The sequence below is a fragment of the Bos taurus genome, chromosome 5 (assembly GCF_002263795.3).
Source record: "Bos taurus isolate L1 Dominette 01449 registration number 42190680 breed Hereford chromosome 5, ARS-UCD2.0, whole genome shotgun sequence".
In the NCBI taxonomy this organism is placed as follows: domain Eukaryota; kingdom Metazoa; phylum Chordata; class Mammalia; order Artiodactyla; family Bovidae; genus Bos; species Bos taurus.
Genome location: NC_037332.1, coordinates 68638534 through 68782712, shown reverse-complemented (window position 1 = coordinate 68782712; position 144179 = coordinate 68638534). Strand labels below are relative to the sequence as shown.

General features: G+C 40.0%; 2 protein-coding genes across 8 annotated transcripts; one reads left to right on the top strand and one right to left on the bottom strand.

The window, feature by feature from the left end:
- Positions 1-29470: 29470 nt before the first annotated feature.
- APPL2 (adaptor protein, phosphotyrosine interacting with PH domain and leucine zipper 2) lies at positions 29471-81355 on the top strand. 3 transcript variants are annotated; one of them, NM_001046206.1, is made up of 21 exons: positions 29471-29733; positions 37688-37786; positions 48285-48344; positions 48903-48974; positions 53518-53605; positions 56154-56195; positions 56307-56365; positions 57327-57473; positions 60754-60836; positions 64083-64241; positions 65650-65838; positions 67280-67322; positions 67427-67483; positions 67583-67671; positions 71545-71703; positions 71859-71911; positions 73489-73663; positions 77549-77585; positions 77976-78116; positions 78919-78966; positions 80215-81342. In NM_001046206.1, the coding sequence occupies exons 1-21, from the start codon at positions 29680-29682 to the stop codon at positions 80347-80349; spliced, it is 1989 nt and encodes a 662-aa protein (NP_001039671.1). In that variant the 5' UTR covers positions 29471-29679; the 3' UTR covers positions 80350-81342. The 3 variants fall into 3 exon arrangements, with proteins under 3 accessions (NP_001039671.1, XP_010803467.1, XP_010803466.1); XM_010805165.3 differs by having other exon boundaries at positions 29472-29733; positions 80431-81355; XM_010805164.4 differs by lacking the exon at positions 37688-37786 and having other exon boundaries at positions 29472-29733; positions 80215-81355.
- Positions 81356-84521: 3166 nt separating this feature from the next.
- WASHC4 (WASH complex subunit 4) lies at positions 84522-142138 on the bottom strand. 5 transcript variants are annotated; one of them, XR_003034787.2, is made up of 35 exons: positions 142038-142138; positions 138972-139111; positions 138020-138073; positions 137857-137922; positions 136961-137006; positions 136439-136506; positions 132281-132363; positions 130739-130781; positions 129994-130097; positions 129286-129406; positions 127541-127664; positions 127318-127445; positions 126328-126488; positions 121759-121885; positions 116182-116307; positions 114247-114354; positions 113622-113768; positions 113418-113497; positions 112142-112247; positions 110455-110571; positions 109127-109295; positions 108321-108475; positions 105885-105959; positions 105527-105631; positions 103222-103356; positions 101127-101235; positions 96612-96678; positions 96040-96126; positions 93239-93386; positions 90319-90415; positions 89514-89710; positions 89086-89185; positions 87035-87142; positions 85717-85828; positions 84522-85115 (listed from the first exon to the last, which is right to left on the bottom strand). XR_003034787.2 is itself a non-coding variant. In XM_005206753.5 (34 exons), the coding sequence occupies exons 1-33, from the start codon at positions 142096-142098 to the stop codon at positions 87075-87077; spliced, it is 3522 nt and encodes a 1173-aa protein (XP_005206810.1). In that variant the 5' UTR covers positions 142099-142138; the 3' UTR covers positions 84522-85115; positions 87035-87074. The 5 variants fall into 5 exon arrangements, 4 of the variants coding, with proteins under 4 accessions (XP_005206810.1, XP_002687692.1, XP_059742961.1 ...); XM_005206753.5 differs by lacking the exon at positions 85717-85828; XM_002687646.7 differs by having other exon boundaries at positions 84522-87142.
- Between the last annotated feature and the right edge of the window lie 2041 nt (positions 142139-144179).

Genomic DNA, 144179 nt, shown 5'->3' with positions numbered 1-144179 from the left:
CAATGACCCTCCTGCTCAATCTACCCCAAGCCCTTGTCCCTCAGGTAGGCTTATTCTGAGATATGTGTTTCATACTGTTTCCCAGAATTTCCCTATGCTATTACATTTCAGTTGCCCACTGAGGCCACTGGTTTCATAACACCCTCTTTACTGGCTTCATCCTTTCCCTGTAGCACTTGTCAACTCTCCTAACAATGTTCCTTGTACTTGCCAATAAGCAACTTAACATTCAAATCCTTTCCTAAGGCTTTGGTTTGGGAAGAAACTCTAAGACAGTCATATAACACAGCTCAGATATATAACTAGTCCTTAGGAGTATTTCTTTTCAGGTTTCTACAAAGACCACAAATGAAGAGTGTAAAGGAACACAATATAGAAGGAGAATTATATGCATTTTATTATTCAGTTAAAAACAATGGTATTGATAAAGACAGGATCAGTTCAGTTCAGTCACTCAGTCATGTCCAACTCTTTGCGACCCCATGAATTGCAGCACACCAGGTCTCCCTGTCCATCACCAACTCCCGGAGTTCACCGGACCCACATCCATCGAGTCAGTGATGCCATCCAGCCATCTCATCCTCTGTCGTCCCCTTCTCCTCCTGCCCCCAATCCCTCCCAGCATCAGAGTCTTTTCCAATGAGTCAACTCTTCACATGAGGTGACCAAAGTACTGGAGTTTCAGCTTTAGCATCATTCCTTCCAAAGAACACCCAAGACTGATCTCCTTTAGAATGAATGGATGGTTGGCTCTCCTTGCAGTCCAAGGGACTCTCAAGAGTCTTCTCCAACACCACAGTTCAAAGCATCAATTCTTCGGCGTTCAGCCTTCTTCACAGTCCAACTCTCACACCCATACATGACTACTGGAAAAACCATAGCCTTGACTAGACAGACCTTTGTTGGCAAAGTAATGTCTCTGCTTTTGAATATGCTATCTAGGTTGGTCATAACTTTCCTTCCAAGGAGTAAGCGTCTTTTAATTTCATGGCTGCAATCACCATCTGCAGTGATTTTGGAGCCCCAAAAAATAAAGTCTGACACTGTTTCCACTGTTCCCCAATCTATTTCCCATGAACTGATGCCTCTTGAGATGCCTCTTGAGAAACCTATATGCAGGTCAGGAAGCAACAGTTAGAACTGGACATGGAACAACAGAGTGGTTTCAAATAGGAAAAGGAGTACGTCAAGGCTGTATATTGTCATCCTGCTTATTTGACTTATATGCAGGGTACATCATGAGAAACGCTGGGCTGGAAGAAGCACAAGCTGGAATCAAGATTGCTGGGAGAAATATCAATAACCTCAGATATGCAGATGACACCACCCTTATGGCAGAAAGTGAAGAGGAACTAAAATGTCTCTTGATGAAAGTGAAAGAGGAGAGTGAAAAAGTTGGCTTAAAGCTCAACATTCAGAAAAATAAAGGACAGGATCAGTTCAGTTCAGTCGTTCAGTCGTGTCCAACTCTTTGCAACCCCATGAATCACAGCACGCCAGGCCTCCCTGTCCATCACCAACTCCCAGAGTTCACCAGACCCACGTCCATCGAGTCAGTGATGCCATCCAGCCATCTCATCCTCTGTCATCCCCTTGTCCTCCTGCCCCCAATCCCTCCCAGCATCAGAGTCTTTTCCAATGAGTCAACTCTTCGCATGAGGTGGCCAAAGTACTGGAGTTTCAGCTTTAGCATCATTCCTTCCAAAGAAATCCCAGGGCTGATCTCCTTCAGAATGGACTGGTTGGATCTCCTTGCAGTCCAAGGGACTCTCAAGAGTCTTCTCCAACACCACAGTTCAAAAGCATCAATTCTTCGGTGCTCAGCCTTCTTCACAGTCCAACTCTCACATCCATACATGACCACAGGAAAAAACCATAACCTTGACTAAACGGACCTTCGTTGGCAAAGTGATGTCTCTGCTTTTGAATATGCTATCTAGGTTGGTCATAACTTTCCTTCCAAGAAGTAAGCATCTTTTAATTTCATGGCTGCAATCACCATCTGCGGTGATTTTGGAGCCCAAAAATATAAAGTCTGACACAGTTTCCACTGTTCCCCCATCTATTTCCCATGAAGTGATGGCACGGGATGCCATGATCTTCGTTTTCTGAATGTTGAGCTTTAAGCCAACTTTTTCATTCTGCACTTTCACTTTCAACAAGAGGCTTTTTAGTTCCTCTTCACTTTCTGCCATGAGGGTGGTATCATCTGCATATCTGAGGTTATTGATATTTCTCCCAGCAATGTTGATTCCAGCTTGTGTTTCTTCTAGTCCAGCGTTTCTCATGATGTACTCTGCATATAAGTTAAATAAGCAGGGTGACAATATACAGCCTTGACGTACTCCTTTTTCTATTTGGAACCAGTCTGTTGTTCCATGTCCAGTTCTAACTCTTGCTTCATGACCTGCATACAGATTTCTCAAGAGGCAGGTCAGGTGGTCTGGTATTCCCATCTCTTTCAGAATTTCCCACATTTTATTGTGATCCACACAGTCAAAGGCTTTGGCATAGTCAATAAAGCAGAAATAGATGTTTTTCTAGAACTCTCTTGCTTTTTCGATGATCCAGCGGATGTTGGCAATTTGATCTCTGGTTCCTCTGCCTTTTCTAAAACCAGCTTGAACAGCTGGAAGTTCACGGTTCATGTACTGCTGAAGCCTGGCTTGGAGAATTTTGAGCATTACTTTACCAGCATGTGAGATGAGTGCAATTGTGCGGTAGTTTGGGCATTCTTTGGCATTGCCTTTCTTTGGGATTGGAATGAAAAGTGACCTTTTCCAGTCCTGTGGCCACTGGTGAGTTTTCCAATTTTGCTGCCATATTGAGTGCAGCACTTTCACAGCATCATCTTTCAGCATTTGAAATAGCTCAACTGGAATCCTATCACCTCCACTAGCTTTGTTCATAGTGATGCTTTCTAAGGCCCACTTGACTTCACATTCCAGGATGTCTGGCTCTAGGTGAGTGATCACACCATTGTGATTATCTGGGTCGTGAAGATCTTTTTTGTACAGTTCTTCTGTGTATTCTTGCCACTTCTTCTTGATATATTCTTCTTCTGTTAGGTCCATACCATTTCTGTCCTTTATCGAGCTCATCTTTGCATGAAATGTTCCCTTGGTATATCTAATTTTTTTGAAGAGATCTCTAGTCTTTCCCATTCTGTTGTTTTCCTCTATTTCTTTGCATTAATCACTGAGGAAGGCTTTCTTATCTCTTCTTGCTATTCTTTGGAACTCTGCATTCAGATGCTTATATCTTTCCTTTTCTCCTTTGCTTTTTGCTTCTCTTCTTTTCACAGCTATTTGTAAGGCCTCCCCAGACAGCCATTTTGCTTTTTTGCATTTCTTTTCCATGGGGATGGTCTTGGTCCCTGTCTCCTGTACAATGTCACGAACCTCATTCCATAGTTCATCAGGCACTCTATCTATCAGATCTAGGCCCTTAAATCTATTTCTCACTTCCACTGTATAATCATAAGGGATTTGATTTAGGTCATACCTAAATGGTCTAGTGGTTTTCCCTACTTTCTTCAATTTCAGTCTGAATTTGGTAATAAGGAGTTCATGATCTGAGCCACAGTCAGCTCCTGGTCTTGTTTTTGTTGACTGTATAGAGCTTCTCCATCTTTGGCTGCAAAGAATATAATCAATCTGATTTCAGTGTTGACCATCTGGTGATGTCCATGTGTAGAGTCTTCTCTTGTGTTATTGGAAGAGGGTGTTTGCTATGACCAGTGCATTTTCTTGGCAAAACTCTATTAGTCTTTGCCCTGCTTCATTCCATATTCCAAGGCCAAATTTGCCTGTTACTCCAGGTGTTTCTTGACTTCCTACTTTTGCATTCCAGTCCCCTATAATGAAAAGGACATCTTTTTTGGGTATTAGTTCTAAAAGGTCTTGTAGGTCTTCATAGAATCGTTCAACTTCAGCTTCTTCAGCTTTACTGGTTGCGGCATAGACTTGGATTACTGTGATATTGAATGGTTTGCCTTGGAAACAAACAGAGATCATTCTGTTTTTGAGACTGCATCCAAGTACTGCATTTCGGACTTTTTTGTTGACCATGATGGCTACTCCATTTCTTCTGAGGGATTCCTGCCCACAGTAGTATATATAATGGTCATCTGAGTTAAATTCACCCATTCCAGTCCATTTTAGTTCACTGATTCCTAGAATGTTGACATTCACTCTTGCCATCTCTTGTTTGACCACTTCCAATTTGCCTTGATTCATGGACCTGACATTTCAGGTTCGTATGCAATATTGCTCTTTACAGCATCGGACCTTGCTTCTATCACCAGTCACATCCAGCTGGGTATTGTTTTTGCTTTGGCTCCATCCCTTCATTCTTTCTGGAGTTATTTCTCCACTGATCTCCAGCAGCATATTGGGCACCTACTCACCTGGGGAGTTCCTCTTTCAGTATCCTATCATTTTGCCTTTTCATACTGTTCATGGGGTTCTCAAGGGAAGAATACTGAAGTGGTTTGCCATTCCCTTCTCCAGTGGACCACATTCTGTCAGATCTCTCCACCATGACCCGCCCATCTTGGGTTGCCCCACAGGCATGGCTTAGTTTCATTGAGTTAGAAAAGGCTGTGGTCCTAGTGTGATTACATTGACTAGTTTTCTGTGAGTATGGTTTCAGTGTGTCTGCCCTCTGATGCCCTCTTGCAACACCTACCATCTTACTTGGGTTTCTCTTACGTTGGGCGTGGGGTATCTCTTCACGGCTGCTCCAGCAAAGTGCAGCCGTTGCTCCTTACCTTGGACGAGGCGTATCTCCTCACCACCGCCCTTCCTGACCTTCAACGTGGGATAGCTCCTCTAGGCCCTCCTGCGCCCGCGCACCCACCATTCCTTGGACGTGGGGTTGGTCCTCCCAGCTGCTGCCCCTGGCCTCCAGTGTGGGGTAGCTCTTCCAGTCACCACCCCTGGCCTCGGGCTTGGGGGCGTGGGGTAGCTCCTCCTGGCCGCCACCCCTGACCTCAGACTTGGGTAGCTCCTCTCGGCTGTCACCCCTGACCTTGGACGTGGGGTAGCTTCCCCCGGCCACCGCCCCTGACCTCTGGCTTGGGTAGCTCCTCTCGGCCATTCCTGCGCTGTCGCAGCCTGGCAGGATAGGATGATCAAATAGTTAGCTTAGAAACCCTTAGAGAATTGTTGATAGAGAACTTTAGGGTAATTTGGGAGACCACAGTAAGACTAATGATCACTCAAGAAAATAATGGGAAAATTCTGAAACAATGTTAGCCTGCTTGACTCATAAAGTAAAACAAGTCACTTTGCATCAAAGTCAGACAGGCTTGCCTAATGATGAAATCAAGCTAACTTGCTTAGCAACAAAGCCATGCAACAGAAATAGGAGACATGCCCCCAAACAACAGAACATTGGTGGCATGAGACCCACATCCTACCCAGTGAGCTCAGTGAATTAGCAACCACAAAGTATGTTCTTTGGTCCCTGAGACACGTTCTTTGTACCATGCCCCCCCAAACAATAAAACAATAGTAGAAAATAAGGCCTACAAACTACCCAATGAAATCATCAAGTTAATGGCTTCCAAAACAGGTTCTGTGCATACACACACACACACACACAAAACAGTCATTTATGGGAAGGTGACTTTTCAAAATGAAAGAACCTCATTGTACTGACACCCAAAAATATTTTTCCAAAGTGTCATGACAGTCCTGGCCTGACTGTATAGGGAGGGACAAGTAAACTTCCCTGCCCTACCTGGGGGAGGAACTGATGAAGGAAACATGATGTCTACTCAAGAAAGACAAAGAAGATCAGCACCCCTCCCCGCCACCTTCTTTCTCTAATTATAAAAACATAACCCACTGACTACCCAGGGCAGCGAGCGCAATGCTTGCCTGCCAGCTTGTGAACCTTACAAGCATCCTATTCTAATAAATCACTTCTTATCTATCACTTTGCCTCTCGCTGAATTCCTTTCTGTGTTGAGACATAAAGGATTACGGTGCCAGAGCTCTTCAGACACCTATAACACCTAACAGTTTCAGTATCACCCACTACCACATAGTAGTCTGAAGCCATTCATTCTGCTGATGTTCCGTGTGGACAGTTCTGGCAGGATGCAATCCCTGCTAATGGACTTTTTCAAGCATTAACTTACATACCATTTTCAATCAATTGCTCCCCTGTGGAGGGGCAGGGATCCAATTCCATTACTCTTGATGGATGGTGTAACTTCCTGGATGCAGTTCAGGAAAGATTCTTCCCTGGGAGCTGATGGTAGGTAACATCATCAACTATAATTTGGGACCACAGGAGTTACTGCTCAAGGCGGCTTTCTTCTCCATTTCATTTTCAATCCTTTTCTTGCTCAGTATGCCATGAAGCCCAGCGGTTCCCAGTCTCATTTATCTAGTGTCATTTGAGAGATGACGGAGTTTTCTAATGATTTACACTTACGGTTTTCTAAATTTGAGAAGATTCCTGTTATCCTTCTAATAACTGGGTTTTCACTTTGTTTTCCAAAGTGCTTTCTCTAGTAAGAAAGAAAGGAATAGAATTGAAGCTAAACCCCAGGGACCTGGAGATGGAAATTTCCTTAGCGCATGGGAGTGGCATGGGGAGGACTGAGAACTCCTGGGAGGGCAGGCTCCAGTCACATGAGGCAATGCTCAGCATTTAGGAAAGCTGACATGAAGTGGGGGAGGGAGGAGGCTAGGGGATCAGAGACTTGAAGTTTTACCAAACAACAACACAATGATTGATTACGGGCCTGCCATTATTTAAAGAGCTTTATATGCATTATCTCATTTAATATTTAAACAATAAGAAGCATTTTTACTATTACAGTCATTTTTTTTTTTTCAGAGAGTTAGAGAACCTACCACAAGTCACAGAGCAGCAGGGTGGGAACTGAACGTGGCAAGTCTGATTCCAGATTCCGTGGTCCTCAATATACTACATCACTTTGGTGTTGAGACTCATCTCAGAGTTTCTTCGTGTTAATTCCCCCATTCCCAAAAACCACCCCTTCTGTTAATTACATGAAATTAAAATGCAAAAGAAGGCAGGCTTCTCTGCTACCATCCTCACTCACTCATTTGTTCATCCATATATTAAATTGACGACTTTATTGAGCACCAACTATGTGCTAGGTGCTCTGCTCCCTACTTGAGCATACAGCAGGAAACAAGGCAGAAAAGATCCCTCCCCTCTCAGGGGAATTATACCCTTTAGGCTTGAAATTGACAATAAACATATAACAAATAAGAAAACTGAGACAGTGATAAGTTCCCAGGATATTATAAACATAAATGATGGAGAGGATCTAAGGGACAATTTTATATTCAGCCAGAAATGACATCAGAGCTGAGACCTGAGTCACAAGAAAAGTCTTAATGACAACATCTGAGTAAGAGAGCCCCAGTCAGAAGATAAAAGAACCAACTTGATGTCTTTGAAAACAGATGAAAGGGCAGCATTTTTGGAGTGAAGCAAGTAGGGGAGGGGGTCAGGGAGCATAGGTAGGCAGGGACCAGATTAGGTAGAACCTCGCAAACCATGGAAAAGACTTTAGATTTTACAGTAATTTGATGAGGAAACATTGGAGAGCTTGAAACTGGGAAGTTAGATGACCTGCTTCACATTTTTAATGCTTTTCATCCCCCTACGTCACTGCTTGCAGAAGGCAAAGTTCCCATGTGATTGATAGACACTTATCTTTGCCAGTGTCGATCCTCAAACAGGTAGCTGCCACTAAGTTCCTTTCCTGATTTCTGGAATTCTGTTGCATGTGTGCATGTTCAGTAGTATCTGACTCTTTTGCAAACCCATGGACTGTTTAGTCCACCAGGCTCCTCTGTCCATGGAATTTTCCAGGCAAGAATACTGGAATGGGATGCCACTTCCTACTCCAGAGGATCTTCCTCACCCAGGGATCGAACCTGCGTCTTTTGCATCTCCTACAGGTAGATTCTTTACCACTGCAGCACCAGAGGTAATCTTAGTGGTACAACTCCCCAGGTTGTGACTTACTCTTACAGCCCATGATTAGGCTACAATATTGTCAGCCAGCCCCTGAGGTAGTGCCCAAACTCTGTTTGGCCTGGGTGCCCCTCAGTGTGTGGAGAGCCTCCTGGGCATCCTCTAGCTTCCCAAAGAGATCCCTAAGCCATGCCTGCTAAGTTGAACCCTAATCCTTGTGACCCCATGGATCATAGCCCACCAGGCGCCTCTGTCCATGGGATTCTCCAGGCAAGAATACTGGAGTGTGTTGCCATGCCCTCCTCCAGAGGATCTTCCCAACCCAGGGATCAAATGCAAATTTCTTATGTCTCCTGCATTGGCAGGCGGGTTCTTTACCACTAGCGCCACCTGGGAAGCCTGGAAACATTAAATTCACAGCTCATCTGCATGACAAATATGTGGTGTGTGTGGGAGAATCCCTGACAAATGACTCCGTTTGAAAAAATTAATAATATTTGAAAAGATAATATTGGGCAGATACATATTGAAAAAAGTTTGCACAACATGAGAGTTGCAAGTTAAGCTTTATTTGGGGCAAAATGAGGACTGCTGCCTGGGAGACAGCGTTTCAGATAGCTCTGAGAAACTACTCTGAAGAGGCGAAGGGAAGAGCTGGAATGTATAGTAGTTTTGCATCAAAGGGTATCCATCTCTGTCTACATTTTGTGGTTGAGAAAACTGAAGCCCATGAGGGTTGTATGCTTTGCAAAGGTCACACATTTAGAACGTGGCAATGTTGGGCTTTGAACCAAGATCTTTTGACTTCAATAACTGGATTCTCCACTTCAAGACACATTATATTAAAGAAAATGTTAAAGAAGCATTTGCTTCACCTAGATGTCCATCAGCAGATGAATGGATAAGAAAGCTGTGGTACATATACACAATGGATCTTACTCAGCCATTAAAAAGAATGCATTTGAATCAGATCTAATGAGGTGGATGAAACTGGAGCCTATTATACAGAGTGAAGTAAGCCAGAAAGAAAAACACCAATACAGTATACTCATGCATATATATGGAATTTAGAAAAATGGTAATGATGACCCTATATGCGAGACAGCAAAAGAGACACAGATGTGTAGAACAGTCTTTTGGACTCTGTGGGAGAAGGCAAGGGTGGGATGATTTGAGAGAATAGCATTGAAACATGTATATTATCATATGTGAAATAGATTGCCAATCCAGGTTTGATGCATGAGACAGGGTGCTCAGGGCTAGTGCACTGGGATGACCCTGAGCGATAGGATGGGGAGGGAGGTGGGAGGGGTGTTCAGGATGGGGAACACAGTACACCCGTGGCTGATTCATGTCAATGTATGGCAAAAACCACTACAATATTGTAAAGTAATTAGCCTCCAATTAAAATAGATAAATTAATTTTTAAGAAAAGAAGCATTTGCTTCAAACATAAATATATTGTTGGGAACACAATAATGATATTAAGTAACATTGCTTTGAGCACTCATTATGCATTGAGCACTCAATCCTTGCAGCAACTTACGATGTAGGAAACTGAGACACAGAGAAGTTAAAAAACCTGTCTAAAGTCACACAGCTAGAAAGTGGCAGGGCTAATATTCAAACCCAAGGTTCACATGCTTACTAGCACAGCCCCTCTGGCTAACTGAGTCTACCACCTTGCAACCTCTTGTGATGGAAACAGGTGTGGCTCAGCTAGAGGAAGACCCTGGCCAAGAGGTTGGTGAGTTCTTAAGAGTCAAAAACAAAATTCCTAGGACTTCCCTGGCAGTCCAGTAATTAAGACTCTGCGCTTCCACTGCAGAGGGCATGAGTTTGACCCCTGGTCAGGGAACTAAGATTCTACATGCCATCCAGAGTGGCCAAAAATGAAAACAAATCACAAAAGTTCCTAAGACAGGAAAGTAAAAAAAAAAAAGAGAGAGAGAGAGAGAGAGCAAAATTGTATCTGACTTAGGAAATGGTAATCCTTCTAGAAAAACTGCAAAAGCAGAAGCTAATTAAAAGTAACTTAAAAGATTGAGAAAAAATAAGACCATCTTGAATACAAATCCAGGAGGCAACAAGAAGTTTTATAAATTAATAGTGACATTTATTGTTTGGGAAACTTTTATTGCATTTCCTCGAAATCACATAGTGAAATTATTTCAAAATGGGCCATTTAAGTTGATTAGCACTGAAAATCCCTCCCTAGCATGAAACAAAAGAGTCTAACACAATTGCTACTTTTATTTTGCTTCATCCTTATTTTTTTTTTTTTTTTTGCTGAAAACAGCATATTTTGAATACAGACTTTGTATCTTCCTCTTGAATAGACTCTAGGCTTCTCAAAGCCTCCCATCCCAACTGCAGGAAGGTTTACAGCACACTTGGTAGTGCCTGGGATGGCTGAATACTTTTTCTTCCCCAGATTCTGATGAGCTGAAGTCTTTCTGTGCTCTTTAAGAAAGAAGTTCTTCAAATTATCTTGAATCCAGTTTTGACATGTTATGGCTTCTGTGTTTATAGCGACAGTTTTTGTAGCATCACAGTCTACAATGTTTAATTTTTTATCCAGATGATAAAGCTTTATCAAGACATTTTTCACAATCAACTATAGGTATTTTCAGATTGTACATGTGAGTTTATGTTAGAATGTATGCATGCTGGAACAGAATAGAAAACAAATTGGAATTTGAAACATTACATGTGTTAAACAGAATTTCAATCACAGACCTGATTGAAATAAAAAGATGTTTATTTGGGGTTTGTTGGGACTGTAGCCTGGGAGATGCAGATTCAAGAGGCACTTGAATTGCTTTCTGCCAGACTAAAAAATGGAGCAGACCTATATAGGCAAAATCTCAAGCTTACAATTGGTTACATGAGTTATTTATCAAGAATTATAATTGGATCTACAAGGAGATCAAACTGGTCAATCCTATATGAAATCAACCCTGAATATTCATTGCAAGGACTGATGTTGAAGCTTAAGCTCCGATACTTTGGCCACCTGATGGGAAGAATTGACTCATTAGAAAAGACCCTTATGCTGGGAAAGATTGAAGGCAGGAGGAGGACAAGGGGACCACGAGGATAGGATGGTTGGATGACATCGCCAACTCAATGGATATGAGTTTGAGTAAACTCCGGGAGATAGTGAAGGACAGGGAAGCCTGGCATGCTGCAGTCCATGGGGTCGCAAAGAGTCGGACACAATTGAGCAACTGAACAATAGTTGGATCCAGCAAGAAGTAAAGGTGTTGTTAAATAAGGACTGGTTGTGATCCAAAATGGTTGCATAGATACAAGGGGAGATCTTGAGGTAGGTCTTGAGGTTGTAGCTGGCAAGTGATGTTCTGAATATGGCTGACGATGTCCTTGGGTCTGGTACAGTACACAGAAAGTTCAAGTTCTCAGTGCAGAGATCTGCCTGAGACCAGATCCTCAATGTACACCAAGTTCCATGTTTATTTGCCTGAACTGTACTCCATTATTATTTCAATTTATCATCACTTGTATTCAATATAGAAAATTCCACATCCACATTCAAAACAGGCTTAGTAACAGGGAACCCGACATTGCCAGGAATGAGAAAATCTGAGTTCCTTCCATAATAAAGCCCCATGATTTGGGAAAGCTTGTTAACTCTATAAATTCATTTCCCCATTTGTAATCATAAACTGAGATTGATTTTATTGCCATCAGTGAAGCTTATCTCCCAGAGCTTTGATTATGTTCTCAATAAGATTATTTTCTATATTTTAGCAGAAATTTCATATCATGTAAACTTCAGCTAAGTCTGACATTTAATACTGTAAATCTGTTTCTAAAAAGAACCTTTCTGCCCCGTATCAGTTCAGTTCAGTCACTCAGTCGTGTCTGACTCTTTGCGATCCCATGGACTGCAGCAATCCAGGCTTCTCTTGTCCATCACCAACTCCTGGAGCTTGCTCAAACTCACGTCCATCGAGTCTATCTCATCCTCTGTCATCCCCTTCTCCTCTTTCCTTCAATCCTTCCCTGTATCAGGGTCTTTTCCAAGGAGTCAGTTCTTCATATCAGGTAGCCAAAGTACTAAAGTTTCAGTTTTAGCATCAGTCCTTCCAATGAATATTCAGGACTGATTCCTTTAGGATGGACTGGTTGGATTTCCTTGCTGTCCAAGGGACTCTCAAGAGTCTTCTCCAACATCACAGTTCAAAAGCATCAATTCTTCAGTGCTCAGCTTTCTTTATAATCCAACTCTCACATCCACACATGACTACTGGAAAAACCATAGTTCTGACTAGATGGACCTTTGTCGGCAAAGTAATGTCTCTGCTTTTTAATATGCTGTCTACGTTGGTCATAGCTTTTCTTTCAAGGAGAAAGTGTCTTTTAATTTCATGGCTGCAGTCACCATCTGCAGTGATTTTGGAGCCCAAGAAAATAAAGTCTGTCACTGTTTCCATTGTTTCCCCATCTATTTGTCATGAAGTGATGGGACCAGTTGCCATGATCTTTGTTTTTTGAATGTTGAGTTTTAAGCCAGCTTTTTCACTCTGCTCTTTCATTTCATCAAGAGGCTCTTTAGTTCCTCTTCACTGCCCCATATACAGTATGCTAAATTAGCTCTTTGTGAAAAGTACTCAATATTTCAGGGGAAAAAAATTAGGTTATGACCATAAGTGGTCCAGCCAAGTTTCATCACTGAAAGTAAAAAATGATCATTGCTTTACATTCTTTTCTTCTCCCTCTCCATTCCATTTCTCTCTAACTCTGCTTGAATCCACTTACTTAAGCCAAGCATCCCTTTCCTATAGTGGAGAATGTTCCCAGCAGTCGGCTTTGGGCTCATTTCTGCTCATTTCTAAGAAGGTTCTTTTTATCTATGAAGGTCCCAAACAAAAATTATTTTCCATGAGGCCTCCTCAGGCCATCCCCTGTAACCCTCTCCCTCAGAAAGTTTAATCATTCCTTCCTCCATATCCAGTAACACTTTGTAACCACTGCTGGTACAGCACATAAAACATTGTACTATTTTTGGAGAGGAACTGTTCCCTACTTATCTTTGTACCCTCAGTGCCTAGATTTATGGCTTGTATATCAGTGCCAAGCATAATGCTGCTGCTGCTGCTGCTGCTGCTGCTGCTGCTGCGTCACTTCAGTTGTGTCCAACTCTGTGTGACCCCATAGACGGCAGCCCACCAGGCTCCTCTGTCCCTGGGATTCTCCAGGCAAGAATACTGGAGTGGGTTGCCATTTCCTTCTCCAATGCATGAAAGTGAAAAGTGAAAGTGAAGTTGCTCAGTCATGCCCAACTCTTAGCGACCCCATGGACTGGAGCCTACCAGGCTCCTCCGTCCATGGGATTTTCCAGGCAAGAATACTGGAGTGGGTTGCCATTTCCTTCTCCAATGCATGAAAGTGAAAAGTGAAAGTGAAGTCGCTCAGTCATGCCCAACTCTTAGTGACCCCATGGACTGGAGCCTACCAGGCTCCTCTGTCCCCGGGATTCTCCAGGCAAGAATACTGGAGTGGGTTGCCATTTCCTTCTCCAATGCATGAAAGTGAAAAGTGAAAGTGAAGTCGCTCAGTCATGCCCAACTCTTAGCGACCCCATGGACTGGAGCCTACCAGGCTCCTCCGTCCCCGGGATTCTCCAGGCAAGAATACTGGAGTGGGTTGCCATTTCCTTCTCCAATGCGTGAAAGTGAAAAGTGAAAGTGAAGTCGCTCAGTCATGCCCAACTCTTAGCGACCCCATGGACTGGAGCCTACCAGGCTCCTCCGTCCATGGGATTTTCCAGGCAAGAGTACTGGAGTGGGGTGCCATTGCCTTCTCCGAGCATAATGCTAGGCCTTGTTATTGAATTTATTGAAAAAATGCAGTAAAGTTTTAGGGACCTCACTTAAGATCCTTGATTATGATGAATATCATGAGGAGAAGGGTGGGTTTTTATGGCAGAGACTGTTTACAGTCTTCATTTTCCATTTCCTCCATTATAATAGAACCACTGATTTTTGGTTGGGCATATGATAATACAGAACAAAGGCTGAATTTCTCAGCCTCCTTTCTGTTGGGTAAGGCCATGTGACTCAGTTCTGGCCAATGGGTTCTAAGCAGAAGTGTCATGTGACAGCTTCCAGGAATCCTCCTAAAAGGAGGGCAAGTTGATACCATCTGTTCTTTCCTGTTTTTCCTTCCTCCTGCCTTGAATTAAGTTTGATGGATGGAGTTGAGCAGCCCTCTTGGGTCAATAAGTGACTCAAGGGGTCAATGTATGGTGAAGCATCAAGACAGAGAGAGGAACAACCTAAGTGTCTGTGGATGGATGAATGGATCAAGAAATAGATAAATATACATTATTCCTTTAAAAAAGAATGAAATCCTGCCATTTGTGACAACATGTATGAACCTGGAGGGCTTTACACTAAGTCAAATAAGCCAAACAAGGACAAATATGATATGTTTCATTCTATGTGGAATTTAAAAAAAAAAAGTCAAATCATAAAAACACAGTTGAAAGGTGGTCGTCAAGGGCTGAGGATACGGAAAATGGGGAGATGTTGGTCCAAGGGTATAAACTTAGTCATAAGATAAATATGTTCTGAGGATTCAATGTACATCATGGTGACTATAGTTATTAATAATGTACTGTGTACTTGAAATAGGCTAAGAAAATAGATTTCAAGCATTTTCATAAAAAAATTAACTATGTAACATGATGAATGTGTTCATTGACTTGATTGTGGTACTCAATTCACAATGTACACATGTATTAAAGCATCAAGTTGTACACTTTAAATATATATACTTTTGTCAATTATACCTCAATAAAGTTGGAGGTGGGAGGGGATTAGAGACAGCCTAAATCTCTGAGGACCTCACAAAGTGCCATCTGGACACTAGACTGCCAATTCTGAGCTTTTATGTAAGAGAGAAATTTCTATGTTGTAGAAGCCACAGTTACTTGAGGTCTCTGTTACTGCTGAACCTAATCTTGATATTGTATTGCATTTTGTTGCTTCCTTGTTGGTATATTTTGTAATATCTCATATCCCAAAACCTTCCCCCAGAGGTTTAGATGAATCATATCTGGAATCTCTAGACTAGAAAATTAAATTTATTATGTCATCAATTACACACATACATGCATTAGGGGCATCAATTAGCTTTTGTTATTGACTGCTTTGTGTAGGCCAGATTTGATGTTATACTTTATGTGCATGATTTTATTTAATTATTATAAAAAAGCTTATGATGTCAGGACTTTTATTATCTTCTCCTTATCAGTGAGGAAGCTGTAGATCAAGAAGCTAAGTAAACAGCTGGCTGGTAACCAAAGCAAGGCAGCCTTCCCTCTAAGCCCATGTATTCACTGGACACTTGCTACAGGAGGGTCTCAGGAGAGACCCTTCCTTTGTCTACCCATCAGAGAGCTTTAGTTGAAAATCCATTGACTGCCAATGCTGCAAATGGCAAGAACTCCAGAAGTGAAATTTTGCTATTGGCCAGGTAACCTGATACCCTCCAGAGAGAGATCCAGAAAACTAAAGAGTAAGGAAGGAATCCCTCTGCTGACCTCTCAAGAGAAAGCCAGAGCCCAGAGGAACTCACCTTTTGGTGAGTAAATTGGTGGGGGTAGTGGGAGGTGAGTGTGGGATTCACAGCACAAGCAGAGCTATGAAAATGAAATCTGAAGCCAGAATGATACAGACACACAGAAGCTATCAAATCAGCTTCATATCTAAAGATTTAGAGCGTTAAGGACCTGAAACTCATATTCACAAGAAAGGCATTCAGAAAAAAAAAAAATGATTTATACGTTTTGCTACCCTGACCACAATGATAACGCCCCAAACATGCTGAAAGGAGTTCGGGGTGGAGATTAGGAATAAAGTATCCTGTGCTCTGGGAAAAACTGGCAGAACAGGCTTTCAGAGAGTTAAATATTTTCAGGAGGAGGTTTTATGAGCTTGAATTCTTACATCTTGTCATATCTACAAAAGCACTAAAATCGTTAACAGTGACATCTGTTCCTCATGACTAACAACAGCCCTCTGCCAAAACGTGTGTCTGACTGCATGTACCCGCCTCTCCACTAAGACCATCTGCATCACTGACCCTCCTTCCTCTTCTTTGAAGCAGCTCCTCAGAGCTATCTGAGAAGCTGTCGCCCCCTGGGGTATAGTTCTCATTTTGCCCCCAAAGAGCTCAACTCACAACTCTCATGTGCTTTATATATTTGTTTTCAGACAACAGTGATTATGTTCCCTTCATCATCCAGGGCATAAACGCTCATTCATTCAAGAAATATGTATCGAGGGACTACAACATGCAGTGGCTTTGCTAAGCAGGGACTGGGTCACACCAGGAAAGGAAGGAACCCTCCAGGATGGTGGCATCAGGTAGGAGACTCACCTATAAACAGATCTTTATAGCTCAGGGTGCCATCCACCTTTATGGAGGTGGATACAATGAGAAGCCATCTTTGGGTCAGTGAGTGTCTAAGATGATGGGGCAGGAGGGACATCTAGAAAAGAGTGGCAAGAAAGGAGCGAATGCTCCTAAGAAGGGAGGTACAAGTGCCAAGGCTCAAGAGAACCTGTTGCCTTCCAGAAAGTGTGCTTTCTTAGAAAGGCTGGAGCCCAGGTGTAAGGACAGAGAGTATTCTTAAAGTGATCAACTTCATGAAATGCTGCAACAAATTTACATTTTTCTGGTTGACCATCATTCATAGCTCCTGCCTGTACTTTCCATGGTGTTTGAGAAACATGATTGTTTTAAACTCCTCTCCTTTAAGAACAATGCAGTAAACCACTGTAACCTGGAAGGGTTAATTTTCACTCCACGTTGGATCTGTTTCTATGACTTTAACCTTTGCTTTTGTTATTATATTCATACATAAACCTAGACAGTGCATTAAAAAGCAAGACACATCACTTTGCCTACAAAGGTCCATATAGTTGAAAGTATGGTTTTTCCAGTAGTGATATATGGACTTCTTTCAAGAGAAGGCCATAAAGAAGACTGAGTGCTGAAGAATTGATGTTTTCGAACTGTGGTGCTAGAGAAGACTCTTGAGACTCCCTTGGATAAGAAGGAGATCAAATCAGTCAATCCTAAATGAGATCAACCCTGAATATTCATTGGAAGGACTGATGCTGAAGGACTGAAGCTCCAATACTTTGGCCACCTGATGGGAAGAACTGACTCATTGGAAAAGACTCTGATGCTGGAAAAGATTGAGGGCAGAACAAGAAGGGGACGACAGAGGATGAGATGGTTGGATGGCATCACTGACTCAATGGACATGAATTTGAGCAAATTTCCGAGAGATAGTGAAGGACATAGAAGCCTGGCATGCTGCCATTCATAAGGTTGCAAAGAGTCAACCCACTGCCAATTCCAATGTGTCAGAGCTCAGCTAGTGACATCATTTAAATGCAAAAAGTGTAGCGAGAGACTGAGGCAGTTGAGGTGGTCTGTCTGGACTCTCATAGGCCCTGGAGATATCCAAACTAATCGACAGTGACTAGCACTTAACAGATGTGTGTGGAAATTATGACCTCTGCAGACTAAGAAGTCCAAGATCAAAGTGCTGGCCAATTCCTGGTGAGAACCCTCTTCCTGACTTGCAGACAATCGTCTTCTCACTGTGTCCTCACATGGTGGGGAAGGAATGACTTCTCTTTCTTCTTCTTGTAAAGCCACTAACCCCATCACAAGGGCCCCACCCCAATCTCATCCAAGTCTAATGACCCCCCCAAATGCCCCATCTCCAAATACCATCACATTGAGGGGCCAGGGCTTTAACATATAAATGAGTTGTTGTAGTTTACTTGCTAAATCATGTCTGACTTTTCTGTGACCCCCATGGACTGTAGCCCACCAGGCTCTTCTGTCCCTGGGATTTTCCTGGCAAGAATATTGAAGTGGGTTGCCATTTCCTTCTCCAGGGGATCTTCCTGACCCAGGGATCAAACCCATGTCTCCTGCATTGCAGGCAGATTCTTTACCACTGAGCCATCTTAGAAGCCCATATGAATGTGGGGAGTGCATAATTGTGTCCACAGTACACCCCAAGTGAGACTTCATCTCTTAAACATTTCTACAATTCTCTAAGTCATAAATAACTCCTGAAAGTGAGACTGGTCCAACTTCCAAAAATATTTGTTTTTTTTAGCCATGATTAAGTGTGAAACATTTTATCTCAGCTGGGAGAACATCAGGGAAAAATCAGTTCTGTATGAGTCAAAGTTCTTTAATACAGAGGCTTTGTGACATTCCTCTTTCCTAAAGAACACTTAGAAATTACACGAGGGCAGAAGGTCACAGAGAAGTGAAGGGAGGATGGAAAATAGGCCTATGTCACCCAGAATTCAAGCGTCCAAACAGTTCTGTTCTCTTGCTCCTTAGCCTGAGCTCAGCTCTGGAACCAATTGCACAGCAAATGAGACACACACAGTTTTGATTACAAGGAAATACCTCTAATTTGTTTATTTTGGCTGTGCAGAATGCAGGATCTTGGTTCCCTGAACAGGGATAGAACCCATGCCCCCTGCAGTGGAAGCACAGAGTCTTAACCACTGGACCACCAGGGAAGTCCCATAAATCTCTAGTTTGTGAGACAGAAACAATTAGGGGAGGGGACAAGATTAAAAACAGTAGTCAGCATTGAGTGATTTTCTTGAACTGGGGGAATTATCTCTGGAATAATTTAGTGAGATGGCCTGAGCTGGTGCAGGGGCCAAAAGGCTGATTTCATGTTCATTCCACATTGATCTCTGCAGTGGTTGAAAAAAACTAAACAACTCTGGCAAGATCAAGCATCCATCTCTTGGTACCTGACAATGAAGCAGAGAAAGAGAATCCTGAGCAGAAGGTGGAAACAGAGAAAGTCTTAAAATATGTATGACTGATTTGGTTACCTCTTAGGAGGCTCTGGGGAAGACGGAAGAAGTGAAATCACATTTCTTGAGAGCTCACTGGAATATGAGGTCTTAGAAGGAAGGAAGCTGGTCTGTCTTGTTCACTAGTTTGTTTCCAGCTCCCGGCATAGGTCCTGACATGCAGTAGACATTCACTGTTAGTTGAAGGAAAGACAGACATGGCATAGAGCAACCAGTGGCAACCAGTAACTATTTTGAAGAAATGAATCTATCAATGAATACCCACTGTATGCCAGGCACTGTATCATTCTTTCATTCAATTTACAAATGTTTTACTGAGTGAGCGCCTATCATTTGCCAAGCACTCTGCTGGACACTGTGGATTCCAACAAGAAAAGAAGCAGTTCTTGCCCTCAAAGAGCTTACAGTCTATGGAATAGACTATGTCAACAACTATGTCGACGACATAGACCTACAGGCCATGGTGATGCAATATATAATGACCACAAGCTGTATATCAGAGCTCAGACAAGCATAGGAGAGGTCTTAAATCCTCCTGGAAGAACCAAGGGAATCCCCACAAAGGAATCAGCCTTTGAACTGAGACTTAAAATGTGTAAAGGATCTCAGACATTTCAGGCAATGAGGACGGTGTGAGAGAAACTTGTTTACTACAAGAAGCTCATCCTTGGAGGAGAAAAAATTTCTGTGTGGCAAAGAAGTGGGAGAATGGATAGAGAAAGGAAAGAAGAGGCTTCCAGCTACTCATAAAAGGTCCAGATTTTCATTTAAAACAGCTTGAACTCACCCTACAGAAAATAGAAATCAAGTTCAGCTTCATGGGTGTGTAGCTGGTACAGTCCCATGGGACTTCATGCTTCGTTGGGCCCCATGCTTGGATTAATGCTCTGCTGCCAGCTGTTCTGAAATTCTCAATAATTTAATCTTTTTTCTTATTTATTTATTTAATCAAAGTACAGTTTTTGATGTACAGTGTTACTTAAATTATCCTCATGTTTAGTTGTGTCCGACTCTTTGTGATCCCATAGGCTGTAGCCTACCAGACTCCTCTGCCCATGGAATTTTCTAGACAAGAATACTGGAGTGGGTTGCCATTTCCTACTCCAGAGACCTTCCCAACCCAGAGACTGAACCTTCATCTCCTGCATTGGCAGACAGACTCTTTACCACTAGCATGGATTATACAGTGATTCGTAATTTTTACAGGTTTATGGTTATTATGAAATATTGGTTATATTTCCTTTGTTGTAACTTATTTTTTCTAAATTTCTTTTTCAAAAAAATTAATTTATTTATTTTAATTGGAAGATAATTACTTTCCTTGTAGCTTACTTTATACATAGTAGTTTGTAACTCTCAACACCCCTCCCACCCTTATGTTGCCCCTCCTACCTTCCCTCTCCCCACTGGTAATCACTAGTTTGTTCTCTCTGTCAGTCTCTTTTCTGTTATATTTGCTAGTGTGTTGTATTTTTTAGATTCCACATATACGTGATATATATGGTATCATGGTATTTGTCTTTCTCTGTCTTACCCTCTAAGTTGACCCATGTTGTTGCAAATGGCAAAAATTCATGCTTTTTTATGGCTGAGTAGTATTCCATTTGGAGAAGGCAATGGCAGCCCACTCCAGTACTTTTGCCTGGAAAATCCCATGGACAGAGGAGCCTGGTAGGCTGCAGTCCATGGGGTCGCAAAGAGTCAGACACAACTGAGCAACTTCACTTTCACTTTTCACTTTCATGCATTGGAGAAAGAAACGGCAACCCACTCCAGTGTTTTTGCCTGGAGAATCCCAGGGACGGGGGACCCTGGTGGGCTGCCGTCTATGGGGTCACACAGAGTCGGCCATGACTGAAGCCACTTAGCAGCAGCAGCAGCAGCAGTATTCTATTGTGTATATATGCACATATATCACATCTTTATCCCTTCACCTGTTGATGGAAATAGCTTTATCTCTGAACTTGTGTTTTGTAAGTGAAGTCCAATAAGACAGAGGTGTGTACACACAAGCAGAGGAGGTCTATGCCATGTGTACTTCTGCATTATCTTGCTGCTTCACCCACATGTAGTCTTCACTGATGCTCCATGAGCACAAAATTAAAGTCACATACTATAGCCCCCTAGGCATTCTTAGCCCCTCAAAGCAAGAACAAGGTAAGCATATTATGAAAGGCACCAGCTCCCCCTAAGTGTTGATAGACCATGTGCATTTTAAGAAGTGAGATAAAACAGTTGGGCTAGTTTTGTTCTGTGGGCTATAAATACAAATTATATCACTTCAGTGATTCCTCATATGACTTAAACACTCATATTTCCATTTAAAACTGGCATGCGCAGATGAACAGTAAAGCTCATGCTAACCATTTCTCATTCAAAATTTTATTTTCTTAGAACATTGTGGCAAATAAAAATACCATGACATGTTGAAAAAGAGATGACCAAAAAGGGGAGAACTTTATATTTTAGTAAATTGAATGGCACTCTCCCCTTGCTTTCTCAATATTTTGCGCCAGGTCCCGTAAGCTATGTAGCTGGCCTTGATGGGGAGCCATTAAAAAATCTTGACCAGGGAAGAAAGACACAAGACAAGTTATTTTTTTTCTAGAAAAATAACTCTCAGCAGAGTGGGGAAGTTAATATAGGAGGAGGTACAACAAAAAGAAAGAACACCTATTATTACCGTCATACAGATGAAGGCTGGTGAGTCCTGTGCCAGGGCAGTGGAGGGGGATGGAGAGAAAGTGATAGATGTGAGAGGAACTTGTAGGCAGAGTTCAAGGGCTGGGTGAGTCATTCCACTGGGGGAGGGGAAGATAGCTCAACTCCAGACTCCTGGCTTCAGCTACTGGGTGAAATTATTCACTGAGACGTGGAATAGAAGAGAGTAGGGATGGTGAGGGAGGAGGGATAGGTTGAAGGCTGAGTTTGGTCTGGGAGAGGGGGTAGACTCCTTAAGCCTGAATTTATGCAGTACTTCCTCTGTCTTCCGGTAACTAACCCCATTTCCTCCCGCATCGAGGGTGTGGTCCTGACCTGGGCCAAGCCCCTTGTGTTTTATGGTAGCATGTGCGCACACAGCCACGGTTAGTGATCCAAGGAGTGGATAGGTAGGGGTCCCAAAGCAGGATTACCAGAGTCCTTAACTAACTAAAGATGGGAGACGTCCCTTTGCTCTTCAGTGCCAGAGATGAGCCTGCAGCTGCCAGCAGACATGATTCTAGAGCCTGAGACTCAGGGCTGAGAGAGGGAAGCCCACATGGAGAGGATGACTGGTGGAGAGGCAGCCCTGAGGATTTTGAGTTTCTCCTTCCAACAGTTTTCAGCTTCATGATTGCCCTTCCTGGTTAGACAGTCTCAGAAATCCTGCCTTCCCTCATGCCCCTCCACTTTCTCCCCGCTGTTTATATTTTCCTTAAGCTAATCAGAGTTAGAGTTCTGCCGTGTGTGACTGAAAGAGTCCTATTTAAAACAGTACAGGTGGCCAGGTGCCCATGGAAACAGGCTTTGTAGATACTATCATTCCCATATCATAGAGAAGTGATCTGAGGCTCAGAAGGTTTGGAAAACTTGAATAACTTGTCTCAAAGTTTCATAGCTAGTAAACCACAATGCCAGGGGTTGAATACAGGTCTAACTGCAAAGTCAGTTATCTTTTTATAATGCCACACTTTCCTCATAATCTGTTCGTTATTTTTAGCATTCTTTTCTATAAATATGGGGCTTCAACTTTAGGGATGGTCTTCTTACTGAACATCCAAGTTTCTTGCTTGATAACCAAATGCTATGAGGACCAGACAGTGGTTTCTCTGGAGCATTGCCCAGGCTCTGACTATTCCAATTTAAAAGTCACTGCTAACAGAGAGCCAAGTTGTTAATTTTGCAGAAGTTTAAAGTCAGTGACCTTATAACCAAGACACTATTTTCTGAAACGGTTTTGTTTTATGAGTTCAAATGGAAAGTCAAGTCTTTAATCTTCAGCAAGGAGGTGATGATAAACTGAGCCCATGGCATTAGAACTTGAGAATATCTCTCTGGGAGTTTTCTCAAGCCTGCTTCTCTGTTCATGTCACGTACTCTTCTTGTTTTAAAAATTGAAGTATAGTTAATTTATAATGCTGTGTTAGTTTCAAGTATACAGAAAAGTGATTCAGGATACATACATACAATCAGGTTCTTTTTAATATGGGTTATTATAAGATATCGAATATACAGTAGGTCCTTGTTTATCTATTTTATATATAGTAGTGTATATCTGTGGAGAAGGAAATGACAACCCACTCCAGTATTCTTGCCTGAAGAATCCCAGGGACAGAGGAGCCTGGTAGGCTGCCATCTATGGGGTCACACAGAGTTGGACACAACTGAAGTGACTTAGCAGCAGCAGCAGTGTATATCTGTTAATCTCAAACTCCTAATTTATCCCTCCCCTTTTCCCTTTGGTAACCATAAGTCTGTTTTCTATCTGTGAGTCTATTTCTGTTTTATAAATAAGTTTATTTGTATAATTTTTTAGACTCCATATACAAGTGATATCATATGTTTGCTTTGTCAAACATACTTCACCTTGTATGATAATCTCTAGGTCCATCCATGTCACTGTAAATGGCATTATTTCATTCTTTTTTATGGCTGAGTAATATTCCATTCCTAAAGGAAATCAGTCCTGAATATTCATTCATTGAAAGGACTGATGTTGCAGCTGAAGCAGCAATACTTTGGCCACCTGACTCATGGGAAAAGACTCTGATGTTGGGAAAGTTTGAAGGCAGGAGGAGAAGGGGACGACAGAGGAGGAGATGGTTGGATGGCATTACCAACTAAATGGACATGAGTTTGAGCGAGCTCCTGGGGTTGGTGATGGATAGGGAAGCCTGGCGTGCTGCAGTCCAAGGGATCACAAAGAGTCAGACATGACTGAGTGAGTGAACTGAACTGAATATTCCAGTGGGGCTTCCCTGGTGGCTCAGATGGTAAAGATTCTGCAATGTGGGAGACCAGGGTTCAATCCCTGGGTTGGGAAGATCCCCTGGAGAATGGAGAAGCTACCCACTCCAGTATTCTTGCTTGGAGAATTCCATGGACAGAGGAGCCTGGTGAGCTACAGTCCATGGGGTTGCAAAGAGCTGGACACGACTGAGCTACTAACTCTTTCACTACTTTTCAATATTCCGTTGTGTATATTTACCACATCTTCTTCATCTGTTTATCTGTTGATGAACATTTAGGTTGCCTCCATGTCTTGGCTATTGTAAATAGTGCTGCTATGAACATTGGCTGGAAAATCCCAAGGACGGGGGAGCCTGGTGAGCTACAGTCCATGGGGTCGCTAAGAGCCGGACATGATTGAGCAACTTCACTTTCACTTTTCACTTTCATGCATTGGAGAAGGAAATGGCAACCCGCTCCAGTGTTCTTGCCTGGAGAATCCCAGGGACGGGGGAGCCTGGTGGGCTGCCATCTATGGGGTCACACAGAGTCGGACACGACTGAAGCGCCTTAGCAGCAGCAGCATGAACATTGGGGTGCCTGTATCTTTTTGAATTAAAGTTTTGTCTTTTCCAGGTATATGCCCAGGATGGGGATTACTGGATCATATGGGAACTCTATTTTTAGTTTTGAAAGAAATTGCCACAGTGTTTTCCCTAGTGGCAGCACCAAGTTACATTCCCACCAGCACTGTAGGAGGGTTCCCTTTTCTCCACACCCTCTCCAGCATTTATTATTTGTAGGTTTTTTGATGATGGCCATTCTGACTGGTGTGACGTGGCACATATTCCTCTTTATAGAATTTTTTCCCCTTTTATTCAAATTAACCTAAATGCAACCCAAAGAGAATCATCAATTAATTCATTCTAGGAAACTATAGCAGAAATCACTGTCCCCAAATTATTACTCCCCTTTCTTTTCTTTCAATGATTGAATAGTATACCATAATACCACATTTCGTTTATCCATTAATAGGTTTTTAAATAAATTTTTTTTAAATTGACATTTTTGGCTGTGCTGGGTCTTTGTTGCTGCATGGGCTTTTCTCTAGTTGCCGTGAGGGGGGCTGCTCTCTAGTTGTGATGTGCAGGCTTCTTAATTGTTAAGTGACTCCTCTTGTTGCAGAGCATGAGCTCTAGGGTGTGCAGGCGTCAGCAGTTGCAGCTCCTGGGTTCTAGAGCACAGGCTCAATAATTGCCGTGCGTGGACTTATTTGTTCAACAGCATGTGAGATCTTCCTGGACCAGGAATTGAACCCATGTCTCCTGCATTGACAGGTGGATTCTTTACCACTGAGCCACCAGGGAAGCCCTATCTATCGATAGTTGATAAACATTTGGGTTGTTTCCACTTCTTGGCTATTATGAATAATGCTACCCTGAACATTCATGTATAAGCTTTGGTGCAGACATATCTTTTCAATTCTCTTGTGTTTACACTAGGAAGAAGTTGCTGGGTCACTTGATAACTTTGTGTTTAATATTTTGAAAAGCTGCCAAACTATTTTCCACAGTGCTATGCCATTTTACATCCCCACCAGCAGTATATAAATAGAGTCTTTGGTTTTAGCTGGGCATACTAAGCCTGGGAAAAGGTCAGTTTTCTAGCTTTCCATATATCTATGTGTAGCTGTAAGAGTAAGTTCTGGCTTAGGTGATGGAACCTAAGAAGAAGCAGTATGTGCACTTTCTGGTGGAAGCATGTCCCCTGCTGCTTTATGCAACCTGCTGGTTTGGAAGGTAGACTTAATGACCAGAATGCCAGCAGCCATCTTGGGCCATGGAGTGACTCTGGGAAGGGAAGCCAGAGGGCAGGATAGAAGGAATCAGTGACGGATACTGAGGAAGGCCATGCCACCACCTCTAGGCTTCTTAAGTACTTAACAGAAATAAAGTTCTACGGTGTTTGACACCATAATCTTTTTCTAATTAGTTACAGCCATATTTAACCCTACTGATACCTCACTGAGCAAATTTTCATTGAAAGCCAATTATAAATCAAGTCCTGAGCTTGGTGTTGAAGAAATAAAGATGTGTGAAGTAAGGCCTGAGAAAATAAAAGCAGTCAGAAAAGAGCTCCTCCATCTTTCTGCATTTAATCTACCAACCTACTGTCTTATCTATCAACCGAATGCTCTATCCCTGCCTCTATTCCCCCCATGTGTGACTAGGTTCCCCCTCCTTTTCGTCTGCTCAAGGACTGTGTTCCTGCAATTATCTCTCCTCCCTTCTGTATCTTCCGTTTCCCCTGTTCCACTGGTTCATCCTCATCAGTGTACAAATAAACTAAGAAATACAGTCTTCTCATCCCTCAGTTTCTCCCAGACCTTTATGTTTTCTTTAAGCAAACAGGACTTAGGTTTCTGTCAGTTGCAACTGAGAAAGACCTGACTAATACAGGACACATAGATAGTTGCCTATGGAAACAACACCTGTACTTTTCCCCATTGGTCTTCAATGGGTAAAAAGATTGTAGCTCCGTAGAGTTCAGCTGTCTCTCCCCAGAGGACATGGCAACTCTAAATTGTCCATTTCTCTACTTCCTATCAGCAACCTCACAGCTGTCCAGGGATTTCAGATACAGCTGGGTGGATGTTTGCAGGCTACCCTCACAAGAGGTTAATAGGGGCAGATACTTATAACGAAAAATGTCTCTTGTTTACATAAAAACTCCTCTTACATAGTTTTGTACAGATTAACTATTGAAGAGGAGAATCCTTGGATTCAGAATTTAAATGAGAATCACAAAGAAGATAGTAAAATAAGTGGGAGACACAGTGCTTAACACTGAGCAGCCTATATTTATTACATGAATGAATAATTGGATAAGTTAATGAAATTAATTAAACATTTACAAATGTGTTGTATTCCCAGATTGGTTTTATAACTTAGTTGTTTTGAATTTGGGATGCATTTTCCCATAGAAACAATTTTATAAATGGTACTTAAGGGCCAAGAAATCCCACTAAGGTTGTTTAGCCCATAATGTAGCAATAAAACATAGAAAAGTAATGGCATCATGTAAGCACACAGTTTAAACAATTTTGAATACTGGTGTTTCAGAAAGAGTAACTTTAATCAGGAGATGAGGGGTGCATGAAAAATGTTGTGGCAATTCCCAATGGGACTTCTGAGACTTTTCAAGTATTCTGTCCCCTTTTTACATCTATTTCAAATTAAAATGCATGCAATATCTCTCCCTTGATACAATCTTGTACTATTCTTATCTTCAGAAGGACTTTTAGTGTTTGTCTGGTAGGCAGTTAACAACTGTTGTGTTTCCAATTGAATGGAAGGGTAGAAACAAAGCAAGATGGAAGGTTGAGGGAAATTCCTCTTAATTGGAAAGGAGTTGGAAGAAATGAGTGTGCTATAAATAGCAAACTTGTATTTGTTATTATGTGTCTGAGTATTCAGAACAGAGGGAAGGTGATACAGAGAGACTCACTATTTATAGACAGAGTAAGACCTGCATATAGAAAGAAAAGGCCCTACAGAGTAAGTCAAGCTGGATGACAATCAAGTCACATAGGATGACAGTCAAGACTCAGAGGAGGTAGCAATCTTTGGTGCTAGGAAGGGAGGAGAAAGTGTTTGAGTCTGACCTTGTGGAAAAAGATTTCAGTCACAAAAGAGTTGGGAGGGGGTATGAGGTGAAATTAACTGAATGATGTGCATTGAGGGCTAAGGAGCTTTAGTTGTGTCTGACTCTTTGCCACCCTAGGTACTGCATCCTGCCAGGCTCCTCTGTCCATGGGATTCTCCAGGAAAGAACACTGGAGTGGGTTTCCATGCCCTACCTGTAGGGAATCTTCCAGACCCGTGGATCCAACCAGCATCTCTTACACCTACTGTATTGGTAGCTGGGTTCTTTACCACTAGCGCTGAATGATACTTGATAGAAAATACAGGAAAAGGAAGAAACATAGTATGAGCGTGATTCTACCCAATAAGAAGAAAGAACATGGTGGGGAAAGGATGGTGCATGATTTCCCCATGGAGCCTACACCATGGCTCAGGAAAGGTTAGTGCTGTCTAGAGCCCGACAAGGAATAATGGCCTTGGAGTTTTCAAGTGATCAGGCAGAACATCACTGGCTTTTCAGAGGTGTTTGCAATTCAGACTGTGCCTTAATATACCTAGGTGTTTCTATAAAACACAGAATTTGTATTTTTTAAAAAATCATATTCTGCTTGCCTTTTTTGTTTGTTGGTTTGGTTTTGGTGTTTTTGTTTGTCTGTTTTTGGTGATATGTCCTATTACGAAAATCTTCGATTCCTAAAGGAGTAAAGATTCTGAAACCCTTGCCTTTGGTATAAGAAGATACCAAGTTTCATTTGCCAGTATTCACCATCACCTCCTCTTCCCTCTTTCTCTTTTTCCTCTAGCTTCCATTAACTGACTCTGACCAAATCATTCTTGCTGCTGCTGCTGCTGCTGCTAAGTGGCTTCAGTCGTGTCCGACTCTGTGCGACCCCAGCGACGGCAGCCCACCAGGCTCCCCACCAGGCTCCCCCGTCCCTGGGATTCTCCAGGCAAGAATACTGGAGTGGGTTGCCATTTCCTTCTCCAATGCATGAAAGTGAAAAGTGAAAGTGAAGTCCCTCAGTCGTATCCCACTCTTCCCGACCCCATGGACTGCAGCCTACCAGGCTCCTCTGTCCATGGGATTTTCCAGGCAAGAGTACTGGAGTGGGGTGCCATCGCCTTCTCCGAAATCATTCTTAGGGTCCCTTAAAAAAAATCTCTAAATGACAACACTGAACTAGATCATCTACCCTAAAAACTTAATTAGGACATTTTCCAAAATGATACAACATACCAATTCACGAGGGTGAGACCTAACCATATTAGCCAAATAGCTGTGGTTTCCCAAAAGGTTACTTCCAAATACCACAGATGATTCAGTTACCTATTTTTTTTTCCTAGAACTAGCTGACCTCTCTGCTCTCAGAGCTGTCCCGAGGGCACTGAGATTTTTCTAGAAAAAGTGGTACGGGGAGCTTAAGATTTTCACACAGCATTGCACAGATTTTCAAAACCTATCGGCTCTTAATCTCCTTTACTCAAAAAGTCTGGGTACCACAAGCAGATAAAACCTTATCTTTGCGCTCTTGTGGCTCAGCTGGTAAAAAATCTGCCTGCAAGGCAGAGACCTGGGTTTGCTCCCTGGGTTGGGAAGATCCCCTGGAGAAGGCAAAGGCTACCCACTCCAGTGTTCTGGCCTGGAGAATTCCAAGGACTGAATAGTTCATGGGGTCGCAAAGAGTCAGACACGACTGAGCGACTTTCACTCACTTCTGCTCTTGAGTTCCCCCTCCTGGGCTTTAGATGCATTCTCGAGCTCAAAGGCCTGGAGAATTCCAAGGACTGAATAGTTCATGGGGTCGCAAAGAGTCAGACACGACTGAGCGACTTTCACTCACTTCTGCTCTTGAGTTCCCCCTCCTGGGCTTTAGATGCATTCTCGAGCTCAAGCACTGGCCCCTTAACCACGAACCCTCACACACTACTCTCTGGGAGCCCGGCGGGGGTATGCGGTTTCCCGCGAGAGAAGGGCGCTGGCGGAAGCGGGGCCGCCACACTTCCGGTGGCCGTGTCGGCGCTCGCCACACTTCCTGTTGTTCCTGCTCAGCTGAGGGCTGGGCTGAGAGGAGGGCCGGCGGGCGGACGGCGGCGGCCACTGGCCAGGCGTGGGCGCGCGCGGGGCCACCCAGGGCACAGAGCACACGCTCGTCGCCTGAGCCTGGAGCACCCTCGACTGCCGCGCCGTCCGCTCTCCGTGCTTCCATCCGGCCCTCGGCTCTCCGCGCGGCACCATGCCCGCTGTGGACAAGCTCTTGCTAGAGGAGGCGTTGCAGGACAGCCCCCAGGTACCTCCCGCCGCCCGGGTCCCCCTCGCCCGAGGGCTTGAGGCCGAGGAGGCCCTTCCAGCCCCGGGGTGGAGGCGGGGAGTACGCCGGGCCACCTTGGGGGCAAGGAGGGGGCGGGTCCCGGCCCAATGTCCTGAACCCGGGATGCTCCGGGACATGGCATCCCTCAGGCAGAGTTGGAGACACCGGGAAAGCAACCCCCTGTCTTTGTATCCCGACCCCTTTCCAAACTCAGCTGAAACCGGGGCTGCTTGGCCTACACCCGGGCTCCACCGCTTACTAGCCGGGTGCCCCGGGCAGATAATCTTTTTCTGCCTCAGTTTCGTCATCTGTAAGATAGGGATAATAATTGTACCTGCCTCCTAGAGTTGTTAGAATTAAAGAAATGCCTGTAAAGTTGTTAGCGAGTAATGTCTGGCACAGAGTAAGAAGTCAGTCTTATTACTGCTGCTGATATGCTGGGACCTGGTGGATTTAGGGCCAGAGTGAGAGGCAGAGAGCCTCGACCTCTTTCCCAGCGGTGCCAGAACTCCCCTTGGCCCTGTTTTCCCATTTGTGAAGAGGAAATTGTAATAATACAATACCTCTCTCATTTGTCGCACAGGGAAACTTCATTAGCACTCCCCAGATGAGATTCAAGTCCTTTGAGCTCTGCAGAAAGCTGGTGTGTAAATAAAGGGAGTGCAGAATGACTTTAGTTCCTAATCAGTACACCTTTCCCCAGGGAACCTTTGTTCACCTTCATTAACGTTTCCCCAGCTTCTTATTCACCCTAGTGGCTCTGCATCCCTGGGTTACTTAAGTAAGGCTCTGTATTCCCTAGTATCTCAACTCTTAAAACATGAGAGTAAGATTTTAAGAGTAAACTATTTTCCTCTCACAACTTCTCTTCCCTTTTTGCTTTCGATTTTCTTCTTAATGTAATTGGGCCTCCTGGAGATGATCCTTTGATGAACTTACCTATTCTGCATCTCTCCACTTCAGACTTAGTAATCAAAGGACTCTGTGCTTAAAATCTTGTGCCCATTTCTTTGTCATCTTCCTTACATAGTCAAGAAATTGTAAGGAAGCTGTGATTTTTTTTTTTTTTAATTGGCATCCTCAGGTCTGACTTTTTCAAAGACTGCTTTGAAGTCTCTGCACTTCTGGCATTTTGATGGGACAAAAGCCCTTGGTAGAAGTCATTTTGTCCATCCTCAGACCTGTTATGTGAGATCTGAAGATAATAAAGTGGGATTTCTATCATTTTGAACAAGGATTTCCACCATTTTGAACAAGGATTTCCACTTGCTTTGTAGTTGGAGAAACTGAGGTGCAAAGATACATTGCTTTCCTAATGGAGCATGGTGATGGCTGAGCCAGATGAGAGAGGCTGCACTAACTGAATCTCAGTGTTGCCCTCACGGAGGAGTTAACATTTGGAATTTTGGGTTCTCACATCAATGAATATGCACTAGTTCTGAGTGTTTTGAGGATGTACTCAGCTATGAGGCAGGCTAAGGAGGACTGGCAAGCAAGTTGGGACACCTAGGTCCTAATTGTGGCTCTAACATTAACTCATGATTTGATTTGGGTGAATTCCTCATCCCTGTCCTGTGACTGGGGCTTCCCAGGTGGCACAGTGATAAAAAAAACACACGTGCCAATGCAGGAGACACAAGAGGCCCAGTTCAAACCCTGAATTGGGAAGATCCCCTGAAGGAGGAAATGGCAACCCGCTCCAGTATTCTTGCCTGGGAAATCCCATGGACAGAGCTGCCTAGTGGGCTACACTCCACGGAGTTGCAAAGAGTTGGACATGACCGAGCGACAGCACGAGCCCAATGGTGTGACTGGCTCGGTTTTTCTCATCTGCAGAATGAGGAGCAGATGATCTTTAAGGGGCTTAAAGTTTTATCATGCTTGAGGAAGAAGAGGTATGGAGGCCTTGTCATTCGTCTTTAGGGTTCCTCTTTATGCGATGAATTTGTCATTGCTTTTGAGACATGAGTGTCACTTACAAGGCTTCTTGGTGAGGTTTGAAAGGAAGCTAACTTCTAGGACGGTCTCTGATAACCATCAAAGCATAGTGTTCTTGTGTGGGGCCTGTGCCTAATGCAGCTTTCCTCCCAAGAGATTCATAGACTTCTAATTGGAAGGAATCTAATCCAACTCCTTCGTTTTATCTATAAAGAATAAAAACCATAGCAGACACCTGTATCATATATGCATTTTAAGTGCCAGGCACTGTTCTCAATACTTTACGTATATTAACTCATCTAATCCAACAATCTTTTGAAGTAGGTCCTCTATTAAAGTTACCAAGGAGCAGAGAAGTTAAATAATTTGCCCCCAGGATTATACATTATAGAATGGAAGAGCCAGGATTGGAACTCAGGCAGTCTGCCTGTGTTGTTGAAGTTAGCCCAGCCACCTAGCACCTGGCTTTTCTGTCATCGGTGACCTAGAGTATTTCACTAAAAGGAAGCATTCTTAAGAAACCATCTATTGTTTGTTTCCTCTTGTTTTATGTGGAGTATTTATGCGGGTTACTCCAATAACCTGGTTGCATAGGATTCATTAATGAACACAGAAACTTATGTTTAAACTCAGTGATCCAAGAGGAGCTGAATAACAGTTCACTGACCTTAGATACATCTGTTCACGTCCTTTTTTCTTTATAGTTCACAGCCCTGCACAACATATTATAAGAGTTCAGTCACTCAGTTATGTCCAACTCTTTGCAACCCCTTGGATGGCAGCATGCCAGGCTTCCCTGTCCATCACCAACTCCCAGAACTTATTCACACTCATGTCAGTCGAGTCAGTGATGCCATCCAACCATCTCATCCTCTGTCATTCCATTCTCCTCCCGCCTTCAGTCTTTCCTAGCATCAGGGTCTTTCTAAGGAGTCAGTTCTTCCCATCAGGTGGCCAAAGTATTGGAGCTTCAGCATCAGTCCTTCCAGTGAATATTCAGGACTGATTTCCTTTAGGACTGATTGGTTTGAGCTCCTTGCAGTCCAGGGGACTCTCAAGAGTCTTTTCCAACACCACAGTTCAAAAGCATCAATTCTTCGGCGCTCAGCTTTCTTTATAGTCCAACCCTCACATCCATACACGGCTGCTGGAAAAATCATAGCCTTGATAGATGGACCTTTGTTGGCAAAGTAATGTCTCTGCTTTTTAATATGCTGTCTAGGTTGGTCATAACTTTCCTTCCAAGAAGTAAGTGTCTTTTATTTTCATGGCTGCAGTCACCATTTTCAGTGATTTTGAAGCCCCCAAAATAAAGTATCTCTCTGTTTCCATTGTTTCCCCATCTATTTGCCATGAAGTGATAGGACCGGATACCATGAGCTTCATTTTCTGAATGTTGAGTTTGAAGCCAACTTTTTCACTTTCATCAAGAGGCTCTTTAGTTCTTTGCTTTCTGCCATAAGGTTGGTGTCATCTGCATATCTGAGGTTATTGATGTTTCTCTCGGCAGTCTTGATTCCAACTTGTGCTTCATCCAGCCCAACATTTCGAATGATGTACTCTGCATATAAGTTAAATAAGCAGGGTAACGATATACAGCCTTGATGTCCTCCTTTCCCCATTTGGAACCAGTCTGTTGTTCCATGTCCAGTTGTAACCGTTGCTTCTTGACCTGCATACAGATTTCTCAGGAGGCAGGTAAGGTGGTCTAGTATTCCCATCTCTTGAAGAATTTTCCACAGTTTGTTGTGATCCACACAATCAAAGGCTTTATTTGGCCTAGTCAATAAAGCAGAAGTAGATGTTTTTCTGGAACTCACTTGCTTTCTCAGTGATCGAATGGATGTTCACAATTTGATCTCTGCTATATGAGCAACAGAATGTTTTAGGGATTAAGATACTTGTCTCTGTTGCTGTTTGGGAGCCTCTGATCCTGGCTGTGCTGTGCTAAGTCACTTCAGTCGTGTCTGACTCTTTACAACCTTATGGACTGTAGCCCGCCAGGCTCCTCTGTCCATGGAATTCTCCAGGCAAGAATACTGGAGTGGGTTGCCATTCCATTCTGCAAGGGTTCTTCCTGACCCAGGGATTGAACTTGTGTCTCCTTTGTCTCCTGCATTGGCAGGCGGGTTCTTTACCACTAGAGCCACCTGGAAAGTCCCCTGCTCCTGGCTAAGTGCTGGTAAATGCTGGAATGTAATGACAGATAAGAATGCCTGCCCTCTGTTGGTTGACAGTCTGTTCTGGGAGACAGATAAGGAGAGCAGCAGTTCCTGCACTGTGTGAATACTACTGTGATAGGAACACAAATGCAACTTTGAGCTGCTGCAGCTTGCCCTTCTCCAGGGGCTATTCTTTTTCCTGTACGTGGCGTGCTTTTGAGATAAAGTGAAGCGATGTTGCTTGCTGTTTTGTTAGGATGTTTGTTTCCTTTGCAGTTGGCACAACTGAAGCACAGACAGTTTAAGGACTAAGTTCTGAGATTATGCAGTGAGAGGTCCAACTGGGAAACCAGGCCTTTTTTAACTCCAGCAAGATGCGTCAGAACATTGCCTAGTGGTTTTGTCTTCATTGTGGAAGACTTTTGTCCTGCTGTACTCTTTGTTTATAATACATCTTTATTTCAGTAGACTTGGTTCTACTGAGACATTTCTGTCCCTCTCCCATAATATGGGAATAAGAGTTTTGTTTTTACCTTAAATATATATATGTAGTATTTATACTTGTATATATTATATGTGATAAATATTGAAACATTTTAAATACATATAAAATATACACATACATGTGTATAAATTTTATAATCACAGCTATTGAAATTGTGCCATTATATAAGTAGATGCTGTTTTTAGGCGTGAAAAATGTTTAGGACTATTTTGTTAGATTACACTTGGTTTCTTTATTGTAAGATGGAAGGTAGTGTGGCGCTAAGGCTGAGGTGTTTGGTTTTGTTCTTCTGTCCAGGCATACTCTTGAAAGTATAGAGTAGTAGAGAAAGGATGGAATTTAAATCATGATCCAGCACGTGACTCAACCTCTCTGAGCTTGTGTTTCAGCACATGTAAAATCAGAATAAAATACTTGCTTAATTCTTGTGAAGAATAAGTAACATATATCAAGTATCAATATCTCCACGCTTGCATGTTACAGTAACTCCATAAATGATTGCTGTTATTGTCCTTATAATTATATGCAACAGTGTCCTCTGGATTTTTTGGTAGAACTTTCCAGCAACTAGTGTACCTATGACTGGTCCTATTCCTTCTTCATATCTCAGAACATTCCTGTTGTTCCATGTATAAGTTTAAACAGATGGCTGATAACTGTGGATATTAAAACAGTGTCTGAGATAGCTGGGTATTTTTTTTCAAGATGATCATGGCCTCGTTCAGGTAGAAAGGGAAGATAGGAGTGTTTTTGTCAGTTTTAGTATCATGATAAACATGTTCAGGATATAAAGAAAAGATCTGTGATGTAGCTTTGGCTGTTATCACAGGTAAGAGCATGACAGTAGGATGAGCAAAGAGAAGCCAGCTCCAGACGGCTGCATCCCGCCTCCAGACAGGATTGGGAGCTGTGGGCCAAAGGGCATGCCCACTGATGAAACCCACCTTTGCTGGGTGACGGATGCAGACTCCTGTGATGGAAACAACGTTGGCCATTGGTGCCAGCCAGACCTGGGTTTACATTGCAGCCCTGCTGCTTCCCAGTTGTGGGAGGTTTCTTAACCTTGATGAGCCTCAGTTTTATCATCTGTAAAAGGGGTAGTTTAGCTGTGGTATCTAATGAAGTTGGTGGAAGGATTAGATGAAGTAGTATTTAGTGCTCGACACAGTGTCTGATACATAGGACGTACAGAGTAAATGGTAGTTTTTAGTTTTCTTTCTACTCTCTTCGTGGAGGATATTTATACAAGCCCTCTCGTTTCATCCTACAGCTCATTTTCCATTCTGTTTTGTTCCTAAGAGTTTTAAAAACCGTAAGTAGGATTCAACTAAATGGATGGGAGTAGTATTTTAAAAAATTAAATAGTCTCGATCCAGTTGTATCGCTCTTTTTCTTTCTCTTAGACATACTGTTATAGCAAAGAAAGGAACCCGAATCATAATAAACATTGAAGAACTCCTTCATCGCTGACACCATGAGTACCGAAAGGCTCTCTCCTATTAGCTGACGTTTACATCAGTAGTTAACTGTGTAGATAATGTTGCCACAGTGTTGAAATGAAATCATACATGTGAAGCCAACGTGTAATAAGCGACTGACGTTCATTATCTGCTTCATGATCACTATCCTCTGCTACCGCTAGTGTTAGACACTGGTAGGCACCGTAAGGACTTTCTTTACTTCTAGGGCTACCTGCAAATTAGTGTTAGGGCCTGAATTTGGACCCAGGACTGACATGGTCCCAAGAGGATCGCAGAGCCTTTGAGAGGGCCCAATAGACTATAAGCTTCTGGAGAACATCGCTGAATCTGAATCCCCATCACAGTGTATCATCCAATATTGGATGAAGGCTAAAGTATATACGTGAATGAATGACTCTAGAGTAATGGACTAGTCACTGTAGGTTCCAAAAACATCTTCTAGCAATCTTCTTTTTTTCAAATAGTATATTTGAAAGAGATATAATAAAGAATTCTAAATCAATGTTTTTCACCTACTCATTGACATGCAGTGATGGATTAAGATCCAGTGGGTCACAGCCATGATTTTTGTTTTATTTGTTCTGATCCTTCTGTTGATAGGAATTGGTACTGAAGAGAGTTCATTGGTTTCAGAGAAGGTATTTTTAGCCATAAAGACCTCAGGCAAAGCCAGGATAATATGTACTGCTGTGAAGTGCCCCAGAGTTTGTCAACAAAATCAAAGGTCAGACGATTCAAACGCCTGGATTTCTCTTCTAGTTTATTAGGGGATGCTTTGGGGTCAGTTATTGTTCTCTTGCCTGAGATAAGTTAGAAAAAGAAAGAAGGAATTGAAATTCCTTTGCAGGGAAAAATGCACCTTAATGGATTGTTCTTTGTAAGCTGCCCTGGAATCACCTTATTAAAGACATTTCTGTAGTTTACTCTCTGTTCACTGCCTAGTGGGTTGTTTTCTGAAATAGAGATCCCATTGTCACTAATGTTTCCCATTGTGCTAGACACATTAACAGTAGTCCCTTGAACAGACATGGTCTCTTATGTGATGCCGTGATACTTCTTTAGACATCTTCCAATATATAAATATTTTCTTAGTGCTCAGCAGATCAGGCACTCTGCGTGAAAATGATAGGAAATACCTTTCATCTAAGACATTGCTCAGCTGTTCTTGAAACCCTGAGTAGTCTTCCCAAAGGAATGGAGCTAGCGTTCCTAAGTTTCTATTTGAGTTTTGTGCCCAGAACTTCTGCTGGCATGCCCATAGTACACGAAATTTCCTGGCCATGAGTTTAAAAATGTGGTTGACTAGAATGTGACGTAAGACATGGAGATTGACTGTAGTGTCTTAAGCGGAAGGAATGACACACTCCTGCAAGACACTCAAGATTGCAGAAAACCAGACAGATGGTTAACTACTGAGATGATGCAGTGCTGGGTGACCACACCCCAGGTACACAGACAGGACTGACACTGAGTTCGAGTTATGGGCTTGAAGGGAGAGGCTGCCCTTTTTAACACTGTTTTATTGGATGAACTTCACTGGTGCTTAGGTAGAGGCTAAAGTCGAGACAGATAATAGCCCTTGAGTCTTAACCCTTTAGAAACCAGCTTTCCTTCTCTGTTCCCAATACTCGAACTGTATTCAGTTTGGCCTTGCACTGTAGTCTAAAGGATTAGAAAAGGAATTCTAAATTAAAGCTCCAGGAATCAACTTGTATCAGTATTAGCAATAAAATAATAAAGCCAGAGAACAGGCATCTTCCTTCCCAGTTCTCTGTGTGTGTGTGTATTTGTTTTACTTCTTTTGTAACTTTTCCACTTAGAAATAATATTGGCCTCTTTTCTTGCAGACTCGCTCTTTACTGAGTGTGTTTGAGGAAGATGCCGGCACTCTCACAGATTATACCAACCAGCTGCTTCAAGCAATGCAGCGCGTCTATGGAGCCCAGGTATCCTCGTGCCCACTCACCTGGAGAGGAACAGAGTAGGAGCCCTCTGCCCTCACCTTGAACTTCTCTCAGGAGGTCAAGAGATTTGAGTCAGAACACCCCCCTTTAAATTTTTGAAATAAAATCACAATTGTTTTTCTCTTCTCTTCATCTCAAAAAACTAAGGACAGTTTGCTTTCATAGCCTAAGAAAGAGGATAATTTTCCTGTAACTAGTAGAACCAGTAGAAAGGTACCACATCACTGCTTTTTAATAAAAAAAAAAAGGAATGCACTCCCAAAGGGAAACATTTGAGTCTCCTCTTCCTACTTGTGAATGAGTGGGTTCAGTATTCTGAGGCATGGCTCTTTTCTTTCTCATAAATATCAGTCTTAGATGTCAGTGCAGGCGCATAGAGATGTTTTTTCAAGTGCTTCCTCTGAAAAGATTTGAGTCACAGTTCTAGAACAGTTGGGTGGTTCTTTGTTTTGAGGAACAAGTATCTTTATCTTGCAAAACCATGGAAAATAAATTGCTGAGTAGCAAAAGTGAATCTTTTTAAGATCAAGAATTGCCTATGTATGTTACTTGCTAGGATAAAACTTGAGATTTACTTAAAAGTAAAATTTGTTACCTTACACGTCAAAATATTATGGCAACCGGTTTCATTATTAATTCCTTGCTGACTTAAATCTGTCTGTGTTATTGTTTCTTTTTCTCACCTATGATCTCTAAATAAATACCACATTCAGTGTATAATAGTGTATATTAGTAGTCATGTGTAGTCATTTATTATTACATACTTACTCTTCATATATAATCACTTATTATCATTGTTTTATTAATCATTCGTTCATATCATATATGGGAAAAAGACTCAGTCCTTGCCATTAGGGAGCTTACAGCTGGGTTGGGAGACAAAACAGTTAGCAAAGAGTGTAGAGGTGCTGGGAGAGAAAGGGTGCCTAACCCGGAGGATTGTGCTGGACACCCAAAAGGAGGATGATTGTGACGGTTGAAATTTATTGACTACTTCTTAAGGTCCAGGCACAGTTTCAGAGGCTTTTACCTGTAATCATTTCATTTAAATTCACTCACAACTCTGTGAGGTGAGTGTTGTTACTGTTTTCTTCATTTTCTAGGTCAGGAGATTTAAGGATTCTCATATGAGTGACTTCCCAAGTCCACCCTGTTAATACATGGCAGAGCAAGTCAGCCTGAAGCCAAAGCCCAGACTCTTAACTACTACACATAAGAGTGGTAGCCTGAGCTAGGGCAGTGGCAACAGGAAGAGGCAGATTGGTGACTGACTGAATGTGAAGGGGTCAGGTCAGTGAAGAATGAATCAAGAATGAAGCCCAGGTCTCTGACTTGAACGACAGGGTGCATAGTTGGGAGAGCACAGGAAGAGGAGCTGGATGTTTGTGGGGGTGTGTGTGAGTGTGTGTGTGGATGTGTGTGTATGACAGTGACAGGAATGGCAGAGACGCCAGTCTTAATTCTTGAAAGGCTGAGGTGTCCATGGACATCAAAGTGGGGAAAGAGATCATGTTGAAAGTTCAGATCCAGAGTTCAGGCTAGAGATAGAGATTTGCAAACTACTATATTATAAAAGTGTTACTTATTAATTGGAACTAATTTTAGTGACCAAAAGAATCACACAGTTATTTGTGGTTTTGTTTCTGAGGTAAAGCACTCAGAAACTAGGAGACCTACTTCGTCAGTTTTTCAAAAACCCTATTTATTTCGATTACATTTTTTGTATTTTTTTCCTGAATATTCAGAATTTAAGGGAATAGAAAATTTTTTTACTGAAATTTGCTTGCTCTTCAGGAATTTGAATATTGTTGTCAAATGATTGGTCTCCTGTTTAAGGTTTAAGAGTCCCAAGACTTAAGGGACTACAACTCCGCCACTCCCAAGAGTCTCTGCTCTGCCTCTCCGTGTCTGTCAGAATCATTTACTTGGAGATGTCCAGACACTCTCTTATGTGTTTTTTTTTTTTTTTTTTTTTTGAGCCCAGAAAACTGCATTTTGCCAAAATTAAGTGGATCTTGCATTCCAAGAGCTGTAACCAGCTCTCAGTTCACACCACATGATCATCACATGGGCTTTTGTGCTGGCAGAAACCCTTCCTTCTGCCTCGGCGTTTCCTGTGGCAGAAGCTTAGCAGGAACGTCTGGCTAATGCTGCCAGCTCAGGGACGGATTCTGGCAGTGTCCGGTGGCACTCAGATTGGCTGAGGTCAGGGCTAGTTGGGTCAGGGCTAGTTGTTTTTCAGGTTTATTTGAACATGTTTTGTTTCTTTTTAATTAAAAAGAAAACTTTTCTAACTCCTCTTTGATCCCTTTGTTTATGTCCATGTATGTGGTTGGGAAGAAAGAAAGAAAGGGAGGGAGAAAGAGAAAGAGGTGCCAATATTTTCATTCAGCGTTTCCCCTTAGGTTATGTTTTCTTGGTTTTATTTAACATTCTTCCTTAAATATTTTACACCTAGACCTGTTCAATTATATTAATAGAGTTTTGTAATTTCATTTTAAAATACAGGTGCTTAGCAAGATGTTTTTCATTATTACATTTTTCAAACCAGGTTAATGCTGTTAATAAATGATAAATGTTCATAAAAGATATTTTAAATCAAGCCGCATGGTAATTTTCTGGATTCTGATACAGTGAACTTGCCCATTTGGGCCTTAGTTTTAGAAAGAGGAAGAGTGAAAAAAAACTAGAGGAAAGTTCTGTGAGCAGTTTTGCTGATATTGGCTGGTTTGGGGAAAGTCTGTAATTTTATTTGTCTTAAGCAGTAGAATGAAGCTGTGGGCTCTAAGCTGTTTTCAGCATTTTGCAGCAGTGCCTGGATGGCCTGTGGCTTCCTAAGTGTCAGACACGCCATTGCACACGCAGGAGCTGCGTACTCCATCGTGGGTCATCTGAACAAAAGAATTCGTCTCCTGTAGCAGAGATGATTTACATACTTAGGAATCTCTGCTGTCTTTCAGACTATTGACTAAGTAAGTTTAAAACTTACATAGTGTTTAAATATATGCATGAGTATACATATTCAGTAAAAATCTGCCCAAGTTTTGCATTTAATATATTTGTTTTGATTTTGTATATCTGCTGTACTTTTGTTTCTTTCCTAGAAAGGTTAAGGTTTTTAAAAAATCTTTAAAAAATGGATTTATTAGGATCTGGAAAGTTTACTTTGGTAGTACTACTTCTCTCAGACACTGTACTGAGGAAACAGGGGAAGGTCAAATGATGTTCCTAGCAGTGTTAGTGAAACCTGGCATCTTCTAGAACCGTCTTTCTCCTCCAACAGATGACACGCCTCTGTAGTTGGTGCCTTCAGTCTGGATGGATTTCTTCGTTTGTTCTGGTGTGGTTTTTTTTTTTTTTTTAATTACGTTCTGGATGGAATTTTTTGACGTGAGAACCATGGTTCAGGCTCTTTCCCTTTCCTTCAGCAAAACTGGCTTGCTTAAACATGGTCTCATCTCTGCAGCTGTTCCTTTTTTATTTACCTTTTTTTGTTAAATTTTTTTCTACAACTTTAAAACACACCCTGCAGCATATGGGATCTTAATTCCCCGAACAGGGATCGAACCCATACCCCTTGCATTGGAAGGTCGAGTCTTAACCACTGGACCACCAGGAACGTCCCTTTGCAGCTGTTCTTAAACAGACCTTTTGAAGTGCAGAACTCCTGATCCTAAAATGTAAAAGTCCACACTGGAGTTGGGAATCATATCTTTCAAATTGGGCTTAGACAGCGGGAGGGGATAGGAGTAAAGTACTTTGCAAGATATGCATACATTTGTTATTATAAAGAGGAAAATACTTTTTAGAAATGATGAGATATATATATATAGATATCAAGCTAAATAAGTCAGTGTTCCTCTTGCGAAACAGAGTAGTGGGCATCCAGGAGTGTGAGCTTTTAATGGGGGAGAGAGAAGGATTTGGAAGGCGTAGAGGATCAGAACTGTGTATTTTAATAATAAAAATAGTATGAGACACATAAATGTACCACACACTTGGCGAGACACCTCTTGTGTATAATTTCATTTAGCTTTCACAGTAAAGGAGAGGTGTTTTTATAGTAGGTGTTTACAGGCAGGGAAACTAAGAGAGCTTATGCAGCTTGCCTGTGATCATACAGCTGATGAGAGTCAGGATCAGAATTTGAACTCAGGTCTTTGACTCTAAAACTTTATTGCACTCTCACTTTACACCGCCACACTGTACTCTCTTGACATACTGGTCTCTGGAAATGTCAGCCGAGGCTAAGGAAGTGGGAGTCTTCAGCAGTTGTTCTTGTCATCACAGAACAACCCTGCTTAGCAGCCTAGCAGCTTTGTAGTGTGTTAAAGGTGGGAGCCAGCTCCTTTTTGTGTCCCAGGGAAACTCCCCTTGTTTAATTGGGTTTTATTCATAATGGTTTCAATCAGTGCATTTTAACAGCTCTCAAAAACAGTCACATTGAGGTTCGTATGACAGGGACAGAGGAATATGTGTAGCTCAAGGCTGAGGTACGGGAGCCCCTGAGTGGTTCCTGGAAGCAGCCTCAGAGACCTGGGTTTTTGCACTGGGTTTGCATATGGAATCTACAGCCTTCCCTCATGCCAACATTGAAGGCTTTCAGATTGGTAGAGATTATTCTGGGCCAGGCTCATTCCTTAGGTACGAGGTTAAGTGTGTGACCTTAGATGTATCAGCTCTGGGTTCCAGTCTTGGCCACTTGCTGGGTGACCTTGAGCAGGTCACTTGATTGCCTGGGTTTCCTTATCAGTTAAACAGAGGTCATATTAATAGTAATAACCACCTCATAGGTTGTTGTGAGGGTTAATGGAGCTAATACCTGTAAAGTATAAGATCAGTCCTTGGCAGGAGGTGCTCACCGTTAACATAACCACCTTCTAAGCCTTAGAATAATCATAGTTATGATAGCACTGTACCCTGGGTCCACTGGTTGGGTTAAATAGAACTTGGTCCTGTGATCTTGACTTTCCTCAAGGGGCAGTGTAGCTGCGTTCTGATTCCTCACTGCATCGTTGATGTTTGCTCCTCATTCTAGACTCCGTCCCCCGCTGGCTGCACAGGCCGCTTAGTGCCTGATTCCCAGCCCCTGTCCACCCTCCCTCCCGGGCAGCACCCGATGCTGGTACCAGCGGCCCCTGCACAACTAACTGTCTTTGGTCCCTGTGACGGTGTCTCTCCCGAGTCTCTGCCCACCATTCTTGATTGTTTTCTTGTCCTGGCACCCTTTGCTGCCTGCCCCTTAAGTCTAACTCCACAGGAAACCTTCTCTGGTTAGTCTCTACCAGCTTGCTGGGCAAGGTCACTGCAGCACAGCCTGGCCATTTCAGAATCTATTTCTAGCCCTCATCTCTAGGTCCTTATTCCAAATGACTTTTGCCTCTTGTCACTATGGAGAGTGAGTTTTCTGCTCTTACCTGTGCTACTGCAGCACCATCCTAAGCAGTTTCCCTGTGGTCAGGGGATTGTCTTTCGCTCTTCTGTCCATTCTTTACCCTCAAGCTACCACATCCAAACCTTCCCTGTCTTTAGATGCTTCTGTGGCTCCCTGATGAAACCCTCAGTATGGCACGCAGAGCTCTTTGTGCGCTGAGTCTCAGCCTGCTCCTCTAGTCTCGTCTTCAGCTGGCCCCGTGTGCCAGGCCCTGCATACATCTCGAGACTGCTGTGCTGTTCCTGCTGCCCGGAATCCCCAGGGGCCCCTTGTCCTGGCAAATGGCCTTCCCAGCAGGTGACTTTTAAGGTTGACTTCAGATCCGAGGTATCTGACGCCTTTCCTGTGTTCCTTTTCTCCCTTCTCACCAAAGCACCCAGACGCCCTGCGCTCTTGTGGGTCAGAGCTCTGAGGGACAGTATGTGGGATTTTTTGCCTCTCTGTACACTGTGAGCTCCGAGAGCAGATTTTCTTTGTCTCCAGTGCCCAGCACCTTGCCTGGCCTCATTCACTATTTGATAACTAGGTGTTAAATGAAGGACTGACGAGAATGTCGCGTACCCTCACTGTGTGCTTGATTGTCCCTCCAGATCTGTGCCCCGCCATCAGCACCTTAGCTTGGGGACTGCCGTCGTGGGTCATCCGGTCTAGGGTCCAGCAGTCTTGGACTCCTCCCCCATTCACTCAAGCCTGATGTTTTTGCCTCAGTGATAGCAGGCAGATCTCTGCTACCTTCTCTACTTTCTGGCTTGGCGTCAGCCTTTTCTCTCTCTCACTCAACTTCAAATGGTCTCCTGACCCTCATGTCATCCTCTTTCTCCCTTCAAGGTTTCTTTTGCAACACAGCCACTTAAGGAATTCTGCTCACATCTGACCTTGTTATTCTCCTGCCCAGGTTCCTCAGGGCTTCCCTGGTACCTGCAGAGTATTGTTGGAGTCCTCAGCAGGTACCCCTCAGGACCTGCCCCAGTCAGGGCTCTCTAACCTTTCTCTTTGCCATGCTCCAGCCTGGGCTCCTGATCCCATCAGCTTGGGGTAGTGCTGTGATGAATGAGACTCTCAACCGCTTGACTTCAGGCAACGCTTCTGGCCAAGTGTTTGGTGGAGATCACAGCAGTGCCTACACTGTGACGGTGACCCTAGTGGGTTTCCTCTGCCCCCGCTCCCGGCCTCTCCTTCCCGGTCCCGGGCCTTCAGGCGGTTTCAGGTGACAGTTGCAGTTGGTGAGTGCTCCACGCCACCATGAGGTAAACAGTTCTTTGTCCAAATCTCAGTTTTCCTTCTGGCTTTGTCAACCACTGGTCTTTCTGCTTGGCACCAGCCTTGCGAAGTGATGTTGTTTAAAATAGAACATTCTGTCAGTAAACCCTTCTTCAGGTTCTCTCTCTTAAGGATTCTTATGACACATCTGATAGAGTAGATGGTAACCAGAGAGCTATTCCAGAGCGCTGAAGGACTCTACTCCCAGAACTCCATTATTCATAGAGTCTACATTTTAGACCACTGCTTTTGCTGAACTACAGCTAGAAAAATACAGAATTTATGCTGATATTTATAGGCCCTACGAGGCCTGCCCATGGAGTACGACTAAGTACAGTTTTGGACTTTGGATAGGAATAGTATCGGGTTAGCCAAAAAGTTCATTCGGGTTTTATAAATGAACTTTTTGGCCAACCCAATGTATTGTTAAGAACTTGCACTTTAGATTTTGAGTCTGACAGATCTGAGTTGAGTTGTTGCCATTCTGGTTACTAATTGTGTAGTTTATTATAGAAGAACCTTTCTCATTTGTATGAGAGTAAGAATATGCTGTACATTGTAAGTGCCTTATAAGGATTAAATGTGATGATATATAAACAGTGCTTAACAGCAATTCAGGTACCTAGAAAAGACTCAGTAAATATTAGCAGCTACTTTTATTATTGTTACTACTAATATTTACTCTTAACTCAAGTTCCAGTTTTACAGGTCTTATTGCAGAGATAATTAGGCAGGCTTACCTCACAGGGTGTGGATTAATTAATTGATGTTGGTAAAGCATTTCATGAAACCTTTGTGTACAATACATTAAGTATGAGTTAAGATTAAAGTTGGTCTAGTTTAAAAAGACTTCATATCATGTGCTCTGTCCAGGGGAGTTTCATTTCTTTTCAGGGCAGGTGACAGGCCATTTTGTAACATGTATTGTTTTTGTCTTTGGTGGAGTCATGCTTGTAGAACAGAATCTTGGTGCCTGGAATCACACACATCTGAAATACACAGGATTTTCAGAAACTATTTCTAGTAGAGACCTGGCAGAGGCCACTGTACACAGGAGTTTTGGAAGCAGTTGTGTGTGTTGTTTGCTCTGCCCCTTCTCCCTGAGCCTCAGTGGAGTTGTGCACATAGCACATGAGCACCCCCTCCCCACGAACCCCCCCTCCCCCGTAGGCCTGGGCACAGTCGGGTGCCAGCAGCTCCCTGGCAGCTATCTCCACTACATGTGAGGGTGCTTGCCAGGACCCTCTAAAGCCGAGCAGGATTCAAGCAGCCTGTGGCCCTTGCTTGTTATGAAAGCAAGGAGTGTGGTTATCATGTTGATTGGTCTCTAAGGAGGCAGATGTGGGGCAGTAATATTTTAGACTTAGCTAAAATAAAGAAAAGAATGGACTAGAAGAGCAGAATCTGTTCCTGACTCTGAAGAGTTGTAGCTTCATGGAGAGCCTCCTGAGGGAGGTGAGGCAGAGGACAATCTTGTGAGACATTTACTGTCTAAACAGGACCAGCACCTTATGGCCCTTGGACTGGGCTCTTATTTTTGTAAATAAAGTTGGAACAAAGCCACACTTATTTGCCCATGAATTACTTATGGCTGCTTTTGTGTCATGACAGAGACCATCCATCCAATAAGTCAAAAATAATTGCTATCTGGCCTTTTATAGGAAAAGTGTGTCATCTCTAGCCCAAAGTAGTGGTCTTCTCAGGTCTCTTCTCTTAGCAGGACTTAGGATCTTAAGAGCGTGGGTTTTAGACTCAGACAGACCTGGATGCACATCCCAGTCCTGCTACTAACTAGCTATGTGACCTTGGGCAGATGGCCTAATGTCTCTGTGCCTCCATTTCTTCTGTAAAATCAAGTTAATAGTTAGGACCTGCCTTACAGGATTGTCAGAATGAAATGACACAATGCCAAGAATGCACTTAGTGTGGTATCTGGCTTGAATTAAGTGCTCTGTAAATGCTCACTGCTATGGTTAGGATGATTCTGTGGGTCTGCAAATCATAGTCTCCATTGTGCTGTCTGGGGTGACTTGAGCAGGTCCATATCAGACCCACTGCCATGAACTCAAAGAAGAGGAGTAGGGGGTTTTCTGATACAGCAGAGTAGCAGCTCAGTGAATGGGCTGAGACCCTTGTTCCCCTGCACCCCAATTGTCAGAACAGCACTGCTGAAGATGGTCCGCAGACTGTCTCCTGGCTGACTGCATCATCCGTGTCCACTCTGTATTCTGTTCCCCCCTTGTTTGTGATGTTGCCTTATACGATTAGAAAGTATTTTTGTCCTTACGCTGTGATCCCAGGTATTGTTTAAAAACTTGAAATTTAGATGAGTCCTCCAACCCTGTTTGTTCCTCCATTCATTAAGCACTTGTGGAGTGCTTCTCTGTGTTAAGAACAGTTGCACACTCCTGTCTAGAGCCAGGACACAGGGCTTTTGGATTTGTTCCTTTGCCTCCCTCTTGGCTACATGACTGCCAGCTCTAGTTTGTTTTCAAAGTAGTGGCACCCCAGTAGGATGCCAAAGCTAGGAATTTTCATTATGTTTGCCTGACTTCATCCTGGGGGAGAAGAGAGCATACCATGTTTCAGGGTCTATTGGCTGTTTCTTAGGACAGATGAAGGAAATTGGGGAACAGGTTGACCAGTTATCTGCAAAGAAGGCCAAAAAACCATAGGATTGGGCTCTGATGGATCTTGCAAAGGAGGCCCATGAAAAATAAAACAAGCCCCGGCAGAACTCAGGCTTTCACCCCTAAGGCACAGCAAACCCAGGAGAATTCGAACAGCAGTGGAGGTCAAGGCTGGCCAGTACCCTCCCCTCGTCTGGCACCATTCCTCTCTTAGGAGTATACCTCAAACCTAAAGAGAAGCCTTCACTGAGCTATAGAAATGTAAGACACGTTTTCTAGGCCGGATGTGTTGATGGTGGGAGGATAGTGGTAGACAGGTGCTGTGTAGCCAGGGATTAGAGGGAGAAATACAACAAGATGAAAGTGGTCCATGTCTGTCAGTGAAAAACAGGACAAAAGGGACCTTCCCAGGCATTGTAGCTGTGCTTCGGAATTACCATCCATCATTGGTAACACATGGATAACACTGACCTAGTGCTGTACTTTGGTAGAATCCGACTATGTGTCATGTCGTAATGTTGCTTACAGCTGGGCCACAGAGTCCTGCAAGCCCTCACTCTGCCTGCCTTGCCAGGCTTGTCTCACTTCTACTCCCTGTACCCCAAGCTCCAGCTACACCCCACTTTATAGCTTTTCAAACATGCTGGGTGCTTTTCTACATGCCCATCCCTCCTGGAAAGCCCATCCCTGTGGCCAGTTCCTGGTCTTTCTCCAGGGGTCTGTCTGCTTAAAACATCTCTTCATTAGAGACCATCCAGCTCCTCCAATCAGAGCCTCCTAATGCACCCAGTCTTTCCTCTGTGGGTCTCATCATGCTTGTAACTAGTTTTTAATGTGTATTTCCCCAATAAACCCTGTGAGGGCAGGGACCAAACCTTGGTTGGGTGTTTGGCACATTTTAGTGGTTTACTACATTTGTTTACTGACTGAATGACCAGAAGGAGCACTGATTTATAAATGGTGGGTATGAGAAAAGCTTTTTTAAAAAAAAAAAAATTTTTTTTTCTGTTTTGGTCTTGTTTTTCAAATAATTTCTGAACAAAGTATTTTATTATTTTATAGATACGTATTACGTTTAAGGGATTCTCTGAGGTGGCATTATTTTCAGTGAGTGTGTGTGTGCTGGACAAATCTTACTTTTCTCTTTTCCCTACAGAATGAAATGTGCCTGGCTACTCAACAGCTTTCTAAGCAACTGCTGGCATATGAAAAACAGGTGACTTGATACATATGTGGCATATGTCTTAAGAGTGTCCTAGGTGGAGTTCTTACAAAGGAATTTTCTAGGGGCATCCTTTAGAGACCTTCCTTCTTTCCTTTGTTTTTTTCCATAGGCCAGTTCCATTTTTTTCTTGTTCTTGCCTTTTCTTATCCACTGATAAATTCTAATGATTATCCAAAAGTCTATATATTCTTATGTACGTATTCTTAAAATTAGCTTACAAATGTAATCAACTGCCCTGAGGGTTTGTATTTTTTGAGGGACTACAAGTGCATCAACACTAAGAATTCCAGGCAAGAAACTGAAAGATACCATTCTATCTGTGCCGAAGGGTGATGACCAACAACGGGATAGCCTGGGAAGGGCAGGTGACGGCGTGGCTGGGGCCGAACAAGGGAGAGCTCTGGTTCTCTGCAGTCAGACACTCTGACATCATGTGCTCTTGGGAGGAGAGGAAGTCGATGTGGAGGGCAGTATCTTGTGGGATGATGCTATAGTGCTGAATCCCCTGGCATTCAGCTAACACCTGGCACTTTTTTTCTTTGGTCTTAGAATTTTGCTCTTGGCAAAGGCGATGAAGAGGTCATTTCTACACTCCACTATTTTTCCAAAGTGGTGGATGAGGTAAGATGGCAACATGGCAATTTTTTTGTTGATTGAAGGATAAAGGTTTTACAGAATTGTGTTGGTTTCTGCCAAACATCAATATGAATCAGCCATAGGTATACATAGCAAATTTTTATTTGATTCTTTTTTCAAACTTTCTTTCCTCTTTATTTCACCCTACTTTTTATTTTTAGGTATATATTTAAATATCTGAGAAGGTATCTCAACTTTATCTTCCGAGGCTCATTTCATAAATGAGATTTGTATGCGGTTATGTTTGATTTTGGCTTGAGGGGAGAGGCCTTGGTATACATAAGCAATAGTTTGAAAGAAAGACTTCTAAGAATTCAGTTTCCTAAGGAGGAAGAATTACTGTCTTAGGGCTGCTGTAATAAAGTTACACATAGGTGGTCCGAAACAATGGACATGTATTCTCTCACAGTTCTGGAGGCCACAAGTATGAAATCAAGTTGTTGGCAGGGCCACGTTCCCTCCAGGGGAGAATCTGTCCTGGCTTCTCCCAACTTCTGGTGACTCTGGGTGTTCCTTGACTTGTGGCAGCATCACCCCAGTCTCCACCCCTGACTTCACGTGGCCGTCTCTCCTCACCCTACCACCATTTGTTTTCTTCATGTCTCTGTCTTATTTTCTTATTAGAACGCTTGTCAGTGGATTTAGGGCACACCTGGATAACCCAGAGTGATCTTATTTTGAGATCCTTTATTGTATCTGCAAAGATCCTTTTCCCTAAAATTCCCGCAGTATAGACATAACTTTGTGGGGAGTGTGAGTCAACCCACTACAGAGAGATTCTGACAACTGTTCGTATGGCTCTGTTGTATAATATATCTGGAATATTTGTGAAAAGCAGGTATTGGTATAGGAAAAGTGCCTAAATCCTACTTGTAAAAACTTAAGAGCTTAGGTGCTGCGGGTGCTGGGCAGCACCCTCTGCCAAATTAGATGAGCGTAAACGACTTCATTTTTCAAGGCGTTTGTGGTACTTACAATAGAATATCTTCAGAGAATAAGTAAACAAGACAGTTACAGGTGCCATTTCACGGTGCCACTGTTGATACGAAGGTGACACTGTCTTCAGTTTAAAGAACGAGAAACTAACGTTCACATAAATTTGTGCCAGTTCATTCAGTTCACCAAGTCAATATTCATTCAACAAATACTGACCACCTGCTATTTAGCAGATGCAGTTCGAGGCACTAGGGATGTAGATACAAACTGTCCAGTTGGTAGTGAGCTTTGTCCTCTGTTCCACTGCTGGGGCTCTGTATAATAATATGGATGCATGTCTAGTCCAGAAGAGGAGGAAGATGAATGGAAAATGGAATTAGAGAAGAGCAACAAGTAATTTTGTTGAAGGTGAGAAGAATTTTTCTTAATTAACAGTAAATGAATAACCCAGGGGGAGAAGCAGTAGTCTGCACTCACTGAAGTTATGTTTTCTTGACCAAAAGAGAGTTGCTAAGGAAATGTGGTTATTTGTCGAAACCCTAAATTAGGATTTCTACTTTAAGATCTTTACTCATAATTGTATTTTCCTGGGCAGGAATGATGATTCTTTTTTTTTTTTTTTTTTAATGAATTGATTTTTATTGAAACATAGTTGATTTTTCAGTGTTAGTTGCTGGTATGCAGCAAAGTGATTCAGATATATATTTTTTCTTCCGTATTCCTTTCCGTTATAGTTTCTTACACAATATTGAATATAGTTCCCTGTGCTTCTATAGTAGGACCTTGTTCTTTATTTTATATGTAGCAGTTTATATCTGCTAATCTCAAACTCCTAACTTATTCTGCCACACCTTTTCCTCTTTGGTAACTTTAAGTTTGCTTTCTATGTCTGTGAGTCTGTTTCTGTTTTGTAAATAAGCTCATTTGTGTCATATTTTAAATTGCGTGCATAAGTGATGCTGTGTGATTTCCATAGTAGCTGCACTGGTTTACATTCCCACCACCAGTATAGGAGCCTTCTCTCTTCTCCACACCCTCTTCAGCATTTATTATACCTCATTATAGTTCTCATTTGCATCTCTCTAACTGTTAGTGATGTTGAGCATCTTTTCATGAACTTATTGGCCAGTGATGATTCTTTCAGTGGGGAATGATCATTCCAAAAGGATGGAAGCTTGGAGGTGTGATTTTTATAGGCAGTATCATAGCTTTCTGGAAACTTAGCACTGTGACTTTTCACACAAGCCTCTTGATGTCAAGACTTAAGCCAGTGAAAGCAGTTAACTCAGGTGGGAAGTGGAGAGTAACTTTTGAGGTAGTTTTCTCTACCTGGGTCTATATCAGATTGACAATTTTTCAAAAGAAGTAATTTGACTCAGAAATTGAAAAATCCAACTAAAAGTAGAGATTTATGTCACTTATATTTAATAGGATATGTTGGATTCAGATCTTTGATGTTATAGGCATATAGAGATTTTTATCCTTGATGATTTCACCAAAAGCAAGGTTTTTAGATTACTTATTTTTAGTGCATCTGAGACAGGGAATTTTTGACATTATTGATTCCATTGCCCAGTGTGTGTCAGGCCCTCTGCTCTGAGTGTAACTTATTCACGTTATTGTTTTATCCTCAAAAGAGTCATGTAAGGAACATGCTGTGATGCCCATTTTCTGTGTGATGATACTGAAGTGCCAAGAGATGGTCTGTGCTCTTTGCACACTTCTCAGCAGAGGTGGTATGTTTGGAAGTGATTATCCCTTACCTCCCAAAGCCCCAAAGTAAAGAGTTGGTGACACAGATCCCTTGATCCTTAAGAAGAAATTAGGAAGAAAATGAATAGTTCAGAAATTTGCCATTCCTGAGGTATATAACCTTTGGAAAGAAAACCATTTAACCTCTCTGTGTTTTGGTTTTTTTCATCTGTAAATGACAGAAGCAGGATAGTCCACTTAACCAAGCTATTATAAAGATTAAATTAAATAATTAGAGCATTCGATGCAGAGCCAGTTCATTGAATTCGTCTAATTAACTGTTAGTTTTTAAAAAAAAAGGTACATTTCTTATTGCAGTTATTCAGGAAAAGTAGTTAACACATTCTGTGCTAATGCATTTTTTGGCATGGCTGTCTTCATGTGTTCCTCCACAGGGAGAAAAAAAAACAACTGCGATTCTTTGGCTTGATTGAAAGATAAGGGGAACATTGACTGGCCAGCTGCTCCCTTGCCTGACAGATGGTTGACCTTAGGCCAGTTTTTAATCTTGTCAGAGCAGCCTCTGCAAGCACCACCCTGAAGGACCAGATCTGTTGGGAGATCTGTGTGCAAAAGGGGGATGCGGGCATGTGACTGATCGGTGCTGAAAGAAACTTCACCTAACATTTACCCAAAAAACAGTCGCTGGGTGATTTCTCCTTATACACCCAACAGGAATCCCAGAGCATCCTCATAGTATCTGGAAGTCTGGGCCTTCCAGTGTTCATTACCAACTACCACACGTTAAATGTTTTAGCCACTTTGTGAGCGTGAAAGACAAACTGTATCCCAGACAATATTTTGAAAAGAGCGTGAATTTTAGATCCCAGTAGCCAGGAATTAACATTGTAGCTGTTCCACTTATTTGCTCTCTAGATTTAGAGATTTATTTGCCCACCTATAAAACTGAGGATAATAAATAATACCCATCTGACAGAGTAGATGGGAACTAAGTGATATAAAAGCACAGAAAGCGGGCGCACAAAGTGGTGCGTGAGGTGCTCCAAAGTGTTAGTGCTGGTGGTGATGATTTTTATTTCTCCTAGACCCTTTACGAGGACAGGATTTAGTAAGGCCTTGTGATGGAAGAGAGGAAAGAATCAAGAGCTGTGGAAATTATCTGGTGAGGAGGAGCATATCTGAATATAGCCTTCTTGCTCCTGGAAAGGTCTGCAATCTGGCTGGGTTGTCTCCGCAGGGAGCTTTCTCTCTCCATGGCAATTCCCAGGTCCCGAGTGCCTATACTTGCAGGGTTCCCAGCAGGCCAGTCTTTAAGGTATGACCTCAGCCCCGTCTGAGAGAGCACGCGCACGCACAGGCCTGGCAGAGTGCTCACCTTACTGCCCACACATCAGAGCGTTCTCCTTCTCCTTCTCTGGATGTGTGCATGTGGCTCACATCCAGAACACAGAGCCAGAATTTGCCCAGTAAGCAAACAATAACCATGGGCTCAGAAATTCCTTTGCTGCTGCTGCTGCTGCTGCTAAGTCGCTTCAGCTGTGTCCAACTCTGTGCGACCCCATAGACGGCAGCCCACCAGGCTCCCCCATCCCTGGGATTCTCCAGGCAAGAACACTGGAGTGGGTTGCCATTTCCTTCTCCAATCAGAAATTCCTTTAGCAAACTTAAATGGTGCACTGGTCAGTTAGAACCTTGCCTTTAGTTTTTAATACCTCTTAGCCTCTGACATTTACTGCTTTATGAAGGGTAATTTATTTGCTAAGAAGTCTAACTGAGCTCTTTAACCACATGGAAGTGTTCAGTGTGATCACTCGGTGAAATAAGACAATGTCAGAAATAGTAGGTATAATTTTCTTCAATAGATTTCTCTTTCTTTCAGCTTAATGTTCTCCATACAGAGCTGGCTAAACAGTTGGCAGACACAATGGTTCTACCAATTATACAATTTCGAGAAAAGGATCTTACAGGTAAAGTGTTTGAGTTCAGTGCATATACTTTCAGAATATTAATTGTTTAAGTATTTTTTTTCCTGAAACTATTTCTTTAAGTGTGTGGATTATTGAGAAGTACCCTCTTTTTCAGCTTTTATTAAATCCTCACAGTGTTCTTGGCTCACCTAAAGGAAGTCAAAGGCTAATAAGAAAATAGAGTTGGAAACAATTGTAATGTGACAAGGGCAGCTTGATAGAGCTGTAGAGGGAACAGAAACAGCACACAGGCATTATTATTACCCTTTTGAAGGTAAGGTGCCAAAGAAGGCTTCCTAGAGAAGAAGATCTCTGAGCTGAGTTTTGATAAATAAATGTTTACCAAGTAGACAGAGTTAACAAGGCTCATATTACAGGTTGCTGTTGATCAGTCGCTAAGTCATGTCCAGTGTTTGTGACCCCATGGACTGCAGCATGCCAGGCTTCCGTGTCCTTCACTATCTCCCGGAGTTTGCCCAGACTCATGTTGGGGGCATTTGTAAAGGCATGCAGTTCTTGTGAGCCATGAATACTTTGGAATGTAAGTGGAAAGCTTCAGGAGGAAAGTTCAAAGTGGGGACCATGCAGTATGTGTGCTCGATTCTGGGATATAGCTGTGAACAACAGTGGAGCTCACATTTAGTGGGAGGGAGTACATGTGACTAGTTCAGAAAGCCTAGTTGCCTTTTTGGGTTAATTTTGGTTCTTCAACTAAAATAAAACTTTAGAATAATTTTAAATCATTTGAAATGAAGGTAGTGAAAAAATAATCTTGAAAAAGCTTAATTGATATTACTTTTGGGAATGTGGATTTTCTAGTCCTTTTGTCCATTTTTATTTCATTGAAAATATTCATTGCTCAGAGAGTAAAGAATTGTATTTTCTACAACACCAATATAAAAAATTGCAGAACAGAAAGTCTGAACCTGAGTACTGAAAGATCTGTTGTTCAGGATAGTACTTCCTCTTTAAAAATACAGCACCTTAAAGTTTTTTTAGGCAGAAAAGATGCCATTCATGGAAGGCCAAATCGTAAACATAAAGCTTTCTTCCCCCTCGCTTTGAGATCCCCTGTGATCATGTCACCTGAGGCCAACAGAGAAACGGCAGAAGTGGCATAAACTCCACCCAAGGGCAGTTTGACAGCAGTAACACTTGATAAATAAAAAATAATACATAATATGTCAGCTTGTATGAAGAGAAACCTCGATTGAGCAGACTTTTGTATGTTTTTCAGTGTTGCTCATCTATAATCGCATGTAAATCCCAGACCTAAATACAGTCCTGTCCTGTGCTGTTTATCCAGTGGTAACTGAAAACTTCATTGAGTGCATTTTAAAAAAAGATTTTCTCTAAATGAAAATATTAGAAACATGTAGGGGTGTCATTTAAAAAATGAACTCTTAAGTCTTTTGGAGACAGAAGAATCCCCCCTGACGACTTGTATGGTCAGACTGATGTTTCTCAGGTTTGTTGGTGGGAACCTCAGCTTGAGAATGCTCTGCAGCCTTGATGACGTGGCCCTTGTTAGTCCAGAGGGCTCAACTTGTGGAATAGTAGTATTTACCAGGATGATAATTTTTTTTTTAAGAGAATAAAAGTATCCAGTAGTAGTGAAAAGTCTCTTAGTATTCATGAAAAAAGTTGTTATCCTTTTCTGATGACACCAAGACAGAGATTTGAAGGGTTTGCCTTGGGTCATACCAACTCTTTAGCGACCCCATGGACTGTAGCCCACCAGGCTCCTCTGTCCCTGGGATTTCCCAGGCAAGAATACTGGAGTGGGTTGCCATTTCCTCTTTCAGGAGATCTTCCCAACCAAGGGATTGAACCTGGGTCTTCTGCATTGGCAGAGGGGTTCCTTAGCACTGAACTATCTGGGAAGCCTGCTTACCCACCAGTATAAGTACATAATCTGAATTAAGATAATACAAGAGTTTTTAAGCAGGTGATTTAAAATTGATAAGGAAAAAACTCTAAAACTGCTCCAATGGGAAGTAAAAGATGAGAAAGAAAGAAAAATTAAAGAATAGAAAGGCAGAAAGTAGCCCCCATATTAGAAAGAATAACAAAAATGTGAAGTGAAATTTATAAGCTGGAAGCAGTTTTGAGACAAAAGCAACATACAAAATGTGAAAATGCTTTTTTCTCTGTTGATAAAGTAAAAATGGATTATTTTAGAATTGTAGAAAGTGTCTCTTCCTTTTAAATATCTCCGTGCTTTTAAGTTTTTAACCTTGGACGGTCATTGCTCTCTAACGTTGACTTTGTGTTTTTGGTCTTAGACTTTGTTAAGCCGTCTTTATACATGATGTGTGTGGCACCTACATGGGGTAATATTTATTGGTGTTGGCTTGTTGCAAGTACAGTATACTAGATCACTTCAGAAGTTTTTCATGAAAGCAAGCATCCCCAGTCACCAGGACCTGGGAGTGCTGGTGAAGACTCTCCCCTTCCATGTACATGTCTTTATTTTCCTGGGAAAGCACAGAGCTCTGGGTTGGCATACTTTTTCTTTGTTTTAAGATGTTTCTTTTCTCTTATTCAGAAGTAAGCACTTTAAAGGATCTTTTCGGACTTGCCAGCAGCGGTAAGCATCTTCTCTGGTCTTGGTATGAGGGTTTAGTTTGTGGGTAGAGATGCTGAATGAATGTCTTGCCTTTCAACCCATCTGGGTGCTAAAATATCTGTTTATTTTTAGAGCATGACCTCTCAATGGCAAAATATAGCAGGCTTCCTAAAAAAAAGGAGAATGAAAAGGTAAGAAAACCTACCTTCCATGTTATTTTTCACTTCATTTATTTAAGCTTCTTTTATGTTTTCCTGTTATGAATTTGTGGCATTGAGGGTGTCCTGATGAATTTTTTTTTCTTACACATGAATTTTTAAAAATATTTATTCCGAATCTCTTAAGTAGACTTCTGTTTCTCGGTTCTAGCTTTTCAAACTAGTTTATTAAACATGAACTTGGAACCATTGTAAAATGATAATCATGTAATGATTCTAACTTAAGCTTGATACCTCATATGATTATCTGACTCATATATACTCAGGCACTTGATCTCCTTGCCCTGGATGTAGACTCTGATTCTTTAACTCATGCTTTCTAGCTTCTTAGCTGCTATAGAGAATATCAGGGACTTCCATATAGCTCAGATGGTAAAGAATCTGCCTGTAGTGCAGGAGACCCGGGTTCAATTCCTGGGTCAAGAAGATCCCCTGGAGAAGGAAATGGTAACCCACTCCAGTATTCTTGCCTGGAGAATCCCATGGACAGAGGAGCCTGGCGGGCCACAGTCCATGGGGTCGCCAAGAGTTGGACACGACTATATGACTAACACACACACATAGAGAATATCGAATATTTTCAGATATATAACTTTTACTTCCGTTCCATGATTTCCCGGGAATACAGTCTTACGAGTGAAGCAGAATGTTTGTGGCTGTGATTGCATGCTGCCATATCGTTTTCCTAAAGGACTGTAGTTCTTTGTAGTGCTGCCAGCAGAAAGTCTTGTCTTCACCCTCACAAACACTGAGATGCCATTAATTTTGGAATTTTTAATTTGACTTTTTAAAAACTTGAGGGAGAACCTTATGTTTTTTGTCACAAATATTGCTCTAATGAATAAACAAACATGTTTTGAAGTTGCCAGCTCGTACAGAATTGCTGCTTGCTTTGGACAGCTTGCCATTGGTTTTCCTCTCCCCTCTTAACCAGGTGAAGGCTGAAATCGTGAAGGAGGTGGCCGCAGCCCGGCGAAAACAGCACCTTTCCTCCCTTCAGTACTACTGTGCCCTCAATGCGCTGCAGTACAGAAAGCGCGTGGCCATGATGGAGCCCATGCTGGGCTTTGCCCATGGACAGGTAGGGCTGTCCCCCTGCCCCGAGGCCTCAGACCTGACCAGCTGTGGAGAACAGGGTGGTGTTCTGCTGACAAAGCCCCTAGGAGACATGGAAGCATCATCAGAGAAAGAAACACAGATGCACAGCCTTCCTGGAGGCTACTAGATGCAGCACTGGAGAGCTTCCAGAGGGGCTGGGTCCTCAGGAGCTGGACTTGTTAGGCTGCATGTGCAGGAAACAATGGCCTGTTCCCAGGACTCCCGTGGGGAGGAGCCAGCATGGCCTTTGTGTCTGATTCCAATGAAAGCCAGGCCTGGTCCAATTTTCTGAGAAGCCTCTGACTCCCAGATTGGTGGAACTGGGCCTGCAACCAGGACTCCGCATGTTCCTTTGTATTCTGTGTAGGAAAGGCTCTTCTCACAAGATAACCTTGCTGAGGTTATTGCCAGCACCTTGGCTTCTGGGGCATGGGGAAACGTTGCCATTGCCTGATGAAGTCTCTGTAGAATACTGATCCAGCTTCTTCCTCTCATTTCACGGGCTACTGAACACTGTCTGCAGGGAGGCTACAGTTTCAGGATGGGGCCTTGACCTGGGACACCATCCCTCACACTCCACCCCTACCCTGCATTTGCCCCACTTAGCTTGGCTCCAGAACCTCAGTTGGGCACATGAGAAACATACCTGGGAATCTTCTCAGTTAACCTTCTAGGAACAGAAGGGAATGTGAAGAAGCAAAACGTTGAGAAGGAAAAAAGCAACTTAAAAAAAAATCCCACATGTGAGCATCTATTGTTTTTAAAATACATTTTAAAAATACATATATTTCCAAAAAATAAAATATCCGTTTCATTCAAAAAGAATAAGAGAGAACCTTCAAACATTTAAGCTCAGCTTTCTTCTCAGTATGTTTGTTACATTGTTTAGTGGTGGGGACAGTAAGGTCCGCTTATGTCTTCAGAGGTAATATTTAACTAGAGCAATATAATCTGTGTGTCAGCTGAGTAAAGCTGGATTAAACTAAACATGAGCGCTGTCCAGCTGTGGGCTCCAGTCCTCAGCAAATCCTTGGGCACTGCCCAGCTTCCTCCGAAGGGGCACGTGTGTCTACTCGTGTATACTCACTCACACTCTGCTGCCTTCCCCTCTTCTGCTAAATACTGCCCCTCTGCCCCTGCCCTTGTCCTGGCATTGTTAGAGAATGCCAGTACTCCCTTGCTAATACCTCTTCTTACATCTGACCTCCTTGATTAGCAGTTCTTGCCTTTGGAGCAGTAATTCCTTCTCAGTTAGAGGCCCCGAGTCAGGGAAGGACCTGGACTCAGCATCTCAGAAAGAGGAACAGCTCCGGGCCTGACGGGTCAGTGTTTGGGGAGCTGGGTTGGTCAGAGGAGGGTCCTCACAAGGCCCGAAGGATGGGTTTGATACTGACTGGTTTCACTGGCTTTCGCGGCCAAGGATTCCAGCACGTCTCCCAACCTGGCCGCAGAGGGGAAGACAAGACATCGGGTGCAGTAGTGCTGGTGTAGCCCCTGCACCTAGGAAGGCAGAGCAGAGCACACATCCTTGTTGGGTGGTGGCAGCATCGTTTTTGAGGACAGAGGATGGCATGTTTCATTTTTTATATGAAAAGTATGCAGATTTCCAGACAGAAGGCTGGATGAAAGTCTCACCCTGCAGACTTTTGAATTCTGATAAAAACTATAGTTCCTTCCTGTAAACGAGGTTGTTGTCCGACACCGTGAATCTTTGGATGATTCTGAAGCATTTGCTGTCCTCCTGCCTCATCAGCCCTCTGTACCCACTGCCCACTGAGCATCTGCTTCTGTAGCTGATGATCATGTGACCACAGTACTTCTGCTGTTCACAGAGGGCCACGGACTGAGGTCTTTGGATGATATTGCACCAGTGAGACTTCTCAGCACCACCCCCTTTAGTGAAGGTGGTTTGACTCCAGTTTTTCCTTCTCTGGCCCTCAATAAACAGGTTTCCAATTAAGCCATGATTCAATCTTGATGCCTGCCCACAGATTGAGGTTTCGTAATCTGTGTACAGGTACATGAGAACACAAAAAAAGTTGTATTTACAGGGTGAGTCGTACATCATGTGGTTGTATAAGCCGGTGGTGAATGCCTTCTTTCCATCAGGTTGTTTAAAGGACTGCATGAGCCTCTACCCTCAGTGTTTACAGAATAGTAGAGGAGCTGAGGTATGGACTTAGAGTATCAATTCCAAGGAGTTCGGGGCAGGGAAGCAGAGGAAAAGCCACCTTCGTGCTGTGTCCTCAGAAATGTAGAATGCTCATTTAACAGACTTTGATGTTTAACATTTCTGGGACTCAGAGTGGCAGTTACAGTGTTTATCTCTGTATGGGTCCACGGTCACGGAGCCAGGGCATCTCCCTGCAGGTATTCCTTGCATTAGGAATACCCCGAGCACTGTGTTTCTGTACCGTGAGAACTAAGAACACTGGTGTATGTGCCTCCCCAGGGTGTCTGGGGGGCCAGGCGTGAGGATGTCAGAACTGTATCAGTGACACCTCCCATCCTCTTAGAGGTGAAAGGTTGATTCTCATGCCCACCACCCGGGCAAGACCTGCTTCCAAATCAGAATGATGGGGAGCAGGAGAGCGCCACCCCCAGTGTCCAGCACCTACCCAATGCCACAGACCTGCTGTGTCCTTCTCACACACAATCCCCTTTAAGTTGATGTCAGAGTTGGAAGGGCCTTTTAAGGATCTTCAGCCCCATTTTCCTTCTGCAAGCTGGCAGCCAGGTCACCGTCTGTCCAGCCTGTGTTCTTAGCCACATGTGGCTTGGTGAGAAGAGGCAGTCAGAGTGGCCTTCCCTTCACTGAGAGCTGCACACTGCTTCTCTGCTTCTTGCTGGTGCTGTGCATGTCACCGTGTTAGCTGCCGGAGACTCAAGGGTGAATAAGACCTAGTACTGGCCCTGAAGAGTTGACTCTAAATTCACACAGGAAAAAGGCAGATGATAATATCTAAATAATTATCAGTAGGAGTTATTGATGAGGGGGGTATGTACCAAGCACTTACACTACCTTTGGTCTTCACAACCTTTTAGCGAGTTAGCAGGCTCCACCCTTCTCCCTCTTCCGAGGCACTGTGGGCTTTGGGACTAACTCGGCTGGTGAGGTGGGGCTCAGCTGGAAGGCAGCCAGTGCTGCTGGCAGGAGGGCCCGCTAGTGTCAACCTCCCTGGTGCTGTCAAGCTCACATTTCACGAGTTTTGTCAATCACCTTTCCCAGACAGTTTTCAGAATGTCATAATTGTATCTTTCAGATTAACTTTTTTAAGAAGGGAGCAGAGATGTTTTCACAGAGTATGGACGGCTTCTTATCCTCCGTCGCAGACATGGTTCAAAGGTAATGCTGTGCTCTGGTTTGAATCTCCTTTGCCTTTTATCTTTTCTCCTGAGTCAGTCTCTCTGCAAGGTGAGGGGAGGGCCCCACAGAGCCCCCTACCCTGACCGCCTCCACTCCATAAATGCTCAGAGACGGCACCCATCTCTTTGCTGTGCTCTTTATGAGTAGTGTGCTTGGAAAGCCATGATTTCTGCAGTTCTTGACTTGTATGGAGCCAGAGTCCTATCTACTACAAATTCTAAACAAAAATTAAAATGTCCACAAGGGTACTTTCCCATTAAGTCCAAGTTCCTCTTCTTAAGATCTTCACGTTATAAGCCTATGAGTCCAGTTTAGAAGAGTGGCTTGCTTTTTTCTTTGAGAGCTAATGGGGTTATTAGCCAGAAGTGCTGCAGCTTTTCAGGAAACTCAGCATCATTTGTGAATGACAAATAGATAAATAAGACATTAAGCCTTTTTAAAATTCATTTAACAAACTGCAGTTCAGCCTTGCAAATGCAGACTGTCCTGCCCACGTTTAATTGAGGCTGCGGCTGCTCCGAGTCTCCTTGCTTCCTGTCATCAGTGTCCCCGCTGGTGAACTCATGGAAGGCACCCAGGCACCACCAACGCCAGGCTCATTTCATTAACAGCACAGATGTGCGGTTCCTTGAGCACTCCTCACGATTCCTGGAATATAGAAATGTTGTCTCTCTGTATATATAGATGTATAACTGATAAGTCAGTGTACAAAATAGAAATATAAGTAGAGGATCTTATTTTGTGTGGAAAAATGAGTGTTGTTCATTTTCTTGAGGATGTGCATTTCAAAGTATCTTTAAAAGGCCAAGGAGTAGAATTTATTTGGGCAACACGGGGAGAGTTGTGGTTTAGGAAAGCATATATTCCTTGGTAAAAGTCCCTAAACTGTTTTTTTCCTCTGATTGCTGATGCACGTTAGATTTATAATTATGTTAGAAAGCAGTTTGTGAAATCTGAATTCAGTTTCCTGCCTTGTAATGTGATTGTGAACCCCTGGGAGTGTCAGGAAAAAATGAAAATAGGGAGCCCATTAACTTGTCACTGCAAAACGCTCTCTCCCTTATCTCTCGCCGCCTCTGTCATCCTGCCTTAACTCTCAGAATCCCATGGTTTTCTGTGTCTGCAAGAACTTCTTGTGCTTCAGGGTTTTCTCGTGGACTAGATTTTTATATTAACGGAGGGCAGGACGTTTGTGCCCGTTTCCGGCACTCTGCAGTGCTCGCGTCCTCTCTCCTTGTCGGTGTCTCTCTGAACCGTCACCAGGGCACCAGCTGTTCCCACAGTCTCGTGACTGGGCCCTGGCCACACAGCCTGCTCCTGAGAGCTGGGTCTCCTTTTGTGAGTTGCACTTCTGCTGCCTGACGAGGCATTTTGCAACAGAGGCAGCAGGTGGGGTTCCCAGCTGAACCTGGGAGCCCCGGAACCTCCTGGTTCAAACAGTGAAAGCATTCAATTAAGAATTATCATTTTCCTATCCCTTACATTTTCTTCTGGTGAGTAGATGAATACTGCTGCCCCCCCTGCCAGCCTATGTTGCACTGCTATACGTCAGCAGCCAGCCCACCTGAGAGGCCGAGGGAACGGTGTCTCGTGGCGGCCCTGGGCTCTGCAGTGCTTCCGCGGGAGATGGATGCCTGGCCTCCCATCCAGTTGTGGGAGGATTCAGAACCCAGCCTGAACCCACATGGGTGGTATTTCAAACCACCCCTGGTGCCAGGGGCTTTGCTTTTAATCCTACTTTTAATACTACTGAAGTGATAACACTTCAGCCTTTTTTATTGGTTCCTTCTCACACACACTTTTTAATTAAATAAAACATGATTTTGTAAAAAAACAAAACCAAAACAAAAAACTATGAAGGGAACATTTGAAGATGGTGACTTTTCTACCCTGTTCCTGAGTTCCTGTGTTAGCTCAGAGTTTTTGAGCCTGAGTCCACATGGGTGGGGGAGGGGAGGGGACAGCTACTAAAAGCTCCCTGCAGTTGTGTGCACGATGTTGTGTTGGTTCACATGAGGGCTTTCCTGGGGGAAAGCATGCTTACCTTTCATGAGATCGTCAGAGGCTTCTCACAAAAGCTGATGAGCCTACAAGGTTCTGTATACGTTTGGCTTCCTCTTTTTAAATCCTTACCGCTTAATTTTTTTTTTTTCTCATTTCTTTGTCTCAGCCTTGGCAGTGACAGGCAGGTTAAACTAATGAGGTTCATTGGTGGAGCCCCAGGCATTCCATTCAAATGTCTAAATAGCCAAAATTAACTCAGACTGCCTGCTTGTATCAGGGAAACATTAAACAAGACCCAGCCAGTAGACACTGAACCTGTAAGAGGAGAACATGGAATGACCAAGCCCGAGCTCACTCACCTGCAGAATGCTTTTGAAAGGAAATGCTGAGGAGCTCATTCTAAAACCCTGGACTCGCTGGCCCCCAGGCTTCCTTCTGAAGTCAACACTGGAGTTCAGTCCTGTCTCCTTACCGCAGTGGGGAAGTGGAGCAGCGCCTCTAGAGTTTGTTTTCTTGGGTGGAGGGACCATCCTGGCAGATTGTGTTTAAGACTTTATAACCCAGGCTGTCCTCACTGGGTGTGGTAGCTGTTGGGGCCTCACCTTATCGAGGAAAAAGGGCAGCTGCTTGTTTCAAGGTAAAGCTTCCAGGTTTTCCACACTTCAGGGCACAAGGAAATGAAAGCCAGACCATGGGCAAACTATGGCCCGCCAGCCCGTGCCATCTCCGGCCATCTCTGGGCAGTTGAGTGGCTGTCACACTAGGGAAAAGCATCGGCCTTGCCTTTGTGTTTGCGCTCTAGTTGCTTTCCAGTCTCCAATGGCCGTCTCCACTCCTGCCTAGATGGCGGGTAGGTGGGTGCATGAATGACGGCCGTCTCCCTCTTGCCTCTCTGGCACTTCCACAGCTGCTAGCACCTGTGGCTCCTGAGGTTGGGCTTGCCTTCTCAAACTCTCCCTGGTAGTTCTGAGCCTGGACACCACTGTGTCGGCAGAGTAACTGCTTACCTGGATTCAGGCCTCACCCAGTGCTATTCAGTTATGCTCTGTTTGAAAACAGCAGTCCTGTTAACACTTTGAGTAAAACAGACTGGAGTCCCTGTGGTCTTCAGCTTTCAGGGCCTCAGGTGGAGCCTTTTGTATCCTGTGTGAGGTAGGAAGCCATGGGGAGGCTCCGCCATCTGCTGTGACAAGTGACTGACTTGACACCTTCTGTCTCAAGCATCCAGGTGGAACTAGAAGTGGAAGCAGAGAAGATGAGGGCATCCCAGCAAGAATTACTTTCTCTCGATGAAGCTGTTTACACCCCAGACTTCGATGTGGCTGCACCCCAGGTCAACAGGAACCTCATCCAGAAGGCCGGTTACCTTAATCTTAGAAAGTAAGAGTGCTCTGCCCGCCCCCATCTGAAAGTTGTATTCCCTAGCAGTGGCTGAAGAGCACCTGTTACGTGCCCCATCAAAGGCAGGGGAGGTGTGAGGGTGGGGAAGAGCTCCCACCAGGCGCCCCTCCTGCCTGGGACACAGGACCTGGGCCAGCTCCCAAACTGCACCGAGAGATGGGCTTGAAACAGTCGTGTGAGTAAGAACCCAGTACATGGACTCCAAGACACCACAGGCCACCCCTTCCTGCTCACCAGGGCCATTTGTAAGTAGACTGCTCTTACTGGTCATCGTCCTAGACCACTGAGACCCTTCCCCAGACCCCCAGTGGGTGAGAGCAGTGTGCCAGTGACCCAGCACTGAGGCCAGAGTCTTGAGGGCCAGGAACTTTTCAGAGTCGTCTAGATTTCTGTAGACTGAATCTCACATTTAACCTTCAGGTCTTCCAATTGCCCATCTCAAATGAATGAGACACTCAGGTTTACCTGAGCCTAAGAGCAGAGCAGGTGCAGTGGTGAACTCCCACTGGTCAGACACCCTGGCTTGGCTGGGCCCCCGGTCACTTCATTTGTCAAATAAAGCTGAAAACTGAACCTACATCCTAAAATTGCTACAAAGATTAACTGAGGTAATTCCTAGCAGGTATAAGCACTCCAGTGTTAGCTGTTTCCATTTTTGGAAATTGTCATTATTGAGGCAGGAAACCTAGTGCCCCATGCATAGTCACACTCCATACACTGAATGAAGCAAATATATTCAACGCCCCCCAAATGGAGGGGGTATGAAGAGGAATTGCCCGCTGCTTTCCTTCCAGGGTAGAGCTCTTCGAAAGTCTGGAAAGCTTGTCAAGATCACAGGCCACGTATCTCCTTTAGTTCTGTGCAGAACATTCCACAAGGTTCTGGTGTTACTGGCCAGGAACTGGATTTTTCTCTTGTAAACAGCCCACAAAACAAGAATAACATCTAAGCTGGAACAAAACCCAGTCTGATAAAAAGTTCCCAGGATTCTGCGGTATGTGCTGTGGGCTGAGGTGACCCTGGTAACTCTGTAACTAGATTCGAGCAGTTCAGCTCTGAGTCTAATGAAGTGGTCTTCCAGGTTTTCAGTGTCAGATGGCTGACACTGGGTTGAGAAGCAAAGTCTGGCTGCAGTGGTGTCCCCGCCCACATCCTGGAGCTGGCCCTGGGACCAGCAGAGCCTGTCATCTCCCCACTCATTCAGGCTGCACTGTCCCTCTCCTGCTAGTCTTTGCACTTGAATTCTTTTCAAAGCACTTTTACTTTAATGTCAAGAAACCCATCGTTTCTGAAACACTACCAATACCCATAAAAAGGCAGCAAGACTCTTGAGGTGCCATTCATGCTTCCTAGTGCTCATGGGCTTTTCACAATTCAATTCTCACAGTAAAACAGGGCTGGTCTCAACCACCTGGGAGAGACTCTACTTCTTCACCCAAGGCGGGAATCTCATGTGCCAGCCTAGGGGCGCCGTGGCTGGGGGCCTGATCCAGGACCTGGACAACTGCTCGGTGATGGCGGTGGACTGTGAGGACCGACGATACTGCTTCCAGATCACCACTCCCAATGGAAAAGCGTAGGCCACTCGGGTTTATGTGGGAGGAACGGGCAGTGAGTCTGCCTCTGCGAGGGCCTCCTAGCTCACTCTGTGCTGGCCCTCCTTGGGGGAGGCCCCGCTCTGGGTGATGTCGACCTTCCCGGAGGGTGGTTTTATGTTCTCTTTAAGCAAGGACACAAGACCATATGGAGTCCAGCCTGCCTTTTATAAGAAGTCCCAGGGAGGAGACTTCCCTGGAGGTCCAGTGGTTAAGACTCCATGCTTAACACTGCTGGGGGTGCAGGTTGGATCCGTGTTCAGGGAACTAAGATCCTGCATGCCACGCAGCCAAAAAAAAAGAAGTCCCAGGGAGGATTTGTATGTGGCTTTGGAGAAGCGGTGACCTACATGTGTAGAGAGCGATGGAAGGAGTTGTTGATCAGTAGAGACTCAGAGAGAGGGGTGGTGCCAGGCTCTTCCTGTTACTAGACAAGCCTTTGTGTCCGCATCATGGGGGTTGGCTGTGCAGCTAAAGGGGAAAGTGGGTGCCTGCCTGAGGAGTCCACTCCTCCAGCTGACACAGCTGATGTGAGCAGGACGTTCGGCTGCAGCAGCGTCGTTTCATTAACACGCTGTCCCCACGTACTGCTGTGCACCTTGGGCCCAGAAGTGACCACACACTTACACAGTGACAGCCTCATATCATCACAGTAGACCCTGTCTGAGCGGGATCCCCTCTCACTTGGAGCAGTGGTCTGAAATTGTTTCCGAGTCCAGAGCCCCGTGAAGTGTTCTGGGCTTCACCTGCTTGTGGGGAGGGGTGGCCCTGTGCTCAGAGCTGCTCTGCTTACATTTCCTTTCTCCACTGGGCTTCTGAGCTGAGATTCTCAGGGGAAGGAGCAGAGTTGTATGGTGTAGACCATCTCTTCTCCCAGAATGGCAGAGCATATTTAGACATCATCCTTCCTCCCTGGGTGTTGGGAAATGACTTGGGAATGGAGATATTGGATTCTAGTCACAGTCCCAGGCAGTTATGAAATTCCTCTGGGCTTCACTTCCCTGAGATAAGAAATAGGGATATGATCCATGTTCCCCAGCTCCCAGAGATGGGATGAGTAACACAGGAACTGGCAGGTGTGGAGTCCCTTCAGGAGCAATGCCTCTATGAAAGTAGGGCAGTATTGTGTGTGTCTTACTCCCAGTCCGTGGCATGCAGAGATTCAGTTCTTAGGAAGGCGTGGAATGGCTGCAGGTTCTTCTTTGGGTGTGGCTGGAGGAGTGGTAGGCCACAGTTTTGGCCACCTTGGATCATCTACGCAGGGCCACAAGATGGTCCATGCTGCAGAATCATGACCTTGGGCTAGCAGGTCTGAGTCCAGCTTGCTCACTGTAGAGATGGAAAACCTGAGGCCCAGGGGAGGGAAGTATGTCCCAGTCACAGAGATCTGGGCAGCACTTACTCAGATGTACTTTATTTCAGGGGAATAATCCTCCAGGCAGAAAGCAGAAAGGAAAATGAAGAGGTAAAGATTTCGTTTGTTTCATTCTGTTGTAGTATGGTGGATGACTTTGGGATTCAGCAGGTTTTTTTTTTGGTTTTGTTTTGTTTTGTTTATGTCCTCTGCAGTGGATATGTGCAATAAACAACATCTCCAGACAGATCTACCTGACTGACAACCCAGAGGTAATTCACAGCCACCCCACCTGCATCTCAGCACTTTTCTTAGTGTGAAAGATAAGCGTCCACCTCCTGGACCTGAGTGTGTTTCCTGTGGATTTTTAGGCAGTCGCCATCAAGTTGAATCAGACGGCTCTCCAAGCAGTGACTCCAATTACAAGCTTTGCAAAAAAACAAGAAAGTCCATGCCCCAGGTAACTAAAGGACAAAAGAAAAGTAGCTTTTGTGGAGCCAAACTTTGTATTAGGAATTTCACATGTACTAGAAATTTCATCCTTCCAGATCTGCCAGTTCAGCCCTATACTACAGAAACAGTAACTCTGACCAGGAAAGGGTAAACACTTTGCTCAGGGTCACACCACAGACGGGGGGCCAAGCCAGGATTCAAAGCTGTCAGCTTTCAACATCAGCATCATTCCTGGGGTCCATGCAGCTTCAGCCTGAGCAAATAGGATGTGCATTGAGTGTCTGCTAGTCAGGAGTTCTCCCCACATTTGTATCAGTATCAACAGTTACGGAACCAAAACAAAAATTTTAAAAATAATTTTAAAAAATCACCTTTTGTGTGTCCATGTTACAGCTGCAGGCCTTATCAGCACATACAGTGGTATTTTCATATGTGCATTTGTTTCACATACGTATTTTTCATATTTTTATTTTTCATAATTGTTGCTTTAACGCCACACTCTTCCATTAATTATTATTGTCTGTTTCAATACATTGGTCGTCTTCCCTTCCTTTACTTGCTGTTGTCATTTATAGTGAGCATTTTCACATGGACAGCTATCCTTTTACTTTGAATGCTGCGTTAGGGTTTATTCTAGGAATGCCACTCTTTATCTAAATGGGATTTTCCATTGGTTAAATAATAGAAGGCTGATTTATCTGTTAAGCTGATTAAAGCATGGTATCAAAGGGTGAGTTAAATCATGAGTGTATCAGGCACCCCAATAGCACGGTAGGAAGAACCCCGTTACGTGTTTTACAGAACTGTCCAGTGATTCCAGAAGAAAGTTGTCAGAAAGCTCAGAGTGATTAAGTAACTTCCCAGGGTCTCAGTGCTGTGCAGTGTGGAGCCAGTGTTCACACAGCCAACACGGGGACATGAGGAGGAAGAACACAAGATAAAACAAGACAGGTTGAGTCCAACTGTGAAAGAATGGCAGCGGAGGACTGCAGGCTTTGAGAAGTGGGGAGGCAGTCGGAACGGCGTGGGAAGACTGCTTGGTGACCCTAGGAGAGAGTGGGTGGGGTGGGAGAAGAGAAGGGCAGAAGGCCCCATGGGATGTCCTGTGAGGAGAACTTGAGCCAAGGAAACAAAAATGAGGAAGAAGCAACAAGTCTTGAGAACACTCCAGTGCCCTAATTTAAGGATACCAGTTTACACACAAGTAGCATGCTTATCAGATGGCACCCCACTCCAGTACTCTTGCCTGGAAAATCCCATGGATGGAGGAGCCTGGAAGGCTGCAGTCCATGGGGTCTCTGAGGGTCGGACACAACTGAGCAACTTCACTTTCACTTTTCACTTTCCTGCATTGGAGAAGGAAATGGCAGCCCACTCCAGTGTTCTTGCCTGGAGAATCCCAGGGACGGGGGAGCCTGGTGGGCTGCCATCTATGGGGTTGCACAGAGTTGGACACGACTGAAGTGACTTAGCAGCAGCAGCAGCATGCTTATCAAGTGCAGCTTTAAGGAAAGCACTTTATGAATGGAAACGGAAATACAGGTCCAGCCAGTGGGGCTCCTCTCTGAGCCTCGGATTGGGTCAGTGTCTCTCCTCTCTTTGTAAAGCCATGCGAGTCTGAGGGGGACAGAGTGGAGAACATGCACTAGGCTGGAGTTAGGAGATGTGGTCTTACCAACAGCTCTGCTCTGAACACAGATAGATGTCCCTGAGTCATCAACACTGCAGGTCTTTGTCCCAACTCTGACATGAAATGAATTAGACCACCTCCGAGACCACCTCTTCCCACTCTTAAAACGCTCTTTCTGGAGTGCCAAAATTCAGTTAGTGTTAGTAATTAGGTGTGATTGGCTTTCTGAAAAAACAGTTTGCAGCTCAGATTTAGTAATTGATTTTTCTCTTCTGTTCTAGAATATGTAAACCACATTCTTAGAAAGGACCCCATAGAAGAATCCCTAGAAAAAAATGACTGTAGCCAACTGGCTGAAATCTGACCAGAGATTGGAAGGGTGACACACAGCTGCCAGGTGGTCTCTGAGCAGTGGAGGGGTGGGGTACTCTCTTAGGGTCAACTCATTAAGGATAAAGGTTTTGATGAGAGTGAGGGAATGAAGCAGAGAAACTGTGTTCTTGGAGACAAATTGCTGTTCACTTCCAAGAAAATCTCATGTGTGGCCTTCACTCATTCTGCAGTTACTTATATCTAATATTCATTCATTTATCCTGTTGTTCAACACACGCTTGTTAAATGTCCAGTATGTGGCAAGGCAATGAGCTAGAGCATGAAACTTACAGACTTGTAGGGAAAGACAGGCAAAAGGTAAATTAGTTGAAATACAGGACAGCACTGTTATGGTAAAGATAAGAATGCTGTCATAAAGAATAAAGAGGAGACCAATTTAGGGGCTGTCTGGGGAGATAGTATTTAAACTGAGAAGAGATGAGAAGTAGCCTCTCTTGCAGAGAGCCAGACATACTGCATTCCCGACATCAGCTGTGGAGGCTGAATGGCAGAGAAGAGCTTGGTGTCTTTTGGGAACTGAAAGGATATCAGTGTAACTAGGTGATGGTCCGCCAAGGGAGGCCAGAGAGGAGATGAGCTTGGGAAGAAGGGAGACAGGGACAGATTGTGAAGGAAGTCAGACTCACACCTTCCTCCAGTGAGTCACTTGTATCACACTCCCCTCTTAAAGACTGCGTTGAACAGCAGGTGTGGTTCTGTCATTCTGGTTACTAAGGCAGTGTGACACTGCGGGAAAGACTCAGTTCCCAATCTAGCTCACCCACCAGATGACCGAGTCCAGTCAGGGTCATCAGCTTCTCTAGAGGCCGTGGTCCTTTTCTGTTAACAGTGGAGGTTAAGTGTCTCTCCTTGTACTGATCATCTACTATTCTGTCTATTGTTTCTCTGTCCACTTTCCATTCATTGTGCTCATTTGTCAGATGATACTATAAAGTAGTTCCTTACAACATACTGATACACAAACTATCAAATGAATGGAAAGATACTGAGAGTCTTCTTTTGGTTCAAATAATGTAAGAAATCAAAATACTTTTACATTCTTTACCCCTCACAGGCATTTACACTCTAGCTGGGGAGAAAAGATTATAAACATATGAAAGGTTAAATTACAGCATGCTGACACTGGGAAGAGAACAGACAGGGTCAATCACTGTTCAGACAGTGCTGTACTGTTCTGGCCACAATCCCCAAACCGCAAGTGTGGGTCCAGTGCTCAGCCCCGGAGGCACACGGAGGTCCAAGGCTGTCCTGACTTCCTGAGAAGAAACGCAGGACTGCAGAGGAGGGAGAGGGTCAGGCTGGCTTGCAAGGCCTGGTGGCTGGAGGGTGATCTGAGCTGCTGTTTGCAGTGCAGGAGAGGGTGGGTGAGCAGTGGAACTGAGGCAGAGTTGGCAGGAGGAGCACAGCGGAGGGCGCAGAGGGCGGGGAGAGGGAGGCCCTCAGGAGGAGGAGAGCCAGGTGGTTGACTGCTAGGCCAAAATGTAGTGTTCATTCAGCAAACATTTGTGAGTGCCTACTGTGTACCAAGTGATAAATATGATTTAGCTACAGCTCCTGCCCTCAGAAACCTCCGTTAAAGAGAGAAAGATACAGGAAATTAATAGGTAATAGAAGAAGCAGTCTAGCATCATGTGGAATGTCATGCACAGAACCAGCTGTAGGTAATGGGAATATCTGAGGAATTTTAACTATGGACGTGAACGACATCTTAAAAGATTTATTGGTAGAGTAAGTTACATCTTCTCCCTTATCTACCTGTAAAAGTCACATAGGCATTCGACATATATTCATTTGATTGTAAAAACTTAAGGTCAAAAGGCATTAAAAAAAATTTTTTTTTTCAACTTTGTACCCCAGCCAGAACGTGAAAAGTTCAGAGATGGAAAATGACAAGATAGTTCCGAAAGCAACAGTCACTATACCCGAAGCTGAACAACTGATTGCACCTGGAACACCTATTCAGTTTGACATTGTACTTCCTGCTACAGAATTCCTTGATCAGAACAGAGGCGGCAGGTATGGGCTAATAAGGGGGGTTGTTTCTGGGAGAATGTCGTTCCCCTCCCGCCCCCCACCCCCAGAGACCGTCCCCTTCTGGCGTAGAGTTCAGGTGTTAAGCGTTCTTTGAACTGAAGCCCTTGGGATTGTTTTGACTCTGGCTGTCCCCCTAGGCGTACCAACCCCTTTGGTGAAACTGAGGATGCGACATTTCCAGAAGCAGAAGGTAAGTGGCTTGTTTTGTGTGCTTTTTCTTTGCCCAGCAGAGAATAATCAGGGCCCTTGAAGTAAGATGTGAAGTCATGTTCCAAAAAGCTTTGACTTGAACTATGAATTGAAATTATGACCCACAGATGTTGTGTGTGAAAACTCATTAGGACACAATGCCGATAGAACAGGTCTAGCGTAAAAACTGAGGGGTGCAAGATTTTCTGCAAGCATTGTACCATTTAGCCACATCCATAACCTTTTTGTAGCTCCTGCAGAGCAACGTTGCTGAATCTAAATCTGCTATCACATTACTGCAAAACAGACTCCAAGAGGATAAAATCCAGATGAGTCATAAATATGCTATTTCAAAAATAACTCATTCTTAAATTTGAAGGTGACATGAAATATGGGGGGGGGATAAAAGTTATTTAATTCATTATAATTCAGATTGTTGTCTGATTTACATTCTTGTAAGGTGCATAAGAACATACCCGATAGAGCTAACCTGCTGCCTCACAGAGCTGCAGCTCCCAGCCGGGACAGTTTAGAAGTGCTGGCAAGGCCTTTTTAACACAGCTTCCTGACTGAAGCCACAGAATGTCATTAGAATGAAATGCCACTTATTTAAAAGTAGGACTTGTGAAGAGGCATTCCTCATAGCTTTAGGCAAAAAAATGAAAAATTATGTTATTAAATAGGCTGTGCCTCAGATCTGACTCTCTAGCTGACTTTTCACAGTCCACGTTATTTGTTACTGGTCTATACAGAAAACGTCAAACTTGTAAAAACTATCTTCCTATGGGAGTAACCGTTTATATAACATGTCAGTTATATTTTCCTAATTTGTTTTTTCACCATTCAGATATTTTTTAGGGGCTAGGATACTAATAGGGAAGACAAGTGAAGAAAATGTAGGCTTTTTACTTTCAAATGGTGGAAAGGAGAACTATTGTTCTTATAGGAAAAAAAAAGATCTTTCAAACCTTCTTCATGATTTTCCAGCTGTGATTGCTGTTAGTGTTTGTCAGGTTATGTGTCATTATCAAGAAGCAAATACTGTAAGCTCATTAGCATCAAATAAGTTAACAGTTTGAGACCTCCCAGAGTTTATGGAATGTCATCACTGCCTTTCAGTAATCAATGATGTGCATAAATTGAGTGAGATCCAACATCAGGTCTTACTTTCTTCAAATACATTTTCTTCTATAAGAGGATTTTATCAGCAGGCCAAAGTAATAAATGAATGTTCTATTATCTGGAAAAGCTCATTTTCAGAGAAAAGGTAAGATGATATACTAGTGGTCACGTAGAGTTTTAGTGCTAGAAGGACATTCATCTGGTTTCATTTTATAGATGAAGAAAAAGGTGCTTTTCTAGTCTAATGAATAGTTCCAAACAGACAAAATAATAGACAATAGAAGATTCAGAGCTTTGGTGGTTTGTGGTTTACATAATCAGAGTAATGAGAAGTTTTGGCTTTAGAAAGCCCTTCAGAAAGCAAGAAAAACCTGATGTTGGCCTGTCCTCAGACCAGCACGTGGGTCGGCAGGCAGGAAGTGAACATGATCCTGAGCAGAAAATGCTCTCTTGCAGATTCTCTTTTGCAGCAGATGTTTATAGTTCGGTTTTTGGGATCAATGGCAGTCAAAACAGACAACACTACGGAAGTGATTTACGAAGCAATGAGACAAGTATTGGCTGCTCGGGCTATTCATAACATCTTCCGGATGACAGAATCCCATCTGATGGTCACCAGTCAGACTCTGAGGTACGTTGTTTCATTTTTGGACTTTCTTACAGCTTCTAATTCCCTGTTAAGTCACTTCTAATCGTCTAGAATGTTCACAGTAGAATACTTGTTTGATTGGATTAAGTGACGACACTATTCGTGTTTCTGCTTTGCTTTTTATAACACGTTTCAATTTCTTAAGATACACTGGCTAAAAGAAGTGCCCTTAAAGACAAAAGCTGATTTCTTTAGAAACTGGTATTTTTAGAGGTGAGTGAATCCTACCCCACTGTGCATAAAGATGCTGTCATTTGAGTGCTACTGTCTCTCAGAGCTTGCAAATGAAAGGGGTTGTTTTTTCTCTTTCACCTCAGAGTACTGTGTAATAAAAATTTAAAAACTGTGAAAACAGACCATGAGCCTGTCTGAGATAACTAGACCACCACAAGGAAAATCTGGTTAATATTTCTTGGGCTGAAAATAAAGCAGCCAAGCCATATCAACTACATGATTTGGGGTTTCAAGTAACGAGAGCTATATGAATGATGGCAAACAGTGGTCAAGCTGTGGTTGGCACAGGTTTTATTAAGACCTGCACTGTCCATACTGCAGCTACATGGAACGTCTGAAACCTAACTCATCTGAACTGAGAAGTGTACAACACATGCCAATATTTAAGCTCTCATACTATCATACCCACCTCAGGGAGAAAGCAAAGTAATTGTTATGTTAGTAACATGTCTAGCTGGTAGTATTTTTAATCTATTATATTAATTTCACTTGCTTTCACTTTTTTCTTGATGCAGCTGCTAGAAACTTTTGAATTACACATAAGAAGCTTACATTAAATTTCTATGGGACAGCAGCACTGCTTTAGAGTCTTATTCCTGACTCTGGCATTTATTAGTTGTTTGAACTTGAGCAAGTTACTTAAGCTTTGTGCCTCGGGTTCTTCAGTTATAAAATGAAAACAACCTTATCCACTCCACATAGTGTTGTCATGAGGAATGAGTTAATTCATGTAAAACATTTACAGCCATCACTGGCACATAGAAAGGGCTCAATAAATAAATGTTAAGTTTCAAAAAAAGTTAACCAGTACTTCGGCAAAAATCAGAATATAGTTTCTTCCATTTATTAAAATCAGTCCTTTTCATGTGTTACAAACCTACTAAGAATGAGGGTTGTTTTTTTTTTACAACTCATTCATTTTAATTGGAGGCTAATTACTTTACAATATTGGGGTGGTTTTTGCCGTACAGCCACGAGTGTACATGTGTCCCCCATCCTGAACCCTCCTCCCCATCCTCCCCCACCACCCCTCTGGGTTGTCCCAGAGCACTGGGTTTGAGTGCCCTGCTTGGAGAATGAGGTTCTTATGAATAAAAACTTACATTTATTTAAAGCTTTTCTCCAAGTATGCCCTGGACCTTTCATAGGTATTGGCTCATTGTTCTTATAATCACCACCAAAAAGATGAAATTTATGTAAAAGCACTGGGAAAAAACATAGTGCATCAAAGAACACGATCCCAAAAAAAGTGCAAAGACAACACAGAATGGGAGAAAACATTTTCAAATCCTTTATCTAATACACAGAACTCTCACAAATGAACAAAGGAAAAACTCAGTTTAAAAACGGACAAAGGACTATCTATTCCTCCAAAGATAGGTAACTGGCCAAAAGCACATGAAAATATGCTCATGTCATTAGTAACTAACATGTAAATCATATCCAGAACCACTTCATAACCCACTAGGACGACTATAGATTTTAAAAAAATAGAAAATAGGTGTAAGCAAGTATGTGAAGCAACTGGAACCCATTGCTGGTGGGCATGTAAGATGGGTCAGCCACTGTGGGAAGTAATTTGGCAGTTCCTTTGGAACTTAAACATAGAATTCCATTCCTGGGTTGATAGCCAAAAGAATTTAAAACAAGTGTTCATATGAGAGTACTCTACACAATAGCCAAAAGGTAGAGAAATAATTCAATGTCCATCAAAAGATGAATATATAAACAAAATGTGGTATATATGTACAGTGGGATACTACTCAGCCTTAAAAAGAAATGGGGGTTCAAGAGGGAGGGGACGTATGTATACCTATGGCTGATTCATGCTGATGTATGGCAGAAATTAATACAATAGTGTAAGCAATTATCCTCCAATTAAAAATAAATTTTAAAAAATAAAGTTACTACAACAGATGAACCTTGTAAAGATTATACTAATTGAAAGACACAAAAAAGCCACAATATTGTATGATCATTTATATGAAATACCCAGAATAGGCAAATCTACAAAGATTAGTGAGAACTGCCAAAAACTGAGAAGAAAGGAGAACGGGAAGTGACTGCTCTAACGGATGCAGAATTTCCCTCTGAGGTGATGAAGCTGTTGTAGAACTCGATAATGGTGATGCTTGTTCAATCCTGTGATGTGTTAAATATCAAGAATGGTGAATTTGATGTTAGGTGTATTTTACCACTACATACACACACATCCTTATATGAGAATTCATAAGTTTTTAGAAGTCACACAGAAAATCAGATCTTTAAAAGCAAATACAGGTTACCTGTTATACACAGTAAACTATAAGTTTTAAATTTCCATTTATAGAAAACTTTTACAAAATACTTTGGTTATCCCAACTTAAGGGAAATTGCTTATGATGTATATTTTAAAAATCATTAAATTCATACTGACTAATGAAGACATAAATTATTATTTAGCTTTGTAGCTTAAAATTCCATGCACATTTTGTTAACCACCTCTTTGAAGTTTACGGAGGTTCTTATCCCAGTTTTACGAAGCAGATGAGAGAAGTCAGGGTAACTTGCATAAGATAAAAGTTAGTATTCAGGAATTTAGTCTTGAGCCCTCTGATGATAAATATTGTGCTTTAACAAATATAAGTGTATATTTTTCAAACTGTTACCATGGGGTAGGAGACAGCTTTGTTGAAATATAATTTTACATACTGTATAATTTACCTATTTGCAGTGTTTTTTAGTATGTACATACTTGTACAACTGTCACCCAGTTTTAGAACATTTTCATCATCCCCCCCCCAAAAAACTCACACCCATTAGCAGTCACTCCCTTTCCCCTGCAACCTGCTCAGTCCTAGCCACTAATCTGTTTTAACAGATTTTCCTATTCTGGACATTCCATATAAATAGAATTATAACCATCTTTTAACAAAGCAAATAGATATTTCACTTTCACTTATGAAACAGCACATCAGTAATAACTTACATACACAATACTATGTTTTAGAAAGTAGAAATTTGTATCTATAAAATAACAGTAAATTCTATAAGGTAGTTTTCTCAGACATGGATGATGCTTAAAATCCTTTTAAGAGAGTATCTAGAATACCTTCCTAAAGTTACTCCTCCTACACCCAAACTGACAGTTTGGTTAAATCTGGGAATAGTTCTGTTAGGGAACAGTTCTGTTAAATCCCTTAACTGTTCTCACCTCTACCCCATGTTTTTGAGAAAACTTGTTAAAACTGAGAAGTATATGGTTCTGGTACTTTAAGAGAAACAGGCTGATAGGAATTTCTGAGGCGGCGGCTGCAGAGTATTATCCATCCATGTTAATTTTTCTGGAGAATTGTAATGCTGCCTCTTTGGATAAGCACTAAAATGCTGTGAAATCCACTATTTGCCATCATCTTCCATTAAAGATGTCCTGAGGTTTAACTGCACAGGTTCGGTCAAGGCAGAAACCAGGGCACTCACTCCCTTTGGATGGTCCCATGGTGCTCTCACCTTGCCCTCAACCAGACAAAAACATATGAAAATATGTTTTCATATTTAAAGTTTTGTGTGGTTTCCTGCTGAAGTTCTACAAACTCATCTAAGAATATAATTTTATCCAACATTTGTGATATAATGAATCTCTTAAAATTTCAGGTTGATAGATCCCCAGACTCAAGTAACAAGGGCCAATGTAAGTACCCTGCTGCATGCTGACTGTAGTGATTACTCTCTAACTCACCTTTGTGGTCACTGGAAACACACTGTGCACTTAAAAAACTTACTTGCCAATCAAACGTCACCAGTAGTGTGCACTGTTTTTATGGAAAGTGAAAGTGAAGTCACTTAGTCGTGTCTGACTCTTTGCGACCCCATGGACTGTAGCCCACCAGGCTCCTCCGTCCATGGGATTCTCCAGGCAAGAATACTGGAGTGGGTTGCCATTTCCTTCTCCAGGGGATGTTCTCGACCCAGGGATCAAACCCAGGTCTTCCGCACTGCGGGCAGATGCTTAAACCTCTGAGCCGCCAGGGACCCTAATTCATTTGTTGCATAGTAATAGTCTATTCCTGTTTTTTTCTAGTTTGAACTCACCAGTGTCACCCAGTTTGCTGCTCATCAAGAAAACAAGAGACTGGTTGGCTTTGTGGTCCGCTTGCCTGAATCCACAGGCGGAGAGTCTCTGAGCACATATGTTTTTGAAAGCAACTCAGAAGGCGAAAAGGTCTTGTTATTTTCTTCATCTTAAGATGCCACAAAGGTGGCCGAGATAGCAGCTCAGTTGGGAGAGCATTAGACTGAAGATGCCAAATATTTCAGTCCAGAGATATTTAAAGGGTTATTTTGCACAAACCTCTTCAACATTTAGTTAACTACTCTTCAGGTCCCCACTGAGGAGTTTAAGAATACCTCCTACGAAGGCCCCACTGAAAACTGGAGTAAAACTTCCATATGGAAAGTACCTATCAAGCAAAAAGAGTGAAGAACTTTAATGGTGAAATATAATTGCTTAGGAGAGATAAGGAAATGTTAAAAAGCAGTTCACCTTAAATTTCTATTTTTAAAAGTTACAATGGAGAAAATCTTTTCTCAGGGAGGAAACCAAGGAAGCAGATGTGAGGAAAGTACATCTAAACCGTTCTTTAGTATGAAACTCTGTGGCTGCCTTTGCTACTTGGAATTAATCAAAATGATTCAACCTTCTTTCAGGAAGTATCTGTTAAGCACTGTGTGTATGAACATGCAGTGGCTAAATATGGTTGAGAGAAAGGAAAAAAGTACCTGGTAAGAATTTTAGACTGTTTAATAAGGTCAGTTTGCACTTAACATAAAGTGGCAACAAGAGACCAGTAAAGGTGGACGCTAGTGTTCCGAAGCCCCATCTGACGAACTTCCTGCAGCCAGATCCTCTGCCTCCGTGGTGATGTGATCAGACTGTGACCTCACTATACTTTCAGAGTCACATTTTCTTCTAAAGTTCTTATCCTTTTCTGCCTTTGCCAAACACTGCTTTTCTTTTTTTGCAGATATGTTATGCTATTAATTTGGGAAAAGAAATCATTGAGGTTCAGAAGGTAAGGTTCATTTTAGTGCTGGCTGAACAACTCAAAAGGTATCTGTATACTTACCTTTCTCTCAAAAAGAAAAGCGATGCTCACTAGGCAGGGTGGCCACGTCTGGGACTTCCTTTTAAGCCTTCTGTGTGCCAGGCATTTGTGATCAGCTAGTTCCTGTCACTGGAAACACGTGGCGTTGCTAACAAATACCACGGCTACAGCCTTGGTGGTTGGCTAGGTTTCCTCTGTTTCAGATTAAAGGACACTCACTAACCAGTATCTGCTGTGTGCTCTAAGGCCTCACTCCCCAGTGTGGTCACAGGCCCAGCAACACTGACTGAGATGTTATCTGGAAACTGTCTGGAAGTGAAGACTCTCAGACCTATCAGTAGTACCCAACTAATTTTTGAGAGCAAATTCTGTGTAAGAAAAATCCTTGCGGTTATAGCATTGAGCCAGAGACACAGTTCCTGCCCCCAGGGGTTTCTAGTTCAGCACTGCCCAGAACTTTCTGCAGTAACGGAGATGGGCTGTTTAATATGCAGATTGAATGTGGCTAGTGTGACTAAAGGAACTGGATTTGAAATTTTTAGTTTTAACTAATGTAAATAGTAACGTGTAGCTAGTGGGTATCACACTTGTGCAGTTCTAATCCATCAGGGAGGGGCAGGCAGGTCAAGGACTAGGACCAACATAATGAAAAAATAAGACTCGCGGCAAGTTTGTATCTTATGGTATGGATCAGAGTTGCCAAACTTTCTATAAAGGGCCGGAAGATAAACCTTTCCAGGCTCACCATCTCTGCTGCCAAACGACTCAACTCTGCTGTTTTAACATAAAAGCAGCCATAGTATGTAAATGAATTGGCATGGCTATATTCCAATAAAACTATAAAAACAAGTGGTGAGCCAAACGGCCATAGTTGGCAATTCTTGGTATAGAGTAAAAGGAAAAAAAGGAGTTTAAAGACAGCGGTCAGGGCTGTGAAAGAAATTCCTCTCTGGACTCTTTCCACAAAGATGATTCTGAAGTTTGCTATGTAAATGGTATTTTGGCTGACAGGTACAACCTTAGCCTAGTTTTTGGGAGAATATAATTGAGGTTTGTTTGTTTTTTTTTTTTTTAAGAGATGTTAGAAGGTATACCTAAGACAAGAGTCAGAAGAAATGAGGCTAGATTACAGAATATAATGACAACCAAACCAAAGGGGTTTTAAGTGCATTTTAAGTGTTTTCTTTTCTCCTTCTTAAACTCCCGTAACTTCAGGATCCAGAAGCACTGGCTCAATTAATGCTGTCCGTACCACTAACCAATGATGGAAAATATGTACTATTAAACGATCAACCAGATGACAATGATGGAAGTCCAAGTGAAAATAGAGGCGCAGAATCTGAAGCATAACTTCCTTGCGCCTCTGGGTGAAGAGCACCCAGGAAGGAGAGCTACCTCCTTAAGGGTTTTCAACCTCTCTGATACATACAGGCACACCACCTGGTTTCAGAATGCTGACAATCGCTTGTGGAATGTACTCTTGATGCCTTGATACTGAGACTTGGGAGGGAAACAGTAAGAAATGGTTGACAACATACCCATCTACAAATGTTATTTTAGGTGCTTTGTGGTAAGTCCTTCTCTTAGATTGCATTGTTCAGTGCTCAGAATGAAAGCTATGAAAAAAATGCATTGTTCACTTTATTTCAATGTCATCTCTTTTTCAGTATCCTTTAAAAAAAATGGTAAACGTCTAGATTTATAATTTGATAGACACTAAATATTTCCTATTAATATAATCTATTTTTGTATTTTAATGAAACTGTAAGTGCCTGTCATTCGGAAACTGGTCTGTTTATAATCAAGTCTGTCTCATCATTTGACCTAACAGAATTCATTTGTGCAGTCAGGTGATGAGCCCTGTGCTTTGAAGTCCGGGACGCGAGCACTAGCAGAAATGCAGGTCTAGTTTTGGTAACTGTTCAAACATCACACGATAAAAAGACGAGCAGATAAGTACCACAAAAGATGTCTGACTTTACAGTGGAACCTTAACGAACCAGCATTTGGAAGTGTATGGGCCTTTAGATACTGTTTTTAGGGGTGGAGCACCATGGACAGTGTACAGCTCCACCAATTTCTATTTCTTCTGAGCCAGACCCTCCTTGAAGAAGGGAACCAATGAATTTTTAAACTCACTTGAAGCACAGCTGGCCATGGGGCTTGGTAGAAAAGTTCCTATTTTCACCCTGACACATAAGTTCTAGACATCCTAGCCCATTAGGAAATAAGCGTAATGATCTTTAATTGATACAATGTATTTAATTATAACCAAGTTCAACAGAAATACCACTGTCTTTGTAATAAATTAACCTAGCAATAAACGCTAGCAAATAAAAACTATCATTGTTTCTTTTTCTTTTTGTGATTATTTTCTACAACATCCATGAAAGAAAACTAAAGCTGTTTCTGTAGCTTGAACAGCTAATTAAAAACAAAAAACAAAAACCAAACCCCAGGACATAATGAAATCGCAGCAGAGGGTTATGTATTATGCAAGGTGAGTGGAATAACGTGATCTCAAGGCCAAATTTTTAAAAGGTGCTGCTTTTTAAATGGATTAATAAAACAACTTTTGTAACTCAAAATTAAGAGGTGCCATCAGAAACACAGTGAGCTGGTCAAAACAGTATGAAATTATACACCATAAAATCCTAGCATAACCATAGTCGCTCATAGCTCAGCAAGTTCTGACAAGCTTCAAGAGCCACACCCCCTGAATTCTTGCTTAGAACTGTTCAGGGTGTAAAATAATATATCTACATAATAAAACTCAATAAAAATGGATGTTTTTAATTAAAAAATTTTAATAATGTGTAGCCTATGGAAAGTATGGAAGTTCCTTAAAAGATGAAAGAGAGCTACCATATGATCCAGCCTGGGTATGTATCAGTCCTGGGTATGTATCCAGTAAAGATGAAAACTAATTTAAAAGATACATGCAGCACTATTTACACAACAGACAACTGGCTTAAAAAGATGTGGCAAACACACAGGCTTGCTACTCGGCCGTAAAAAAGAATGAAATATTGCCACTGGTAGTAACATGGAGGGACCTAGACAGCACTATACTCAGGGAAGTCAAAGAGCCATGTATCACTTGTATGTGGAACCTGGAGAATAATATAAATCTATGTACAAAACAAAAACAGACCGAGGCACAGAAAACATAGAATAAAATACAAAATGAAATACAAAATTAACTGAGCATCTTCCCAGGAGATAGTGGAGGACAGAGGAGCCTGCTGTGCTGCAGTCCATGAGGTCGCATAGTCACACGACCTAGTGACTGAACAACAAATTCAGCAAACACACATGAGCAAAGATTAGTATCCAGAATATATAAAATATTCCTAAAATTAGTAAGAAAAAAAATGAAAAAAAAAAAAGTCATGGAAACATTTCATAGGAAAAAAAGCTCAAACAGAAATACGTTCAATCATATAAAAATCAAGGAAATTCAAATTAAAACCACAGATATGATATTGACCAGACTGCAGAAATCCAGCTCCTGGCAGGGAATGGGAGTCACCTCACCTGCTTCTGGGATGGGACAACAGCCTGGCATTCTCTTCCAGTGAACCTGCAGGTCCACCGGGCCCTACCGCCAAGGAGGGTCACTTGTGACACACACCCGGGGAAATTCCACACACGTTCCCAGGGACAAGTACAAGGACGATTAGAGCAGCGCTATTCACAGTATCCCGAATTTGGAAATAACGCAGATCTTATCAACAGACCAAGTATCTAGGTGTTCATGTAATCCAGTATGAGGGAAATAAAGCTAAATGAACTAGATCTATATACATCAACGTGGATGAATTTCAAAAGTGATACTGAATTAAAGCCTAAGCACACAGAATACATTTATATTAACTTTAAAAAATAACACAAACATCACCATATTATTGTTTAAAATAATGACAGTTGTAACCCTCAAGAAAAACACAGTGCACTGTGGTTCCCTCTGCAGCAGAAAAGGGAGCAGAGCAGGAGTAATGGGAGCATCCAAGCTCATAACCCACCTGGTGGCTACACAGGCATTCTCTTTTCGATCACTAAATAGTACATACATACTAATATGCTTTTGCATGTATCCGATTTTTAAAAAAAATTTAAAATTCAGAAACAGTGGGTGACTCCCTTTCTCTCAACTGAAATGTGCATTAATGCATAGGAAAGCCCTCTAAAAAATTCACAAGTGCCAATGTAAATGAAAGGTGGGAGGCAGGAAAATGAGACCTTTTCTTAGGCAGCTGGCCTCACCAAACTGATCTCCCAGCACTGCCTTTCGTTGTTTGGCCCCGTGTCAGACCACCTTCAGGGAGGGGCAAGACCTGCCTCACGCTGTCAACACTCCACTGAGCTACAGAGTCAAATACAGACTGTTTATCTTCAAACTTTTCAACAGCTAATAATTACATGCCAAGTAAATTTCTGCCAATAGGAACCACCATAGTAATAGCTAGTATTTATAGCAGTTACTGTTTCCTAATAAAGTGGCTTCATACATATTAACTAAATCCTCAATCTATGAATGATATTATTACACCATTTTAGGCCTCAGGAAATGACGCACAAAAAGGTTAGTAAACTTGTAAGCAGCAACTCAGGATTCACATCCCTCCTGGTTCCAGTATCTATGCTTCTGCTGCATATTAGCACACAGAAAACCAGAGACAAAGCAACCTCCAAATGTTTCAATGCATTCATCTCTGATGATTCTGATATTCAGTAATTACATCAACTTAAAAGTGCACCTTTAATGCCTGATTACCTTTTGTACACATTCTGCAATGTTTACTGTAACACTACCACCTTTATATAAACAGGAGAGTCTGGGTATAGAAGTGTTAACTTTTTGGCCCCCCACATTAATGATAATGACTGCATTACCAGAGAATGTTTCAATACACAAAGATCTTACATTACAAGGTGACTGCAGAATTATGACATCAGATCTACACGGACTGAGAGAGAAATTTCACCTGTTTTCCCCAAGTATGTTCTCCACTCATGGGAACCAGTGCTATTAGGTAAACTAGGTGATAAAGAAGAACCAAACTATTACAATAGAGGAAAATATCTATACACTTGCCCAAATCAACCTTTCCTATAAGAAATTCCTATATAAACAACTCTCATTTGTCATCACCATCTGAGTTCACTGCACAGTTCTATGACTTCACTTAATAGACCCACTTATTCTGGACTCCTTTTTTAAAACTGAAATCTGTGACAATCTAAACTTTTAATTGTCCTAACATCTAAAAACAAACAAACAAACAAAAATGTGGCATTAAATCTCGTAAGAAAAGGAATACCATCAGTCTGAAACTTCTGCAACTTAAGCTGGATAAAGAACTAAAATTATTAAAACTGGCTAAAGTCCACCATTTATATTTGGCCAGTCCAGCATAAAAAAGTAAGAGGACAATGTATGTGATGGTATTGTCTCACCTTTCCCACAACCTTACAAATTTACCACCTCAGAAGAGAAAAGCACAACATCTTCTCCAGCATAGTGTTTAGAACGCTCTCCTTTATTACGCTGGTCCAGTCCAAGTCATGATTGCAAATGGCACTACAGCACCACAGATTAATGATCCCCTCCCAGGAGTAAGATTTAAAATTATACACTCATTTGGGTTCTTTTATTTGAAAACAGCAAGCAACAGAAAGATTAAAAATATAAAAAGCAAAGAGAACAAAAAGTCCACCTGGACTACACAGAGGAGCCAATACCAATTTTATACTTGAAATGTCTTGCCTATATGCTTGCAAGCATTTGTTTAAAGACATTTCCACATACTATTAAAGGGAACTCCAGAAAGAGTAAGAACTACTGGTTTAAGACATTCAATTCTGAACAAACATCCAAAGGAAGTAAATTTTGGAAATTGCATTTATTCATGTTCTATTATACATATTGTATTCTCTTAGAACTGGGGGAGAGGAAAGCCCCCACTTAAGGGAGATAACAAACTTACCATCTTTTATAAAATCTAATTAGAATTGACAATGTTATGGTTAGTCTTTAATTCCTGAGAATTTGAACATTAAGTTTTCTGTGAATTCACAACAAATGCGCACACAAATTTTAAATTGCAGTATGTCTGAAAAAAATAAAAATGTTAACATTAATACACTGGCAAGGAAAACCATCATCTAAACTGTGCATTAACTTAGGTGTGAGACACTCAGCCCTGCTGCTCTGCACTGCAACAGCATTTAAATATGCGTACTTTTTCAGAGATGTCAAATAAGTAAATTTATTATACCTTATCCAGTCTGCAGTGACACATTATTTTGAACTAAAGGTAAAACTTGATCTCTCACATTTTTCATAATCATAGGTATCCATGGAGTCAGCATGTGACCTCTATCTAGTATGGATAAAATAACTGACATGTGGGGAAAATGACAGAAACCTTTGATTCTCTTCTAATTAGAATTTCTATTAAAGGAAACGATTTTAGGGAAGTTAGAGAAGAAAAAAAAAGTAATACTGTTGCTATGAAATGGTGACCAATTTGATAGAGTCAAATGCAAGATCATTACTATAAACATTTAAGACAAAATATAAATTATTAATTATGCAGCATGCTTCAGGGCCATTTCTACAATTAGTATGAATTACAAATATTAAATGCCTTTAATCCATCCATTGTACATAATTCTATAAGTCATGTTGACACAATAAAAAACATTTCCTACCTATTCTGTTTCTTCTGAATTTTAACAGTGAAAGTGTTTATCTTGAGCTGGGAAAGTTACCCTGACTGTGACCAATGAGAACAGACAGGGCATTGTACACCCATTCCAAAAGCTGGAAATCAAACAACGTTAGAATTACTCACAAAATTTACCCAAAGAAATGCTTTATAGGCAAGTGCAATGGAAAAATCAAGTATTTCCTAAAATAACATTAGTATTACATGTAAAGTTTCAAACTTTGTTTTCACTGTAAAGGTATCATTGTATTATATTAAAATATTATAGGCCATGATTAACCATTTTACTATTAACTGATATAATCTTTACAAAAATAAAGCTAATAATAGCTTGTCCAGAACTAAATTTACTCTAAATCTTTCTGTACTTTTTAAATCAGTAAAATGATTTAGTTATTTAGAACTTCATTCTCACAGTGGTAATTTTTTTAAAGCCTGCACAGTGCTAAATCTGATTTCTTAGATTATACTTGGTTTAAAGAAAAAAAATCTGCCCAAACCATCACCAAGACTTCAACTGAACCTAATGTAGAAGAAACCTGAGTTTGGATGTAGAAGTAAGAATTCATTCAGTTTTCTCTGGTATCATATATGCCTTCAGCCAAAAGTAAAGCGTCAAGCAGGACTCTATGGCTTTATCTGTATTTTCCTCCATCTTGAGTATTAAGTAAATCTTAAATTTAAAGCAGTTGTTGGAAGTTAAATAAGTTCTCAAAGCAATGTAAACGAGTTATAAAATACCTCACCAGACAGCAGCAGCTCTTGTGAGTCACGTGACATTAACAACGAGCCAGTTCACACTGTACATAAAGGATACACCAGTGCCTCACCTCTAGTGTCAAGACCATCTTCATATATCCCTTTTATAAGAATATTGATATGTATGCTTCATGAATTTCAGCCTCAACTCCTTTTGTTTAAATATATTTACTGGCTGTACATAGTATATGCACTGAATTTCCAATGACTGAGACAAATACGGATCAAAGACCTACGCAAATACAAATTATAAACATCCATGTAGATTATAAGAGATCTGAGGTGGCAGTTTAGGAATGTGGGTTAACCCTTTAACACTTCATTTCAAATACCGGTTCCCAAGCAGGCACACCAAGCCTAAAGTCCAAGAAAAAAATCTAATCTTTAAATCTCATTTTCAACCTTCGAAAAGTACAGCTTTTAGACGGAGAATGGACTTCACTTTAGAGCACTGCCTTAGAGAGATGCAGCATCTAAATGTTTCCCAGAGATGTGGCCCGGGAAACACTCTGTTATTAGCTTATAACATCCATTTCACGTACAATTTTGATGATCTCACAGGGGAAACGCAAACCATCAGTATCATTTGACAACAGGATCTGCAGACACCGTGCTGTCGGACAGGTCTCCATTGCTTGTTTTAGTCTCTTCTGAAAGCATGAGTAAAAATAATGGACATATTTATGTTCATTTAAAAAAAACAAACTAAAATCGAGAAGGACAATAGTGCTAAATTTCAAATGAACAGAATGTTGCATCTACCAAATACTTCTCTAATATCACAAATTATATACAGTTTATCTGCCTTCATGTTTTAGAACTCTAGGCTAAATACTGCAAATGTGATGTTCTGACTAGTTTGTAATCGGGGTGTGGAACTGTTGAGACATCAGAACTGTGTCTGGAGTGGGGTTGGTTTCACACTGCACATTCCCCCACGTGGGTGAGGAAATTGTAGTGCTGTTACTGGTAAAAACATGACTGCAAATTCACATATAAAATTGTCCAGAATGAATCCCTTCCCAATTATGTTTATAATTTATTTTTAAATGTGATTTTTTTTATTATGAACATAATAAAATGAATTTCTGGCTTTTTGTGCAAAATGTCATATGCATATACTTCATTAACAGAGCAAAACTATTTAGCTAATACATTTAGCAACTCTGACAACTCTGAGCAACCTTTAGCTAACAGCCCTACAGCAGAGCCACCACCCAGGCATCAGGCAGCTATCTGGGTGACATATATTAACCCCAAACCCCAGAGAGTTCCTAAAGAACAGCAGTCCAAAGCAAGGAGCTCTTCTGAGACTGCAATGTTCATTTTGTCTTAATGCTCTAGGCCTTCAAAATAAACATCCAGTCCACCTGCAGACAAGGTTCTGGCATCACGACAGGCCTGAGCACAGCCTATGCAGTAACTGAACTACTGAATCTAAACTCTTAGATTCTAATCTAAACTGAACTCACAGTTCAGTTACTAATCTAAACTCTTCACGGTTTAGATTATACTGACTCAGATCCTTCCAGATGACTCTGCTAAATATTATTTTTAAATGAATCCAAAAGTAGTAAATATGTATTTTTTCATTTAATAAATACTGAGTATCTTCCCAGCAACAGCCTGAAATCATTTTTCAAGCACACAATTATCAATACTTACTTAGTATAGATTCCAAAAATGCTTGCATATGCTAGTAATACTGATGTAACATTATCAACAGGGAATAGGGTAATGGATGTAAGTGGTCTACAGAAATGAATGATCTCTTCAGTGTGAAATATTTAAAAAATTTAACTGATAAGATTAATAAAAATATCATAGTTCATGAAGTTCTTTTATTCTTGATCGCTGTGATATAAATACGAGTAAGAAGAAAGAAAGCAGGGCAAACACGAAGCCCGTGAAGCTGCTATACGTAGTTCTGAGCGTCCAAAGAGGAAGCCTAAGTGGCGTAACTTCCATAACAGAAAAAGGAAATAACCATTTTTCAGAGAAAACAACTGGTGCTAAATTTCAAATCTGAGAAATGATCATGAGGGTCCCTTTAATATGAAATACTGAAGAATTTACATCCACATAGATTGTATCTGACAGAATCCTCTCCCCAGTGACCATCAGTTATGGCTGTACTGCTCTGATTCTCCAAGGTCTGGCTATAGAGGAGCACAGGAGGCTATTCACTCTGATACTGAAACAGTCTTGACTGTTATGCCTCCTGAGTCACCTGGCCCAGGCATTCAGTCAACATCTAGTCATCAGCAGTTCTGCACTCAGCAGCATTTAGTCTCCTCTAATCTGTTCCTTCTCATCTGCTAACAGTTGAAGGGTGAAAGAAAAAACCCAAACTTTGTATGTACAATTTTAAATTAAGATGAACTGAATAAAGTGTTATTCCAGAATGAAATGCATGTTAAACTTCTTTTCAGTTTCATAAATGATCCACTTAGGCTTTACTTTTAAAAAAAAGGACATTTCTAGGTTTATATATTTTTTCAAAAAGAAAAGTCTGACTAAATAAAATGGGGTATTCAAATCTATTATTGATGAAAGATTTACTAGTCTTTCCAAATAAAAGCCACTCACTAACCTTCTTTCTCTTTCTTTTCTTGGTTTTCTTCAGCCGCAGTCTTGTCAGCTCTGAAGAAAATTCTTGCACTGCTCAGTGAGAAATACAGCAATTCAAATTCCTAAGTAATAAAAATATCAGAAATAAAAGTTGAAAATATGTATTTTAACAAAATATCAAAATTACCATATTTAATATCTCTTCATTTTTCTAAAATGCTCTAGTGAGTGCAAATCATAAATACAGAAACTGAACGAAGCAATCCATCCATTTTAAAGATATGGGTCAAATGGCTTCCAAGTATCATTCATTTAAAAATATACTCTTTATGACCACTGTTCATCTCACCTATTAAAATGGGAGTTTCAATATGATTGACATTTTTTCAGTGATCAAGAAGTAATGGGTATTAAAAAGTCAAACCAGATTTGACTATTATTCTCCTCTACCTGTAGATAAACATCCAGTCGTTTCTGAGTGAGATTCATGGTTTGTAGTAGTTTTTCATCCTGACTAGTTGACTGTACATTCTGTTGCTTAGCAACTGCTCTCATCTCCTTCAGGTATTTCTCTCTAACAGACTGGAACCAGTGAAGTGAGTCAAATTCCTGGTACTGATCCAAAAGCTTCAGAATGTAAGCCACACCTAGTCATCAGCAAAACCAAAATCAAATTACAATGTGTACACAGACTGTATTCTACTCTACCAATAATTCTTAAAATTAACCATTTTAAAATTAATCCTCTTTCCAATTACACTTTACAGCACAAATGAGAAGTTTAGCAACATGGCTTAATTCCTCCTTAAAAAGATGTGATCCTATAAAGAAATCTTTTTTTAAAAAGCCAGTCAAGAAGATAAAAAGAAATAATATGGCTATGAAGATCTGCAGATCACCTGGAGATAACATAGGGCTATAAGAGTGGTTCTACTGCTAAACAGACAAGTGAGGAAACTACAAGGAAACGGGAGAAACTAAATAAAAGATGGTCAGACTGTAAAACTACAACAAAAACAAAGCCTAAATAATTAATCCAAGTGATCAGCAACACCAAAGGAGCATGAACAGTACAAATGATGGGAAACAAGTATTACCAATCAGATGACCCAGCTAAAAAGTAACCAGTAAATAAACACAGCTTGTGAAAAACAAATCTACGCAGAGCACACAGACCTATTCTCAAGCAAACATTTCAAAAAATTCATTGTAAGGTAAACACAAAATTCATGGGAAAAGAATTCATTAAGCTTACCCATGGCAAAGCCATCATCAGTAAAGGCAGCTCCAATTTTATTTTTTTTATTCAACTTCTCCTTGCAACTAATGGAATGCTCTACAAAGTTGAGGGTCTAAAAAGATATAACAACATATCAGAGAAACGACTGTGCTAAAGAGAGTCAGAATTTAGTTCCTGAAACAGACATTTCAAAAATTATAAATAGAATCTCTTCTAAGTTCCTGCCTTTTTGATTTGAAACACTTGCCTCATATAAAAAGCCTCTTGGTGAGATCACAATATGTGTAAGTATCTCATAATGGCTCTTTTCCAAATCCTTTAAATGTCAGCACTCCCTCAATCACCACTTAACCCAAGCACAGTGCCTTGTTATAAGATTCATTCTAAAATATCATGCACATTTTACAGATGAAGGGACTAAGGCTTGAGAAGTTTAGTAACTTCCCGAAAGCCATAATCTAAAGCAAAGCTGAGTCAGAAAAGTAGGTCTGCTTTACTTAAAAGCTTAAGTACTCTGAAACACAGCAATGCTTAGTTCTGCCCACCCAATTCATGCTATAATAGTACTTCTTACCATATTCTTGGCTTAAAAAGCTTAGTGGTCATTTGGATAAACAAATTCCCCCCAAAAAGCACTTCCCTAAAAATTTAGCTCCTGTAAAATACCTTAACTAATCACAGCATTTATTCAACAAAGATTTACTGAAACTTACTATGTGTGCTCAGTTGCTTTAGTCGTGTCTGACTATGACCCTCTCTGGACTGTAGGCTCCTCATTCCATGGGATTCTCCTCAGTCCATGGGATTCTCCAGGCAAGAATACTGGAGAGGACTGTCATGCCCTTCTCCAGGGGATCTTCCCAACCCAGGGATGGAACCCATGCCTCCTGTGTCTAATACACTGAAGGTAGGGATGGAACCCATGCCTCCTGTGTCTAATACACTGAAGGTAAATTCTTTATCCACTGAGCCACCAGGGAGGCCCAATTAAATAATTACAGTAAAAAAAATGAATACCATCTAACACTCTACAGGGCAACACTCCTGACAATGACAGAAATGCAGCGCATCTACAGTGTCCAGCCCAGTAAACCACCAGCCGCATCTGGCCACTGTGCACTTGAGATGTGGCTAGTGAAACTGAGTGCCTGAACTTTTTATAAAATTTTAACTAATTTAAGTGGCCACTTGGGGCTATGATAGCACAGTACAGGAATAAAGAGAGGCCTGTTCAAAAATAATTGTGGTACAATATGATAAGTACTACAATAGCTTACACTGGAAACAAGATTATCAAATTTCACTTTTTTTTTGCCTGTAAAACTTACTTGGCAATGAACTGCATTTTGTAAAATCTTTGTTAAAGACTTCTTCCTTAGATATTTCATGGTTTTTTCTGAAATTAGATTAAAACTCAAAAAAACAATAGTGTCCCATACTTTTCTTCTTTGTAGTGTTCTTAACCCACCTGTTTTCTCCATCACTAACTGAATTTTGACAGCTGCCCTGCAAAACTCCTCTTCCTCAGATCCACAAATGGTTCCTCACTGCTGTTTACTATGGCTTCAAATTAAAGAACCATGGTGAGAATTCACCGTGAGTTAACTACATTATTACTGAAATATAACTAAGATAGACTTGCCTCCAGTCTCACAACTATCTGAGTATGAAAAGACAATGCTTATCAGATAAATATGGACATTTTTGCTACATGGTATAACCATTATTATGACAGAGTATTAACAATAAATGTATTTTAAAAAGAAACAATAGAAAGGAAAATGCATGAAGAAAAAAGCTGTCCATAGCCATCAGATACTTTGAATTCATAATAATGGTTCTAAGTTGGCAGACTACAGTCCATGGGGTTGCAAAGAGCTGGACTTGACTCAGCGACTAACACTTTCACTTTCGGGTTTCCCTGATGGCTTAGACAGTAAAGAATCTGCCTGCAATGTGTGAGACCCTGGTTCAATACCTGGTCAGGAAGATTCCCTCCTCCAGTATTCTTGCCTGGATGATTCCATGGACGAGCCTGGTGGGCTACAGTCCATGGGGCTACAAAGAGTTGAATACGACTGAGCAACTAACAATAGTATGTTAGAATATATATGTTAATTCAGGCAGCAACATTAAAAAAGTTATTGCTCTTGATCAAAGTTAGATGTAATCAGAAGTTACATCTGCTCAGTGATATTTAGACTTTAGAGCTATTCTTTTACAATTTTTTAAGAAAGAGCTTTGTTAAAGAAACCTTTACAGAAGAATAACTCTTTCCTAATATATACCTCTCTAATCTCTTAACTCCATTTTCCTCACTGTAATAACTGTTTTCATACTGCAATTGTGGTTATTTTTAAGATGTCAACTACAGAACTAGAGCAGCACACACTGTATACGATTAACAAAAATTTAGTTTAGATGTTAATATTTACTACTGAGTAGAGATATGCCATGCTATGCTAAGTTGCTTCAGTCATGTCCAACTCTTTACAACCAATGGTCTGTAGCCTGCCAGGCTCCATCTGTGGTTCTTTACCGCTAGTACCACCTGGGAAGTCCCTTTAAATAGTATGCTTTTAAAAAACACTTCATATTTTAACAGTCTACAATTAATCACTTAAAATGACCTATAATTCAGTCCAAAGATTACATGGTATATATATAAAATAGAATATACGCAAGTAATTTAAATCACACTAGGATTCCTCTGGCAGTTATTAACTCATAAGAATCTATCTTAATTATAAAGAAGTCTCATTCTGCACAGCTAGTAAGTAAAAATTCTAGGCCACATTCACTGAGACCACATTTAGTTTTATCTACAACCAAAAAGTCAACAATACAGTCTGTGTGCATTTCTTGCTGTAAAAAAATAATTGGATCTATTTATTAATACTTTAAAAAATTCATTTTGTGTATTAAAAATACTCACCAGAGGGGGAACAATGATATAGAAATTTCGGAGATGTATATTCTTTGGCCTTCGAAATTCTGGAGCAAAAACATCCACAAGCATTTTGAAATATTCTGTGCCTTCAGCAGAATTTCGTGTGTGATCACTGAGGACTGAATCCAAATGCCTAAAATGCAAAAAAAAGAAAAAAAGTATTTATTTGGCTCCTTTCTCAAAAGAAGGGGAAGCTTTTAAAATCCACCTCTCATTAGTTTAGATGAGAGCACTCAAAAATATGAATTACTGGAAGACATCTCTAAACTTCCTTGGAGTACAGGATGAACTTTTTTTTTTAATGGACAGAAGCTTACCATTGTTTAATTAACTTAGTCCCTAAAAGAGAACATGTAGTGCCTCTTGAAATTTTAGAGTTTTGTATTTCTTCTTCTCAAAATGAACTGTGCAGAAGTCCATTTCATTGTAAATAAATTCCTCTTCATCTTAACTCTCTTCACTAACATTCCTACACTTCCTGACTTCAACTGTAATCTATCTCCTTTTCAAGAATCTAGTTTCCCACTCAACCTTCAGGCTTCCCTCATAGCTCAGTTGGTAAAGAATCAGCCTGCAATGCAGGAGACCCTGTTTCGATTCCTGAGTCGGGAAGATCCCCTGAAGAAGGACAGGCTATCCACTCTGGTACTCCTGGCCTTCCCTTGTGGCTCAGCTGGTAAAGAATCTACCTGCAAGATGGAAGACCTGGGTTTGATCCCTGCATTGAGAAGATCCCCTGGAGAAGCGAAAGGCTACCCACTCCAGTATTCCGGCCTGGAGAATTCCATGGACTCTATAGTCCGTGAAGTCGAAGAGTCAGACATGCCTGAGCGACCTTCATTCATTCACCGAGTCAACCTTCAGAAACATTAGCTGCTGCTTCTACATCCTTATGTATGGCTATTATCACTTTCAAATTACTATTCCTCCACCAATAAATGGTAGAAATCTCTCTCCTTTGAGATGCATGTGACCCAACTATGTCCAACTATCTAACCACTCCTTCCTGAAAGCAGGCATCTATTAACCATTTTAACCACTTCACTTATCTTGAACTATGATACCTGCTCCAGAAGACATTAATGTCCATTTAGAGAATCAATTTATTATCATAACCTCTTAATTCCCTGACATCACCTGCCATAAACTTTATTTTACTTGATGAGTAAACATCAAGGCAAGAACACAACACAGGTACTTGCCATTACACTGCATCAGGGGGCCCTATGTCAGCATGTAAGGTGGATACATCAGTCTCTCCACTGGAAAGGTGTTTTTTCCCCTTTATGATTAATAATCAATTCGTGAGACAATGTTTTCATAGTGAATACTCTGTTCTCCAAAAATGTTTGAGAATTCATTGATGATTTTTGTCTGATGTCAAGTCCTACAGTGGTAGTTGCAAAACTGGTTTTTCCCCTAAATTTTCTCATCCCTTTCATATTTACTAGCTGGCAATCACTGTAAAAAGGAACTTTCCCTCTGTCTCTCCAACTTTTATTATCACTGTATCACAGATTCTTCTTCAGTATTATGACCAATTTCTACCATTATTCTTTTTGATATTCAAATTGTTTCCACTTCGTCCAAGGGTGCCCCTTCATGCCTGACTCAATAACTGTTTTAGTTATTAATAAGAAAACCCAGTTTTCTAAATACTTAACAATTCTGCATGCCTTTTCAACTTTTAAATTGTGTTCCCAAATCACTACTTAAAAGTCTATACATGTGCACTGTTCAATAAGATTGTCATTAGCTATTTAAATTTAAATGAAATACAGATTTTATTTCAAATCCCTAGTCCATTAGCCCTATTTCCAGTGTTCAACAGCTACATTTGGCAGTGACCACTGTACTGGACACTACTGCTCCAGATTACATAAGGATGGACCAGTATTCTAGAACCATGCTGGCAAAGAGGAATATTAAAAGAGTAAAAAGAAATAGGTAAGTGGCTTCTCTGGTGGCTCAGTGGTAAAGAATCCGCCTGTCAATGCAGGAGCCAAGGGTCTGATGTGTGATTCGGGAAGATTCCACACACCGTGGAGCAACTAAGCTCACGAGCTACAACTACTGGGCCTGTGTTCTACAGCCTGGGAGCTGCAACAAGGAAACCACCGCAGTGAGAAGTCCACGCACCACAACTCGAGAGTAGCCCTCACTCTACTTTGTTGGGTAGCTACAACAAAGACGCAGCACAGCCAAAAATAAATACGTAAATAAAATTATTTTTAAAAATAGGTGAAATGTATTTCGTTAATGAGATTTTTTTAAATTTCTTCTTTTTAAAAATTATTTGGCTGCACCCAGTCTTAAGCTAGAGCACAGGAACTCTTAGTTGCAGGCTTGTAGGATCTAGTTTCCTGACCAGGGATAACCCAGGTCCTCTGCATTGGGAGTGAGGAGTCCTAGCCACTGGACCACCAGGGAAGTCCCAATTTTGTTAATGAGATATTTGGCTTTTTTTTTTAAACACTAAATCCTCAAATTTAGTTATGAACTTTATACTTCAGCACGTTTCAATATGGACTAACCAACCACATGTCAAGTGTTGAACAGTCACATGTATCTGAGGGCACCGTCTAGAAGATCCCTTTTAGTGACGCTGGAAAGATCTCAGAATACTGCAGTCTTAAAACAAATTGTATCCCATAAAAATACCATTATTTGCATAATAAAAACACTGACATATCAGTTTATATGTTATCCTCTAGTCTTTAATGTTTAAATGAACATACATGTTTTTAAATCTCCAAATTTAACTTATTTGTCCAAGATTAGATTACCTTGCTGCTTTTAACGTTTCTTCTGCAAGACCTTCTTCTTTGACTAGTTCTTCAAAATTTACAATATCTTCAAGATCAGGTACAAATCTACATTAAGAATTTTAGAAGGCATTTATTAAAGCAAATTAAATATATGCAATTGACAGACGAAAAGCAGTACTGTAAGACTAAATTTTTCAACAATATCTTTGGAAAGAACTCTGCATTTATTTCACTTGTATTATTAATATCACCAGTTTATATTTGGAACAACTGAGTTCCAAAACTCAATTTCAGCATTTTTAATTATTTACATATAATCATCAAATTATAATCTTTACAAATTATGTAATCTATAGAACATTTCAAACTGCACCGATAAAAGAAATTAATTTCAAAAAATACAGGTTTAAAATTTGAGAAAAATATTTAAGTAGTAGGATTAATGGTTTTCTTCCATATTTGATCTCAAAATATATCAACAAGAAAAGAAAAAAGCCCCTTCTACAATATTACTTACAATAAAGACAGATTTAAATGACATAAAATTTCTAAATGGCATAAATAAGGCAAAAATATGCTTGCATCCATACCTAATGGCATTGCTGCTACAGTGAAGGCCACCAGATCTTATCATTCGTACATAGCCCATAGCATTACCTTAAAAACCACATACACACAAAAAAATCAGATGTTTATACAAATAACTCTAAGTTCTAATAATCAGGAATACAGTTATATATAGCAGTTAATTACAAGGTTTCAACTCGTAAGAACCAAGAGACTTTGCTGTATTTTACTTCAGTTTTGCTCCACAAAAATAAAAGTTACATATTCGTGCACTTAAAATATTGTTGCTCAGTCAGTAGTGTCCAACTCTTTGAATATAAATGTACATAAACTTATACCATCTATATTAAATATTTTAAAAATAACTGTTTTAATTGATAAATGCATTAAATTGAGCACATTTTAAAAACTCAAACATTTAAAAATTACTGTTATCAACAGCTTCTTCACTCACATTAAATAACATGTCTCTCTCTCCCTCTCTCTCTCTCTCTCACACACACACACACTCACACAGCTGCAAGTGGTATCAAGAAATCCTTATTTGATTCCTCCCAAACTAGTATCTCCAAACAAGACTGTTCCTCTAGGCTTTTTTTAATCCCATGCCTACATCTCCATGTCTAAGAAGAATTTTTAATTTAAGAAGTTTAACTCCAACTGAAGATCTTCACCCCCAGTTATATTTTCTTCCTCAGAAACTGACAAGTCTATCCTTCCAGTAGCTCAGGCCAAACCCAGTGAAGTCATCTCTGCCTCCTTCCTTACCCTCAATGTCGTTGTTTAGTTTAGTTAGTAGTGTCCAACTCTCTGTGACCCCATGGACTGTAGCCCACCAGGCTCCTCTGTCCATGGGATTCCCCAGGTAAGGATACTGGAGTGGGCTGCCATTTCCTTCTCCAGGGGATCCTCCCTGTGGATCAAACCTGCATCTCCTGCATTGGCAGGAGGATTCTTTACCACTGACCACCAGGGAAGCCCTCCTTTCCCTCATACTTCAATCAATGGCAAATTACACTGGCTCTACCTTCAAAATGTCACCAGAATTCAACCAGTTTTCCCGACCTTCACAGCTCTCACCCTATTCCAAACCACCAGCAGTTCTTGCCTAGAATACTACACTATACAATGGTTTCCTGATCTATTTCCACCTTCAGTATGCCACCCCTCAACAATGTTTCCTTTATATAGAGGTTAATGGTTCTTTGATTCTGCCCCTTGCAACTGTTCTGATACCACACCCTACCATCTGGGTCTTCACTAACTCCATTCCAGCCCAACTGGTTTCCAAAAATGCTAAGCAGACTCGGGACTTTTGCATTTACCACCACCTCTTCCTGGTAAACTCTTTCCTTAGCTATGCATGCACGTGGCTTATTCCTTCATGTTATTTAGGTTCCTGCTCACGTGTCACCTACTTAGAGCTTTCCCTAAATGTCATTAAACTATATCATTCCCTGAATATCATTTAAATCATTTAAAATCATTAAGTGTTTAATGATATGTCACCTTACTCAGCTCCTATTACTGATACATATCTTTTTGTCTGTATCTCCCCCAACTAGAATGCAAAATCTATGATATAGCTTTTGTTTTCTTCACTGCTCCAACCCTAAAGCCAACATTTCCTATTCAAATGAAATGAAAATACTTGTAAGAACAAACAAAAAGATAAGAAGTAGTCAATACTTCATAGATTACAATAATAAAATTATGCACTTAACAGACATTATTTCATCTGATATCATTAAAAACCTTCAATTAGGTATCACTGAATCCAAGGCTTATCCCAATATAAGAAATGATGTTAAAATGCTTCTTTAATATGCATCTTAGAAAAATGAAGTATCTAGTTTGATTGTTTTCCATCAAATTGGTCAAACTGTTTTCCTCCAAATTGGCTGATCAAAATATGCTGCTGCTGCTGCTGCTGCTGCTAAGTCGCTTCAGTCATGTCCAACTCTGTGTGACCCCATAGATGGCAGCCCACCAGGCTCCACCGTCCCTGGGATTCTCCAGGCAAGAACACTAAAGTGGGTTGCCATTTCCTTCTCCAATGAAAGTGAAAAGTGAAAGTGAAGTTGCTCAGTAGTGTCCGACTCTTAGCGACCCCATGGACTGCAGCCTACCAGGCTCCTCCGTCCATAGGATTTTCCAGGCAAGAGTACTGGAGTGGGGTGCCATTGCCTTCTCCGCAAAATATGCTAGTGAGAAGCAAATAGGGAGCAGCAGTAAAGAGTACTACTGTGAGCTAGACTACTGGGTTCAAATCTGAACTCTGTGCTTTTTAGCTACAAAACCTAGGTCAAGTTATAAACTTTGTATCTTAGTCTCTTCATTTATTAAATTAAGCTATAATGGGTTAAACACTGGGTTTATTGTCATAGATATTACCAGCACCTAGAAATACTGTACTGTCCTCAATAAATATGTGGAATCAATGAATATAATACTTACTTCACAGCATTGAGTTTTACATGTGTTAGAACATATAAAGCACTCAGAATAACTTTGGCACATAACGAATGCTCAATAAATGTTAATGGTGGTGGTTATTCATTCAGCAGGCAGGTTATTAGACAAGAAGACTTCTCATTTTGCTCCCAGCTCTAGATTCCTTACTCCTTTTCTCAACAGAGTTAACAGACTCAAAAGCATATTACAATTTTTACGGGCAGAGGTAAAGAACTTATATTTCCTAAGAAAAGAATAAAGAATAAAATACTGGAATAAAGTGAAAAGGATAATATTCACCAACTATGCAATACATGCCAGGGGCAGAGGTGACATGATTTTTTGTGTACTGGGGAAAAATGTGTATTTTCATGTACATTGGGGGGCAAAATGACTAGCATCCTAAGCTCATGAATTAATGATTACTTCATAGTACAAAACTACTTTTAGAAAATGTAAAAACATAAAATAAGTACTACCACAAGCAGTATTCACAAGGGGAAAAAACTTATTGGTGTGTGAATTTTTAAGTTTTAAGCAACACTGCTCTGAAGAAACAGCTCTTGAGTACCACGGACTCTAGCTTTGGGTATCTGACCTCTGGTATATTACATGCAGAACTGTATGTGAACATGCATAGGGGCATTATTCTGAGGAAAATCAATTCAGTATTTTCATCAAATTCTCAAAAAGGGTTAACAACTATTGCTCCATAAATTTACAATCTAATGTGACATTAAACATCACTATGAATAAAAGATTACTAGACAGTATCTCACTATTAAATTGTTTAAAATTAAAAATTTACAAAGGTAGAAGTCTCTAAGTTCTTGTACTAATACAAAATAGAAAGTTTTAATGTGTAAACCAATTAATTTATATAATTTTAGCTAGTGCTCACTGACTTTATTCCCTAACTAAATGTTTATTATACCTTTCCCACTAGTAAACTTAAAGCCTCTTGAGAACAAAGGCTATTTGTATTCTCAGCATCAAGAAAAATACCTGGTATAACAAAGGCTTTATAAATGTTTGATAAATGAATCAATGAATCTCAGGAGGCCAAATTTTGCCAAATTAGAGTCAATAATGGCTTCCCTAGTGGGTCAGGCGGTAAAGAAATTGCCTGCAATGCATAAGACCCAGATTTGAGTCCTGGGTCGGAAGAGCCCCTGGAGAAGAAAATGGCAACCCACTCCAGTATTCTTGTCTGGAGAATCCCAGGGACAGAGGATACTGGTGGGCTACCATCCATGGGGTCACAGAGAGTCAGACATGACTGAACAACACAGTTTCAGTTTCAGAGTCAATAAGAATTTACTGAACTGCCTGCGGTCTGCAACTGTGAAGAATACAAAACATCTTCGGACTTGGAGCCGAAAAACCCTGGTTAAAATCCCAGCAACACCACTTATTTCTGAGTTTCTCTTTCTTCATCTTTAAAAAGATGATTACATGCCTATCTCAAGTGTTACCGTGAGGACATTAATACAGGTAATGCATATGAAAAGCTCAAGTAAGTATACAGATTTTTAAATCTTGGATTATTTTTAAGTGAAGTTCTTCCTTTTAAATAGTGTTACACATTTCAGAAAACAAGTTCTACTTGTAAGGCAGAAGGACAACTCAAGAAGTTACATATAAACATAAAATGATGGAGCATAGAAAAATTATTAAATAACTTTTCACCTTAACACCGCACATCTTTGCATTCAGGCTTAACCTGAGGGAATCTCTTTTAAAAGTCTGAAATAGGACCTTGAAAAGAATAGGCACCCAATAAATAATTACCAGTTGACTATTATGAGTATGGCCTTTGAGATGAGTTATATTTTTAATTTAACTGAAGAGGTTTTATTTATCCACAATGTATTTATAAATATTTTATTTATCTATCAATTATTTGTGCACCAACCATCCAATCATACTTGAAAAACTTTTGGTAAGGAAAGGAATTTACTAGTGGAATAAAGCTAAACTTAGGCACGCACATATTAAAGTTCATTCCTATGAGATATTTATAATATATCAGACAGATTCCTGGCATTTGTACTTTACTTTCCAACATGTTTACAATAACTTACCAATTTGGCTGATGAGCTGCCTGAACTGATCAAGGTAGCTTTGTCCCTCTGGGGTTATTCCAAGTTTTCTGATGCCTCGATTGAATTTTTCTGCTCTTTCAAAAGGATACTAGAGAGAAAATTTGAAGATTGCCATTATTAATAAAGACTCCTAAAACATAAAATATCTACCAAATCAATCATACCAATATCACTGTTCTAATTTTGCATTTCCATTGTGTTAAAAAAAATAATTACTGAATTTAATGACAAAAAAATTACATATAGCACAAAAACTACCAATATTCAAGGTTAATATAAATTAAATATTTTTATATTAAAGGGAATAATTATGAATGCCACCAAACTTAGATTTCCCATTACCAATATCAGTCTTCCAACTGCTCTATCAGATAGATAAAAGAAATCAATGCTTCCTAGAAACATCTTACCAAGATGTGTGGTAAGTTTCCATGGGCTGAAAAGTATTAGGGGCTTACATAAAAACACACTCCTTCCCAAGTAACATACATCAGCTGAACTAAAATTTCTAGCTGCCATCACCGATTAAAACAAGGTTTTTCAAGTCTTAGTCAATTTTTTTTCAATCATTCATTTTATATAAGTAACAAATGGAAACAATTCTTATACAACAACAGTACCATTTATTTCTCTGAACATTAATTTCTGATTCAATAAAAATGAGTTAATATAATTTCCTGATAACTGATCTGTATTTTATTAATTATTTTGCTGCTCTGATACTGAAAAGAATGAACTACTAATATATAAGAGGGCTAGAACTAGGTGATGCTTAAGAAGAGTAATAAAAACAGGTTTGGATGTGGCAAATCAAACATAAAATCCATCCAAGCCTGCTGGTTTCTCTATCCACATGGCTATATGCAGCCTCTGTACAGTTAACACTTACAGTTCACTTCACTATGGGAAAATTCAGTCCAGAGGGCAAAAGTAAAATAGCATTCTTATAAATTATTGGTGGGATTGTCAACTGGTGCAGTACTTTTAGAGTACTTGGCAACATGTATCAAAAATTTAAATAATCATCTTCTTTGCCCTTTTCCGCTTCAAGGAATCTGTCTTTCAAAAACAGTCCCTAACACTGAGATAAATATACAAGGATGTTATCTGTAGCACTGCTGGTAGCACAGAGAAATCAGAGGCTACTGAATAACTATTTCTCAGTAGGACATTAAAGGAGTTACAGTATGCATCTTTACTATCAACTCTGCAGAAGAATGAGGTAGATCTATAGGTGCTGACGTGATAAGCACACTGCAAAACAGCATGTTTAGTATTAGTCCATTTTTGTTAAGGGAAAAAGCAGTATTTGTAACGCACAAATACATGTTTATCACACAGACATCTGGAAGACGTCACATGACACTATTAATAGCAACTGCCCCCAGAAAATGGAATTGGGAGAAAACAAAAATGAAGGAGAACATTTAGTTTAAATGTTAAACAATACATTGTTTAAATGTTTCAAAATGAGCACGTTCTGCTTTTGCATTATTTTAAAATGAAGAAAAGTAATACCTGGTTACATTCATCATTTACTTTTTCCTTACACTTTCACTTACAGAGAATGCAAAGGGTAAGAAATTGTAAGAGAAAATACAGAAAACTGGAAGCCAAACCAGGGAGTTATGTGAAAAATAAAAAAGAAAACAAAATCGCTAACAGAGCAACTCATAGTGAATTTCAGCATAAACACTTGCTATATAGGCAAACGCTGAAGATATTGAAGGTTTGGTTCAAGACCCTGCAACAAGGAAAATACTGCAATAAAGTGAGTCAATTTAATTTATGGTTTCCCAGTGTAATACAAGAGTTACGTTTTCACTGTACTTAGTCTATTAAGTATTCAATAGCATTACATATAAAAAAATAATGCACATGCCTTAATTTAAAAATACTTTGCTGCTAAAAAAAGGTAACCATCATCTGAAAACGCAGGTTTGCCACAAACCTTTAATTTGTTAAAAAATACAGCACCTGCGAAGCCCAATGAAGTAAAGCACAGCAATGTAAGGTATGTCAATATATTCAATAGTTGAATCAAACCACCTTTTCAAAAGAACATGTAAAATACCTTATGATCATTTTGGTCCTTGATTTCCCTGAAAAACCGAATATCTTTAATCAATCTGGATTTGATATGTTCATCATACATAAATTGGCTAAATATATAGAACTTCTTTTTCAAAAACTGGTAGGTGAAATTGACCTATAAAATTAAAATTGGAAAAATTAAATATAAAAATTAATTTCAAATCAGTACTACTAAATAAAATAATCCATTTATAAAGTCTAATTCATTTTGGACCTGAAATACTTAAATGAAGTTTTTATTGCCAAAATTTATAGAACTTTCTAAAAGCTCCTCTTAAATATTTTTATGACACAAAAAAAAGATTTAAAAAATGGAAAAAATATTCACATAATAATATGACTAAGAGCTATAGTGAGAATCATAAACCAGATTTGCCAACACGCTACGTTTTATGTCATAAACCACACTCAGGAGATTACCAAGCTACATGAATGAACTGATACTAAAGTAAAAAACATGGAGCTCTCTGACCTTTCCTAAAGGAAGATAGTAAACATTCAATTATTTACCCATAAATATTTTGAGCACCTCTTATGTGCAAAACAATGTACCTGCTCTCATGCTAGACACTGCCCTTGTCATCATCAAGTGTATTGTAGTGGGAGTGACGGGGACTTTAAGACAAGTATATGTTAAATAAACTAGGAAATCTCGACTGCAATAACCTGTAAAATGACAAGTGGAGGTGTTTTGAGAATGGATTAAAAGGCCCTGATCTAGACTTAGAAAACACTGAAAAAGTAGGGTTTAAGCTACGATTAAAGTCAAAACAAGATTAATTCTGACCCACAGATGAAAGCCTTGCATTAACTTCCATCGCCACCACCTTCAACTATTACCAATTATTTTGGCATATATATGCCCATGTTAACTAACAGTCTTCATCACCCAGTTACAGAAGTGGGTGCTTTCTCAGAACTTTTCTTGCAGCTTTAAACACTGCTTTTTCTTGATCTTCTCAGTTGTAGTAGCTCTTAGAAGATTATTACACATCTTAATAGTAGGTAAATCTGCCAGTCTCTGATCTTATTTTTTCTGTGCTCAGCTCATCATCACCAGACATCAGGAATTTACATTTATTAGTGTGGTTAACTGATTAACAGCTGTTTCTCCCGCCAGAGTACAATTACTACGAGAGCAAGAAATGTCTGGTTTTCTCATCTCAGCACCCGGCACAGTGCCTGAGACACATAAAATACAGGCATAATTACATCTGTTACATGAATGGTTGATAGATGAGGTCAAAGAAGAGTTTGATCCTGAAAGGTTCAGAAATCTCTATGCAGATGACTCCTGACTTGAAATCTCAAACTCCATCCATGTCTCATTTTTCTACTGGTAACCACTAACAAAGAGCTCCAACCATGTTACTTATCAGCTCAAATACATCTTCTCCACTACACTAAAAATGGTCCTTTGCAACCTTCCAGTCATGTAACTTTTCCTTATTCTCTTACTCCCAAATATGCCTAATAATATTGTACTATTTAAACATTCACATTATTCTTTCCTTAAGGAGAAACCGTGACCTGAAAAGCAGGTAAATTTAAAGATTTCTCTTTTTCCAACAGAGGAAAAACAACATATAAGCTCAAATGATTCAGTCTCTCACGTGACTGCCCATATTTAGGAAGATTTGAGATATTTTTAGCAAATTGCTATTTTTAAGGGTATCAAATAACTAGTAAGTACCCTCCCCCAAAAAAGAGCATGCAAGTGTTAAGTGTTAGTGGCTCAGTTGTGTCTGACACTTTGCGACCCTATGGACCGTAGCCCTCCAGGCTTCTCTGTCCATGGAATTCTCCAGGTAAGAATACTGGAGTGGGTTGCCATTTCCTTCTCAGGGGATCTTCCCAATCCAGGGATCAAACCTGGGTCTTCTGCATTACAGGTAGATTCTTTGCCTGGTGGCAGAGCCACCAGGGACTGATATTAAATAAACTATCGATGATTTGCTTTCAAAAGCAACTTTTCAGAGACTATCAGACAATCTACACAGATATATATATTTATGCTGATGTCTTCAAATCTCCAATGTTATTTATAATGACCTTGTGATGGTAAGACATTCTAAAGTGCCTTTTGAATCACAAAGCTTCCATTTCCATCTTACACAACTTCAGTGCCAAATACTTCAATTACAACAGAAAAATGGAAATTCAGGTACTATATGAACAGGTAATAATGTGTATTTATCAGAATATTCAATGAAAAAACTATCTTAAACTTCCAAATTAAACAGCATCAAACATCTGTACAACACCCCCTCCCAGAAGGTTCTTACTGTTGTATTCATGATTCCTGTGCCATGTGTTCGAATTGAATTAGCAATATGCCGAATATTAATAGTGTTCAAATGTTTGTTATTACTTGTTCGTTCAATAAAAATCTGTAATAAAACAAACACAATCCATAGCAAACACTGGTCAGTTAATCTAAGAATTTTAGAACTCTATTTTATTAGAGATAATTGGAAAGTCATTCAAGAAGATAATACAGTCAAAGCAAAGAAATAAACAAGATCTCTAAACAATCATTGTTTCCTTTATTTTACTAACTTTCACTGCTAAGAATCAATTCTTTGCCCCTCAGCCTTTCCTACTATACACCTACCCACAATAAAAAAATTTTTATTTACTCACTTGATTGTTGAGATTATAGAGGTATCGAGATACAAATATATGAATGTTTCTCATAATTTCCAAGACATCCAAGCCCTACAAAACAATCCACATATAAGTTCTACTATCATTAGTTTAAAATAATCAAACTTATCAATATAGTAACTTACTGCTTACATTAAGTCACCCAATATTTTAAAATTATTTTAAAGAACTACAGAAAACATACAACCAAAGATCAGACTAGGCTTCTGACACACACAAACAGGACTAACTGCTTGGGGAAATCTGACTGTTACACCTTTTGTGTAGATAGGAAAAGTTAAAACTTCAAAGATCCATGACTCACATCATTGCCCTACCACTTCTGAGAATATTTGTCTTCCCAAGGATTTTTTTCTATATTCTTTAGAAAGTAAATTAACAGCCAGATTCTAAAAGGAAGCCAGAATATGTGGTGATCTCTAAAGTATATACTATTTTTCAGGCATTGTGCAAGGTTCTTTACATGGAATTCTCAAAAAGATATTATTCTTCTAAATTCCACAGCTGATCATCCTTTGTTTTTTTCAGTCTTTTATCTTTACTGAGGCTTTCAATGGCTAAGTTAAAGATCTCTCTTGGTAAATGACACACTGCACTTGAAAATATGTGGACTACTTTCAAGTACCTTTTGATATTGATTTCTAACATAATTCCACAGTGATAAGAGAACAGACATTGTATGACTTCAGTTACCTTTAGACCGTGAAATTTTTACATCTTGTTTTATGTCCCTGGATATGTTCCAGTGTCTCCTGGTTTATAGTCTATGGGAACTTAAATAGAATTTCTATCCTACTATTGTGTGAAAATTGTATAAATCTTAATTAAATCTTAATTTATCTACTTAAAAAAATAATTGAATAGTGGACTATATGTAACTTTGTACTATATTTTCTAAGTCACCTATAAATGTGTTACTATACTTTCATAATTTAAAAAATTTTAAAAAGGAGGAAAAAAATAAATTCCACAGCTAAAGAAAATGAAACTAAGAAAGTTCTGCAAAATCAAAAAGCTAGGAAGAGGCAGAACCTAGGGATTTTAGAAAGTCTAATTCCAAATCTTTATGCTTCTTTTAATTATACTAGACCACCCTGAATATAAGGACTTCTCAGATGACTCAGTGGTAAAGAATCCTCCCGTCAATGCAGGAGATGCAGGTTTGATTCCAGGGTCAGGAAGATCCCCTGGAGAATGAAATTGCAACCCACTCCAGTATTCTTGCCTGGAAAATTCCATGGACAGGGGAGCCTGGTGGGCTATAGCCCATGGGTTCGTAAAGTGTAGGACACGACTGGGCGGCTGAGCTCACCCATATGTACCTTTAATATACAAGTTACCTAATAAGAATCCTTCATTCTTCAGTGATTACTCTAATATCTAATGAATGGTATTATGTAAACTATTCCATAGCTTTTCTAATTGGGGCTCAAAGTAATACCAAAACACCACTTTGATTAAGTTTTTATTATAGATTTTCTCACATTTTAATCTAAAATTTTATTTACTCATTATTTTTCTTCCACTAGGCTACAGGTACATGAGCTAAGACCATTTCTATTTATTTTTGTATCCCTAAACACACTGAGGGCTTCACAGGAGACTCAGTGGTAAAGAATCTGACTGCAAAGCAGTCAATGGGTTCAATCCCTGGGTCAGGAAGACCTCTGGAGAATGAAATGGCATCCCTCTCCAGCAACACCGTGTAGTGTCTAGCGAATTTTTGATAAATATTAATTTTTTAAATAAGTGAATGAAAGGATATACAAACTGATTCTGGAACTGGCCCGTATATATGCAGTGAGACAAATGAAAAATTATGATCTTCAAATTTTTGAACTGAATTAATGGATTTTAGTAAATATTACATCTGGATTATCTTAGAAAGAATTACATACAAATTAACTGAAAACAAATCTTTGCACTCCTGAGATACAACCATATTGTAAATTAGCTTACTGAATTAATAAAGCTAAATATTTTGCACTCAAATTTAAAAACAAATACAACTTTATAAATTTAAAACCATTTTTTTAAGATATTGAAGCACATATATTATATCTAGTTTAAAATTCTTAACCGCGACCTTGACTAAACTTGTAAAATTTCGGCAAAAGTCACCTCACTATCCTACATTTGTTTCTGAAAAGCTGTACATAAATTTATGTATGTACCAAAATTTCAACAAAAGGTGAAGTATAAACATTTGGAAGCATGTGATAAATTCTTTCATAAAGCAAATCAGCACTAATTTTTTATTCTTCTCAACTATGAGGTTTTTATATACAGCAAATATTTTCACTTTCAACTTTGAAATATAAACACATACTAAATAAAATTTTTTTAAAAATTGTCTTAGAGAAATACTATTAAGCTACCATTAGACTATACTAAGAACACTTTACACTATACCTGTTCCAAAGTCTGACTAGGAAGATGGGCCTCTGTCATAACCAATCCGTAACGCTGAGTAGCTAAATTTCTCATTTCACTGTAAGTAGCCCAGTCATGAAGAGCTACTGTCGTTAGATTGTAGAAAGTCTTGTCTAGGTAGTGAGTTACATAAGCTTCAAAACAAACAAAAAAATCAAAACTTTTTTTGCTTCATGATAACAGTAGGAAAGGAAGAAAAATGACACTAAAAACAACTTGTCTTTGAACATTAAATTTCTTCCCTTAAAATAAGGTGCTAGGAATGGGACTTCCCCGGTGGTGCAATGGATAAGAATTTGCCGGCCAACACAGAGGACATGGGTTCAATCTGTGGTCGGAAGGTTTCACACACCACGGAGCAACTACGCCCGAGCACCACAACTAATGCGGCTGTGCTCTAGAGCCCACAGGCCGCACCTGCCGTGTGCACGCGAGCCTGCGCTTCACAAGAGAAGCCCCCAAACGAGCAGCCCGCGCACGACAATGAGAAGTCCCCACCTGCTGCAGTTAGAGAAGGCCCGCACACGGCAACGAGGACCCAGTGCAACCAAAAACAATACTGAAAAATGAATTAATTAAAAAGAAAAGACTGAGAGCTAAAAAGTGTTCTTTAAATAACACAATAAGCTGCCAGGAAAACAAAAATGAAGAAACAAAAAGGAATTCAAGAATAAACGGACTAATACAAGGAAAGATTTTTCTCAAGGTTTCGTTTTTGTTATTTGTTCTTTAACAGAGCAAACACATATAGAATATGACCCTAAGAAGAAAACCAGAACACTCACCTCGAATGTCAATGAAACGATTGAAAAACCGAATTGGATTCAGAGAGAAAAAAAGGGCCAGGTCTTTCATGCCAACTTTGAAAGGGTTTCTGTCATCCAGCTTTAAATGAGTATGCACAGAAAGCCGCAGGTCCTTCTCTATTTCTTTGCACAACTTGTCCAGCAAATGCTATTCAGAAAAGAATTGATTATCTTAAATTTTCAAAATGATATTCCAACTGTATGATACTTCTAGATGTCCGTGTTCTCAATGTGAAGAGCTTTATACTCAATACAATGATGAAAAAAATCTGTCAAACTGTCAACCTAAATATTCCCTGGTAAAATACTGTTTCACTGGGAAAGTGAAATTATTTTGCTATCCATTTTACATCAATGACTATTTTTTTAACCAGGAAGCAGTCAGATGAGTTCTAATGATTTCATTAGTATTTTAAGTATAATAACCTTGCAAAGAAAATCAAAAGCTAATGTCTGGTAGTTTCACCACAAGGAACATGAATATACAACATGGAGCATAAAATTTATATAAACCAGAACAAAGGAAGAAAGATCCTGAGAACATGCAAGAGAAAAATTTTTAAATGCTTCCATATAAAATTATTAAAAAAACACAAAACTCACTGAGTTAACAGCAATGAAATTAATCATCTTCTCTGGTGTAACATGGGGTTCTAAATACTGACCAAGACATGTACCTTATTTTCTAAATATGAACATTCAGCATGATAAATTATATTAAAAATCTCACATTTTTATCAAACCTGAGAAGGTTTATATTGTAAAATTCACTCATTTTTAATTCCTCCCTCCATATAAAAACACTGCTGTCTGAAAATACAGTTTTAAAGATAGCAGTGTTTACAACACACACTTCATTAGAACAAGGAGAGATGCATTTAAATTGTTACACAACAAACAGGGTTTACGTTTAAATATCAAAGATTTCAGTCATTAGCTCTCAAAATGAAATTCAACATTGATGGTTGTCTTAACTATATTACCATGAGCAGCAGACAATATTCAAAGCAATTTTGCATTTGCAGTCTTCTAATGAATAAGACTTTAAATTCAAATATACTACTTATATAAAAGGAAAAGGAAAAAAGGAAAAGTAAAAGGAAAAAAAATCCAAATTCCTAATCTGGATTTCTATACAAAAAATTAGGAATTAAAGACCAATTTAGCACAACAGTGACAGTTCCTTTGTTCTAGACAGTGATTTGTAAGTAAGAATCATACATTTGTGAAAGTCTGCTTCAACCCAAAAAGTTTTTCCAAACACTGCATTCCAAACACATCTTAAGCTTTTCAATCTCAAATGTTACCTCATTTAAAATTTCCATAATTTCCTTGTCATAGCAATCCAGAAGTACTTCATAGGACTCCAAATGCCTTGCATGCATCATGGCAGGCACACAGTCACGTAAAGCACTGAACATGTACTAAAGAAGAAAACCAGACTGTACGTGAATCTAGAGAAACTACATCTCTGAATTATATTACAGAAGTTACCTATCTTAAAAGACAAAGCCTCAATCTGAAGGCTGTTTTTCTACACATGACTACCTTACTGTGGAAAATTCTGAAAGAGATGGGAATACCAGACCACCTGATCTGCCTCTTGAGAAATTTGTATGCAGGTCAGGAAGCAACAGTTAGAACTGGACATGGAACAACAGACTGGTTCCAAATAGGAAAAGGAGTTCGTCAAGGCTGTATATTGTCACCCTGTTTATTTAATTTATATGCAGAGTACATCATGAGAAACGCTGGACTGGAAGCACAAGCTGGAATCAAGATTGCGGGGAGAAATATCAATCACCTCAGATATGCAGATGACACCACCCTGATGGCAGAAAGTGAAGAGGAACTAAAAAGCCTCTTGATCAAAGTGAAAGAGGAGAGTGAAAAAGTTGGCTTAAAGCTGAACATTCAGAAAACGAAGATCATGGCATCCAGTCCCACCACTTCATGGGAAATAGATGGGGAAACAGTGGAAACAGTGTCAGACTTTATTTTTCTGGGCTCCAAAATCACTGCAGATGGTGACTGCAGCCATGAAATTAAAAGACGCTTACTCCTTGGAAGGAAAGTTATGACCAACCTAGACAGCATATTCAAAAGCAGAGCCATTACTTTGCCAACAAAGGTTCGTCTAGTCAAGGCTATGGTTTTTCCTGTGGTCATATATGGATGTGAGAGTTGGGACTGTGAAGAAGGCTGAGTGCCGAAGAATTGATGCTTTTGAACTGTGGTGTTGGAGAAGACTCTTGAGAGTCCCCTGGACTGCAAGGAGATCCAATCAGTCCATTCTGAAGGAGATCAGCCCTGGGATTTCTTTGGAAGGAATGATGCTAAAGCTGAAACTCCAGTACTTTGGCCACCTCATGCGAAGAGTTGACTCACTGGAAAAGACTCTGATGCTGGGAGGGATTGGGGGCAGGAGAAGGGGACGACAAAGGATGAGATGGCTGGATGGCATCACTGACTTGATGGACGTGAGTCTGGGTGAACTCCAGGAGTTGGTGATGGACAGGGAGGCCAGGTGTGCTGCGATTCATGGGGTCGCAAAGAGTTGGACACGACTGAGCGACTGATCTGATCTGATCTGACCTTACTTTCCTAAGAGTTGAATTTTATTCTCTAAAGCATATGCTAATACCAAAAAAAAAAAAAAATCACATTAACTAATCCTTTTTATCTTAAGCATTCAAATACTTCATTTCCATAAGGAAGTGGAAAGATCTGAATACCTTGCTGACAAATAAGTCAATTATTTTGACACAAACTAAAACCCAGTGAAATGAGAATGATTAGGAATATGTTAAGAGTTAAGTATATATTCAAATTAATTTATATTAATATAAAATTTATATGCATAGCACTGTTAAAAAACAGCACCAGTTTTTAAATGGTTTATTAAATGATCTATTTTAAAATTAATTAAAATGGTTTGCACCGTATATTAAAAAAATGAATAAATAATGTTCTTTACATTATTCTTTTACTTACATGTAGTCTGGCTGCATCAACAGCATTTTCATATACGTCATCTAAATAAATTGGGAAGACAGCTCGATGCCAGTACAGAAAACAACAGTCACACTGTGTCTGGACTCTACAATGTAAAGTAGCAATTAATGGTACCAAAAGTGAAGTCACCCTCCAAAATAATGAAAAGAATGACATTACATACTGTAAAGGTAAGAGCTGTCTATTCCTATCTGTACTCCCTATATCACTTAACCCAAAATTAGCATAGAAAAGTCACAAAATACATATTTTTCAAATAATGGTAACAAAACAGTCCAATATGTGACACTGTTCGAATTTTATAAATGCATTTTAGTTTTAAAGCATACTTAAAAAATGTAACTTTAAGATAGTTTAAATTTTCAGTACTATTTGATACGACTAGGCTTACAAGCCCTGTACCACATGCACCATTTTACCTGTCTCAAAGTTGAAAAGGAGACCTTTCAAGAAACTGTGACCAAAACAGCAACAACAGAAACCAGTGGCACTCAACCTATTCATTATCTTTGCCAAGTGACTATTTCACGCTTTATAAAAGGGCAACAACTTGATCATAAATAGAGTGAAGAAAAGTTCCGTATTTCTTCCATGGATAGAAAGTGAAATGCCACTAACTACAAAAATCTGAGCTTCTCAGAATAACAAAAACATTATGCTATAAATATGAGCACTAAATAAAAATTGTGCTGTAATCTTAGTTCCACTGGAAATCAAAATTCAGAAAATCCATTTTCTCTTCTAAGAAACTCAATGCTTATTTGATAAAAAGAAAACAATAAAGCCACAGGAGTTATACAAATAAGCCTTCCAAAAATGAATCCATCTTAGTGACTGTCTAACCAACGATGTAACTCAAATTCTGTCCCAAATAAAATTATGGAAGACTATGTGAGATGGCTCTAAGTCTCTCACAAGCAGATGAAGCTTTGTTACAAAGCAGCAACTCTGAGTCCATTAGAGATACCCATCACAATAAGCACAACAGTTCCAGAGTCTGCCAGATGCTCTAAGGGCTAGATCACATTTTTCAAGTGAGTTCTTCCAAAAGCTACATCCTTACTACAGAAGACAAGTAAAAGAAATACGAACCCTTGTCAGTCTCATTCTAGTCATGCCGCAGAAATTATAAGGAGGAACCAAAGGTCTACCTAGATTATATTCCTTCTACTGCTAGCCTATGTAAAAAAAAAAAAAAAAGCCCTGATGTTTCCATCACCCGTATCTTTCATTACCATTACATATCCCTACTTACCTTTCTCGGAGTTCACTGATAAGATCCAGTTTCTTCATGACTACTTGAAGTGGAAAGAGCTCTTCATCTTTAAATGTTTTCTATTAGGGAGGGGAAAAGCGCAGAGAAGTCACACTTGAAGGACAGGTTTCTTAAGTCAGTAAAAAGGGAAGTGTGAAAGCTCAGGTCTCATTTTCACTCTGTAAGCAACAGCAATACACTTACCATCTGTGTGCCCACACTCAGTGCCAAAGAAACAATAAGTCGTCGCTGCTTTGTGCTTGGTCCATTTAGAGTGTTTTCAGCCAAAACTAGAGCAGAGAGCACATCAAGACGCTGTTCACTATATTTTTTGTCAGAAATTACTCTTTTCTTAAAGATAAAAGGGAACAGGACATACCAGCTTTAAATTTGAGGCAGTAACAAAAGACTCATGAGGAAAAATTTTTCAGTTATCTTTTCCATGATTCAACTTAACAGCACTTAAGACAAATACTTTCCCTATTCACTTCTTTTGAAAATGTCAGATGCTTTATTTCTGTAACATTCTTGCTGAGCACCATCAGGAAGAGCAAATTACTAGGTGTACCTCAAAATTACCATATCAATTTAACAAGGAACTAATTTAAGAAAGATACAACATTATTTTAATAATGCACAGTATGTCTTTTTTAGAAGAACTGTGTTAATGCTGGAAATTCAGGCTAAAGATAATCCTCATCACTCTCAGTAAAATCATGGAATACCTTGGAGATTATAACCAAGAATATTGTGGATAAACAGGCTTAACTAGAAAACACAAAACAACAGAAGGGCAAACTAGAAAGATAATATAATTATGCTTTTATACCTTGGCCACAGAAATAGAATTAAGAGCCTGATGCTGAAGGTGCTGTGTTATATGTGAGACTGAATCAGCCACAACCATGCTTCTCCTGTAGAACATATGCTCTATAGCCTAAAAAGAATCAGAAGTGATTCTGTGAGAATCAACTTAAAACTTAAAATATTTAGGCACAATTCTAGAATATCTTTATGACTTTGGGCCTGGTAAGAAAGTTATAAATGAGATGAAAAAAGCACTACTATAACGGGTAAGACTGGTCAATTCAACTGTATTAAAATTACAAATTTGTTTATCAAAAGCCACTATAAAGAAAATTAAAAGATAAACCAATGTATGAGAAAATACCTGCCACACACAAGGGATAAGTACTCAGAATATGTAGACACCAAATGAATCAAGCACTTTTTTAAAAAGGCAAACAATTCAACAAATACCTGAACAAAAGACATAAAAATATTTTTCACAAAAGAAACAGTTAATAATATTTGAAAAGATACTATCATTAATCATCAGGGAAATGTTAAATATAAAGTCGTCTATAAACACTAATTCACAAGTATACATGCACACACACACACATACACACAAAAGGTTGATAATACCAATGTTGGCCAGGCAGGGAACAACAGAAATCTAATATACTGACGGAGGTATGTAAACTGATGTTAACTACTTTGAAAAATAATCTGGCATCATCTTAAAAGCTGAGTATATACATAGCATAAAACCCAGCAATCCACTCATAGGTTTATAACACCTCATAAAAACTTTTGCACAATTACACCAAGAAACATAAATTAATACAAGAATGGCAACATGATTTAAAATAGCAAAAACTGGAAACTATCCAAAAGTCCAACCCTAGGAAGACTACACAGTAATGAAAATTAATGAACTACAGCTACTCACTCCAACATGTTAAGACCAAATAAAAAATTCTGAGTAAAAAGAAACCAAGCCAAATAATACATGAGACATCACTCCATTAATACAAACTTCAAAAACATTTATAACTAAACAATGAGTGGTTGATAAGTTCAGTCATATGCCACCAACTAAAAAGAAACAAGGGAATCATGAAGCTCAGGACAGCGGGTCCTCCAAGAGGGTAGATTAAGATGCAGTCCAGGAAGGACAAGAGAGGGGGCTTTAAAAACACTGGTAACATTCGCTTTCCTAAATGGGATAATAGGTTTTTAAGTGTTTATTATTTTTAAATTATGCTTACATATTAAATATAAGATATACATGCATTTATACATATATATACTTCTGTATTTGCATTTCATTAAAAATAAATATAACTAATAATACCTTAAAGGAAAAAACGGCTAAAAATCTAAAGATAAGATCTCCAAACTATATTTCCTAAGCATATCTAAAGCCACTATTAACAGAAATTCCCTAGCAAATCTTTAGCTCAGGTTTTACAAAAAGCTACAAGTAGGCTCTCCCACCTATGAGTTTTATTTCTTTACGTAAGAGTATGCTAAGAAACATTTTACCACATTTTCAAAAGCATTCAAATCCCAAGATTACAACACTTCCTCTATATTATAAAACAAACAGCCTCACGCTGACTGGCCTCATATGCATTTTAATACTATAACATTTTATGTGTAGTTTTTAAAACTCATGTAACACACTTAGAACTTCCATGAGTAAAACCACTAATATTTTGACTAATCTTTTCATTTTCCTTCTTTTCTTTTGGACTACATGTTAACTTTTAATAAAGTTTAAGTATATTGGCCATTCACAGAAAATTATGCAAGAAATTTCTGTCACTGGTTAGTTCCTTTATCTAAGAGACAAAAACACATTCCCATAATTTTTTATACTCATAATCAAGAAGTCAAACCTTACCCCCAAAAATCCTACTTTATGCTTGGATCATTTCTCAATTATAATGGCAAGGTAAAACAATCCAAAACTTACCTTGAGAAGTTCAACAAGCCTGCATAATGCTTTAACTGATGTTTTGGTCATTGGCTTTTGCATGGACATGTAGAGATTCATTGTGGTTTTAATAATGGTACTAATACTATATGCATATAAAAAGCCCTATAAAAAACCAACATAAAACATCAATTAAAATCACAATAAAAGGTTTCATTCTTCAAGATTTCATTCTCTATGTGATAATAATTCTTCAACTCACCAATATCTAGTGTTTCTAAAGTGCATTTAAGATTCTGAAATACTCTTTACATGCAGTATTATACATGGTGGTGAAGTTTCAAAGCACCCCTTTAAAGTTATGCAACCTATCACACACTAGAAGGTTAGTCCTCTTGACATTACAGTGTCCTCTTGACATTACAGTATATAACTGCAATTAAAGAATATTTCCATTAAAAAAAACAAAACTTTCAGAGAAACGACTGGGATGTCAGGAAGGTATCTATTCATCCTTATGTTACCTGCCAGACAAGAGGATTAAAGACTCCTATTTGCTGCAGCTTAAGACAAAGGCTGAGGGCTCTAAGGAAGTAGGAAGTGAAAAATGAGGAGAAAGAGAGCTGCTCTCTGGCCAGTACAGACGTTCAACAGCACTCCTCAGTTCCAAACCAATCTCCCCTTTCTTTCTCACCCAGACCAACCCCTACCATCCATCTGCTACCATGTCCTCTGCTTGTGTTGCTGCTAATCAACTTTCTCTCCTTCCAGCCCCAAGAATAGGGTCTCTCTTACCCTTCTACTTATAAAGGAAGCCATAAGTCCTGTGAGGATTAAAAAAAATTTAGTGCTAATAAACCCAAGGAAACAGTATAGAATACAAAATAAGAAAAAGGCTATTACTTCTCAAACATATTTTCATTTAGATCCAAAAAGAACACACAGAAACAGAATAATGCAGATTCTTTGGGTTCATAAAGAAGGACCAAAAAGAGACACATGTACAGTTTAGAGATGAACCTAAACTATATTATTGTGAATATATCCAAGGTGCCAGGGCAGCAGCTATATGCCAGTGATTCTCAACCTTTCTCTCCAGCTCCACCCTGAGTAACAGTGGCTGACTAAAGGAATGACACAATGCAGGGAGGGGGAATTTTCTGTCAACCAATAGCAGCTCTATGGTAAGGAGATGCGACACAATTAAAAGGACCAAGAAATGAGAGTAGGCAGCTTCCTAAGAGGTGACAATAAGATCAGCGCTTGGGGTATACACGCAGGAAAGAGTCGCAAGTCTTACCTTGTCAGCTACACGGCTATTACACCAGACCCTGAACCTACTGCAGCACTGGGAAAAGTTAAAAAGCAGAGACAAGGAAAAGGAAAGTATAACTCTAAGGCAGGCAGAAAAAGAGGTTTTCTGGGGGGAGAGGTGGGAGGGGACACAGAGGTCACAAGCTACCATCACCTCATTCCCAAACTAATTAATGGTCATTAGTTTGTGAAGGATACACATGAAGGATGAATGAATTTTAAACATCTAAATGGGGTGGGGGAAGGTCTGGGGTCTGTTTCTGTAAATGGCAGAATAGATAAGTTGGACCAACCTTCCTGTAGAAAACCAGAAAATCTGGACAAAACATTTTTTTTAACTCTTGGAAGGTATCAAAGAGCTATCAAGAAAATAAGAAACCACAAGGCCATGATAGGGAGAAGACAGAAACCCAGAGACATGAGCTCAGCATCTGAGGCTGCTTTCCCATAGAGGCATCTGCCCATTCCAAAAGAGGATAACAAAGACAGAAGCCAGACATATCTTTCAGGATCCCTGAGGATAAAAATAAGAGCTCATGGCCTATCAAGGAGAGGATGGAGTCCTGCTAAATCAACCAGGCTCTGAGTTGGGATTCTTAAAAACTACCTGCTAAAAAGTAAGGGTGAACTAGAAAAAAACAGCCATCATACAGTTTAGGTCCCGATTTACAATGATCTAAACCCATGACTGGGCTGAAGTAATCTCAGTTACTAGTTGTCCTAGACTAATGCGTATTGGAAGCAAATATTAAATCCTCTCTGGAGGAAGAAAAACAATACCCAGATCTTCAAATTATGTCTATAGTTTTATATACAATTTGTGTTATTACAAATCACCAGGCATACAAAGAGATAACATATATTCAAAAAACAAACAACAAAAAATAGATAATAGAAATAACTAGCAATTATTGGACATGGGCTTCAAAGTAATTACACTAAGTATGCAGACGGAAATAGAACACAAAATTATTTCAGAAAATTGGAAACTATAAAAAAGAAACAAACTGAAAAGTAATTAAAATTAAGAACTAAGAAAAAAATTTTTTAAGTCAGTAGATGGGTTTAGTAGTAGGTTAGATGAAGAAATAATTAAAACAGATAATTGAACAGGAACAATACTTAAGAAGTTGATGACTGAGAATTTTCCACAAATTCCAAAAGCTTTACAAATCCCAAGTACCAAAAACACATAGAAAACCTCATGTAGGTACATCAAAAAATATTGCTTAAAAACCAAAAAGTATATTTTATAAGCAATCCAACAAAGACATATATTGGAAAAAACAGCAAAACTGACAGCCGCCTTCTCAACAAAAACAAAGGAAGCCAGAAAACAAAAAATTAAGTTAAATTTTAACAGGTATTCCACAAGGAGAAAGATGAGGGGATTCAAGAAGGATAAAAAGCAACAGAACAGGTAAATATATGGGTAAATCTAAATGAATACTACTAAAAACAACAGCAACAATGCCTTACATGGTTTAAAATATACACAGAATCAAAATACACTATAGCAGCACAGGTGAGAAGGGGTAAATAGAATTAAAAGGGCTTAAGAGCCTTATACTGTCTGGAAAGTGAATTACTCATTTATATTGGAGTTGAATGTTCAATAATGCATCTTAAAATCTCTACAGTAACCACTAAAAGAACAGTAAAATACTGAATCAAAGTAACAGAAAGAAAAATAAAATAAATAAAAATAATTCAAAAGAGAGCAAGAAAAGAATATAAACAAATAGAAAGCATTAATCAGGTGCTAATTAAATATGAGTATCAGTATTGACATACATAAGAGTTTCACTGGGGAGAAATACATGTTGCTTAAACATGACCAAGATGATCACGATGGTGTGATCAATCACCTAGAGCCAGATATCCTGGAATGTGAAGTCAAGTGGGCCTTAGAAAGCATCACTATGAACAAAGCTAGTGGAGGTGATGGAATTCCAGTTGAGCTATTTCAAATTCTGAAAGATAATGCTGTGAAAGTGCTTCACTCAATATGCCAGCAAATTTGGAAAACTCAGCAGTGGCCACAGGACTGGAAAAGGTCAGTTTTCATTCCAGTCCCAAAGAAAGGCAATGCCAAAGAATGCCCAAACTACCACACAATTGCACTCATCTCACACGCTAGTAAAGTAATGCTCAAAATTCTCCAAGCCAGGCTTCAGCAATATGTGAACCGTAGACTTCCAGATGTTCAAGCTGGTTTTAGAAAAGGCAGAGGAACCAGAGATCAAATTGCCAACATCCGCTGATCATCGAAAAAGCAAAAGAGTTCCAGAAAAACATCTATTTCTGCTTTATTGACTATGCCAAAGCCTTTGACTGTGTGGATCACAATAAACTGTGGAAAATTCTGAAAGAGATGGGAATACCAGAGCACTTGACCTGCCTCTTGAGAAACCTATATGCAGGTCAGGAAGCCAACAGTTAGAAATGGACATGAAACAACAGACTGGTTCCAAATAGGAAAAGGAGTACGTCAAGGCTATATATTGTCACCCTGCTTATTTAACTTATATGCAGAGTATATCATGAGAAACGCTGGGCTGGAAGAAGCTCAAGCTGAAATCAAGATTGCCAGGAGAAATATCAATAACCTCAGATATGCAGATGACACCACCCTTATGGCAGAAAGTGAAGAGGAACTAGAAAGCCTCTTGATGAAAGTGAAAGAGGAGAGTGAAAAAGTTGGCTTAAAGCTCAACATTCAGAAAACTAAGACCATGGCATCTGGTCCCATCACTTCATGGGAAAAAAGATGGGGAAACAGTGGAAACAGTGTCAGACTTTATTTTGGGGGGCTCCAAAATCACTGCAGATGGTGACTGCAGCCATGAAACTAAAAGACACTTACTCCTTGGAAGGAAAGTTATGACCAACCTAGATAGCATATTCAAAAACAGAGACATTACTTTGCCAACAAAGGTCCATCTAGTCAAGGCTATGGCTTTTCCAGTGGCTGTGTATGGATGTGAAAGTTGGACTGTGAAGAAAGCTGAGCGCCGAAGAGTTGATGCTTTTGAACTGTGGTGTTGGAGAAGACTCCTCAGAGTCCCTTGGACTGCAAGGAGATCCAACCAGTCCATTCTAAAGGAGATCAGTCCTGGGTGTTCTTTGGAAGGACTGATGCTCAAGCTGAAACTCCAGTACTTTGGCCACCTCTTGTGAAGAGCTGACTCACTGGAAAACTCTGACGCTGGGAGGGATTGGGGACAGGAGGAGAAGGGAACGACAGAGGATGAGATGGCTGGATGGCATCACCGACTTGATGGACAGGAGTTTGGGTGAACTCCGGGAATTGGTGATGGACAGGGAGGCCAGGTGTACTGCAATTCATGTGGTCGCAAAGAGTTGGACACAACTGAGAGACTGAACTGAACTGAACTGAAAGGAGACACACATTAAATAAAGGAGCCAAACAGGTTGAAAATAAAAGGATAGTAACAGATGGACCTTGCAGACAGACCTAATTAAAAGAAAACTGGTACAACTATGTTACTATCATACAAAAGAGACCTATGACAAAAAGCATTACCAGATATGATAAAAGGTTTGACTCACCACTAAGCTATAACAATTCTAAATGTTATGTGCCTATTTAGTCTCAAAACACATAAAATGAAAGTTGACAAAGCTACAAAGGATAAATAAGACAAATCTATAACACAGTGGGAGATTCCAACCCAATTATCTCAGTAACTGACAGAATATTCAGACAAAATAATTAAATATGATCCTACTTGATATATATAAAATACAACGACCAAAAAAAAGCAAACTACGTTCTTTTTAAGTGTACATGAAATGTTTGCCAAAGGTGTCCATAGCCCGATCCACAATGCAAATCTGAACAAACTTCAATACTGAAAATATTTTCATACTGGGAGAAATCAATAATAAAATGGTAACTAGGAAATCCTCATACTTTTGGAAATGAAGAATTCTATTTCAAAAGAGTCAAAAGAGCAAAGGAGAAATCAAAATGATTTTTTTTTTAAGTATTTTGAAGTAAAGAATAATACAGATACAACACATCAAAACTTACGGGATGCAGCTAAGAAGTCAGGACTTGGAAGGAGTGTAGATTTGAATATATTAGATGCATATATTAAAAGCATGTATTAGAAAATCTAAACAAGTCACACAGACTCAAACTTACATAACCAAATCAATTTCAGTTTTAAACACAAAAACATATCCTACCCTTCACAGTTCTTTCACAGTGTACCTTCTGCATACTGGATTAACAAATAAATGATCCAAACATTCTAAGAAAGAAGATGCAACTACCTGTATAAAAACATTACATCTACTGGTGAGGTCTTCGGCAAATTTATCCATTCTCTGCTCTTTAGATAAAATAGATTCCATTTTCATCATCCATGAACTCACAAAGACGTAGTAAGACTGTACATCTCTAACAAAGGAAAATATTGAGGTTATTCAGCACAGGAAAGAAAATTTACTTCCATTTCTTCTTCTGGCTACAATAAAATATTTCCTGGCAGCAGTCAATTCATCTTTCAGATTTTTTTTCCCAGATTTTCGAAATATACATGTTATACATACACACATAATTTACTTAAGCAACAAATATTCACTGAATGTCTATACAGGCCAGGCACTGTTTTTCAGTACTAAAAACAAAAAACAGCAGTAAACAAAACAGACAAAAATCTCTGCTCCCATGAAGCTTACATTCTAGAAAGAAGAGCTGTGCAATAAAGCAATCAGTAACTTAACTCTGAGATGTCAGATATGTGCTACGGAAAAAATACAGCAGGGAAAAGTGACTGGGGCAGCAAGTATAATTTTAAACACAGTGATCAAAGTAGCCTTATTGAAAAAGTGATTGTGAGCCAAGATTTGAAGGAGATAAATAAGTAATCCATGCAAATATTCAACAGATGAGAATTTTAGGAAAGTAATCAACAAATGCAATCATCTCAAAACAGAAGAGTGTGCGCCATGCTCAAGTACTAAAAGAAGTCAGGATGACTGAAGAGCAGAGAGGAGGGGTGAGAACAGAAAAGGAGATCAGAGATACACAGGGTGAGTGGGTTGGAGGAACAGGTAAAGTGGAGAGTAGAAAGGGATTGTATAAGGCCTGGTAAGGACTTCAGTGGAAAGCCTCTGAAGTTGCTCAGTCGTGTGCAACTCTTTGCAATCCCATGGACTGTAACTTACCAGGCTCCTCCATCCATGGAATTTTCCAGGCAAGAGTACTGGAGTGGGTTGCCATTTCCTTCTCCAGGGGATCTTCCTGACCCAGGGATCGAACCTGAGTCTCCCACATTGCAGGCAGATGCTTTACCTTCTGAGCCACCAGGGAAGACCCCCTTTAGACTCAACCTTGTTGGTACCAGGGACCGGTGTTACGGAAGATGATCTTCCCACAACCTGGGGGAGCTGGGGTGAATGGTTATGGGATGATGCAAGCACAGTGCATTTACTGTGCACTTTATTTCTATTATTATATCAGCTCCACCTCAGGTCATCAAGGCATTAGATCCTGAAGGTTGGGGATACCTGCGAGCGGATTTGAGCAGACTGACCTACTCTAACTCTGAGGAGGATCAGAATCACTTTGGTTGGCATACTGAAAATAAACTATATAGGGGACAATGGCAAAAGCAGGAAAACCACTTAGGAAGTTCCTGTGATAATGCAGAGGAAAGGAGATGACAGCCAGAACCAGAATGAAGTATTTAGAATCTGAAAATTAAAGCTAACATTTACTGAATGCTTACTAAATATCCAATCACTGTTAAAAGCACTTTACACAAATTAACTCATTCCATCCTCACATTAACCTTGTGAGGTAACTAACATATTACGATCTCCATTTTACAGAACAGGAAATTGACAAACAGGGAAATTAAGTAATGGGCCCAACATCATACTAGTACTCAGCTGAGCCAGGACTTAAGCCCAAATCTAGGAAACTGTCCCAACCTCGAAAAGCTGAATCAGTAATAAAATTCTAAGCAGGTTGCTTATTAACACTACATCACTCTATCAAAGCATATCAAATCACTCAAGATGAGAACTTTCAGGGGCACAACTATTTAAGGTATACTCTTTTATTTTAAAAACAATAAATTAATTTCAATTGATTCTATGTGTTTTAAGGAGGTGAAACCTCACCATCAAATCTGAGAAAAATTATTTCTGCTGAGCCAGGATTCCATTAAACAAACACCACCAACAATTGCACTCTGCCTCAAATGGTGCTAAAATTTATTATTTGACTTGTGGATAATTTGATTTAAAAGTCTGGAACACAGATAAAGGGCCAAATCCCAGGGCAACGCCTCCACTTTGAGGAGGAGAATATGATCAGGACTCAAGCAGGACTCCTCTCTCCCGGGCTTTACTTCAGTGTTGTGAATTTGAGGTTTCTTTGGCAGTTATGACAATGAAAAAGACACTGCCCCCTTCAGCTCAAAGGAGCTCTGCAATGACTGTGTAGGTATATTTTTGAAACAAAAGAATTTAGAAACATTAAAATGTTATCATATGGGGGGAGGGAATCCTTGAAAGTCAACTTATTTTTCACTTAAGAAGACTCAGTTCCTACAGCACCTTGGACTGACAGTCCTCTGTGTTCTGCCGGTCAGCTCTGGTGTAAGGTCATTACTCCTCAGGGCAGCTTACACAACTCTGCTGCAAAGGCTCAGAGCAGGCTGGGCACGGGTCTGCCTGGCCTCTCTGACATGTACCTAGCTGTGTGCCCTGGCAACATTCATTTCTCTAAGTCTCATTTTCCTTACCTGAAAATGGGATGAAAATAGTACTTTATAGTAGTGTTAAGGGCTTGCGCTCTAGAGGTAAACTCCCAGCTCCGCCACATTAGTTGTTTAAATTTGAATAACGTCACTCTCTCTCTATCTCAATTTTCTCACTTATAAAATGGCCATAACAACAGTACCTACCTCACAGGATTTTCTGATGATTAAAAAAGACGACACATATGAAGTTCCTGGAATATACTGGCTTATTGAAAGCACAGGGTAAATATTAGTTGTGATTTTACAATTTCCCATATGAGAAGATTGTTACAGGGTTTATGTAAGACTGTGTTTAAATCCTTTAGCAGAAGGCCTACTGCTGCTGCTGCTGCTGCTAAGTCGCTTCAGTCGTATCTGACTCTGCGACCCCACAGACGGCAGCTCACCAGGCTCCCCTGTCCCTGGGATTCTCCAGGCAAGAATACTGGAGTGGGTTGCCTAGAACAAGCTTAAAAATGTTGGCAATTACTATTAATATCTGCCATGTTCATCTTTTGGTTCTGACTGAACTTCTGAAGACACAGGAATTAAATCTGTTCCCTATTCAATCTGAACGCCCTCCAAATATTTAAAGAAAATACATCATTCTTCAGATTTCTCTTTTAAAGGTCAAACCATATAGAGACTTTTCCACCGAGTCTTCAAAGGTCATGGTTCTCAGATCTAACATCCTGATCGGCTTCATCCACGGATGCTGCACTCTGTGGCCCTCTTAAAATGTGGCACCACCAAACACTAATTATGTGACCAGTAAAAATTCAATGCAACTATCAATTCCCCTAGCCTAGACATGGCAACTCATTTCCAAAATTTGGGTATAATTATTAATGTAATCTAAATATAAACTGACATTTTTAGCAATTGTATTGCATTGTTAAAGAACGTTAAGCCTCCGATAACAAAAATATCCAAATCTTTTTTTAAGATTACTGCTAATAAATCTGATTCCTGTCTCTCCATCCTACTGAATTCATCTCCGTTAATATAACCCCAAACTTATGTCTTCATCTCTCAACTCTGTCTTAGCATGTATTGGAGAGCCCTGAAATCTCTGCCCTGAGTAGTCCTGCCTGAATTGAGTTGCTATCACTCTCCATGACTTTAATCACAGGACCTGACTTGGGAGTACTAAAAGATGCTTTAGGGGATCTCATACATTCCAAACATACTCCTCCTTTCCCACTGTACGGGAGTGATGCAACTTCCCCCTCAACAGTGAAGATCAACACAAAGTGGGTAGTTTTCCATAGTATCATATAACTACATTACAGATTAAAAACCGTGATCAGTACCGGGCCAGTGGCAAAGTCCCATGACACCTCACTTAAAATCTTCATCTAGGTCAACATAAAATTTTAGCACTATACTCCAGGGAGAATGCAATATACTCCAGTGAGTAAACTTAACTGTTGAGCCACATGATGAGAACACGTGAGTTCATTATACCGTTTTCTCTATTTTGTGCATATTTCAAATTTTACATAGGAAAAGAAGCTAAAAGATGTAAATATTAGAAGAAACTAGGAGTTAAAGTATTCTTTTAGGGAACAGGACTAAGGTATAGGGGGCAATTCAGCAGAGGACAATTATTTTTCCCTTTGAACCTTTAGTACTTTTTAACTTCTTAAATACAGGCATACATTACTTTCATAAAAATAAAAACAGGATGGCATCAATCTTGCAAAAATCAACACTGAAGCACGTACACACGATGTTCTTAATTCATCAAATGGCATCTACTGCAGCAACTTCACGTCACACACACAAACTATGTAATGCACCTGCTAAAAAGACATGTGTGTGTATATGTGAGGGTACGCACATGTACATGTATTTCCATAATGCATAATCTGTCCACATCGTAAGCTGAGGTTTACGCCTACAACATTTAAAACAAGAACACACTCCTAGAAAATAAATCTCGGAGAGACTGCCCAGCCTCTTCTCTGGTAATGAGTAACTATGTTTGATCTTATAATTCAAATGCTTTCCATATATTCAGAATCAGTGTAAGAGTTAAAATATAAAATATCTAAGTAGTTTCATTATGGATACTTATAAAACCTACTTGGTAAGTGACTGTGCTTTCTGCTGTAGGAAAGTATCTCTGTGTATTTTAATGGCCTGAAGACTTTTTTTGTCCAGAAGTTTGGCAGCTGCTGGTATTTTCTGGATCAAAAAATTATCAGGAAACCAAATAATATTAGCAGTTAGAGTGATGGCTGGTACCTGAAACAGGAAATATAATAAAGGGGGAAATCATTAAATGCAGGCTAAATAATGAACTGTTTAATAGTCCGACAACAGGCAAAGGAAGACAGTTTATTTCAAGAAAAATAATGATAAAAAGACCCTCATTAATGTGAAAAAATTACGTTAACATGGCACAGAATTCAGGGCAAGGCATTCCTGTACCTGGTGTGGAGCATGACATTAATTTTATTCTGCCTAAATATTAAACAACATACACAACATACACAAACACACTCATGGATTTTCAGATGAACAAAAATATGTAAAAATTAAACAGAAACTTGAATCGTTACGACCTTTACTCTCACTTTATATTAGTGAAAAAATGCAGAATACATATCCAAGATGGCTGGGTTCTCATGGTCAATGTACCTGATTCTACATAATGTTTAAATTTTCAACTCTGAAATCAGGCGCCACACCATGGAAACAGCAAAGACAGAAAAAAAAATTATCTCATATTTTTCCTACTTCAATAATGGGAATGAATGACAAAAAGAAGGAAAAGAAAGAGAAGAGATAAAAGTAGTAATAGGAAGTTAATGTACAGGAAAAGATCCAGAAAAGCACCTACTAATCTGTATTTATATGATGCGGAATTATGGGGTATTTTCATGTACAATGTTACTTATTTTTGGACAGCTTAGTTTTTTAAATGAATATTATACTATTAGTTTTATAATTATTATTACAAAAATTATCATTTTTGTAAGCAGGAATAAAACACATTTTAAAATATCTAGTTTTATCCAAAATCTTTTCCATCTATTCAAATTGAAAAAAAACAGAAGTTACAAATTCTTACCTTCTTACAAATGTCCAATAAAGACTTGTAAAACTTCTTATCAACAGTTCGAAAAATTTGAAAGTGCAATACAAAGAGTCCACAAACTCCCACATACTTGTCTCTCTGATCAATTTCAGAAGGTTCTCCTTATAAAACATGAGAGAAAAAGAGTATACTTATAGTTCTGCTTTAAAGGAAATGAAAACTTTACAAACAAAAAAAAGAATGCGTTTTACATTACCAAGTCTGGCTTCTACATTTGCAAAAATTGAGCGAATACTATGTGCAAATTCTTCAGCAAAAGTGCTATTTTTCGACACAGATACTCCTCCATTGAGAGAGTCAAACTGCTGTTCTATACAGGCCTACACAGAAAACGTTTAGAGAAATTTAGACTCTCATAAGTTATATGACTTAATATGCTATGAAACAGAATTAAATATAGTGATAAAACCCTACATTCATCATTTTAATTTTACTAACATTGAGGCTCAAGTTTTCAATCTAATCCAATATCTAAATCTTTCTGAATGGGAAATGTATATATACTTATATATTTGAGCACCAGTTATGTGAAAGGAATAAAACAGAACTGAAAATCTATATCCTACAAGAAGGGACACAGTGGTGCTTGGTGATACACAGAAGGTGTATCTGATGAAGCATGGGAAAGCATGCTTTATTATTCTAATTTACACTTTTAAGAAGAGACTTTATTTTTTCTGGTTACAATTACTCTCCTAGCACTTTATTACATCATGTGTAGAAATGGCTCCTGGAAAAAGAATCAATGTAAAAAATTCTTCTAAAATTAATGGATTTGTAGTTACATTGGTATAAACAAGAGCTGTGATCATTCTGTAAAAACTCTGACCATCTAAAATATAAATTAAAGGTAACCTTGAAATAGATCTTTAAATGGAATATACAGTTGAACCTTGAACAAGTCAGGGTCAAATCACATATAATTTATTGCTAGCCCTCTGTATCCACAGTTCCTCTCCATACTTGGATTCAACCAACTATGGACTGTGTAATACTATAGTGTTTACTATTGAAAACTATCCATATATAAGTGGACCCGTGCAGTTCAAACCCATGCTGTTCAAGGGTGTACTGTAATGCAACTTCTGGTGAACACTACCAAAGCAGTGCCATCTAACAGAACTTCCTCTGATAATGGAAATGTTTTATGTATGTGCTGACTGGTATGACTGTTAGCCACAGCTGACTTTCCCCGCCGTTTTACTGAGATATCACTGGCATGTAACATACATAAGTTTAAGGTGTGAGGGCTTCCCTGTGGCTCAGCAGCAAAGAATCTGCCTGCCAATGCAGGAGATGTGAGTTTGATCCCTGAGCCGGGAAGATCCCCTGGAGAAGGACGGCAACCTACTCCAGTATTCTTGCCTGGAGAATCCCATGGACACAGGAGCCTGGAGGGCTACAGTCCATGGGGTTGCAAAGAGTCAGACACGACTGAGCACACACACAAGTGTGATAATTATATTACATGTGGCTATTAGCATTTGAAATGTTGCTAGTATGGCAGAGGGTGATTTATTTTAATTTAAATAGCTACATGTGGTTAGAAGCTACCTGAATTGTATAGATCCAAATTATATTCCCTGTGTAGGAAGAATTAAAACAGACTTTTAAGAGGCTGTTTCACAGATCTAAAATCTAGAGATTAACAACAAAAAAATGCTTGACAAACAACTGTTTATATACTAATCCTCGAACAGTTCTATCCTTTTACATAATTTAAAAAAAACTTTATCCCAAATATAACCAGTATGCTGTTAATTTCATTAGCTACTAGATACTGACATAATTATATTTTACAACATAATCAATGTTTCAAGCTTAAGCACTTTTAAAGAAAAATACAGTCACAACAGTATGTTATAAAAGTGCCTCACTACAATTCTGAGCTGGGTCTACTAACAGAAGCCCGTTTATTACAGTCTGATACAGCTCTCATACCTGAAATATCATTCCATCAAGTAACTGCCCTTCTAGCTTCAGCAAGAACTTTTCAAATGGCTTTAGCTTTTCTTCCTGAATTCCAAACTTTGAAGGATTGTGATGGACAGATTTCAGTAACCTTGTAGAAAAGGAGGAGAAAGACCTTCAATTTGCCAATAAATTCTTATATTAAAACTATTCCCCAAAATCAAAGTTCTATATTTATAATCATTTATTTGACACTACACATTTGAAAATTTGAACAAAAACAATCCTAATATATTTAAATTTCTAATCACATACCTTTTTATATCATTTTCAATTCAGATACCTGGTACTCTCTAGATAAAATTTAGTGAAAACCTAATAGATTGAATAAAATAAAATGCCTTAACTTTAAAAAGTCTGGAATATAAAACAAAATAAAACCAAGCTGAGAATAAATGTTACTTGTATAGAACAAGGAAAATAAACCTGGGTCCTAAAATAGTCAAATTAACATTCACTACACTTTAAGAATTAGGATGCTTTATACAAGTATATCATACTCTCAAAAAGCCCATCTGCAATTAAAAGAATGGTTACTGTCTTCAAAGAAAATCTGAAATGAGATCCTTCTAAATATGTATCTTCAGGTCTCTTAAAGGATCTGTACTATTTATATTTATTTTTTAGTAATACATTAACTGTACAAAGAGAATATTTTAAACATTTTAGTTGGCTCACCTTTTGTACATAGTCCAGTGGTCTTTTAATGTGATGTGATTATCAATAATTTCATCCAGGGTAAGCAAAACTGTTAGCAGCTCTCCCAAGTGCTCATACATAGTCTGCAAAAAAAAACCTTTAATGATTATCATTTAATCACTAGTTAGAAGTTAAGCTTCATGTGGATTTTAAAGTTAAACACACTTGGGATAATTACTAACTTAAAGCAGTGGGAAAGTTAAGCTACAGATGAAACTACTAATCCTCAAGATGGAACAGCCTAAAATTGGAAAACCCTTCACCCAAATTTCATCCTTAATCACATTACTGTAGATTCCCTCAGACCACTTACAGCAGGGGTCCCCAGCCTTCAGATCTAATGCCTGATGATCAGAGACGGAGCTGATGTAATAATAATAAAGAGCACAGTAAATGCAATGTGTTTGGATCATACCCAAACCATCCCTTCACCCCCTTCCCCACCCCTGTGGTCTGTGAACACTGTCTTCCAAAAAAGTGGTCCCTAGTGCCAAAGAGGTTGGGGACCACCGACTTCGAGAGTCTGCACTGGGCCAACACTAGGAAGAGTTACACTCACAGTGGGTCAATAACGCCTCATCAAGTTCACAAATGAGAGAACAAATGCAAAAGAAAGAAAGAAACCCTTTAAGAGCCTTGCAGTAAGTGTAATACTCCCCAATCATATAAATGCCAAAGCAAAATATGCGAAAAATTATTATTTTACGAGTTAAATTACTTTTACCTGAAAATGAACTCCAGTTGTTTCTATAATTTTGGGTGCAATCCTGTAATAAAATAACATCCAAGTTTAAAAGAAAACCTCATTTTTTGGTCACAGTTCATGTTTATTTTAAGGAAAAAGCCTCTTGGAATTTAAAAATGTATTTACTTTTATTTAGGCTTTAGTCACTAAAATTTATGCAACACAAGTTTACTATCATAGTCCACACCCAAGAAGAGAACTAACGTACTCTCCTTGTCTATACCCAACTCAGTGGGTAGGTACATGTCAATACATGGCCCATCTAGTTTGGGATGAAGCAGAGAAATACCAAAACTGATATTCATTTATTTCTAAACTATTAGAATTTCTCAATTTTCAACTAGAATCTTTGCTATCCTACCCAAACTGGCATTTGGAAACTAGTCCTCTCTTCAGTTGGGTTTATTTCTAGAGTTTTCATTCCTACTGAGAAAACAATGCATACAAATGGGATTACACCAAAGTCAAAGCCCCAGGATAATTCAATTTTACTTCCCAGAGACTCAACCTACTCAACAGTAAATAAATTAATACTTATATATTAAAGCACATATAAAATATTCTGCAAGATAGAATACTTTAAAAATTAAATACAAAATTCAAATAAACTTTGTCTTTCTAGGACAGGGCTGTGGTAGAGAGGGGTCTCTGAATCACACACCAGGTTCTATGGCGGGCCGGCGTAGCTATGCTGTCAGTCCCTTCTGCCATGAGAACTTTAGTGAAAAACAGAGCTAAGTACCTGACAGAGCAGAAGCACACGAGAATGGGAAACAACACACTCTTCCACTTTACAAAGAGAGTTAAGATGCAGCATGGTCTAAGAACAACAACAATGAATGGACTGGTGACCGAAAGAATCAGACTGAAACTGCTATGGAATCTTGGCAAATACTTCCTTTGGGCCTCAGTTATCTCTCTTCTCACAACTGAGAACTCCTAATCATACACCTAAACAAAGGTATTTTAAGATTGTAAGTGAGTGGGAAAAAATTAAGTATAAAGTTTTAATCAAATGCAAGATATTACTCTGTGGTGGTTAGGAATACTAATCATGACAATTTGATCATTTTTCTTGATTTAGGGCAATGATATCCAAACTTGGAAGATCATTAGAATTATAGATTATCTAGTCCCCTCTCCCTAAGATTCAGTAATTTAAGTGTCATATGATTCTAATGAGCCAAGAATACTTCAATGTAAAGAAAAGCAATAAGAGAACTCAGTACATTCTATGTTAGCCCTTTTCTCTACAATTAAAGATTATTCTGTCAACATTTTCATTCAGACAGATAATGGGTTCCTGCACCACGGTATAAACTGTCTTCCTAACCTCTGCATTATACACATCACGAGTGTTTAAAACATCACGAGCGTTCAAAAAAAGCTGAGTACGTGAATGAAGGAATGAGTGAATAAATGAGTAAACACACGAAAACCTTTTAAATATTTAGCTAGTTTAAGAAAAGACATTCCCTGCATCTCTATTAAAAATGCAAAATGATTTTTAAAATCCATTACTTGTTACTGATATAGAGGGCAGCCAACTGATGGACTACATTCATCACCACTTCATAGCACCTCGTAACAAAACAAGACAGTTCCTGAAATGACAAGTTGAGTATATGTTACAAGTTGAGTAAATGTCATCATTTCTGACTTTTATGTTAACAACGCTAAACATAAACCAAACTGTTTTCCAGTAAAAATCTCCAGTTAACCTGCAATAAGATTTAAAGCATCCTTCAAGCAATCAGTTATTCACTCACCTCCCACGGTCATTTCTACCTCTTTGCCTCCATAGCATTTCATTCATCCTTGTATTTTAAGTCTTGCTTTCACTGCTCATATAATTCCTAAGTGACAGAGACTGTCTTACTCCTTTGAATAGCCACTGTCCAGTACTGTGGTTAATCTTCAACTGCTTCTCAATTTCTGCCTATTAAATGAACATCTGAATGAATGAAGCTCAAAAGCTGCCAGTTTACAAAGTGTGACAAGGAATGGAAAGGGTCTTCAGAAATCACTCTGAAATAACTTCAAATGTTTATAACCTTTAACCCTACCTATTAACAGGCTTGGCACACATTAAGTGAAATATAGATTTTCCCAGGAATATGTTTGTCATTCTTAAAGAGATGGGAATACCAGACCACCTGACCTGCCTCTTGAGAAATCTGTATGCAGGTCAGGAAGCAACAGTTAGAACCGGACATGGAACAACAGACTGGTTCCAAATGGGAAAAGGAGTACGTCAAGGCTGTATATTGTCACCCTGCTTATTTAATTTATATGCAGAGCCATGAAATTAAAAGACGCTTACTTCTTGGAAGGAAAGTTATGACCAACCTAGACAGCATATTCAAAAGCAGAGACATTACTTTGCCAACAAAGGTTCGTCTAGTCAAGGCTATGGTTTTTCCAGTGGTCGTGTATGGATGTGAGAGTTGGACTGTGAAGAAGGCTGAGCGCCAAAGAATTGATGCTTTTGAGCTGTGGTGTTGGAGAAGACTCTTGAGAGTCCCCTGGACTGCAAGGAGATCCAACCAGTCCATTCTGAAGGAGATCAGCCCTGGGATTTCTTTGGAAGGAATGATGCTGAAGCTGAAATTCCAGTACTTTGGCCACCTGATACGAACAGCTGACTCATTGGAAAAGACCCTGATGCTGGGAAAGATTGAGGGCAGGAGGAGAAGGGGACAACTGAGAATGAGATGGCTGGATGGCATCATCGACTTCATGGATATGGGTTTGGATGGACTCCAGAACTTGGTGATGGACAGAGAGGCCTGGCGTGCTGCAGTTCATGGGGTCGTAAAGAGTCAGACACGACTGAGCAACCGAACTGAATTCACACCTATCTTATTTAGAATCTAATTAAATTTATGGCTGTTCTAAACAATAAGCTCTCTGTGGGCAGAAATGTGTTGGTTTTGTGCACTGCTGTATCCCAAGCACCAATCACAGTTTCTAACATATGCTAGGCTCCCAAAACATTTGTTGAATATATAAAATGGAATTATATGCAGCTGTGAGATCCACAATTTAAATGTTTAAAAGTGAAAATAATGCATTTCAATTTTATTTAAACAGCTCCAGTTATCTCTTATTAAACTTCTATAAATCTAATAAAAGCAAAGCAAAGACTAGAAAACGCAGGACAAATAGAAAACACAAAGCAAAAGGTAGAAATGAGTCCTGGTACATAACAGACTATCTATAAAATACAGAAAAAGAACCAATTAAAACACAGAAATTTTCAGATTATATAAAAAAGCAAAATCCAAATAGATCCAGTTTTAGAGAAATACAACTGAATCATAATGACACTGAAAGGCTAAAAGAATAAAAAAGAATTTTAAAAAAAGAAAATGCTAACTAGAGCTGGGGCAGTGATAGTAGTATCAAATAGATTTTGATTAACATTGGTATAGCTAATTAATATGTATATAATTATATATTATATACATAATTATCACAGTTTAAGAAGGTCATCACACAATAAACAATTCGATTTACTGGGAATTATTAACAATTCTAAACTCATAAGCACCAAATAAAACGTCCTCAAAATAAGAAATGCAAAATTTGACAAAACCGCAAGGAGAAACTGACACATTCACTTCAACCTTGCAGATCAACATTTCTCAGACCCCAGCCCAGCAGGCTTCCTGTTAGGTTTTGTCAACAGGTGGCACTAAAAGGAGACCTAAAGGCAGGAAAGGGACATCCCTTCTATTTCTTGCTGTTTTTATCAACATAATCCAGGCAGGATCAGTTCAACCCAGCAATCACAACTTGCCCCAGGCTCCAGCTTCTTTCAGCACTGCTGCTGCTGCTGCTAAGTCGCTTCAGTCGTGTCCGACTCTGTGCGACCCCATAGACAGCAGCCCACCAGGCTCCCCCGTCCCTGGGATTCTCCAGGCAAGAACACTGGAGTGGGTTGCCATTTCCTTCTCCAATGCATGAACGTGAAAAGTGAAAGTGAAGTCGCTCAGTCGTGTCCGACTCTTAACGACTCCAGAAGCAATATTCAATTTTAAAGTCTACCAGCAGCAGCCAGGCAGCACTGATTCCTCAGAGCTATGATATTAATACTAATTCCTTGGGGCTCCTCCTCCTAGCTTTCAGATTCTAACAACCTGAACCTTTTTCCTTTTTTACCCTACATATAGGGGTGATACTTGCGTCCTCTGGCTTACCTCACTGTTTTTCCTTTCAGCCCTCCAATCCTTATGTAACCGATTCTCTAGATTTAATATATATTCTTCTTTAATTGAAGTACAGTTGACTCACAATATTGTATTAGTTCCAGGTGTACAGCAAAGTGATTTAACAATATATTTTTTTCAGATTCGTTTCCATTAAGGTTAATTAAAAAACCTGAGTACAGTTCCCTGTGCTATGCAGTAGATCACTGCTGTTTACCCACTTTGCGTATAGCAGTGTGTACCTGTTAATCCCGTACTTCTACCTTATCCCTCTTCCCACCTTTCCCCTATGGTGACCGTAAGCTTGTTTTCTATGTCTGTGAGTCTGTTTCAGTTTTGTAAACAAGTTATTTGCATTATTTTTTAGATCCCACACATAAATGATATATTTGTCTTTCTCTACCTTCACTTACAGTATGATAACCTGTAGGTCCAGCCATGTTGCTACAAATGACATTGCTTTATTCTTTTCTGTGGCTGAGTAATATTCCATTGTGTATGTATATACCACATCCTCTTTATCCATTCATCTGTTGACAGGCACTTAGGTTGCTTCCATGTCTCATCGACTGTAAACAGTGTTGTATTACTGGGGTGCACGTTAACTTTTCAAATTAAGAGTTTTCATCTTTTCAGAATATATGCCCGAGAATGGTACTGCTGGACCAAATGGTAGCTCTTTTCAATCTCCCCTTTTGAAGTATCCTGTGTGATACTTGCTTTTGGATTGAACCCTGACTGACACGTACCATCATAGAGGACAACTGCAACAAAATGCTCTCAATTAGGTGAGAAGACCAAAACAAAGTAGTAAAGATATAAAAGATTTGAACATATTAGCATGCCTGATTCAATGAAATACATCAAATATTATATCCAACAGTCAGAAGGTAAGTGGGATTATGGCTACTGTTTCCTGATTTCCAGTTTTTACTTTTACCATATAAGCACTGCTTTTACAACAGGGAGGGGAGAAACAACTTATTTCATTCTTTTGATAAATCAAAAGACCTAGAATAACTTTACACTGTAAAATAAAACTTTACAGTAATGAAAAGTATATCTAAATTGAAACATCTGGTTAAAAGCATCATATGCTGCTGCTTTTAAAACTTCACTCTTGTTCATATATCAGCTTAATGATCTTTCTTAGCCACTTTTTCTATCATAAATTATCTTTTCCTACCAGGTACAAAGTTTAAATTGTTTTAAGAGGCATGGTGATAAACTGTCCATAAATGAAATTATACAAACTTATTTTGATAGCTTATGTCACTAAAAACGCTTTGAAAATCTTTCAGGAATTACAATCTCCTTAAATATAATCCAATGCCAACAAAGTGCCTTACCCTCAGAGTACAATCTCTGAGCATCTGACATTTCAGAACTCTTTTCTGATTACGTGATTTACTCAAACTTTTTTTTGGGGGGGGGGGGGAAAACTCAATAAAAAGTAAAAACCACTTACCTGTAAGAATGAAATAAATCTCCCCATTTGAATTTGACAATCACCTTCCACCATGCTGGAATCTGTAGCTTTAAAAGGCAACATGAAGAATATTTCAAGTTTTTATCTTAAAGTCAATCAACATCAAAAAAGGAAAATGATTTTTATTCATTAGGACATCTTCTAATCTGGACAGTATGAAAAACAGAATTTTACACTAAAGAGAAAAATGAAACAATCATTAATCACACAATTAAAAGCACCAATCTGTCCCACTATTTAATGAATTCAAGGAAAATATTCATCTAGCTATTGTGCTTTGTAATTTATAAAAATATTCACAAATCAATTTTATACAGAATTTGCTGCCGCTTGTTCACTGAGGTTTTCACCTGTTTACTAAACAAAAACACAAAGCAACAAAGAAATGTGACTGTTCACTGCTCAAACTAACACTTTACATGATCATAACAGTCCTAGAATTCAGTTAACTTTGTTTATTTCAAGTACCACAACATTACAATGTGAAATTTTAAAACTTACCTCCTTCTCCATAAAACAAGAGACCATTATAAAACTTAGTTTCAGCCTGTTTAAAAAAATTAAAATAATTTTAAAGGTTGCTATTTTGTTTTTAAATTCCTAGGCTGTCTTCATTATCCTTATTTAATAATACACAGATGACTACATCATACATACAAATTTACTTAACTTCAAAAACTGCTTATAATATAGGTAAATTCAATCTATCTTTAGAATACCGAAGATATTACTGATACTCAAAGTTATTTCTTGATTTCTTTAGCCTTTATCTGACCACTCTAACTGTCCGACATCCTCTCACAAGTTCATGAGAGAAAGCAACCATGTAGTACCAAAAATGTAAAAAAGAAAAATAAATTAAAAAAAAAAAAATCTAAAGAAGAAAAGATGAAGTTTACCATCTACCACTTTCAAAGGCTCATGGGTGAGGAAATGCAAAACATTATAAATTCAAACCTTTTTTATTACCATCTACCAGTTTTAATGGCTCACGGGTGAAGAAACGCAAACCATTAAAAATTCGAACCTTTTTAAAAAAAATCAGTTATATCCAGAAGATCCAGTATATATGACAAGTAATACAGAAGGAATGCAGGCCCAGAATCAAACCATTACTACCAATAAAATGTTGGATGAGTGACACCCTCTTTAAGCTTCAATTTTCTCATCTATTCCTCACGTACCTCCAAGTGGTTATTACTGTTAAGAGGGTTAGCATGGTGTTTGGTAAATAGTACTTAGTGAATGGTCTCATTATTATTGCTAAAATAAATATATAGCTCACCCAATCTTCATGAAATATTTGTGCACACTTACACATATAAAAGCGCATATTTGCTTTTTCATATTTGCTTTTAAATCATGTTTTTAATGTCTTGAAGAATATAAATAATTACCTCATATTTTAATTTCTTGATTTCACAACAAAGTGCAGCATAAACAGTGATGACTTTGTTTAGGACCTAGTTTCATGAGGAAAAATACAAAAGGAAAGAAGTAAATTATAGAAGATAATGAAAGCATTTTAAAAAATAGATTTTTAGGTTTAGGAATCTGTACCTTGTTTTCGGTCTTGATGAGTTCCAAAAGGGAAGACTGTTCATAAGGCAAAAGCTATAGAAACAAAGGAAAATAAATTCCTTTTTAATTTAAAAAAAATCATTAAAATTCTCAATACACAAATTGAGACTAGCTCTATTTCACTGAAAGTTGTGTTAGACCCTGTACTCAGCACCCGTCCCACAGCAGATGGGCACTGCTAACAGGTACAGGATTTCTTTCTGGAGTGGTGACAATGTTCTAAAATTGACTGTGGCACAAGTCTATGGAAACACTACAAACCAAAGAAATTGTATGATACACAAATTACATCTCAGGAAAGTTGCTATTAAAAAGTCAACACTGCTACCTTAGGACAGTTGTCTAGCACATAATAAATGCTTAAAAAATGTTATTATTTGAGTAGTAAGAGGCTACAGTTTCAAAGATGAAACAAAATAGAACAACCTCAAAATGGACCACAGCAGCTTATTTTATATATTAAAAAAATAAAAATTAAAACACTCCCATATTAAGAGCCCCTAAATAGCATAAAGGAGCTTTTGAAAAATCATGGAAATATTCTTTATCTTGACTGGGATATGAGTTACAAGGGGATAGATGTTTGGTAAAATTCACCATACAATATATTTTAAATCTACACACTTTTCTGTATGTAAAATAGTCTTAATAAGAAAACAAAGCCTTAATATGCTATTCCAACCCTCTTCATTTTCTTGATAATGAAAAACAAAAGTCAGCTCAAAGACTGGAGTTTGCATCATTCTTTAAAAAAAAAAAAAAAAACACACACACGCATGGCTTAGAGAAAAGGAAATTAACCATGTTTCTCCAAGTTTCTTTTAGCTCTCTAGACTCCAAATAAAAATATATATCCCATATTTGAACACTGTTTCAAGGCATATATGTTCTGAAAATGTATACGTAAATTAAAAATAAAACAAATTCCAACCTTTAATGCTATAGGATCAAGATTGAAATCCCAAACGTCTCCAATTGAGTCATCCAGTGCATCCTCAATTCTTCTCAATTGAGAGGTATACTCCTCAAGAAATTTCCCATAATTCTTAAGCTGGACTTCAGCATGAATTTCTAAATATAAATTTGAAAAGTTTGTGAAAAGTAATGAATTACAAGACATTTACTTCAAATAATCTCAAAAGTCACAGAAAAGTAGATAGTAAGCATTGTTAATGTATCACCCTGGAATGTCTGGAATTCTTGAAAATAAAGTTCTAAAGTTAAACAGTAATTGAACTTTCTATCTTTTCCAAGTATAATAATAATTGTACATACAGTAGATGGTACTTTAAGAAATCATCTTAAAACTATAACTTTAAAGTACTATGAAAAAGTCACTATACTATTTACCCCATAATCTAAACAATCTGAAAATGCCTTAGACAACTCAATGTCCTAATTCTCTATTTTAATCATAAACAACTACTTTGTGCAAAAAACCTGATTTAGGTGCAAAAATCTGAGCTGTCATAGAAGCAAAATTTTTAACTGTAATGCTTAATTACACAGTAAACTATGCCTAAAAATACACCTAAATATTGTTTTTGAAATGATTTTAGATCTGCTTCATCACAGTATTATTTCTGTAATGCCCCAAATTTATATTGCTAATTTTATATTTATAATGCCCCAAGATATATTGTTTTAATTATCATAATAGAATTGGAAAAGCCAGTAAAGGACACTGAGTACAGAATATTGTGTTGATATTTACAGACTTTACATATTAATAGAGGACTCTAGAAGTCACTGGAATAAACTGGACAAAAAGTTTCCTTACTCATCAAAAATACCTGCTTGTCAATGCAGGAGACGAAAGAGACGTTAGGTTCAAAAAATCCCCTGGAGGAGGGCATGGCAAATCACTCCAGTTTTCTTGCCTGGAGAATCCCATGGACAGAGGAGCCTGGTGGGCTACAGTTCACAGGATCGCAAAGAGTGGGACAAGACTGAAGTGACTCAGCACCATACATTATAATTACTTACTCCAAAGGGAGCAAATTCAACTCCAACTCAGATTCTCTTACTGATGTGAATTACTTTATTCAATTGCTGACTTCTTAAAAAAGTAAAGCTTTTCTCTCCTCAAATTAGCAATGCAAAGCAACTGTAAGTATGTTCCAACTCACTGAAGACCTAGCTTCACATTCTCCCCTATTCTGCAACTAATGTTCAGAATCAGGTGGATTCATTTAGTTAACTTAATGCCTGGAATCAGGTGGATCCATTTAATTACGGTTCCTGCTTTATTATAGCATCAATCCAGGCAATTCTGGAAAGCAATATAAATGATTCATATTCCAAAAATTAATGAAAACCAGGCCCAGAGAAGAGAGCTCTTCCCTTCCTTACAGCTTAAATTTTAAAAACTGTGTATGATTCTCAAAATCCCAAGTACCTGTCTAATTTTCAGTTACAAGGGAAATGACCAAAGCTGCATTTAACCAGAAAATGACTTCTTAATGACAACGCTAGACAAACATGCCAATGAATTATTCATTTAGTCTGTTTGGAAATTACAGTAGCAGGCAAGAGAAAATCTGTAATAACATTAAAGTTCCTTGCTGATAAGTTTTTAAGCTGGTAAAAGTTAAAGTAAGATCTGAAATAAGAACTCTATAGTGATTCTTCAAGAGTTAAATTCCAAAAACCTATTAACATGCTTATCACTTCCAAGAGACTGAATTCCTTTTTTTATCTTTGTGTGGAAAATATCTTTGAGTGAATCAGACTGAACTGATTCAATCTACCAGAACCATTTTCAAACCCAAACATATCTTCAATCCAATATTTCACAGATACAGAGTAAGGAACCTCTATCCATAAAACTTCATACATGACAAGGTGCAGTTCACTTTAACAAAGACAGAATCCTCTCCACAAACAAGTTGAAAGATCCTGTCACTATCACCAGGATTGTTTTCTCATGCTGTGTAAGAGCTAGTAACTCATGGAAAGTTTTGTGAGAAACGGCTAACCATCCTGAATTAAACTCACCCTTTTGACAGGCTAATAAAATCTACATACATCTAATGTGTCTGTCTTTGTAAAAATTAAGCAAAATTTACACGTAATTTTTAAAAACTACACCTTTTGAGAAAACTACATAAAAAAACAAATTCAAAAAGCAGTTAAGCCTAATATCTCTTATTTAAATCACCTATACAGATTCATATTACCAAATATAAGAAACAGATTGCGAATTTGTATTCATCTTAAGTAGTTTCAATGAAATAGCTTGACCTCTAAATTTTGCTACGTGGAACTGAATTTGTTAGGTTTTGGAGGTTGGATTTCTAAATTAAAATGAGACAATCCAATTTTATGAAGTAAAATCTGCAGGAGATATGCTGTTAATTTCCGAAACCTGTCTAGGTGCGCTGGAAACCACAGGGCATCACTTTTCAAAAATACCATTAAACGTAAATAAAAGACATGGAAGGTAATAAATTGATGTCCACGTGTTTGTTTTTCACGCTTGAGTTCTTTTTCGCTACCTTCTACAGTTCTAAGAATATGAAGGCAAAGACACTCGGAACTTCCCAAAGTTGGTTTGGGAGGAAAACGAAGAAAAACAGGAAACCGAAACAGGAACCTCGACCTCAACCTCACCTAAAACTGCAAGCTCGGAAGATCCAGCGAAAGTCCCAGGAGACCAGGGACCAGGCCGCCTCCGCTCCCCAGGATGCGGACCTCCCCGGGGGGGCCCCGCCCGGGGCCCCGGCTGCACCAAGTGGACACGCCGCGCCCCCGGGCCACGGCGCGCTCCGCCGGACAATCACAACCCCATACGCCAAGCCAGGCCGGGCCTGCTTGACTCACCATCACTGGGGCTCCCGACACCGAAAGTTAGGTTCGCGAGCCCGTGCCTCTCACACCCCAAGGCGCAGAAAGCTGCGCGCCCACCGCAACGCAAAGCCCTCCCGCAGGAGCGCTGCCCGGACGTCGGTGGGCCGATGAGCGTGCACCCGCAGCCCTCGCCCTGCCGCTCCCTTACTCTGTGAGCCGTCGTCTACGCGGTCGAACTCCCAGTCCGGGGACAGAGTCTCCACCGCCATCACCCCGGCGCCTCCCCCAGTCACAGCCCAAACCAGCCTTGGCTAAGACCGCGGCCTCACCCCAGCGGCTGTAGCAGCACGTGACTTCCGGCTTCGGCCCCGCCCCCGCTCGCGAGGGCCAGCGGGGCTAGACGCCCCTGCGGGCCGCGGGGGCCGCTGGGAAACCGAGTCCTCCGGGGGTGGCCGGCGGAGGCTGCCACAGCCTTGGCGGTGGTCCTTTAGGTGTCCCCTAGTTACTACTTGGGCGTCGCAACCATCCAGTTCATTTCTCACGCCATATCTCTATACCTTCAGTTTAGCCTTGCAGTCTCCAGGAACTTTTAATACTAAAAGAACTGCTCCCTCATTCTAGCCTAAAGAGGGCAAAATTGATGGGGTGAGGGCTTAATAGGAAGGCGTGGTCAACTAGAACATAGCCGTCCAGGCACTTCTTACCAGAAGCTCGTTTAGCCAACGACTTCCTGGTCTCCAACGTCCGAGCTCTTGCCGCTCTTGTCCTGCACTCCCAATGCGGGTTGCTCTTGAGGGGAAAACAAAAAACAAAAACGATGTGCAAGAGGAGTTACTTTATGAACACATTTAAACGAGGAATTTTACTACTCTGTTTATTTTGCACTCAGCTCTCATCTTTCGTGCTTCGTGCTCAGTCATGTCCGACTCTCTTCGACCCTATGGACCATAGCCCACCAGGTGATCTTCCCAACCCAGGGACTGAACCGGCATCTCCTGCATTGGCAGGTGGATCCTTTATCACTGAGCCACCTGGGAAGCCCCGGCTCTATTCATACCTCTTCTTAAAAAGCCAGAGGGAAGAAGTGCAGTTGAAGTGGCTACCTGTTGTTGTTGTTCAGCTGCGTAGTCATGTCCAACTCTTTGAGACCCCGTGGACTACAGCCCGCCAGGCCTCTCTGGCCCTCACCATCTGCTGAAGTTTGCCCATGTTCATGTCCATTGCATCAGTGAGGCCATCCATCCATCTCATTCTTCTTCTGCACTCAGTCTTTCCCAGCTTCAGGGACTTATCCAATGAGTCAGCTGTTGGCATCAGATGACCAAAATACTCGAGTTTCAGCTTCAACATCAGTCCTTCCAACCAGTATTCAGGGTTGATTTCCTGTAAGATTGACTGGTTTGATCTCCTTGCTGTCCAAGGAGCTACCTGTGCCTACCTGCTAACAGGCTTTTCAGTGAGCTGGGATCTGTGTTACTCAGTAATGCTACATGTCTACATGTATTTGAACAGCAGTGTTCATTGCTGCATGGTTTTCAGTAGATACTAGTAAGAAACCCTGTGCATGTCCATCCATGGGGAGTAATTACATAAAGTTTAATATGTCTGTATAGTGAAATACTAGATAACTGTTCAAAGAAATGGAGTAGATTTATAGAGACATGAGAAACTAACAGGAGGTAGTTGCAGGAAAGTGTGTATTTGTGGTTACATTTGTGTTTTCATATAAACCTGTACCAGCATCAGATCAGATCAGATCAGTCGCTCAGTCGCGTCCGACTCTGCGACCCCACGAATCCCAGCAGGCCAGGCCTCCCTGTCCATCACCAACTCCCAGAGTTCACTCAGACTCACGTCCATCGAGTCAGTGATGCCATCCAGCCATCTCATCCTCTGTCATCCCCTTCTCCTCCTGCCCCCAATCCCTCCCAGCATCAGAGTCTTTTCCAGTGAGTCAACTCTTCGCATGAGGTGGCCAAAGTACTGGAGTTTCAGCTTCAGCATCATTCCTTCCAAAGAAATCCCAGGGCTGATCTCCTTCAGAATGGACTGGTTGGATCTCCTTGCAGTCCAAGGGACTCTCAAGAGTCTTCTCCAACACCACAGTTCAAAAGCATCAATTCTTCGGCACTCAGCCTTCTTCACAGTCCAACTCTCACATCCATACATGACCACAGGAAAAACCATAGCCTTGACTAGACGGACCTTTGTTGGCAAAGTAATGTCTCTGCTTTTGAATATGCTATCTAGGTTGGTCATAACTTTCCTTCCAAGGAGTAAGCGTCTTTTAATTTCATGGCTGCAGTCACCATCTGTAGTGATTTTGGAGCCCAAAAAAATAAAGTCTGAC

What these genes read in the sequence shown, in the direction of transcription:
- APPL2 (NM_001046206.1), top strand. Translation starts at nt 29,680, where the DNA reads ATGCCCGCTGTGGACAAGCTCTTGCTAGAGGAGGCGTTGCAGGACAGC. An exon ending in AAAAAAAGGAGAATGAAAAG is followed by an intron (nt 56,366 to 57,326) that starts GTAAGAAAACCT and finishes CCTCTTAACCAG; the next exon opens with GTGAAGGCTGAAATCGTGAA. An exon ending in ACCTGACTGACAACCCAGAG is followed by an intron (nt 67,484 to 67,582) that starts GTAATTCACAGC and finishes GTGGATTTTTAG; the next exon opens with GCAGTCGCCATCAAGTTGAA.
- WASHC4 (XM_002687646.7), bottom strand. Translation starts at nt 142,098, where the DNA reads ATGGCGGTGGAGACTCTGTCCCCGGACTGGGAGTTCGACCGCGTAGAC. An exon ending in CAACTGGAGTTCATTTTCAG is followed by an intron (nt 130,098 to 130,738) that starts GTAAAAGTAATT and finishes TTTTTTTTGCAG; the next exon opens with ACTATGTATGAGCACTTGGG. An exon ending in ATATCATTGTTCCCCCTCTG is followed by an intron (nt 90,416 to 93,238) that starts GTGAGTATTTTT and finishes ATATCTTTTTAG; the next exon opens with ACCCTCAACTTTGTAGAGCA.